This window comes from Polypterus senegalus, chromosome 4 (genome assembly GCF_016835505.1).
Source record: "Polypterus senegalus isolate Bchr_013 chromosome 4, ASM1683550v1, whole genome shotgun sequence".
Lineage (NCBI taxonomy): Eukaryota > Metazoa > Chordata > Cladistia > Polypteriformes > Polypteridae > Polypterus > Polypterus senegalus.
Window position 1 is genome coordinate 144,578,640 of NC_053157.1, and position 128,643 is coordinate 144,707,282.

General features: G+C 39.4%; 2 protein-coding genes across 4 annotated transcripts in view; one reads left to right on the forward strand and one right to left on the reverse strand.

Annotated features, from left to right (window-relative positions):
- The window catches only part of LOC120528613 (fibronectin type III domain-containing protein 9-like), a 7,897-nt gene extending 7,492 nt beyond the window's left edge, over nt 1-405 (forward strand). Inside the window, exon 2 of the mRNA XM_039752784.1 lies at nt 1-405. This exon is cut by the window's left edge and continues 1,824 nt beyond it. The gene's annotated coding sequence lies outside the window, so the exon portion shown is untranslated.
- Nucleotides 406-23,912: 23,507 nt separating this feature from the next.
- On the reverse strand, nt 23,913-96,616 carry txk (TXK tyrosine kinase). 3 transcript variants are annotated; one of them, XM_039751399.1, is made up of 15 exons: nt 96,530-96,616; nt 78,347-78,395; nt 77,765-77,864; nt 69,404-69,597; nt 68,395-68,454; nt 67,105-67,159; nt 62,436-62,515; nt 54,245-54,375; nt 52,681-52,755; nt 52,272-52,443; nt 49,208-49,424; nt 48,180-48,244; nt 43,626-43,744; nt 39,282-39,439; nt 23,913-24,316 (listed from the first exon to the last, which is right to left on the reverse strand). In XM_039751399.1, exons 1-15 carry the CDS (start codon nt 96,543-96,545, stop codon nt 24,245-24,247), a joined length of 1,563 nt encoding a protein of 520 aa, XP_039607333.1. In that variant the 5' UTR covers nt 96,546-96,616; the 3' UTR covers nt 23,913-24,244. The 3 variants fall into 3 exon arrangements, with proteins under 3 accessions (XP_039607333.1, XP_039607334.1, XP_039607335.1); XM_039751400.1 differs by lacking the exon at nt 96,530-96,616 and adding an exon at nt 85,093-85,111; XM_039751401.1 differs by lacking the exon at nt 77,765-77,864 and having other exon boundaries at nt 96,530-96,610.
- Between the last annotated feature and the right edge of the window lie 32,027 nt (nt 96,617-128,643).

Consider the following 128,643-nt stretch of genomic DNA (forward strand, 5'->3'; position numbering starts at 1 on the left):
TCAGTATCTTCCCATTTGAACAGTCAGTCAATCTGTGTTATTAGTGCCTTTTCACAGAGCACACCCTCACATGGCACTCTGCAAAGCACACACATGAAAAACATACTTCTAATAATATGAACTGTGTTCACATACTGCCAAAAAACATTTAAGCATTAAAGCCATTATGGCAGTATGTATAACATCACATTTGTTCTGATGAGCGTTGCTGACCAGTCCATTATATGATATCCATTCTTCTATTTAATGACTCTGTCTTTTACCTTATAGGACTGGAGAGGCAGAGCTGATCAAATACAAGACACAAACCAGCCTGGGATGGGATGCTGGTCAATAACAGAACAACAACAACAACATTTATTTATATAGCACATTTTCATACAAACAGTAGCTCAAAGTGCTTTAAATAATAAAGAATAGAAAAATAAAAGACACAATAAGAAAATAAAATAAGTCAACATTAATTAGCATAGAATAAGAGTAAGGTCCAATGGCCAGGGTGGCCAGAAAAAACAAAAAAAAAACTCCAGATGGCTGGAGAAAAAAATAAAATCTGTAGGGATTCCAGACCATTAGACTGCCCAGTCCCCTCAGAGCATGTACCCACACACACTCGGTCACACACAGCTGGCAAATGCAGAATTGCTATGTCAGTTGATCTGACATGTTCATCTTCTGGATGCTGAAGCAGGCTTGAAGAAAATGGAAGGAAATGCAAACTGCATGCAGGCAGGAATCAGGCTGGGGACTGTCACCATGCCATCTTTCCCTTATTATTATGTTAACTAAAACGTTCCTTATTATAACAAAAAGTGCCAAATTTTTAACAAAAAATCTTTAGAAAACTGTAAACCATAAAAGATAAGTGTTCTTATATGAAACATCCTACAGGCAAAAGAGAGAATTTGACTTTCAATTCAACTTAATTCCAACCAGAAATGTAATTGCAGGCAAGTCAGAAACTGTGATTGGTGTTGTATTTGATTTTATGTCATTATTAGTGACTGGGAGAATGTCTAGAATTTTTAATTTTGTTTAACATATTGAATGTTTCCATATGACCTTGAATAGAATACAATCAGTAGAACTGATGAATGGATATATTTTTAAAAACTCAGTACCATGAGAGTATGTCACATAATGAAGTAATAACATAAAGTTATGATAATTTACAGCCGGCATGGAAGTGCAGTTTATTATTGACCCCCTTCCTCATAAATGTAAATACTTAAAGTAAGAAAAACAGAAGCAGTTATACTCACCATTAATGGCACTGGAGAGTGGTGACATGTTGCAGGTGGATTAGCACATGCAAATAGGAATTTCACTGTACTACAACATATACACATGGAATTAATGACACTATAAACCCTATAAATCTACATTAGTCCTTGTTTAATGCTATATTTTCCCCTTGCAATCTAAACCATCAGTGTGTCTGGTTCTTAATTTGCTCTTCCTTTTAGGCTACAATCCCAGGATATTTCATAAAAGGCATGAAGATATCAGGACAGCACATGTGCCAACACAGTGATGTAGTTCTGCTGTCAGGTGTATGGCCATCAGCCACTGCTCACAAAGCCGAATCAGACTATGAAAAGGCAGACGCAGCATGTCATACTACTCAGGTAAAAAATATAGATTTTAACAGAGTAAAGATAAAAATCTATGACAAGTGCCACAGTAGTGTCAAAAGCCAGCAAGCCAAGCTTAAGGGTATGGGTTCAGATTTCATAATCTGAGTAGATGTAATGGGTGGGAGCCTAGCACAGCTTTATTTATCTTCTTTTGATCAAAACGAAAACCATCATGCTGTGTATATCGGACATGTTCAACATATTTCCCCTCAAGGTGCTAATGACTGTTGGTTTTCAGGTCAATTCAAGTTTCTGATCTGATGATGTGTGAAACCTTTACTAAATATAATGGTATTTGTTATGACCTTGGTTCTTCTGTATTTTTAAAATGATTGCATGTTCAGAGATGGGCAACATTTTAACATGCAGTACTGGATTCTCACATGTCTGTTCAGAGTGGTTCCCTTTTTCCTTTATTTACAAACCAGGCCATACCATTTTAATTTTATGATGCAAATGTTTTAGAAACTAATATATATATATGATACTTTTATTTATCCAATTAAGGGGTATAGAAGGCTGGAGCCTATTCCATTAGCACTAGTTATAAAACCATTGCAGAGCCACTCACTCACACACACACATACATATATACAGGGCCAATATGGAATCATCCTAACTTTTTATTATTTGGGAGGAAATCCACACAGACTCTGACAACATGCAGCGACAAGATTTGAATCCTGGATATTAGATCTATGAAGAAGCTATGCTAACCACTGCACTTCCTAGGTAATACTTAAATCAATTTTACACAAATAAATAAATATATCTCTGATATATTGACAATAGCAATATACTGTATGCATTTTTTATATTTGTAAATGTGCAAATATCTCAAACTGACTTTTGATTAAACAAGAAGACTCAGAATTACTATAACACACAAAATTAGGAATAACTGTCTAACAAAATATATTAAAATAATGTATTTGAGGAAAAAAATGTAAGGTATGAAACATCTTCTCCTTAAAGAAAAAGCTAGAGCAAAGGCCCTCATACGAGACAGCCTTGCCAGAATTGAGTATGATAACCCTGATGTGGGCAAATTTGAGCAAATATGAACCTGTTTTATGTCTGTTCACAATGAGGCTTATTTTCTCTAAATGTAGTCTGAGGTACCTCTGAGGCTTAGTAGCCAAAATAGGGGTTTCCCTCAAAACTACAAGTTGGTTTTAGTACACACACACACACAAAGGAGTAAAGGCTCAATAATATTTAAAATAATCTGAAACAATCCTCACAATAAACACAATTCTGAGAAAAGGAGGGGGTAACTGTGAAGACTTCTGACTCAAAGAGACAAACAAAAACAAAGATTTGTTATAGATTTTATTCTAGAGCAGCAACACAGCAAGAAAGGAAAAAGAAATGTCTACAAATGCAATATGAAAAAATCGAGCCTTCTAATCTTAGTAATCTTAGTCAAAATAGAATCAAGAAGAGTATAAACCCAGAACAACCCTAACAGCATTTACAGAGAAACATTCAAGAGAGTCAATGCCAAAGTGCCCTCCTGCCTGGTTTATAGACTTATAAATGGCTGAGGGACCCACAGTTACAGCACTGGGGGCTCATCCCCCTTTGGTTCCACTTTAAGGCATATCCACAAAAAACAATTAAATAAATAACTGACATAATACAAAAGCAGAGAATGAAACAAAACAACATGTAATACAGTTACACAATATATGAAATAATGTTTCTTCTTCTTTTGGCTGCTACCTTCCATATCTTTCTGTCCTCTGCATCTTGTTCTGTTACACCCATCACCTGCATGTCCTCTCTCACCACATCCATAAACCTTCTCTTAGGCCTTCTTCTTTTTCTCTTCCCTGGCAGCTCTATCCTTAGCATCCTTCTCCCAATATACCCAGCATCTCTCCTCTGCGCATGTCCAAACCAACGCAATCTCGCCTCTCTGACTTTGTCTCCCAACCATCCAACTTGAGCTGACCCTCTAATGTACTAATTTCTAATCCTTTCCATCCTCGTCACACCCATTGCAAATCTTAGCATCTTTAACTCTGCCACCTCCAGCTCTGTCTCCTGCTTTCTGGTCAGTGCCACCGTCTCCAACCCAACATAGCTGGTCTCACTACCGTCCTGTAGACCTTCACTTTCACTCTTGCTGATACCCGTCTGTCACAAATTACTCCTGACACTCTTCTCCACCCATTCCACCCTGCTAGCACTCTCTTTTTCACCTCTCTTCCACAATTACCATTACTCTGTACTGTTGATCCCAAGTATTTAAACTCATCCATCTTTGCCAACTCTACTCCTTGCATCCTCACCATTCCACTGACCTCCCTCTCATTTACACACATGTATTTTGTCTTGTACTACTGACCTTCATTCTTCTCCTCTCTAGAGCATATCTCCACCTCTCCAGGGTTTCCTCAACCTACTCCCTACTATTGCTACAGATCACAATGTCATCAGCAAATATAATAGTCCACAGGGACTCCTGTCTAATCTCGTCTGTCAACCTGTCCATCACCATTGCAAATAACGATCCCTGATGTAATCCCACCTCCAACTTGAATGCATCTGTCACTCCTACCACAGACCTCACCACAGTCACACTTCCCTCGTACATATCCTGTACAACTCTTACATACTTCTCTGCCACTCCTGACTTCCTCATACAATACCACAACTCCTCTCGAGGCACCCTGTCATATGGTTTCTCCAGGTCCACGAACACGCAATGCAACTCCTTCTGGCCTTCTCTAAACTTCTCCATCAACATCCTCAGAGCAAACATTACATCTGTGGTGCTTTTTCTTGGCATGAAACCATACTGCTGCTCACTAATCATTACTTCACTTCTTAATCTAGCTTCCACTACTCTTTCCCATAACTTCATGCTGTGGCTCATCAATTTTATCCCCCTTTTAGTTACTATGAAATATGAAATAATGTTTCAAAGACAACAAAAAGGAAACAACCTGAAAATACACTTTGGACACCATGCTGTTTTGTTGTTTATTAATTCTTAAATTTATTCCACTTTATAAAAATAATAGAAAACTTCCAAAATGATCCTTTTTAATATTAAGTTGTATTAAGCAAAGCTCATAGCTAATATGCCATAGGATGTAACTTTGTATCAAGGGGTGTTTCCAAACAATGCAAATTTTGTATAAGAGTGTATGTGTCTGTTTAAGTTGTACTCCAACAGTAAAGCAGCCAGTGAAAAAAATGTCTTTGCTGTAATAGTTGTTTGCATAACATTAAAACAATGGTAACACTTTTTTAGCATAAAAATAAATTAGTTACTGTGATAGGTCAAAAGTGCTTTGTTGTTCATCATACAATGTCCAAATAAACAGTAATTGTAACAGTCATTGATTGTGTAGAATTCATCCATGAGGAAAAAAAAAATATATTTTTATTACACCTTTAAAAGACCCCATTCATACATCATTTTCTGGCTGCACAAGCTGCACTGACCACTACAGCTAACCCAAGTATGAACACACACACTAAATAACAGGCAGTTTGGGAGTTCTGTATTTTATGACTCAGTTAATCAAAGTATTGGTCATACATTTATAGAGCTCATTTTATCAGAAAAAGTTTTGATTTTAGTCTTCTGTCCAGTATAACATTAAACATACTGTATAATATACAATACAGACAATGGAGATATTATCTGATAAAAAGATTTGTGAAAAGTCATTCTTATGAATTATTTGTGCCAAAATGAAATGCAATCCAATGTATTAGTTATGTAAATGGTGCATTCATTGTGCTGGCGGCATTCAGCTAGCAGCGTGTTCATGCTAAGTGGAAAAATGACTGTGCCTTAAAACTGCTCACTTGCTACAGCTTTATTAGGGATAAATATTGAGAGATTAAAAAATAAAAAAACATGTCGGCTAATTTCCTTTTCTTTTTTATAACATCACCAACTTCCAATCAAATCAGTCAACGTGTGTTTGAGATTTGGGGTATTTAGTTTTTCTGTTGTATTGGGGTTTTACCCCTAAATGTTGATGTGTGTCCTTTCTTACCTACTGACCTAGATGTACAATCCTGCCAAATTTAAGCTTTTTATCTAAATAGAAAAGGTGTTTTTCTGATGAATTAGTGAGTGAATCAAGTTTGCATTATAAATGTATAGATTTTTACTGTTATTGTTGTCATACGTGGACTCCACCATTTTATGTCTCCAACTTTGAAGAGTGTTACTATTTTCTGTGATATGTCGCTATGATGCTTCATGGTTACTAGGTATGTGATGCACCAACCACATGAGATCCATAATATCATGACTTCCATATTGTAAAAGAAGGCCGCACTTATTAAGCAGTGTATGAATTTCATTGTAAAATAAAGGACTTAGTGGAAAAATGTATATTTGACCATTTTTTTTAGTTCACTAAAATACACAGAGGGGATTGGTTGTTGATTTGCTCCTGTGACAATTGGAGGATGCACGCTGTAAGAAAACACGAGTGAGTAAAGACTTTGAAGTTTGGAGAAGCAACTGGTCAGACATCAACAAGGATCTCGACAAAGCAATTCACTGACCTCTAGTGTTTCGACAAGCTACTCCCGCCTTTCCTTTCATATGGACGTCTATGACAGGTTTCTGGAATTCACAATGCTATGGTGTCACTGGAGTCCTGAATGCAAGCACTTCTTTAAAGAGCCAGGCCTATCTCAAGTTATCTGTTCATACTGATGTGTAGAATGGAGCCCCAGATCTGCTACGAAGCCTCCATTGTGACCTACTGGACTTGGCCTCTCTGTCTCCTGTGACCTTACTTTAACCCTGTACTAACATTGTCAGTGCTACCAGACCAAAAGCTCTGATTAAGAGGCATATTGCTTCTACCAACCACACTCTCTCATTTAGCAAGGGTCAGCCAACACCATTTAATAATGATTAGACTACCCTCTAGTATTGTGGAGTCATGTATCTCAACTCACTCCCTTCTCTACACTGATCTGTTCGCTAAGTTGCCTTTGTTCTTCAATATGTAGACTTGTGAAACTCAAAAGTGGGCCTTAAAAGTCACCGCAAGCAAGCCAGATAAGTAACCGCTAAGCCTCACTAAGTAAGCTTGGCCCACAGAACTCAAGAAGCAGGCGTTGTGCCCTGCACAGTCAAAAAGGGGCTCAAACTTAAAATGTTCATAAAGGGAGGAGGAACAGCAAAGCACCTTTCCCAAATTAACAATCATCTTTAATAAATGAAGAATTTCATGTAAATGTAAAACGTAACAAAAGTTACAAAACGCTACCTAAGAGGCAAACTATGATAGGAAAAAGCCAAGCCCATAATAAAAAAATCAAAACCAGAGACAAAAGCAACAGTGTGAAGGTGTGGCGTAACATTCAGGTACATTCATTGACTTAGTTAAGTGACTGGAACGTTACAACATATTCAGTTTGTTTTAGTTGCTTTAAAGAGTTAGTTATCACATTTGTGTTTCTCAAATATTTTTGTAACGATGAGTCATACAGAAAACCAATAGTGATAACAGAATGCAATTACATGTGTTAGTAGACTACAGTACATTAAATACATGCTTTTTAACAGTACTTAATAGTATCATGTCATTAAAACTAATACATTATTGAAATCCTGAATCATTGTGATCTAACCTGAAAATAATACAGCTGTAATAAGACTGTTTTTACGGTCACATGCTGCAAACGCCAAGTACTTATTTGCAACCTCTGTGCTTATAATGTGGCATTAACATAATTCCTTATCTCTGACATTCATTTCTAGTGAAATGAGCTAAATTACTTTTTTTGTTTTTAATTTTTACATGTTAATGTATCTCAAGCAGCAAGAGCAGCGAGCTGGTGGCGTCACCTATCCTGTCACTTGACTAACTTTTACTGAGGATCTGAATTGCTGTCAGGAGCAGCTACTGGACGAGTAAATGATGAAAATATGCAAAATGTACAAGTAATGTAAATTATCTCTGTCAAGATAAATTCAAAAGAGTCATTTGTAATTGAAGTTTCATAGAATGTTTCTTGCTTTTAAGATCGATAGATGACTTTGCAAATTTGGGAATGCTTTTCAATGGGAGATTCTGAACTTTCAAAACTTTGTACAGTGTATGCTATTTGAAATATCCCAATGAAAATGTCAAATATCTTGACAAAGTAAGTGTGCCAGACTTCACCAACATCAGTCAGCCAGTCGGATTGTTTCATGTGGAAAGACAGTTAGACGGAGAGACAGTAGGTGCTTATCGCATTGCATGCGAATATATCAAGAAACAGAATAATTAAAAGCAGAGAGCTTACAAAACCAAGAAATGCAAAAATGAAGCAAACCACAAAAGCAGGAACAGCTTACAGAGGCTGAGGTGAGTTTCTTAGGTGCATTGTCAGGGGTCCGCACATCTTTGGGTTTAAAATAAAGAATACAAGAACAATGACAGTAACCTAAATTAACATGCTTAACAAATGCACAATAATTCTAAAACCAGAAAACACAATATAAAAAGCAGAATATGACATTGTAGAACTTCACAAAAACATAGAAAAATGACAAAACAATAGTAAAAAAAAAGCTAACAAAATAAATAAGCAAAGAGAGTGGAAACCATGGCAGAAAGCTGGCTAATTAATAACTACCTCAGCTTAAAGGCATCACTGCCCTCTGCTGGTGGCAGCTTAGTGTCATTGGAAATGTCACAAGAATTGCATCTGCCAGGACATCTTAAACTCTTGTCCTGCAGTCAGAGAATCTGATTGCAAATCCTGTCCTGACTGGATTTCCACATTCACAATATTTAAATTAGGAAATTTTTATTGTATAGAACCTTTCTAGCAATTCAGTAAAAAAAATCAGCACAAAGATAAATGTTTGCTGGAGCCCTTCTAAATGTCACAGAAATGACAAGCAATCTTTGTAGGTCATTTCAGGTTTGTATTCATTTATCCATTGAGTGGGTGAGAAAGAGACTCCATTAGATCAGACAGAGCCATCCACTTGGTAGGGACAGGCAGTCTGGAAGACAAGCTCTTTCTAGCTCCTTCAGAGGGTGCTATGCTTCAGCTTCCATATCTTTACAAAATGTACTGTGTGAATAAGGTGCTATATAGCGCCCGACCCAGCACAGACCACGCAGAGGCACGTGTTCACACTCAAGGGTTTTTATTTTATTTTCTTCAGCCGTGGGCACACGTCTTCCCCGTGTCCCACAGGCCCAACACAGTCCAAGCACAAAAACCCACACAAACCAAACGCTTCCTTCCTCCACCACTCTTCCCAGGCAACCTCGTCCTCTTCCTCCCGATTCTGGCCCTGATTGCTGGGAGGCGGGCCCTTTTATACCCCACCCGGAAGTGTTTCAGGTGCCTGACCAGCTGGTCTTAATTGCACCTCCGGGTGGGGCTGATAAACCGTCCAATGTGGCGGCTGGTTCTCCGCAGCACCCCCTAGCGGCCACCCCATCTCCCAACCGGGCTGCTGTGGTGGACTCCATGTCCCATGGAGCCACAGGGGAGATTGAGGAGGGATCCACGGCCAGGGAGACTGCCCCCAAGCGCCCCGGGGAAGGTACTGCAATGTCCATGATGGCTCCCCCGGGACGTATGCAGCAGAGGCGCCCCAGCCAGGCATGGGACCCAGGTGTCCGTCACAACTGTTTTAAACATTTTAACCATGAAGCAAGGCTGGAGATGTGGGAATTACATTCAGGTTGGTTTTAAGATGTAGGTTTTCCATTCAGACTTTGCTATTCTTCATTTACCTTTTCTATCATTTAACTCATTTCTATTTTTGCTATTATTTAATTTTAAGAAATATTGCTTTGCTTTAAATTTTTATACTTTGCCTGCATATTTTGGGTGACTGAAGTAAATACAGATTGACACATCTGTCCTTGCAGGGAGGGACATCTCCAAATGTGAGCAGCATAAGAAGGCGTAATGCACTGTTGGTAAGTGGTGTTAGGTAAGGTGTAGTGTCTGGTAGGCTAGTGAGTCAGTACTGAGGAGTGATAGGCTGTGCAGGCATCGCTTATTATCAGTGAGGTGTTACATGAGGTCAAGAACAAGAGCGGCTGATCAAAATGGATTTGAATTCATCCTATACAAAAGCATCTGCTGATGTTGGGAAACTTTGTCCTTCCCAATGTGTCATCTACAGTTGTGCAGAAGACACTCTAACATTCTGAGTCAGCTAACCATCAAGTGTTGATCAGCTGGTAACTTGGTTCTGTACAGATTATATGGCCTCAGATTTGATGCTACGATTAGCTGTTCATTGACTTGTGGTTAAAGGTATTCTGATAGTTCTTCTCCTGGTCTCTGTAAAATCTGGGTTGAAGTCTACCAGCTAAAATAAATAAAAGCTTTGAGTGCCATATTTAGTGTATCTAAGAAATCTGAGTATTCTATAGTTGTTGGACATATTAAAGCTAACAAGACTATATTTTTTTCTACTGTGCACCTTAGAGTTGAAATGAGATGACCCCCTCATCCATTATTACAAGAACTAACACTACAATACTCTACATCTGCCCGCACCCTAACCTGTGGTAAAACCCTTCAGAACAAGGAACAGAGAGATCACTATTGATGGAGAAGTCTTCTTTGAGGTCCACGAGATCTTGCCAATATATATATCAATCTCCCACTTTGGCTTTTTCCCCAACAGAAAGGTTATGTTCCATATCCCAAAAGCTGGTTACTTATTCCAAGGTTAATGTCCTTATGAATCTCTTCCACACAGTGCTCTCACCCAACTGACATCCTGCTGTTGTAATTCTGGCACCACAAATAGAGAAATGAGTGAGGGCTTCAAAAGGCCCCGAAAAAACACGCCAGAATTGCCATTGACTGGGCAAAATATACAGGGTGGTCCAGATCTACTTATGCACATCCAGATCGTCTGGATGACTTTGATTTATGCGGGGACGATTCCAGTTCGGCGTGAAGATGATTCTTCAATCCCGTCAGTTCGATGATCCGGGATTTTTTGGGTGATTTTCTACAGTATGTAATAAACTTAATAAGTTATAGCATAATGAAAATTGCATAATTAGATCTGGACCACCCTATAGGTTTCACCCAGGAATTCGTGACCCTAGACAAATGGGAGGCTTCTGGTCTGATCTGGCTGCAAAATGGAGAATGGGCTTTTAAAGTTCAAAGATACTTTATAGTCTTAAAACACCACAGAATGCCTCATGAAAAGTAGAACCCTGAAAAACTCTTGCATTTATACAGACAAAAATGTGTAGTAAAAAGAGACTTATTCTCAAATAGATAAATACAAGAAAAGGCACTAAAAAGCAAAAATCAGTTCCCTGAAAGTAATCCCAAGGTGAACAAATCTCAATACACTACTCAGAAATCAAAACCGGAAGCAAATATGATCAAAAAACGGCTAAAGAAACAAAATGGCAATGCTCATAATGCACTCAAAAGCAAATTCAAATGAACCACTAGAGACTTAGTTTCCCAGCTTGCCTTTAAAGGCTGTGGGCAGTTGCTTAGCAGTGATGCAAGGGGTGGCCCTGCCTCTTTGAGTTTCATCCTCAAAAACACAAAGAACATAGTGACGTTTTAAGAAACTGTACATCAAAATTATAAAAATAACACCTTAAACATAATGACTAAATGATAAATGAACAGTATGATAGTAACATAATTTTAATAAATGATCAACCCTAAAATACATATTGTCCTACATATTCTGTTACACTGGAGAACATGGTGTAGGGTACCTACATTTTGAATTCCTTGTAAAACATTATTGTCCTCTCAAACAGACAGAGCCGTTAGCACCGTATGACAAAATGGGCATTGCCCATTCTAACACACCAGGGGCCTCATGTATGAACGGTGTATACGCACAGAAATGTTGCGTAAGAACGTTTCCATGTTCAAATCGCAATGTATAAAACCTAAACTTGGCATAAAGCCACGCACATTTCCATGGTACCTCATACCCTGTCGTACGCAAGTTCTCCGCTCAGTTTTGCAGACTGGTGTTACCCACCGTCAAAGCAGTGCTACTGTTCTTGTGTGATTACTCTTTATTTTCCTGATGCGGCTTTATAAACACACTGAAACTAACTGTATATTGTTTATTATTGTAATGCATCTGATTGTAATTAACTTGTAACAATATAGTGGTCCAGACAATAGCCATAGTATTCCAAATACCATAACTGCTTTAGCGTTATTACTCTCACTGCACCATCTTCTTCTTCTTCTTCTTTTTCTTCTTTCAGCTGCTTCCGTTAGGAGTTGCCACAACAGATCATCTTTTTCCATATTGCTCTCACTGCACCACTCGGAGTATTTTTATCACTGTATCTGAGTGGGGAATCACAGCAGCAGCTGATCGGAAAGTTTATCGGTATATAGCATCAAGTATACGCTGCCTCAGCCACGGCAAAATGTTTCAAAGCCTTTCCTGTATGGACCTCGTGGTTCAGAAAGTTTCATCCCAAGAACTATAAATGCACTCAATCAATTGTTCCTTGTAGAACTGTTTGTACTTATAAGTACAATTACCTCACTGTAAACTTGCTGTACAGTTATAATATTACACAACCTGCACCACTTTATAAAGCGCATATTTACATATGATGATGATATCATTTTTAAGATGAAATGCAGCAAAATATGTTGATTATATTATACAGATAAAACTTTAACTTAATTTAAATAATCTGTATTGTTAATAATTAAACATATGAGGACACAGTGCCACAGTGCTAGCAAGTTCACGTATTGTTCCTGCCTTGCGCTGTATATTTGCTGAGGCTGGCGCGACACTGGAAGGATAGATGGATAGAATAATTAAACACGTACTATGAAGATATTTCATTGTTCCTTAAAAGTTTGAAGAAGCATCGTTGTAAGCTTACAGATGGTCTGTTGTGTGGTGATTGGGTACTTGGAGAAAGAAAAGGAAGGACAGGAATTGGAGGTTAGTACGTTTGAAAGAGACAGTACTGCTACAATAAATTATTTCATCGAAGGTCGCTCATGATGCAGCAGCATCTTGTGTGAGACATGAACAATCACTGCGCCACCGTTTTTCCATGTTTAATAACATGCTTTCATTCCAATCATCATGAAAATGATATCACGTATACATCCCAGTATTTTAATTATTCAGAGAGCTGTAATATCACTAATGTAATGGATTCTGTGTCCTGTTGGAGGAAGAGAAGGAACGGAAGCACGTAGTGATTCACACACATACAACACATAGAAGATCAAATAAAAAGAAAAGCATTTAACATGCTACTTTAGTTACGATGGGATTTGAGAGACTAGTAAATTAAACAATTTTAAGATGAAGTTTATGATGTTCTACTTTAATGACAAAATAAACTATGTGATTAAAGAGGAAATTCTGAGATTGAAGTTGACATTTCGTGCTTTTTCCCCACTGTGTCCCTATTTTTTTTTCTGTACCCTAATAAGCTTTCATATGAAACTCAGACGGTGGGCTACGACTCGCCTTTTCATGGCGACCTTGAGATCTGACAACTTTTTTATTTCGGGCACTGTGCGACTTTGTGAATTTGAGCTTTCTCCAACACGCTATGTCAGTCGATCAGCTTCCTTTTGTTGTTTATACCACTGTTTAAACCAACAAATAGTATGTTTTTACTTGCCTCCACTTGGTATTCGCTGAAATTCTTCCATTTTCCCTCTTGCTTTTGTCATTGTCTTTTCACAGAACGCTGAACTTAAGGATTATTTATGTTGATTTGCATATTCAAAGAGGCGAAATTCTGGGAGGAGTTGGGGCGGGGCAGCAGGCACGTGCACGAGCGTTACTTTTCACGCTGACCAGGTTTTATGTAGCGGAAGAATGCGGAAGTTGGCGAACGCACAGATTCCTGCATCTGGATTTTTCTGTGCGCAAGCACATCTCGGCTTTTGTGCTTGCGTCATGTTATAGTGTGAGTATTAAGCACGACGTTATGCATGAGGCCCCAGGCCTGTTAAGGTAGCAGATTTAGCAGACATCCAGCTGTGCCTTCCCTCACTTGCATTCCAGAGTAAATGATTGAACTCATCAAACCAGGGCCAGCCTGTACTTCATCTAATAGCAAAGGTATAAATCAGATACTGTGCAGAGACTTCATGAGCCAGAAGGCACAAAATGAACTCACACAAGAACAAAGAGTTGTAATTCAATTAATGATAACTCTGTTAGAATGCAGAACATGCCTATGAGGAGACACTGATTTTGTAACTGGAACTGACTCACTGGAGAATTCTGCCCCGGGGTCTCTCTCCACAAAATTACCTTCTACACTTCTCTCTGAAACCTTTCCTTCTCTTCAAGAAAGAAACTTCAGCATTTAAACTCTTGTGCCAGAAACAGTAATGGTTTTTCCCAATGACAATGGCAAAGGGCTTAATTGAGGAAAGCAAGTTCAGAAATCAGCATCAGAGAATACCACCAACAAAGGGTCATGAAGCAAAGAGAAAGAGTGAACTTCAATAAAAGAACAACCCTTGATTTGAATTTGGAGCACCAATAACTCCACACAACATCAGAAATCATATTGGAAGACTTAATATTGTAAAAACTGTTTATTGGTGCAATGATAAATTAAAACTCTCACTTTGCTCGTCCACCTCCGTGTTTGGCTTACCGGATATACAATACAGTACAAGTTATTTTTGTATAGCCCAAAATCACACAAGAAGTGCCACAATGGGCTTTAACAGGCCCTGCCTCTTGACAGCCCTTCCAGCCTTGACTCTCTAAGAAGACAAGGAACAACTCCCAAAAAAAAACCCCAGTAGGGAAAAAAATGGAAGAAACCTTAGGAAAGGCAGTTCAAAAAGAGACCCCTTTCCAGGTTTGGTAGGCGTGCAGTGGGTGTCAAAAAGAAGGGGGTCAGTACAATACAATACAATACACAGAACAGAATAAATCCTCAATACAGTATAAAAAATAAAAATTCTAGAAATACAGAGTAGAATTTCACATGAGATGATATCACATAATATGATTTGGATTTGTTTAGAGTCCTGGAGATCTCAGCCATCAAGCTGCCTCCCTCATTTGGCCATTCCACAGCTGAAATAGTGCTAATCCGATAAAAGGACCCCTCTTTCCCACGATTCCTGCGATCCTCCTTCAGGGATGACTTTATCTTAAGCAGGCAATATACAATTTAAAGAGACTGCTATTTTCTTGGGAATTGTTACATATGCCTTATTTTCAATTTTACTTTAAAAATTGTTTGTAAAAACAGTACTTGTCCTTTATTTTTGGCCCCTTGTGTGGTTACATCTCTTCCTCGCCAGACATGTAACGCTGCTCACGTTGTGAAGGGGAGGGGCGGCTGAACGCACACCAAGGATATACCATTGCATCATCTGCTGTCTTCCTGCTGCTGGCGAGCTGCATGTTTTGCTTGTATCTTGTTGTTGTTTTAAGAGCTGGGAGCACATAATGCGTGTCTGCCAAAAGCAATCCAACAACTGCTAGGTTAGATGTCCATAGACTTGTTTTAATTGATGGCTCACTGCCTGGTCTCGCGTGACGTTTTAAAAACAATACTTGTCCCTTTACTTATGGCCCCGGTCATGGTTAAATTCTTTCTTGCAGGACGTATAACACTGCTTGTGCGTGGTGGGCAGTAGGGGGTTTGGGGGAGTGTATGGGGGGGCTGCTGTCGCGCTGCCCTTCGATCTTTTTAAAGCCTTTACAGCTGCTGTCCTTTTTCCTATTTTGTGTCTCTGCTGCTTGTGTTGTGATCGCTTCTCCTTCATCATAAATATACACCTGACCGAATTGTGTTTTGTTTGAAATTAAACTTGTCGTTGCTTTAACTGTTGCGAGTCCACAGATTCTCATTATGTGTATGTTCCATTATTGTGTAAATTTACGATTTGTGCATTGAATGATGTGCACTGAGATCTGTGTGTACTGCTTACCTTTACACTACTGATTTTTTTTTTTTTGCCCGTTCTCATTCGTCTCGCGGTTCTTTTATTTGTCTTTCATGATCTTAACGTGAAGATCACGTATTGTCTACTAGTCATTCATTCCACAGGATTTTTTTTTTATATATAAAATCCTAAGCTTAAAAGTGCAACGATGTTGTGCAATGATTTTATGTGACATTTTTATGTCACTTTTTTGTCACGCTTTAAATCAGGCCTATTTTAAAACCTACATATATATGTTTTGTATCATTCTCTTCAAAATTTATCAAACTTTAATGTGATGCTGTTAGATTTTCAGATTCTTATTCCATTTTTAAATTATAAACAAAGAAATATCAAGAGCTCATGTCCCTTGACATGAGACTTTGTGCCAAGAGATTTGACCACACCTGGGGCTGGAAATAAAAGACAAAGAGTAGGACAGCTGCTGTACAATCAATCAATCAATCAATCAACATTTATTTATATAGCACATATTCATACAAAAAAATGTAGCTCAAAGTGCTTTACAAAATGAATATAAAAATAGAAGACACAATAAAAGATAAACATAAGTCAACATTAATTAACATAGAATAAGAGTAAGGTCCGATGGCCAGGGTGGACAGAAAAACAAAAAACTCCAAAGGCTGGAGAAAAAAATAAAATCTGTAGGGGTTCCAGACCAAGAGACCGCCCAGTCCCCTCTGTACAGGCTTTTAAATGTTCAAAGCACCATGCCAGCAGCTGATCGAGCAAAGAGGAGGTAAGACAAAACTGTATTTGTTTCCCATTGTATCACCATTTAAGAGGGGGTTTAGGAGGAGCAACTGTGTCTCCTTGGGGTGCATATAGCCCTTGTCTTCACAATGTGAACGGCAGAGATGTGAAGTGGCTGGTGTGTGGTGCAGGATGGGTGGGTTGGCGAGCGAAGCGAGCAGGGGGGAACCCTTAGTAGAGATATATATATGTATATAAATATATATAGTATATATAAATTCAGTTATCATATTTCTATAATCTTTCTGTTTATCATTAAATTGTATTATTTCCTAAATCAAGTGTATTTCAAGTTACCTTGATATGTGACTGAACGCCAGAAACCCCCCTCCTACAACAGAAAATGGCAAGGTAAATAAAGTAGGAGCCTTACAAAATTATTTAATTAGTTACTGTTATTGTCAAACTGAAAATAGATAATTAATTAACCAAGTTAAATCTCTCCTCACTTCTTATGACATGCATCATGTCAAAGTTTGTATTCTGCTGATTCTGTGTAAATATATACAGTATGTCATCTTTCACCCCTAAATGGATGTCTTTCTATTCTGTATCAATACTGGTGATGAAATTGTGTCTCAAGGTTGTGGAAAGCATGTTATCAATATGGCTTTGGAGTATTGTGTATTTAGTGTCAGTTTTTGTGTTTTAGCATTTGAAAAAAGCTGTTAGAAGCAAATACAAATTGTTTTCTTAAAAGCAAGCAAAAGGACAAATGCCAGAGGGGTACAAATACCAGGTGTCTGTTCCTAAAAACTGTTAATCAAAAACTGATGGCAAAAGCAAAGTCAAAAAAATCAAAAATCACAAAATAAGTTCAGCAAAGAATACCATTAAGTAAAGATTGTCATTATTTGAGAAATATCTGAAAAACTGGACACACTACCCCAGACAGTTCTATATAGATACCCTCTGCAAGATGACATCACACATCATGTGACATGCAGCATATGGTGAAAACCTGCCTAGTAACCATAAACAAGATTACTATAACCATGAAGGAAAAATAAATTAAAAACACACACACACAATGATGGCAACCAAAATAAGAACAAAACTCCCAAAATGGCAGAGATGTTGAAAATTCAAATAATGAATTACAAATGTAATTTAACAATAAATAATACACTTGAAAAATGAATAATACACAAAATGAGAAAAAAATAAGAATAAATCTAAAAAAGCAGATTCATGACACAAATCTCCTACTCAAAATTAGGAACTATAATATGTCTTAATCGATTTCACCTGGTCACATTTATGAAAGTACCATGAATACTTCAAGCCACTTATGGCACTGGGGTGGCACAATGCTTAGCACTCCTGTCTCACAGCTCCAGAACTCAGCTTTCAATACCAGCCTATGCAAAGTTTGCATTTTGGGTTTCTCTAAATATTTCAGCTTCCTCTCTCGCCCCAAATGACAAGACATTTTCTAAATTGGCCAAATGTAAGAAGTGGCATTGGTTATACCTATGTTATAGACTGGCAGGCCATTCACAGTTGGTTGTCACCTTCCATCTCATGGTGCTTGTGTGGGCTCTGGCTCTCTATGTGATAAAAGATGATAACAATGCCAGCTCTTCAAAACTACTTCTGTTTAATATTTTAAGCCAGTGCATTGACCGGCAAGAGAACATTTCTAACATTGCTGAATTGGAAAGAAACTGAAAAGGCAGCTTTGTTCACACAAGCTATTATTGAAGAAGAAAGATGAGAGTGTTAAACTAAAATAATCTTATTATCTGAAGCCCAATAATGTTTCCATTATGTATAAGAATGACATGTAAGAGTCATGTATCTCAATAAAAAAATTTAAAAAAATGTCATACTCCATGTGTACATTCAACTATGCCATAACACAATCAAAGGACAACACCGGACCGTGCTATTCACTTTTTTCAAGACCTCCAGCCATTTGCCTCCCTTTGGTCAATATAATCCCATGTAGGACGTCCATTCTTTCAGCCTGGCCTAGCTCGACTCGCTGGAAATCTGAAGCTACCACAGGTTTTCCTGCTTCATCCTGCACCTGCCCTAAACACCCAGATACGCCTGAGCCTGCTAACATTAAATTATTCATGTTCTTGCACATTTCATGTTACAAAATTAAACCCTAATGCAACACCCATGCTAAAATTGAGGGCTGCCACGGGGCACTCTTCTCAGTCCCAGTGAGTGTGTCAGGTAGAGTAAATGTCCATGTTTCCTTACTGATGTGTCCAAAGAATGTTCCTTCTTTTGGCATTAAACTCTCATATTGTGTGTTAGCCACAGATAAGAAGTCTTCTGCCATAAGCGTCTGTCCACTGAGCATCCATCACTGCAGTTCAGATTTGTGTAAATGTCAACACAACCATCAAAAAAGGACAACAGCTTTGCGGCTTTGAAGAGGCATTCATTTTAGAACAACAAATGGTTACTATGGAGGACAGAAACATCACCAGAATGACCAAGATCCATTAAGATGCATGTAAAAACACGAAGTGGGCAAGAAAATATAGTAAATAAGCAGAATCAAAGGCTTCAAAAACAGAATAAGATGGCAATTACAACAGATCTGGGCTATAAGGTCAGTGTGAAAGTCAAAAGGGTGGTAATCTGGGCTGCTAAATTACTAAATGGAGTTTAGGCAAGCTAAGCCCATTGCAAGACTTTTCTAAGACTTGCAGAGTATGTTTTACATAGAATTTCTATTCAGATTTGTTATAGAATGTCTTGTTTTTCATGAATAGCAGCCTCCTTTCAGGGGTTTGTAGACTGTGCTCTTCATGTATAGTCACATAATTAAAAAAATAGGCATTGTAGGCCCTTACTTTTTTGAGGAGGAAGGAGCAATGGTCACCGTCACTTCAGAACATTATATTGAAATGCTAGAGAACTTTTTGCATCCACAACTGGAAGAAATGGATGTGGAGGATGGAGATCCATGCAAGTTTTGCGGGAGATGTTTCTGGAGAAGCTGATCTCCCTGAGTGGCAATGTTGTGTGGCCTTCACATTCACCTGATCTCGCTCCATGCCATTTCCTCTTGTGGGGCTATCTGTAGTCAAAGGTATACACACACCGACCTCAAAACCTTGAAGCCCTCAAGGATGCTATTCGCTATGAAATCGCCTTGAAATGGCCGAACAATTCATGTGAACCTCCAGAAATCATTTTGAAATGTGTATCGCTAATGATGGCCACCACCATTTTTTAAAACACAGTGAAAAAAATCTATTTTGTATGCCCTCTCTTGTGTCGTAATGAAATGAATTTGATCTTGTAGTGTTTTTGTAGAATAATCATTTGAAATGTGGTACTTCTTTTTGGCTCACCCTGTACATTTTCTCCAGCACTCACATCACATGAGGTAATGTAAAGCAAGCTGCATTCATGCAAATTGCTGTTTTTCCTGGTGTGTGGTGCTGGTGTTGCTGTGACTGACAGCACACATACATAAAGATCACTGACCCAAGTGTTGATGAGCAAGCATATGTATTATCTGTGATGTTGTTACAAATTGGCAGCAGTTATGTGTAGCTTAGCACAATATCCCACCTTATTATGTTTTTCACCTTCTTCTTCTTGTCCTAATGTTTTGAATATTATCATCATCATCCTTGTAGCGAAAATTTCAGCACATCATTGAGATATCCAAAAAAACTACATATCACCTTCATGAGTGTCATTTTGTGTCGTAAAACCATGACGTCATTCTTTTTCAAATGTAAACTGCTACTCATTGCTGGGAGTGGGATGCTTCATAACTACATGTCATGCCCTACTCTGGGGCAGGACAAATTCTTGCCCAGTCAGACATTTAGTTCAATTCCTAGGAGTAATTCTGTGGTGCCTGGTAAATGAGGGTGCTGATCACTGTGTGAGGCAATGATATTTGTTTCTGTACTTGTTTTCTGGGTGTCCTCATTTCAAAAATCTGCACATTATGTTAAACTACAACTCTACATGGGGCTGTGTAAATGAACGTGCTGCAACATTTTTGGTGTGCCAACCAAATTTAATTATTGCATTGTCCACAATACTCTCAGAGCAGGCTGCAGTTCCCACTGACTCCAAACACTGGAAAAAGTGTGCTGACCAAATAGAAGAATGGGACAGTAGCACAGTGGAGAACAATGCTTGTGGATTTGCTCACTGCATGTTTGGTGTGTGCGTGTTCTCACTGTGTTTTTTACAGTTTTGTCCACGAGACCAGGTAAACTTGTACAACCGAAGGTCACAAAAAAGGTGCATTTTAGGGTAATCATTGGCATTAAACCATAACATGATGGTGTGCCCCAAGCTGGCCTGGCATCCCATTTAGGTTCAATCACCACTTCATGCCTACCACTACCAACAAAGCTTACACCTCATTACAATCGTGTGATTGACAAAAGGGATTCAGAAAATGGATTGACAGATGGATTTCTGAATTTTCTTTTTAGCAACCTCAATGTATGAAAAATGTACACTTCATTAATCTATCTTGAGTTTTAACACTGCTAATGAAAGAGTGGGTGAAAATGGTGAGATGTTAAACTAATGTTAATTTCCCAAACATCTCTTCTAACCACCACTAATGGATAATCCACCGCCTTTTTCATTTTCATTCTTAATCTTCTTCTCTAATGTACTTTAATAACACTCTGCAATTACAGAACGCCGTTTCTAACAAGAGAGGCTACACACTTTCTTTTTTCTCTCTCTCTCTGCTGATTAAAGCAATAGACTTCTGAACTGTTGTTGAAAAGCTTTCCATTTTTTTCATTGCTTTGATTGTTTGAACTGTGTGCAAGTTAAAAAATGGTTCAAAAAGACTGCTGCCTTTAGGTCACCTTGACATATTGTAAAAGGCCTGCATATCTGTAAACAATGGCAACTCTTCAAGCCACCTTTGAAGACAATTATACCCTGTTCATTACTGCTTAAATTCATTTTTTGTACTGCTAAGTATTCATGAAGCTGACTGAATGAATGAAAAGACGCTTCTTTTATGGATGTCTCCCTTCTGCAGAGGGATGGCTGTGATAAAAAGGCACATTAATGAGCCTACATATAATCCAGTTGTCTATAAAAGAATCAAATTGTGCAACACATTATTAGCTCAGTAAATGAATGCCAAACAAAAGTGCTGTCATCTTTAATCGAAACCGCAAAAGGCAGGCTTTTTTATTAATAGATCAGTGGATGTCACTGGTATCAGCAAGCCAATATAGCTTCACGAGAGATAGGGATAGTAGGAATGGGAAGGGGCCACCATGAACAAATGCTCCATGGTGTACCCTGACACACACATCTTCAAAAATGTGACTAAAATATGACCCTACGCAGACCCCTCAAACTCTGATCGGCCAGAATGGTAACTATATATTTTCTGAAACATGTTTCTGTTTGTCTTTCGCCATTCTGAAGTAAATATGGATCAGATCGAGAAAAGACTTTTCAAAGAAGTTAGAAATATAGGCATTTATGACATACAGCATTATAATGCTACAAATACAATCAGAAGGCTGCCACTTTGTGACATGCATTATCAGCTAACATTGGTTTAGAATTCAGCTAATGTTTGGAAAAAGTGAAAATATGTTTGCCTAGTGAAGAAAATTTGCTACAAACACTATCAACTAGTGTCCAGCTGTGTGCCTACAATGTGGTATAAACTTCATTCAATGGCATAGCCTACAATGTAGGCTACATGCATAGCTACAGCGTGGACTTGACGCAGAAGTTAAATCAGCTTTTGCAGCCTGGGTAGAAGCATACGAACATACAAACATAAGAAATGTGACAAATGAGAGGAGATCTTTCAGTATATCAAACTTGTTTGTTCAGCAGAGGGGTAAAGCTGTCCCAATGTCTAATCCATGTACTTCTTAAAGTTTTTCAGGTTTTCTGCATCAACTACATGACTTGGTAGTTTCTTCCCGATTCCCACAACTCTTTGCAAAAAGAAATGCTTTCCGGTTTGTCCTAAATGCACTGCCCATTAATTTCTACCTTTGTCCTCAAGTATGTGATTCACTGTTAAGATCTACTTTATTAATGTAATATGTCAGCAACAAAAAGTTCAGTACAGGAAGTTGAAAGCCAGAATTTACATCAAATAAAACATACAATAAATCCAATATACAATTAATTTAATAAGTATAAGATATACACCAGTTTAATTGGCAGTTGTAATTTGGCACAGCATTAGTCAGTGTAAGTAGTATTTGACTGTGCCAAATGGTGGACTCATCATTGCTTGGCTTCTACCTTCAGTTCAATACTACCGGGATAGACACTGGGGCCCTGCTATCCTGAAATGGATTAAATAGATTTGGATAATGGATGGAGGGATAGATGGAATTTTAATATATGTCCCGCCTAGGCATTACTTTCTCTTATGCATGATGATGACCTGCATGTTGACAAAAAATAATCTGTATGCATGTTTACAAAATTTGTGTAAATGACTGACATTTCACTGCCATCTACCTACTGCTGTAAAATGTAAAATATGTAAACGTATGCATCTTATATTGCAGCAAAAATGTCTCACTGTCTTTTTTTTGTCTATTTGAATGTATGGTATTGTTGTTGACAAATGTTCCACTCATAAGAAGAACAATAAAGTTCTGTTTTATTCGTAATTCATAGAAATATAAGAAACAGTGGCTGTCGAAGGGCTGGACAAATTCACTTTCGGAGGGCCATCTGAAGTACAGATTTTTGACTAGTAATGATGGAAATCAGTAACCATTTTCTACTTTGAGCTTATGATGGAATTGCTTGCCTTAGTTCACACTTTACCTCATCACATAAAGGAGTCGTCTACAATTGAACTGTTCAAAACAAGATTAAAGACGCATTTCTATTCACTTGCATTCCGTGACTGTAATACTGATGGTTTCCTCATTGTGATTATGTAACATTACTTCTGTTTATTATTAATTTTATTTATGTTCATTTATTTTATTTCTATTTATGTTATTTACGTCAATTGTATGTTTTTTCCTTCTTTTATTGTAAAGCACTTTGGCCCCAGCATTCCTATGTTTTAAATGTGCTATATAAATAAATTGACATTGACATTTTGTTTTACCTCTTCCTGAATTTAAAATAAATTTTGGCTTTCTTGTATTACCCATGAGATCACAATACTGTATTGTGCTTACTCTGCTTAGTTTCATTTTGATAACTTATTGGCAAAAGAGCAGGTCAATTTTAATAAGCACCCATGGAAACATCTGCTTACCAGAAACTTGCTGCTAAAGTAGTTTATCTAAAAAATCCTTTGTGGTAATATCTATTAGAACATCAAAAACCAAATCACACTATGTACAAATTTGCCCATCCCAGTCCTGTCCTGATTAAAACTTGTGAAAAACAAGTTAACTTACAGAACAATAACAAAGACATATAAAACAGTTCAACAATTACTTATGCTCTAATTAAAATAAATATTATTATTAACTCTTTTTATTACTTTTTATCACTCTAATTTTTACTAAAAATGCTGTAATATATATGAATTTGAGTACACAATCCTGATGTATGTTTTTAAAAACACACAAACATATTCCCACAGAGAATGGACAAACAATACGTCTATACACCTAAAAATTATGTAATAATTACTGTTTTTATATCACTATTAACTGTCTGTATTGACACAAAGCATTCTACAAATATACATTATACAGTTCTTTACATTATTACAGTAAGTGACTCTTACATAAATATCTTTATTGCATATATTCTGTGATCACAACAGGCTGTGCAAGACAGTATTTATTGCGAGCACATTCATTGTGGGCACAACAGGAAAAAAAAGACATTTTTACATTTTGAACTTCCCTGAGACTACAGTGCTACACTAATTTGTGCTAGATTTTCTAGTGTTGAAAAGCCAAACTATACTCCATTCTATACGAAATGCTGTGATGAATCTTGTCCTAGAATTCACCTTCTGCTATCCTTTTGATGCTGTTCAACAATTCGGCAAATGAAGGTCTGCTTTCTGGTTTCTGAAAAGTGAACAATTGAAATCCATTAGAAGTTTCGGGAGCCATTGATAAACAGTATGTTGTTTGAAACAATTCAAATATTATATGTTATAACAAGGTATGAGCTTAAATGAAAAGCAGTATATATGACATTTATTTAAAGGTATATTTCTACTTGCTAACAGGATTGTAAAGAACCATTCCCTCAAAGCTTCTGAACCAATGGTTCATTTACCAGATTGGTTTAAACATAAACAATGGACTGACACTTCATCTTGAGTTGTTTTCTACACTATGCTATAGCAATACTATAAAGTTTGGCCCATGTCTCATCCCACGTACCTGAAATAGATTAAGTGGCTTTAATAATGAATGGATAAATCAATAGATTTTATGCTCAAACTGCAATATGCAACTGAGACTACAAATGAAATAATGACTGCAGTTCTGGTTTTCACACTTTAAAATACAACAGCACCAGAAGTTATTCACAGAAAAGAAACAAGTACATATTCTTCTTTGACAAACTAGGGAAAAATAAACTCTTTAATAGTGGGGACCTAATCTAGATATTCAAAATTATCAAAGGGATTACTGATAATGTTGATCATTCAATTAAAGAGTGAATCATATATTCAATGACACCTGTGGATTCAAAACAGAAACCAGGAAATATAAAGATCTACTTACAGAAAAGTCTGAAAAATGAACAAATTATCAAGCTGTGAATTTGAAGTGCAGGACTTGACAGTATTGGAATACCTTAGCTAACCAAACAGGCTTTATAGATTTAATAATACTTTGTACAATTTCTTAGGTTATTTTGTCTATTTACATGATTTCCTACATCTTCCTAAAGACAAACATATCAGGTTAACTGTTAATGCCAAACTGGATTTGTACACTTGAGCATTCACAGTGAGTAAGTAAAACCCTATTTAACTTTGATTCTTTCCTTGTGAAATGATTCAAAATACTTCTTATAAACTGAACGTCTACAACAGTTTATTTAATACACTTACTTTTTTACATCACAGAATATGGTGCATTTGAAACATTTGTTCATAATCTGTTCAGATGCTGCTATCTGAGAATTAATAACATGCATAGCTTTTGTATAAATGAAGACTTTTACACCTTGCACTATCACAGCAGGAAAGTGTGGTTAGCTTCCAGCTAATTAGTAGATGTGAGGTTGAGTAAATAAAAAATAAAACCTCAGCACATTATAATATGGAATAATTCACTTTCCTCAGGGGGTTGTGATGATAACCTGCTAATCTAAACAGTGCAGGTCATTCTGTACTGATTAGCCACAACATTAAAACCACTGACATGTAAAGTGAATAATATTGATTATCCTATTATAATGTCACCTGTCCAAGGGTGGGATATATTAGCAGTAAGTGAACAGCTAGTTCTTGAAGATGATGTATTGGAAGCTGGAAAATTAGGCAAGTATAAGGATCTGAGTGAATTTGACAAGAGTCCAATTGTGATGGCTAGACACCTAGGTCATGGCATCTCCAAAATGGCAGGATTTGTGAGATGTTCCTGATATGTAGTGATTAGTACCAACCAAAAGTGATCCAAGGAAGGACAATGGGTGAATGAGCACCCAAGGCACATTGATACATATGGAGAGAAAAGGTTAGCACATTTGGTCCAATCCCACAGAAGAGCTATTGTAACAGAAATAGATGACAAACCTAATGTTGGCAATCAGATAAAGGTGTCATCATAGCATGCTGTGTATGGGGCCACTGCACCATGGCGCAATGGAAACAGGTAGACTGGTGTAATGAATTCTGTTTCTGTTAGATCATGTGGATGGCAGGGTGTGTGTGCACTGTTTACCTGGGTAGGAGATTTCAGGCAGGATGCACTATGGGAAGAATGTAAGCAGGCAGGTAGTTGGATGTTTTGTGCAATATTCTGTTTTTAAACCTTGGGTTCTGGCATTCATGTGGAATTTACTTTACCAGTACCACCCAACTAAGGATTGCTGCCAATCATGTACACCCTTTCATGGCAATGGTATTCCCTTATGGCAGTGGCCTCTTTCGGCAGGATAATGCACTCTGCCACACAACAAAAATTGTCCCTGGAATGGTTTGAGAAACATGACAAACAGTTCAAGGTGATCTTAATTGGATCAAGCATCTGTGTGATGTGCTGGAAAAACAAGTCTGATCCATTGAGGCCCCACCTCGCAACTTTCATGAGATAAAGGATCATCTTCTACTGTTGTGGTGGAAGATACCACAGGACACCTTCAGAGGTCTTGTGGAGTCCATACCTCAACAGGTCAGAGCGGTTTCGGCAGCACGAGGTTGGGCCTACACAATATTAGACAGGTGAGTTTAATGTTGTGGCTGATGGGTGTAAATCCTCAGCAACTTGTTACAAAACTAAGTTTTGTATCTTGTAAACAAAAACTAAATTGATTCATTAAATAAAATTAAAATAAAAATGAAAAAAATCTAATAAAAAAAAAAAATCTACTCCTCCTTGAACCGTCACCTTATCGTGGTGGAGGGGTTTGCATGTCCCAATGATCCTAGGAGCTATGTTGTCCGGGGCTTTATGCCTGGTAGGGCCACCAAGGCAAACTGGTCCTAGGTGAGGGATGAGACAAAGAGCGGTTCAATAAACCTCCAATGAAAAATAAAAACTGTGGACGATGTTTTCCCTTGCCGGACGGGTCACGGGCCCCCTCTGGAGCCAGGCCTGGAGGTGGGGCTCGATGGCGGCGCCTGGTGGCGGGCCTGCACCCATGGGGCTCGGCGGGCACAGCCGAAGAGGTAACGTGGGTTCTCCTCCCCATGGGCTCACCACCTATGGGAGGGGTCAAGGAGGTTGGGTGCAGTGTGAGTTGGGTGGTGACCGAAGGCGGGGACCTTGGCGGTCTGATCCTCGGCTACAGAAACTGGCTCTTGGGACGTGGAATGTCACCTCTCTGAAGGGAAGGAGCCTGAGCTAGTGCTTGCGAGGTCGAGAGGTTCGGCTAGATATAGTCGGACTCACCTCGGCGCACAGCTTGGACTCTGGAACCAATCTCCTTGAGAGGGGCTGGACTCTCTACCACTCTGGAGTTGCCCGGTGAGGCGCCGAGCAGGTGTGGGCATACTTATTGCCCCGACTGGAGCCTGTGCATTGGGGTTTACCCGGTGGGCGAGAGGGTGGCCTCCCTCCGCCGGGTGGGGAAGGGTCCTGACTGTTGTTTGTGCGTATGCCCGAACAGCAGTTTGGAGTATCCACCCTTTTGGAGTCTCTGGAGGGTTGCTAGAGGGCATACCTTCTGGGGATTCCCTCGTTTTGCTGGGAGACTTCAATGCTCACGTGGGCAATGACAGTGAGACCTGGAAGGGTGTGATTGGGAGGAATGGCCCCGATCTGAACCCGGCGGTGTTTTGTTATTGGACTTCTGTGCTCGTCACGGATTGTCCATAACGAACACCATGTTCAAGCATAAGGGTGTTCATATGTGCACTTGGCACCAGGACACCCTAGGCCTCAGGTCGATGATCGACTTTGTGGTGTGTCGTGGACTTGCGGCCATATGTCTTGGACACTCGGGTGAAGAGAGGGGGGAGCTGTCAACTGATCACCACCTGGTGGTGAGTTGGCCGATGGTGGGGAAGATGCGGTCAGACCTGGTAGGCCCAAGCGTGTTGTGAGGGTCTGCTGGGAGCGGCTGGCAGAGTCCCCTGTCAGAAGTAGCTTCAACTCCCACCTCCGGCAGAACTTCAACCCGTCCCGAGGGAGGTGGGGACATTGAGTCGAATGGGCCATGTTCCGTGCCTCTATTGTTGAGGCGGCTGACGGAGCTGTGGCGCAAGGTGGTGGTGCCTGTCGTGGCGGCAATCCCGAACCCGTTGGTGGACACCGCGGTGAGGGATGCCGTCAAGCTGAAGAAGGAGTCCTATAGGACTTTTTGTCCTGTGGGTCTCTGGAGGCAGCTGATAGGTACCGGCAGGCCAAGCGAACGCAGCGGCCGGTTGTTGCTGAGGCAAAACTTCGGGCATGGGAGGAGTTTGGAGGCCATGGAGAGCGACTTTGGACGGCCGAGGAGATTCTGGTCCACCGTCCGGCGTCTCAGGAGGGAAGCAGTGCAGTGTCAACACCGTATATGGTGGGGATGGTGCGCTGCTGACCTCGACTTCGGGGCGTTGTGGGTGGTGGGAGGAGTACTTGAAGACCTCCTCAATCCCACTAACATGCCTTCCAATGAGGAAGCAGAGCCTGGGGACTCTGAGGTGGGCTCTCCCATCTCTGGGACTGAAGTCACCGAGGTGGTCAAAAACTCCTTGGTGGCAGGGCCCGGGGTGGATGAGATCGCCGGAGTTCCTTAAGGCTCTGGATGTTGTAGGACTGTCTTGGTTGACACGTCTCTGCAACATCGCATGGACATCGGGACAGTGCCTCTGGATTGGCAGACCGGGGTGGTGGTCCCCTCTTTAAAAGGGGACGGAGGGTGTGTTCCAACTATAGAGGGATCACACTCCTCAGCCTCCCTGGAAAAGTCTATTCGGGGTTCTGGAGAGGAGGGTCCGTCGGATAGTGAACCTCGGATTCAGGAGGAACAGTGTGGTTTTAGTCCTGGTGGCGAACAGTGGACCAGCTCTTCACCCTTAGCAGAGTCCTGGAGGGTGCATGGGAGTTTGCCCGACCGGTCTACATGTGTTTTGTGGACTTGGAAAAGGCATTCACCGTGTCCCTCGGGGAATCCTGTGGGGGTGCTCGGGAGTATGGGGTACGGACCCCTGATAAGAGCTGTTGGTCTCTGTACAACCGGTGTCAGAGCTTGGTCCGCATTGCGGCAGTAAGTCGAGCCCGTTTCCAGTGAGAGTTGGACTCCGCCAGGGCTGCCCTTTGTCACCGATTCTGTTCATAACTTTTATGGACAGAATTTCTAAGCGCAACCAGGGTGTTGAAGGGGTCGGTTTGGTGGACTCAGGATTGGGTCACTGCTTTTGCAGATGATGTTGTCCTGTTTGCTTCATCAGGCCGTGATCTTCAGCTCTCTCTGGATCGGTTCGCAGCTGAGTGTGAAGCGGCTGGGATGAGAATCAGCACCTCCAAATCCGAGAGCATGGTCCTCAGCCGGAAAAGGGTGGAGTGCCCTCTCAGGGTTGGGGGAGAGATCCTGCCCCAAGTGGAGGAGTTCAAGTATCTCAGGGTCTTGTTCACGAGTGAGGGAAGAATGGAGCGTGAGATCGACAGTCGGATCGGTGCGGCATCCGCAGTGATGCGGGCTCTGCATCGGTCTGTCGTGGTGAAAAAGGAGCTGAGCCGTAAGGCAAAGCTCTCAATTTACCAGTCGATCTACGCTTCTACCCTCACCTATGGTCATGAGCTATGGGTAGTGACGAAAGAGCGAGATCGAATACAAGCGGCTGAAATGAGTTTCCTCCGCAGGGTGTCTGGGCTTTCCCTTAAAGATAGGGTGAGAAGCTCAGTCATCCGGGAGGGGCTCAGAGTAGAGCCGCTGCTCCTCAGCATCGAGAGGAGTCAGATGAGGTGGCTCGGGCATCTGATCAGGATGCCTCCTGGGCGCCTCCCTTGTGAGGTGTTCGGGCACGTCCAACGGGAGGAGGCCCGGGGAAGACCCAGGACACGCTGGAGGGACTATGTCTCCCGGCTGGCCTGGGAGCATGGGATTCTCCGGAAGAGCTGGAAGAAGTGGCGGGGAGGGAAGTCTGGGCCTCTCTGCTTAAGCTGCTGCCCCCGCGACCCGACCTCAGATAAGCGGAAGAGGATGGATGGATGGATGAAAAAATCTATAAACTAGAAAAAATTTTAATAAAAAAACAAACAAGAACAAAACTATACTTTGTAATTTTCACTTTCATTGTACTCATGTCTGTCTCTATAATTTGTTACCAACCATGCAAAGTTAACAGTATATTCAGTTGGTGTTTAGACTGAAAAAAAAGTGCTGTTATCTTTTTATACCAAGGGAAGTAAGATTTTCAGCAATCCACATATACTGTATGAACTGAATTTCTATTACATTAAAAAACATATCACTTTAAGTATTTGTTTTATTCTTTAGTAGCCCTGTTATATTACTCATTTAAAAAGTAAAGTTGTGACTCTGATTCAGATGTTCTGTTATTCTTATTATAGAGCAATATCTAGCTATCAAATCTGAGTAAACTGACAGAATAAAAAATTATTTCTTAATGTTTGGAATAGCTGTCATTTATTTAAGTTAACATTTGGGGAGGGGGCTTTGTAAGCTTATTGCTGCCATTAAAAAAATTACCTTACTTGGCAAGATATTGCCAGCTTGATGTTGGTGTCACTGCAGTGAGTTCATAAGCAGACATGTAGCATGCAATTAATGCTGTCAACAGAGTCGATGCTACATGTATACATTTAGTTTTAATCAAGTTATTTAGTACTTGAGTAAGATGTACACTCAGAGTGTGGATGAATGTAATTTATTTCATAGTACACCTAGGAATAAATATATTTTGTTAATTGATAGTGATCAATGACACATTTTCATTAAATATATAAATATATACATCCATCCATCCATTATCCAACCCGCTATATCCTAACTACAGGGTCACGGGGGTCTGCTGGAGCCAATCCCTGCCAACACAGGGCGCAAGGCAAAAAACAAACCCCGGGCAGGGCGCCAGCCCACTGCAGGGCGCACACACACATACACACACACACACACAGATACCCACACACCAAGCCTTACACACTAGGGACAATTTAGAATCGCCAATGCACCTAACCTGCATGTCTTTGGACTATGGGAGGAAACTAAATATATACAGTAAACAATATTTTTGCAAAATAAGGCAAAATTGTCTTTTTTGAATGGTGGGAATATAAGCATCTAAAGAGGACTGTGCGTTACAGACAGTACTTCAAAGTTCATTTGGTCTAAAATGCAAAAGCGGGTGTTTTAAGTTGCACACAGCAGAGCCTTTTGAAAAAAATTGTTTATGAACAAGTTGATTTATGTAAAATGCATTAATAGTTTATTTTTCTGTTTAATCAACCTTTTAGGCTATTCCAGCTTGACTAGATATGTTACATTTAACATACTGCATACTTATAATATATAATACTGTATATTTATATTGTTTTTAGTACATTAAAAGCCTAACTGAAGTTAAAGTAAACCAAGACCTTGAGTAACATTTGACCTGATACCTGTGCTTTTGTCCTTTTGAATTAAACATCTAAATGGAAAGTGTTACTTTTTCTTAAGTAATATTCATTTCAAAGTAACAATGCTTAATTACCCTACTCCTCTATCCACAATATTATGCACGCATATATGAAGATATTATCTTTGGTGTGCTGTGAAATTGCAAATGGAATCACACAACTTGAAAGTTTTTGTTTTTTTTAACAACCCTTTGCTTAACCTTAATGCAGGTTAAAGTAACAAGAACAGAGAATACTTATTTGATTACCGCATTTTTAAATTATGCTAAAAGCTTTGAACTGTCACATTAGCATGATAAAAATGATGCTGTAACACAATAATATACATTTCATGTATTTATGTATAAAGTTGATCAATATCCCACATGTATGATAAACAATTTGACCACTACAAAGACAACTACTGAAAAGGTAAAACTAAATAAAAACTGAAAAACAGAACACAAAATTTGAATAAAGACTAAAACTAGAAGATGGTGAAAAAGGAAGACTTAATAAATAGTAAAAAAAATAAAATGGAAAATTAAGTAAAAACTAAAAGAAAAAAAAAAACGGTCAAAACCTTTGGGGGAATTCTCAGATACTTTGGTCCCAGCCCAGTTGAGATATATAATCTCTCTAGCGTGTCCTGTGTAACTCCCTCAAATGTCACCAGCAGCCAAACTATATGTCCAAAATCCACCTTAAATGGCTCCTGTCAGTCTGCACAGTTCTGCTCCACTGCACTATAATAATGCTGTGTTTCTGACCCTATCACAGAAAGTGAGGTCTATAACTTTGTCCAGGTATCATTTTGTCTGTTTCTACTTGTAATTTAATTCTTTTGTCACATCATATATAGCTTGTGAGCATACATGAGGATGCCGACATAGAATTGACTGCTTCTTCTGATGACTAACCTCAGTCTTCACTACCATGGTCTGCTTCATTGTCTGTAAAACTGCTAGCACTACATCAAATTGTTGATCAATCTGATGAACACCTTCAGCATCACTCAAAAATAACACCCTAAAGTACCTGAAATTATCCATTACTTGAAGGGATCAAATTATTCTTTTCAAGGAGTGAACCATAGTCTCAGATTGGTGGTGCTAATTATCATACCAAACTCATCTCAATCAGGTATGAACCATTCCAGTCTACATCACAGATAACAGTCTGATGACGCTAAAAGGACAATATTATCTGTAAATGATAAAGATAATCTTTAGGTTCCCCAAACTAATACTTTCCAAGCCTGATATCTTGGCCATAAATACAATGAATAAAAGAGGAGACAAGATGCACCCTTGGCAGAGTCTGTGGCCCTCAAAAACTTAATTTGATTTATATGCAGCTCTCACAATGCAAATCCAGATACTGGATGGCAAGCAGCAGTGGCAAAGGATCTAGAAGTGGGTGGTATGGGCAAAAATCCGTATCATGATACAAATAAATTCTAAAGGTTTTGATAAAAAGCAGTATAATGCATTTGTATATACTTTTCAGATTGAAATGCATTTTGTTTAGCAAATAACAAATGTGTTTTTAATGAACTGTGCACACAGGTATTTCCCTTAATATGCTGAAATGCTTGTTAATGCTCTACTACTCAGATACCAGGTGCAACAATTTAATTCCTGGAATGGCTGTGGAAGGAGATTACTTTAATGGTGACGGTAGCCGCTAATGCTCAGATACACACATTTTTTCTTAGGTTCAGAAATTAAATTGTCACACCTTTAGATTTGATAGAAGGTATTCAGCTCTCTTGCACCAATAAAAATGCAGCTTTTCCCTTTCAATTATTTGCCCATGTTGCTGCCATAGCCACCAAACGAACATAGCACAAGACATGACACTTCTTCATTTATTATATTAAAATTTGCATTAACTTACTGATTAGGCTGAACTGCATACGACTCTTGAGTAATATTCTTAAAGGGTTATACAACTTTATTACACATTCATATACAAGGCCATACATAAAGATATTGTCTTTAAAATACTAATAAACAAGTACAAAACTATATTTCTCATCTACTTTTGTATGCACAAATTTGCATATATTGTGTTTAAACATGCTTGCAACTTTTCCACTATTGTTTAGCATACCAGTATAATTTTTATTTGAAATCCATATAAGAGGAAGATATCCAATATACTGGAACTTTCTCCACTGTCCATACTTCTGGCTGAAATCTCATTATGTGTCAACTGCCATAAACACAACAGCCTATACCAGGGGTGGGCAAACTACGGCCCGCGGGCCACCTCCGGCTCGTTGGTCTTTTTTAATCCGGCCCGCCGAAGACTGGTACAGAATTGCCCAAATCAAATCATATCATAATTATGACTACATTCATTTGACCTTGTCCTGTAATGCCTGGCGTTCCACCAGGTGGCGCATTAGACGCAGTGATACATTGACTTGATTTTGCGAAGCCAGGGGTAGTCTCTGTTATTACTCTGCTACTGCTCTGAACCCATCTGCAACAATGAGTGGGCCAAGGAAAAGAAAAGTCGACAGTGAGTGCAGAGTGTTTAATAAGGAATGGACAACTAAATACTTTGTCACTAAAGACCGGTCAAAGGCTGCATGTCTTATTCGCCAAGAAACCGTTGCGGTTTTAAAGGAATACAACATCAGTTGCCACTTTTCCACCAAGCATGCTAATTATGCTAACAACCAGTCAACGCAAGAACAGATGGCCACCACTCAGAGGTTGGCAGCTAGTTTGCAGGCTCAGCAAAACACCTTTATCCGACAAACTGCCATCCAAGAATCATGTGCTGGCATTCAAAGTAGCATAGACCAGCAAACATTTCTCTGAAGTAGAGTTTCTCAAAGAGTGCATGGTAGAGACAGCAGGTATCTTGTGTCCTGAGAGCAAGAACAAATTTGAAAAAATTAGCTTATCACGCAGGACAGTGACTCGCCATGTTGAGCTAATTGACAAAGACTTAGCTAGCAAGTTAAATAAAATTGCACAGTCATTTATATTATATTCCTTGGCACTGGATGAAAGTAATGACATAAAGGACACCGCTCAGCCTTTAATTTTTATCAGAGGGATTAATGAGAATTTTGAGATAATGGAGGAGTATTTGGCCATGGAATCCCTAAAGGGGAAAACGCGGGGAGAGGACTTGTATGACAGCATGTCGGGGGTCATCAATAGGCACAAACTACCTTGGAGTACGCTCACCAGCGTTACCACAGATGGATCGCCAAATCTGACTGGAAAAAACATTGGGTTGCTCCAGGAGAGGGTGAAGAAGGACAACCCTGAGCAGGAGGTAATTTTCTTACACTGCCTAACCCACCAGGTAGCACTGTGTAAATCCATATTGCAGCTTGACTACGTAGTGAAGCCAGTTGTAAAACTCGTTAACTTTATTTAAATGAGGGGACTTCAGCATTGCCAGTTAAGTTTCTTGAAGAAATTGACGCTGATCAGCAGGACTTGCTTTATCACACCAATGTCCGCTGGTTAATTTTGGGAAAAATATGTCGACGAGTGTGAGAGCTCAAACAGGAGATTATCTCATTTTTGGAGCTACTTGAGAAAGCTGACGATTTTCTTGAGCAGAGTGACACAAATTGGCTTTGTGATTTAGCTTTTGCTGTGGACATACTGACACACATGAATGAGCTGAACGTGAAGCTACAAGGGAAAGACCAGTTTGTGCATGAATTATACACAAATGTCACAGCCTTCAAAACCAAGCTGGCTTTATTCTCAAAGCAAATGTCAAACAATTCATTCGTTCATTTCCCCACACTGGCTACGCTGAAAGAGGCGCCTCGACTTGTGAAAAAATACATAAAATCACTGGATGACCTGCAAGGAGAATTCTACTGTCGGTTCTCTAATTTTGGAAAAATGTACAAGTCACTTCAGCTGGTGTCATGTCCCTTCACACAAGACCCTGAAACGGCACCACAGGAGTTGCAGTTGGAACTGATTGATTTCCAATGTGACACCGTCTTAAAGGAGAAGTTCAACTCTCTTTAACTGGATGAGTTTTATGCTTCATTAAGCGCAGCCAAATTTCCAAACATCCAGAAGATGGCACAGAGGATGCTGGTGTTGTTTGGCTCTACGTATGTGTGTGAACAGACTTTTAGTGTGATGAGCACCAACAAAGCACTCCACAGATCCCAGTTGAGCGATGAACACCTCAGATCTGTTCTGAGAATTGCCACAACAAAACTAATACCAGACTTCGATGCACTGGCAAAAAAGGGTGATCAACAACACTGTTCCCACTAAAAGTGAATGTAAATATTAACACTGTAATGCCTTTTTTATGTTTATATTTGATATGTATGCATCTAGTGCTGGCCCGGCCCATCTGTCAAATTTTAAAAGTTAATGTGGCCCCTGAGCCAAAAGGTTTGCCCACCCCGGCCTATACCCATGATTTTTTGCCAAAATCAGACTTCACAGCACAGTCATTGTAGTGTGCTATGACTTAGTTGTTGAAAATGTTACACTAGACATCTAGAGGTTGCAGGTGTAAATCACGGCTATCCACAACTTGCTAATATTATGTAAAGGCTATGACTAAAAATTGCCGGAAAAGACATGTACTGGGAAGCTAGCCTTCACTGCAATAAAGTTGTGTAAGTTTAAAAAAATATGGAATACAGCGCCTTAACTTTCAAATATATATATTAAAATTTAACAAATCTATTATTGGTAAACAACAAAATAATGTTCTCCTCAAAATGGAACACACATGTATATAGTTCAGAATATTTTCAATTCCCATATTTGAATAAATTCAAATAAATATTTGAAATTATAGTCTCAATTATTGGTCAAAATGAAAGCCCAAACATAAGGATTCAACTTCATCCATCCATCCATCCATTTTCTAACCCGCTGAATCCGAATACAGGGTCACGGGGGTCTGCTGGAGCCAATCCCAGCCAACACAGGGCACAAGGCAGGAACTTCAGTCAAATAAAATAGAGGAATCATAAACTAAAATACATTGCAGAATTAAACTGCAAAATTAAGTAAATTCTACATAACAAAACATTCTCAAACTTGTTTAATGCAATTTCAAATTGTAGGCAACTGGAGTACATGCTAACATCACATGAACATTGAATGGACATTGGATTTGAGCCCAGAATGCTAGGTCAATTTAATTCCATCCATCCATTATCCAACCAGCTATATCCTGACTACAGGGTCACGGGGATCTGCTGGAGCCAATCCCAGCCAACACAGGGTGCAAGGTGGGAAGCCAGCCCACCACAGCAATTTAATTACACTTCCACTAAAATATACTCTATTTTACCATTTCTTGTATTTTCTAACAGCATTGAAAAATGCTGCCAACTAGTGATACATAGTACAACTTCATGTAGTATCTAACATTGTAATTATTCTAATATTCAAGTATACTAATTTTACTTTTCCTCTCTTTCAAAATTTTCTAATTGAAATATTATATTTATACATCCAAATTTATGCAAATTTTGATATTTTATAAAGTTACTTTGGATTAGGTAATGTTTTCTTTTTTGTTAGTATTAAATATCTGACTTACTGTATGTCATACAGGTAATTTAATATACATGCTACCGGTTTATATGCTGGCAATAGTCACATTACTAATTTTTATACACATTTTAATAGGAAAGAGATAACAAACATACACTAGATACAAAAGAAATATATCTTGATATGTATAGATCCTAACATATTTACACATAGGTTCAAGGTTTAAACAGATTCTAACAACATTTTATTACTTCAATGTATGTTCTGGTACCAAAAGAAAAATCAGATCAATGTCTAAATACTTAAAGCAGTCCTCTGAGGCATTCATCTAACTCAGTGTCTCATGCATCTTAAAACTTTACTATGCTTAAACACTTATATCCTTCTTGTGTACATTTCCCATGTTAATGTGGGGTTCGCTTCTCCCTCCAGTAAGTGAGTGTATAATAAGTTTGTGTCCTGCAAAGGACTAATACAAGTGGTTGCTATCACTGGAAGTGTCACAGTACTGATGTGAAGGTAAAATCAGTTTTCAGCCCAGTGCTCTCTAAAACAGAGAAGAAAATCTGAAACAGACAGGGATGTCATGGATTTATAACAAACTGAAATTAAATAAGATATTGCAACAAAAAGCTAGTATCTAAGCAATAAGAGTGAATGTGAATGTAGGGAATGAATTGTTATTTGTGAAAACCATTGTGACATGGAAAAAGGCACATGACAAGGAAAAATATAAAAAAAAAAACAATTAAAGACATTTATATCTTTAAAACACACTAATATTGTCTGATGTAACTCACTTAAGTGTAATAATATGATACTCACTGTGGACAGAGTGCCATCTGTGATCTTAAATTGACATCCATAAAGATAACAGGCAGATAAAGCAGTATAAGTATCACCTTGTTTTTTGTATTTCAACATTATGGACTTAGACTTAACAGGTCCATGGTGTTGCAGAGCAATCTTCTATTAAGGACAATAATTCACAATGAACCAGGCAAAACTGCAAGGTCAGAGCATACCTCAAATTAAGAACTATGATAGTCAGACAGATTAAACAATTTTTTTAAGAATGTGAGGAGCAAATCGAAGCAGCCTAAAGACTGATAGAGGACTTCCAAATTATTTTTTCTAAATTCATTATGTCTTTCGACAAATCACATTTGTCCATTATGGAACCCACTTAATCCAGTTCAGGGACTATCCTGAAAGCCTATCCTGAAGCATCATGCTCAAAGTTAAACCTTGGATGGGGTGCTGATAACGCAAAGTACTTTAAACTATTATTATCTTTCTTTAATTGGCAGATGCCCTTAGACTAGGCAATTTACAAAAAAAAATCACAGATTATATTAATCTGCTAATAGAATAAAGCAAAAACCTGGCAATTTTATCATATCAGTTTTGAACCACTAAACACAGGAAACCTAATAGTTTTGCACAGTCTGGTGTGTTTAACTTAAAAAAGCATGGTTACGCACACCAGGAAGTAATGCCCATCAATTCACTTATTCATTCTTTTTCTGAACTCCCCTATCCCATTAAAGTATGGAGAAAATCTAGAGACCACCCTGCCCGTATCTCAACTAGCACTGCATGGGACTGAAATAAACATACATATTAAAAATGAATATTAAGGATTATGATTTTTTATTGCCATAGAAGAAACTGAGGCATTACTGTTTTTCCTTATTCTTCAGATTATAACTACAGTGAACTGCAGTACAATACAAACATAAAAAAGGAATTCCAAAATACCTGGGCGAGAGTAAAAACACACACAGTAGTTGTTATGGTTTATTTTATTTTTGTTATTGTATGGTTCATTTTATACCCATTTTATGTATTTTTTGTTCATTTTTAATTATTTTGTCTATGTTAATATTGCTACTTTTGGTATTTATTTGAATTATTCTGTATTTTTTATATGTTTTGTGTATAATTTAACTTCTCCATGTCTATGTTGGTTATATTATGTTCCATGTGTTTTCTGGGTGGTTCCCCAGTGGGTGGGGTCATCATTCCATCTCAGTCAAGAGGCTCTCCTCAATTCCATAACCATTAGGCTGAGGAAACTTTCAGTGCTTTTTATTGAATGCTCCTGAGCTGGTGACTTTCACTTTTGAATAATACTGTGTTTTTTGAATAAAAAGACTTTAAACAAGGATTTGAACACTATCCAGGGGAAGGACACTACTAGTCTAGTAGTCTTCATATTTATTTACCTGAGAATACTGTTATTTAATACTATTAACGAAGTTAGCTAAAAGTAAGTAACAAACCTCATGCCAACAGCTGTACATAACTTGGTATACATCACGAGATGCTAAATATGGCTTATAAAGGCGATGACCTTGTGTGATTTCATCCACTACTTCAGGATTTGATTTATTCTCAAAAGGTGTTCTGCCCTCAGTGAAGATTTCCCACATCAACACTCCTACAAAGATGAAAAACAAATAAAAAACATAGACTCACAGGATTTTGTTATTTGCATATATTACTTGAAATTCTAAAATAAATTCTGTCAACAATTGACTTCAAATTACTTTTGGACACTGCATATTTTTGCATAGCAAAAAATGCTATATTATATGCTCAGAACAACTAACTTTCTTAGAAAATATACAATTATAAGCCATGTTTACACAATAACTGAAGTATGAAATCAATCTGGAAACATTTTAACTAAGTACTTGTCCCCCAGGTCTGTGTTTTGTTACTCACTTAATGTTAACTAAACTGTTTAACACTATAGACCTCTTCATGTGACCACAATAATTTTTTTTATTATTTGCTACTGCTGCTATTTTGATGTTTAAGTTGATAATATCTCCTATTTTATTCTCAACATACTTGAGGAAAATTAATTTCAACTGAGTAAGAAAAATGGGATCTTAGATAGATAGATAGATAGATAGATAGATAGATAGATACTTTATTAATCCCAAGGGGAAATTCACATAATCCAGCAGCAGTATACTGATACAAAGAAACAATATTAAATTAAATAGTAATAAAATGAAAAAATGAAAAAATTAAAATAAAATTAATGTTAGCATTTACTCCCGGGTGGAATTGAAGAGTCGTATAGTATGGGGGAGGAACGATCTCCTCAGTCTGTCAGTGGAGCAGGACAGTGACAAAAGTCTGTCACTGAAGCTACTCCTCTGCCTGGAGATGACACTGTTCAGTGGATGCAGTGGATTCTTCATGATTGACAGGAGTTTGCTTAGTGCCCGTCGCTCTGCCACAGATGTTAAACTGTCCAACTTTAATCCTACAATAGAGCCTGCCTTCTTAACAAGTTTGTCCAGGCGTGAGGCGTCTTTCATCTTTATGCTGCCACCCCAGCACACCACCGCGTAGAAGAGGGCACTCGCCACAACCGTCTGGTAGAACATCTGCAGCATCTTACTGCAGATGTTGAAGGATGCCAACCTTCTCAGAAAGTATAGTCTGCTCTGACCTTTCTTACATAGAGCATCAGTATTGGCAGTCCAGTCCAATTTGTCATCCAGCTGCACTCCCAGATATTTAAAGGTCTGCACCCTCTGCACACAGTCACCTCTGATGATCACAGGGTCCATGAGGGGCCTGGGCCTCCTAAAATCCACCACCAGCTCCTTGGTCTTGCTGGTGTTAAGGTGTAAGTGGTTTGAGTCGCACCATTTAACAAAGTCTTTGATTAACTTTCTGTACTCCTCCTCCTGCCCACTCCTGATGCAGCCCACAATAGCAGTGTCATCAGCGAACTTTTGCACGTGGCAGGACTCGAGTCATATTGGAAGTCTGATGTATATAGATTGAACAGGACCGGAGAAAGTTCAGTCCCCTGCCGTGCCCCTGTATTGCTGAACCCAATGTCAGCCCTGCAGTTCCCAAGGCCATATTGAGGTCTGTCTGTAAGATAGTCCACAATCCATGCCACAGGTGTGAATCTACTCCCATCTCAGTCAGCTTGTCTCTAAGGAGCAGAGGTTGGATGGTGTTGAAGGCGCTAGAGAAGTCCAAAACATAATTCTTACAGCACCACTGCCTCTGTCCAGGTGGGAGAGGGATCGTGTAGCATATAGATGATGGCATCCTCCGCTCCCACCTTCTCCTGGTATGCGAACTGCAGAGGGTCGAGGGCGTGACGGACCTGTGGCCTCAGGTGGTGAAGCAGCAGCCGCTCCATGGTCTTCATCAGATGTGACGTCAGAGCAACAGGCGGAAGTCATTCAGCTCACTAGGACGTGATACCTTTGGGACAGGGTGATACAAGATGTTTTCCAAAGCCTTGGGACTCTCCCTTGTTCCAGGCTCAGGTTGAAGATGCGCTGTAGAGGACTCCCCAGTTCCAACGCACATGCCTTCAGCAGTCGTGGCGATACACCATCTGGACCCACTGCTTTGCTGGCACAAAGTCTTTTCAGCTCTCTGCTCACATGGGCTGCTGTAATTGTGGGTGGGGATGTCTCACCTATGCTGGTATCAGCAGAAGGATGGTTGGAGGATGCAGTACTCGAGGTGAGAGTGGGTTAGTGATCAAACCTATTAAAGAAGTTGTTCATTTGGTTTGCTCTCTCCACGTCTGTCTCGATGGCGGCACCCGCTTCAGCTGCAGCCAGTGATAATCTTCATCCCATCCCACACTTCCTTCATGCTGTTGTTCTGCAACTTCTGCTCCCGCTTTCTCCTGTACTGCTCTTTTACCGCCCTGAGCTGGACTCGGAGTTCCTTCTGCACGCACTTGAGCTCATGCTGATCACCACCTTTAAAAGCCCTTTTCTTCTGGTTCAAAAGGCCCTTGATGTCACTTGTAACCCATGGCTTGTTGTTAGCATAGCAGCATACTGTTCTTACTGGAACTACAATGTCCATACAGAAGTTGATGTAATCAGTTGTGCATTCAACAGCCTCTTCAATGTTCTCACTATGTGACCCAAGCAATATATCCCAGTCTGTAGTTCCAAAGCAGTCTCTCAGAGCCTGCTCTGCCTCAGGGGACCACTTCCTGAATGAGCGTGTAGTTGTAGGTAGCGCCCTCACTCTTGGTTTGTATTGAGGCTGAAGCAGAACCAGGTTATGATCTGCTTTCCCAAGCGCAGGCAGCGGGGTGGCGCTGTATGCGTCTTTAACGCTTGCATACAGTAGGTCGATAGTCCTGTTTCCCGAGTGTTACAATCCACATACTGGGAGAAGGCAGGTAATGTTTTGTCCAGCGTTACATGGTTAAAGTCTCCAGCGATTAGCACAAGTGCCTCAGGGTGCTGCGTTTGTAACTTAGCAACTGCGGAATGGATGATGTCACTCGCCATCTCGCGTTAAGCTTGAGGGGATGTAAACAATAACAACAATCACGTGTCCAAACTCTCTGGGCAAGTAATAGGGGCGCAGACTTACGGCCAACAGTTCGATGTCCCTGCAGCAAGTGGAGATTTTAACGTTTACATGTCCTGAGTTGCACCACTTTGTATTGACATAGAGAGCGAGTCCTCCTCCTTTCTTCTTTCCGCAGGTACTTGCGTCTCTGTCCGCTCTAACTGTGCTAAACCCGGTAGCTCCACGTTAGCATCTGGGATGGTAGTTGTTAGCCACGTTTCACTAAAACACAGCAAGCTGCATTCTCTGTAGGTTCTGACATTTTTCACCAGCACAGCCAGTTCGTCGATCTTATTTGGTAGTGAGTTCACATTTCCCAGGATCACAGAAGGCACCAACGGTTTATAACGCCATTTTCTCTCAAGTTGTCTCGATTTAATCTTATCTTTTATCTTTGCGCCGGCTCGGCTGCCCCGATATCGTCTTCTTACCTCGTCAGGTAAATAAGGAACCACACCGGCATAAGCATTTCTTCTCAGTGCTTTAAGCTGACTACTTGAATAGGCGATTCTCGGAGTGTAAAAATCCATGTCAAGTAGTAAAATAGTAAAAATGTGTAAAAAGTGTCCAGGGAGCAATTCCACATAAAAGAAAGTGGTAGAAGTGATCAGTGAAATAGAGAAAAATAGAGATAAAAAGGTAAAATGATAAAGTCATATACGGAGCTGCTTGAAAGGCTGTCACTCGGATGCGGCGCTGGAAATATATAGGATATGATCTTGTAATAGTATGTAAGTTTATAAAAAAGAAAAAAAAAGTTTCCTATAAATATTGGCTATAAGCACACATGTAAAGGACAAATGTAAGCAGAACCAAATATTTAGAATTTGCAAACTTTGGCTCTCTGTTTGTTTTTCTGTATCTTTTTCATTTAGTTGTTTTTCTATTTATATACAAATCAACTAATTTTATTTTGAAAATTTTTATTGTTCTATTATTGTTTATTTTGCTAACTTCTTTTGTTAGTTTAACTGTTTTTTCAATTCTGTTAAGTATGTAATTACTGACACAGACTCTAAATCATATAGTTGGCCTCACAGCAATACCTAGGGATTTTTAAAGAGAAGTGTTACCAGTGCTTAGGTACAGTGGGGTTAAGTTTGTTTGGTGTTCTTTTCCGAACCTTTTTGACATTCATTTGGCCTTAAAAGATACAATTTTGATGAAGGGTTTGTTTCTTGACATATATGTTGAATACTTATACATTATATGAATATATCATTGCTTTTTTTACTGAGAATTACTAGGAGGTAACTTACCATATGACCATACATCTGACTTGCTGCTATATTTACTATAATGAAAAACTTCAGGGGGTGACCATTTTACTGGGAATTTTGAGCCCGTGGAACTAATGTACTCATTGTCAAGAACAAATCTAAAAATATGAAAGCAAAGAATGAAAGTGAAAAAAGTTAAATCTTTTTAAATGTCTTAATCAAATGCCCTCTAGTTAAAAGCAATATTTCTACATTTGACACAACACAAAAATATTTAAAAATATGTTTCAGTTATACAGGAGCATTGTATAATTTTCAAGCCTGTTATGTTTCTAAAACACTCGAGTCATCATAGACAATGTAGTGCTGTGCAGTGCTTGCCACCACAGACCTAGTGGACTCAAGCTCATTTTGTTCCCACTGTTCTTCTCGTTTCCTGCTTTCCCCCACTGTCACTTTAGTCGGAACAGTTACAATAATATATAAAATGTGCAACAAATAAAGTATTACACGATTTAATTCCCCACATTCATGGCATTGTGCAGTCCAGAGAAAGTCACCTCTAGCATCAAGCTATTATTTTTTTTGATTTTAGCAAAACTCTTTAGAGTTTTCCTGCACTCAATTATGAAACTCATAATAAAAAAACAACAAAATGATTTTTTGAGTCTAAATACAGTTGTAGCCTGCTTTATAATCATTTAATTAATTCATTCATTCATTTTTTGCCTCCAGAAATATATACCGCTCTAAATTAGGAATACATAATGTGGCTTAAAACATTATCAAAACATATTTTTCTATATCATTAAATATAGATAATTATGTATAATTATTGTATTTGTTTCCCAAATCTCAATTTTAAATATGAAATTTGACCCCAGAAGAAATTCTTCTGATCAGAACTGAACAGATGAGTATAAATAAAAAGTTTTTAAAATAAAATTCCATAATGTCCATAATGTAAATATTTGGGGGTTTTTTTTGCACCATTGTCAGAGATGCCAGGGGCGACGACCCAGCCGGGACACCTTGGAGGACCGGAAGAGGGAGTGCGCCCACCTCGGACCATGTGGGGGCCGCCACTCTGGTTGCTTTGGGGGCCACGGATAGAGGGCTTGGAAGCCCAACCCTGTAGGAGCCTGTGGTCACCGCCAGGGGGCGCCCCGATGCCTTGGGAACCCTGGACCTCAGCTCTTCCGCCACACCAGGAAGTGCTGGGGGAAGAGAAGCAGGGACACCCGAAGTGCTTCCGGGAGTACATCCGGCACTTCCGCTACACTGGGGTGTGTCAGCGGGAGATTGCCGAGAAGCACCTGGAGCACATCCGGGTGTAGATAAAAGGGGCCGCCTCCCTTCATTTGAGGCTGGAGTTGGGTGAGGAGAGGACGAAGCAGAAGAAGCGAGAGTGGAGGCGGCCTGAAGAAGGAGAAAAGGCATAGTGTGTGAGAGGCATGGACTTTGGGGGACTTGTGGGGTTTGTGGTGCATTTTAATAAATTGGGTGCCTTGCGCCCTATGTTGGCTGGTATTGGCTCCAGCAGACCCCTGTGACCCTGTGTTAGGATATAGTGGGTTGGATAATGGATGGATGAATGGATGGATGGATGTTTCACCATTGATTTTACCAGCTGGCTCATCATGTCAATATGCAAGAATGTGAATTGGCTTGCCTACTAACTACTACATACGATACAGCACTTAACCTTCACTTATGCTTTATTGCTATCTACAGTCATTACTTAGCATCACCATGTACATCAGATTAACTTCACTTGTTTAACTACATCTCAGTTTATCCAATGCTAAAATGATTACAATATCTGTCAGCCAATTCTAGCTGTATGCTCATGTGAATTAAAGTAGACACAAGCCTTCTTATAGAACTGAACTTAATTCTTTGGAATTCAGGGCATGGCAATTGAGGACTAATGTGCAGAATTAAAATAATTTGTGTCCTTAAATTTTTCCACTTCATGCATAAATCTTTAAAATTGCTTTTAAAATAGAAATTGCTGTTTTTTGCAGGCTTTGCCAACATTGCAGTGAAGATAAAGTCAGCAGGACATGCTGAAAACTTTAAATGTATAAAACGTTTCAAGGAAATAAAGTCTATCAAAAATCATTGATTTAATTTCATAAAATAAAAAAATGTAAAATTTGGCATATGGCAGTAATTTTCAGTGGATGTTGATAAGTGAAGAAACTGGTTACAATTTAGTTGCTGTGATATCTGCTTAAGTTTTAGCATACAATAAACCATGCGTAAGCTACCTCATTCACGCAATGCTATAAAGAAGCAAACTAAGATTTACTATGAACAAAAGAATGATATGCGACTTAAACATGTAAACAAAATAAATGTTTGGATTTTATTTGTCAGGATATCTGACCATGTGATAGCTGCTTTTAAAAGCTTTGTACTGATATTACCTAGCACCTGATAGACATTTGGAGGCATGCATTCTGCTTGTATTGCATTACACAATCTAAATACAATACTTTACTGAGTGAGACTTGTAATTTTGGTGCTACAGGTGGCATAAACCTTTTACAACTCAAGCAGAAGTTAGCTACACAAAACATGTTGTATACTGCCCTTTACATTGAAAAGACATTTAAAAAATGATCAACCACCAGTTATCATTATTTATAAGTTTGGAATAGCTAGTAATTAATTGCACTATACTATTACCTACTGTACTCCTAAAGTGTCTGGCACCCAAATCATTGTTGGTTATGCTTTACTAGAATCTTCAAACCACATTAAGTAGCTACTCTTGATCCAAAGAAATAGTAATCCTACTCACAATGTCTTCCTAGATTGCAGAGCTATTCAGGCAATATGATACAGCGGAATGGTATGAGCACACCTCATTTCCTACAAGTGTAAGTGTAATTCCCATTCACAATTTGAAATCACATATGAGATTAGGATCAATAAAAAAAGAAGTAAATCAGGGAGTTAATTTGAAAATTTAGATCCTGCCTTCCCATCCTGTTGTCAGTTTCTCAATTTTCACTGATCATCATTATGATCAGAGACTCAAAGTACTTTGCTGCTCTAATACTTTGGTGGCATGCTAGAACAGTGGTAAGTGTTCTTGTTGTCCTGGATCCAGCACTTGGTTGTTGTTTTTGTGGAATTTATGTTTTCTGCCTCAGTCTAACTGGGTTTTCCTCCAGGTACCATAGTTTTACTCCAACATCCTCAAAGACATACAGGTTAGGGTAAATGGTGAAACTAAAGTGGTTGTTTTTGGATATATGCACGAGTGTACCTTGTGATGGGATAATAATACATTTATATAGCAACTTTCCTATGCTCAAGGCACTGGATGGTGCCTTGTTCAGGTCAGTTTCCTGGCTTGTACCCCTCTGGCCTTGAACTGGATTAAGCAGGTCAGCAGAAAATTACTTAATAGTGTGTGTCTGTGTATTTTTGGTATTTGGTGCACTGCATAAATAATATTGTAGCAACCCGGCAGTCCGCGCTGGCGGAGTGACGCCTTGTGGGTAAATTATGTAAATAGTTGTGGGGTATTTATGGGAAATTTATGTGAAAGTTATTGTTGTGTAAAGATTAACTAAGTTCGTAATTGTCTTTCCTGTTGTAAATGTTATATGTGTGTGTGCGCAGCCCGGTGGGGTGGGTTGGGATATCGCCGTCCGGGGTTGTAAAAATGTAAATAGATACCGCCGTTAAGAAATGTCGTTTTGTTGTTGACCTTGACAGTGGTTAAGCGGATGAATTTGAGCTTTGCTTCTGGCTATCTGTGAATAAAGAGATACAACAGGACAGAGCTGTGATTCATTGCTAAGAATTCATCTAAGCAATTAATGCCGAGACACTCTGAGTCGTGCGGTGTATGGGACACGAGTGCTCGCTACTCAAGAAGCTGGGTACAGCTGCGTGCTACCGAGACGCTCGTAGTCGTGCGGTGTATGGGACACGAGCGCTCGTACTTAAAGAGCTGGGTACTGCTGCGTGCCTAATGCTGGCAATCTGCTAGCCGACAGCTTGGAAGAGGTGCACGGTGAAATCGGCTTGAAAATCTTCAAGACTCGACCACGGGTCGCTACAATATGATGAAGGAAATATCATTTAAGGCAAAAAAGGCTATATATTTTATTGTTGTAACAGTGACGCCAGGTTGATAAATAGAAAATGGACACTCTACAAACTATGAGGACACTATTCTGTCAGTCCAAATTAGAAATATAGAGCATACAAGATGTAGTCTAAATAGAGTTCATTCATCACATTGAACAGTCTGTATTTAATACCAGGGAAATATAGTTTGGTCTTGGAGGACTACAATGGCTGGAGGTTTTTGTTCTAAAGCCTTCCAGTACAGTGGACTTAAAACACTGAAGGAGATGGTATGCTACTACATCCAAACACAGCCTGGAGAATTGTATTATCTTTGGCTGGGACTCAACCCTACCACTATAGAAGTCTTTAAATCCACAGTGCCATTGGCAAGATATCCATTGATATTAACACACTTTATAATATTTTTAAAGAATAAGAGGCACTGATGCTGTTAAAAAAATCACAGATACATTGTAAAAACTAAAGTTTCCAACCCACCTTGTCATTCCAAAATCACAGACCTTCACCACATGCTTTTCACTTACTAAACAGTTTCGTGCTGCCTGCAGTTAAAATAAACAAAAGAGGAATAGCAACTATTATTTTGTAATGGCATACACAAAACCCTGCACAAGCACTCCTTGGTGCATTTAAATGCAGTTTCTCTTTAGTTACTCAACTCTGATACTACGTATATACTGTATATTATTTCACAAATGGCAAAGATGCTGCATGCAATTAATTATATGTAGCCCAAAAGGGTAGTGTCTGATGTTATGTGCTTTTGCCACAAATATTTTGAAAGCTATCATTTTATTTGATTGTTTCATTATTTAGAGGATCAGTTTATGTGTAGTAATTACAATTAAGATTTTATTTATTTTTTATTTATGTTTTCAATGTTATTATGTTTTCTTTTTGAGATGCTTTGTTTGATGGTTGCTAAGCAGTTACTAACAGCAATGTCAAAGGTCACAATGTAAGTGATTTTAGACGTCACAGTGTATAAAGTTCAGTCTTTGGGTCCACTTCTTCATCCAATTTTCTGGAATCCTCAAAATAATTACAAGTTTGTTTGTGGTTCTTGTTTGTTTAAGAGTAAGGATATTTTGATCCATTTCTGATTTTTTCAACTACAAGTTTCACTTCATGTTTTGGTTTTGTTGCTAGGTTTCCTGTACAATCTCCCAATTTACTGACATAAGCTTTGGTAGTTATCATTAAAGGATTCTGTCATTTCTATTTGCCTAATTATTTTATGAATTTATTTTAAACCAGTATAAAACCCTTAATAAATGCCTCAGATTCTACATGTATCTGAAACTGTATGCAGAGTTGATAGAAATATGTGGTGTTGGGGAAGGAGCTTAAAGTTTGTTTGTACTTTTTCCAAAAATCTTGAACGTTTATCTTGAACTTTATGAAAAAAAAACAGTTGTGTTTATTATAGATTAAATTATTAATGTTTTTTTTCTTGTATAATATAAATTATTTTGGGGAGTTTATAACACTGAATGCATCTGTACCAGGTCTCTGTGGATAAATCCATTGTTTTCAAGATACTCCATTCCTTCACAAGTATCCTGGCACATGGCTAGCAAGCATTCCTTTGTCAAATGGCCCATCTTCTGCCTTAGAAAATCGAGGAGGCAGCCATTTTCCAAAAACTCTGTGATTATGCATATTGGCCTCTGTTTCATGCATACTCCATATAGCTGAACTAATTTAGGATGAGACAGCTTTCTGTAAAATAAAATAAAAGAATCAACATCTTTTACGTTGGAAGTCACAAAATCAGACACTAGGCAGGGACAGGTCACCAGTCAGGTACAAGGCACATACAAATAGACATTACAGTATGGTAGTTGAGAGCAGCCATTCCACGTGACAGCAGTTTTTGGAATTTTAAAAGGAGATAAGAGTAGAAATCCATATAGCACCCCAGGTCAGAAATACAATTGGAATACTAGGGTATTCTGTTAGCAATAATACTTATCCTCAACATTAATATTTTGCCAAAGAACATTGTTATTAAATACCTATTTATTTAACATGTTTTTTTAATTTCAAATTAATGGAGTGCTAAAGCTTATCTTAGCAGTATCAGATGCAAGGCAAAGCCCAGGACATGAGTCACACATCCGTCCACATTCACTGAGACAAAAATAATAGACACCAAACACTCTAACCTGTGGTAGATTGTGTTTGATATCTGTGAGCAAATTCATCAATAGCATCTTTATTTTTTTCATTTTGCCTGTTCTCTAATTTCTTGATATTAGCTTATACTGCATCCCACTAACTTTCTAATGCTACCTTTATTATCGTCTCTCATTCTCTTTCTTATGTTCATGTATCGTCAAACCTATTAAATCCAAACTAGGGATACAGGGTAGTATTAGGCACAAGGCAGTAACTAGGTGAGGATACAGTCAATGGCATGGCACTTCAGTGCACACATATACAAATGCTCATAGGGAACATGTTTAAAGTTACAGATTGAACTAAAACACTTGTCTTTCAGATGTAGGAGGAAAACTGGAGTATTCAAAGAAAACGTCAATTAGAATTTTCAAAGCTAAGAATCTTTATGCACCTAGGCTCAGCTTTAATTTTGTCTTATTGAAAAAAATTAAAAATACAGTATTGCATTCCAAAAAATTTGAAAATGCCAATAAAATATCTTCATATTTGCCTTAATCTACTAAAAAAATGGAAAACACAAAAATTGACTGATAAACCTAAAAAGATTAAAGGTTTGTCTCTAAAGTATGATCATTAAAAACATATAATATATACAGTATATAATTAAAGTTGGACAGGGCAGTGGAGGGAACAGTAGCTTGTGCTGCTGCTTCATATCTCCAGAATAATGGGCTAATGTCCCCACCCTGTAACTATCTGTGAAAACATGTAAGATGCCCTTCTAGTGTATGCATGGGTTTCTAATAGCTACTCTATTTTTCCCTTTATCTCAACAATGTGTGTATAAGGTTCACTGATAGCTCTAAAATGGCCCAGAGTGAGTAAAAGTGGGATATTATAGAGTACAGCCAGAATTGGAAAACAACTTGTGGCTGATGCAACACTGATCAGTGAACCTGGCTGTTTTTTATATACAGTACTTATGTTTAGCTTCCATACATACAGCTTAGCTTAATATTGTTCTCCAATATATATGCTATCTCCAATATGTACAAACTAACTCAAGCCACAAGAAGAAGAACCTTTATAGGCAGTTTTAACAATCTGGGCATTGTAAAAGATGGAGTTTAAGAAGGTTAATCAGCACAACATGCATAAATATATATATATACACATATATATATCTGTATATATATATGTGTGTGTGTATGTATATATGTATACACATATATATATACACATATATATATATATATATATATATATATATATACATACACACTGTGGACTATGGTCGGCTTGTCATCCCGGCAAATACTCCTAGGCCGGCAGGTGGAGCTCTCCCTACAGCATGGAGGGGCACCGAATACCAGCAGGGAATCCTGAACAATGGAGTTTTCCTCTACAGCCCTGCTGGATACCACAGGGGCCAACAGAGGACGCTGCAGGGAGACCCAGAGAGTCATATATGTCCTATAACTCGGAAGTATGTCCTAGGCAAAGCGACAGGGGAAGTGACGTACTTCCAGGATGAAAAAGAGGTCTTTTGATCTGCTAAGGGTGGCCCAACCAGTTATTAGGTTCAGGGGGCAATTACTTTTTCACACAAGGCCATGTAGGTTTGGATTTTTTTTTCTCCCTAAATAATAAAAACCATCATTTAAAAACTGCATTTTGTGTTTACTTGTGTTATATTTGACTAATGGTTAAATGTGTTTGATGATCAGAAACATTTTGTGTGACAAACATGCAAAAGAATAAGAAATCAGGAAGGGGGCAAATAGTTTTTCACACCACTGTATATATTATTAAATATTATATATATATTATATATATAGTGTATATATATATATATATATATATATATATATATATATATATATATATATATATATAAAGATATACATATATACACATATATATGCGCACACACACACACATATACAGTATATATATATATATATATAGATACACATATACATACAAATACATATACATTTAAGCCCACCGACAAGATAAAAACCAGACAACCAAGGAACCTGCCTTCATACTTTAACCAGCCTAAGAGGTGAAAACAGCTCCAAATGCAGAGCTTTTCTATATAAAGTACTCACACACACAGAGAAAAGTCAAAAGTCATGTTTTAAAGTAAGTTAAATATATACATTCTTGTGTTTCATATTTCTCTTATCAATCTTCACAGTGGTTACAGTTCTAGTTCTAGTATGGCTACAATTCTAAAAGAACACATTCACAGGGAGCATGCATCCCCTGCTGAATGCATGTAGGTTGCCTCCCCTCTCATCAAGGGTTGGTCCCTGCCTTGTGTTTATGGTGCTAAAATAGACCCCAGCACCCTAATTTGGATCAGGCATTTTAAAAATTGATACAACAATTCTTATATGAACTTCTGTTTTATTTGAAAAAACCCAGTGTAGGTCTTACGTCATGACTTTAGCTTCTTCAATGAAATCTTCTTCAGACATGGATCCTTCATTAATTGTTTTAACTGCAACTTTGCAAAGTGCTCTCCATTTTCCTAAGTACACCACTCCAAACTGTCCACTCCCTATCTCTTTCATAGAGGTCAGTTCTGAAGGACTTACTTCCCATTTTTCTAAAAAATAAATAGATATCACATTCTTCAAACATTAACTTTACTCAAAGCTAACATCATCTGTGCAAGTTACTCCTTATTTTGAACAGCAGACAAAACATACCTTCATTTACTTATGATAGACATATTTATTTCCTATAAGTGCTCTAAGTGTCAAGACTGGTTTTAACATAATACAAAAAAAACAGCAAATATTGCTAATATAGAACCTCACAACAGAAAACTTTTCATTCATACCATAACTGAATCCTGCTGTTGCTGGAACACACTTTCCCATTGGACCAACAGGATACCGGAGTCTTGTGACAAGACCTTAAGAATGATATCAGTAAAAGATATTGAAAGTAGTTTTTTTTAAGACAAACGAAAATAAAAAAGTGTCCTGCAAATGAAACAGCTTTTGAAAAAAAATAAACAGCATGCATTCAAATTAACAAATTAACAATTTTAAAAGTTAATTTGCAAGTTTTTAAGTGATCTCTCAACTGATAAACTAAATTATGTGTCACAGTGTTACACATTGTCAGCAGAAGTGAATCAGTGGTGGGTGCACGTATACAGAGGGTTGGTTCATTTTTAAATTAATAAAGTAAACAAGTCAACCAAAATTATTATAAAAGCAGCTGCTTTTTCATCTGTCCTAATGCATTCACTGAATCTGTAAAAAGTATTAATTTAGCTATCAGATTATTTCTTTTTAATTTTTTTTAATTGTGTGACATAAAACAGTTCCAGTTTAAACATAAACCTGAATTATAGCAAGTCATATAGAATTAATTCAGGCACTGCATCTATTTAATCTCTGGACCAAGTTTTCAGGGACTGAATAACTATGAAAACCATTTACTATTGCAGCTGAAGGCTAAGAAAAGAAAGAATGAAAATAATTACCAGGAACAGGTTAGTAACAAATAAATGTTAATTCTGCTGCCATAGTCAAAACTATAACCACAATATGAAATCAAAGGGGAAAGCTAAAAATTTCAGCAACCAGAATTCAAAAAGAACAAGCACAAAACTCTTTGTTTTATCATTTAATCACTGACAACAAATTCCCTGTCATGCTGGTATTTAAAGCATCGCGTCAATTATATCAGACATTGTGACAGTCAAAACCATGACCCCCGGCTACTGGGAATACCCCTGATGATGAAACACTTAACACAGTGGTGACCATAAACAAAATGGCATTAAAGAAGTGGACTAAAATATACTTTTTCCCAGAAGCTAGGAAGTCTAACAGTAATAGCCAGAAATGTTCCTCAGTATCAAAACATGTATATCTGGAAAATGTATCACATTGTTTAATTGTAATGGATTACTATTCATTTTTAATATGTATAATACTCATAACATGTACATTAGAAATCAAGCTGAGGTTTATGTACTAGAGTATGCAGAATTATTATTAAATAAAACCTGCAATCAAAAAGTTTTAAAACATTTGTAGATTTTGGGAAAAAATTAATTAATTATAAAATAATTAAAATATTGAAAACTCTGAACTTCATCGAACCCCGTTGTGTATTTTATTAAAAAATAAATTAGCATGTATTGTATTTTTTAAACTTTTCCAAAAATGAAAACCATCAGTACTGAAAGCTTATGTAAAGATGAAGCATGTATATACATGATACACATTATTGCGATAATCAAGCTATTTATATACAGTATATTTATTACCCTGCCATGCCCTTTTCTTAAATCTGGTCATTAGAATGATGTTAAATATCAATAAACATTAAAAGTTGATTTTAACAACTAAAGAATCTCTAATCAGGAAAAGGAAGCTTTGACTTACCTGCTGCATTGTGCTGATGGTAGTAAATAACCTCAGGAACTGATCTGAAAATATGTTTTTCAGCTAGAAAATATTGGCCTGTGCCTTTCTGTTTTATTTGATAATGTCTGATATCACCTTTATTTGTTGTGCTAAAACAAAAAAAAGACATAAAATGGATAAGGCTGAACATTTATAAAAGTTTGAATAAATATTGGGACAAAACATGATTCAATACAGACTGATAATTAGTAACAGCAGTTCTGTTGTGGTTTTCACTTAACTGTGAATTGAGAACCACCCAAACCCAAGCCAAAAATCAACAACAAAACATTGATAATAGAGGATGAGAGATATTATATTATCAATGAAGCATAATGACAAAGTCAGAGAATGAACAGCTAATCTCAACTAGGGTGCTTCAGGAGCCATGCCTTAATGTGTCTATTATTGTATCTTGTCAAAAATGTGCAATGGCATCTAAAAACAATGCTAATTTCTACTCCTGTCAGTGAAATCAAAAAGGAGCAGTTGGAGTGGGTTAAAGGACTAAAATAATGGACAGTGGAGTAATGAAGAACATATCATACTATAATGCACACAGGCTTGTGTTTTCTTATAATATTAAATCCTCATGTTTCTGTCAGTCAATTACTGCTTAAATAAAGTTCTACAGTGAAAATACAAAACCATAGAGTGATTCTCTGCATTATGTGTTACATTTTGTGGAACTTTAACAACATGTGCTTGAGACGCCCCTTGCACTGGCACATCCACACACACTCGGGTTCTGGGCATTGTGGAGGACGGTCAGGACCCTTGTCCGGCTGGAACACCCCTTCAACACTGGATCCAGGGGAGCAGCCATGGGATCCATGCTACATTCCCTGGAACACTTGGTGGCAGCCCTCCTGGGTTGCATCGGGGCCACAAGCATGGGACTTCAGAGCTCATCCCTGTTGAGTTCCGTGGCCACTGCCAGGGGAAGCTGCAAGGACTTAACAAGCCCGTCTGGGCTGTGATGCAGCCTAATTACCACCTGAAGCACTCTCGGATGGGCTATAAGAAGAGACTGCAGCCACTACTCAGGATGCCAGAGTTGGGAGGAGGAGGAGGACGATGACGACGACAACAACAACAACGCTATCTGTGTGGAGTGGAGGAAGAATTAGTGTGGTTTTTGTGTTTTTGGGACTGTGCTGTGGCTGGGGGACACAGGGAAGACGTGCCCTGTAGCTGAAGAAAAATTAATTTCTGTTTTATTTTTAAGTGTGCCTCCCTGTCCATCTGAGGCAGGTCGGGCGCTTATATAGCACCTTTCACAGCATTTGTAACATAACCAAACAGATCAGTGGTGTATTTGGAGGCACAGAGACAAAAATATTTAAAAGAAAACAAATCTTTATTAAAGTGCCAGTAAGCAAACTAAAAGAAATCCAGTGTTGTGCACTTTAATTAGATGCAGTCTTCTACAATGACACTGAATATATATACAACAATAAATAAAAATAAGTGAAGGTGGATCTGCACAGAATTTACATGGCTCAAAAACAAAGGTGATGAAAAAAGGTAAAACAACAAAAACATACAGTTCTTCTTCCTCCTTCTCCCTGGCTAAAAATAAAAAAAAAAACAGTCATCAAAATCAAAAGTGAAAAAAACAGAACAAGCACAAAACACAGAAAAGTCAGTGAAGAAAATCAAATATATAGAGGAATGTTAGAAAAGGATAAATCTACCACAGTCGCTCAGCTACCTTCTCTCTCCTATGCCAGCTAGTCAACAGACAACCCCTCTTGGGCACTTCTCAGTTTTATCTGCCAAGCCAAATGACCTGGTCAATCATTAACTCCAGCCCGACACCAACCTGTCAGGGATGCTGCTTGTGACCTTCTACCTTCCTATAGCCTCATTCTAGGCAGAAGTCTCCTTATATTTCTCGTGTCTCATTTGTGCACATGTGCATGGCTGCCGGCACAAACACACTCTCATGTGTACGCACCTCCAACTTCAGGCAGCTTCCTGAAGTTGCTTTCATTTTATTTTCTCTTCCTTCGGAAAAACAATTTTACGGTTACTCTGCATGCCCAGCTTACGTGCCTCAGTTTTCAGCAAAATATATAGAAAATGTGACATGTTTTAAAAATGCACTGCATTACTTTGTGGTGATGTAAACAGGGGCCATTGAATTTAATTGATTTTACTGGTATGCTTCAGACACCAGGGGCCTCATGTATAAACGGTGCGTATGCACAGAAATGTTGCGTAAGAACTTTTCCACTTTCAAATCGCGATGTATAAAACCTACACTTGGCGTAAAGCCACACACTTTTCCACGGTACCTCATACCTTGTCGTACGCAAGTTCTCCGCTCGGTTTTGCAGACTGGCGGCATCCAGTGTCAAAGCAGTGCTACTGTTCCTGTGTGGTTACTCCTTATTTTCCTGACACTGCTTTATAAATACACTGAAACTAACCGCATATTGTTTATTATTGTAACGCATCTGATTGTAATTAACCTGTAACAATATAATGGTCCAGGGAAAAGCCATAGTATTCCAAATACCATAACTGCTTTGGTGTTGTTACTCTCACTGCACTTTCTTTTTTTTTCTTTCAGCTGCTCCCGTTAGGGTGCCACAGCAGATCATCTTTTTCCATATTACTCTCACTGCACAACTCGGAGTATTTATATAACTGTGTCTGAGTGTGAATCACAGCAGCAGCTGATCGGAAAGAGAATTATCGGGATACAGTATCAAGTACACGCTGTCTCAGCCACGGCAAAACGTTTCAAAGCCTTTCCTGTACGGACATCGCGGTTCAGAAACAGTTTCATCCCAAGAACTATAAACGCACTCAATCACTGCTCCTTGTAGAACTGTTTGTACTTATAAGTACAATTACTTCACTGTATACTTGCACTTCAGTTATAAAATTACACAACCTGAGCCACTTTATAAAGCGCGTATTTAAATATGATGACTATATCATTTTTAAGATGAAATGCAGCAAAATATGTTTATTACATTATACAGGTAAAACTTTAACTTCATTTAAATAATCCATATTCTTCACTGGGACTGGCGTGAAGGATAGAATAATTAAACATGTACTGCGAAGATAGTTCAATGTTCCTTAAACGTTTTGAAGAATCGGCGCTCTAAGTTTACAGATGGCTTAACATCTATTACAGAACTGATTGTGTGGCGATCGCTTACTTGGAGAAAGAAAAGCATGGACTGCAGGGGTCAGCCACGCCAATATATAGTGAATATAAATCAGAAAGAGAAAATAACGACACAGCTAAAAACGCAGCAGCAAATTTCGACAAAAGTTAAACGCTTGTGTCATAAGCACGAGGCGGCTATGCAGTGTCCGCAATGGACGTGGCCATCCACCGTGCATAAGATACCATACTGAAGAGGCCACCGATTCTTTCTCTGTCTAGAGTGCATATGAGTACTGCTGCAATAAATAATTTCCTCGAAGGTCACACACAATCACTGCGCCGTGAAACCTATGTTTAATAACGTGCTTTAACTCCTATCATAATGAAAATGATATCACGTATACATCTCAGTATTTTAGTTATTCAGAGAGCTGTAATATCACGAAAGTAATGGATTCTGTGTCCAGTCGGAGGAAGAGAGCCGGTTTAAGAAGCACGTAGTGATTCACACACATAGAGCACATAGAAGATCACATACAAAACAAAGCATTTAACGTGCTACTTTAATTACGATGTGATTTGAGAAACGATTTTAAGATGACATTTATAATGTTCTACTTTAATGACAAAATAAACTACTTCATTAAAGTGGAAATTTCTAGATTGAACTTGATATTTCGTGTTTTTTTCCCCACTGTGTGCCTTTCTCTGTATTCTAATAAGCTTTCATATGACACTCAGACGGTGGGCTACGACTCTCCTTTTCACGGCGACTGATATCTGAGCTTTCAAGTTTCTCCAACACGCTATGTCACTCGATTAACTTCCTTTTGTTGATTACACCATGGTTTAATTAAACAAATAGTATGTTTTTCCTTGCCACCACTTGGTATTCGCTGAAATTCTTATATTTTCCCCCGTGCTTTTCCCATTGTCTTTTCACAGAAGGCTGAGCTTAAGGGCGATTTATATTGATTTACATATTCAAAGAGGCGTAATTTTGGGAGAAGTTGGGGTAGGACATAAGGCGCGTGCATGAGCGTTACTTTTCACATTGACCGGGATTTATGTAGCGGAAGAACGTGGAAGTTGGAGTACGCACAGATTCCTGCACATTTCGGCTTTTGTGCTTACGCCATATTATAGTGCGAATTCTACGCACAGCATTATACATGAGGCCCCAGGACACGCAGAAGTGTGAACGTAGCTGTATACAAAGTACAATAATGATTATGGGCTTGCTACTTTACCTTTTCTTTATGATGTTACTAATAATGGTTAAAACCAATACCCTGAGGCTAGGAAAAAGGAGTTATTTGGCTAAATGAATCATGAACACAATTAGTATGTTTCAGTCTTGTTATTTTTTCAGCTAAGCAACAAAATTTTTAGTAAGAAGTGATATATAATCAACTCCCATATGTAGTGCTAAATAATAAATAACTGGTACATCACTGTGATTTATCCTTTAAATGGGTCATGCAGACAAGTTTTTTAGATTTATTGATTAACTTGGCTTACTTTGCTCTAAAGTACATAAGTATGTAACTTGTATGTGGAAAACTACTGTATATTACTTAATGCAGGCATTATGTGAGATTCACTTTTGAAATGGGAACACAAGAGCAATTTTAAATGTAAACATTCAGAAACAAACTACAAAACAAGACAAAGGTGAAAGTCAAGCCCAAGATTTTTCATACAACCTAAAGCTTACAGAGAGAAAAACTGCGAGGAAGATGTGTTTAGGCAAATGTATCATTTAATGAACTATTGATTGTTAACAATATTTAAACAAGATTACAATATAAGCACCCAAAACATTCTGCTGTTCACTGTTTCTTTACGATAATGGGCTAACATTTCAGTTTGGTTTTGTTGGAGCTTATCATGATATGCAGTATTTTGCTGGACCAAATTACCTACACGTAGCTGAAAAGTAAAGACTGAGGCTAGGGATCTGCACTGGCAATCAGAAGGTTGCTGTTTGGGATCCCATAAATGCCAAAAGGGACTCTGCTCTGTTGGGCCCTTGAGCAAGGCCCTTAACCTGCAATTGCTGAGTGGTTTGAGTAGTGAGAAAAGCGCTATATAAATGCAAAGAATGAGAAATGCAAGATATATCGGAAACTGTATTGTTATTGGCTGATGTTCATTAAAAATGAGGACATCGAAATCAGTCAGATGTGTACATTTAAACCAATACTGCCAACCAATATAATTCGGGCTTATCAACATTGTCAGTTCACTAAATAATTAAATGTTGGTTTCATTGTTCGGTTTCCTAGTTTTACTGACAGGAGCACTACACATGATGTTTACTCATTGGGCAGATATCATTAGTAAAGCAACATGTCAGCCGTGTGGTCATATTTTTCTGTGAAAAATAAAGACAACATAGTTGCTATCTGCTCTGCCTACAAAAATGAGATAATGCGAGGAGTCTTTAGAATTACACCTTTCAATATCACAAATTTAATTACCCATCTGAAGAACCGCCGTAATGAATTATACACGGAATTTAGCAACTAATGGAAACAAAGCGAAAGTTAAATCAGACGCTTGCGGTAATCTCAACAGCAAACCCTTCAGCACGTGAAGACGTGCTCAAGACAGCACCAGAGCTAAAGGCATAACTACTAACCAACCTACTGACCAACCTTTTTCCCTAGATGAGGACGAGGGATTTCACCAGCTACTACATCATTCAGAACCTTGGTACATTCTTTCAAGCTGGGGATACGTCTCACTGCCTGCATTATATGATGTAATTGCTACACATACTGTATCCACGAGCTTTTAAGAAACAATGTCACCAGCATTAGCTTCACTTCAGATATGTGGAGCTCAGACATTAGCCACATGAGTATGTTGAGTCTAATGGCATACTGGATTGATGAAAATGTGGAGGCAAAAAGAGTTCTCATTATGCAGCTTTCATTGTACAAGCTTTCGATTCCATGTTAACGAAGTGGAACATTTCAAAAAGTAATGTGCACGTTCTGCTTCGTGACAACGCTCGCAATATGGCAAATGCTATGGAAGAAAGTGGCATTAAAAGTTTAAACTGCAAGGCTCATACTTTGTAGCTTACTGTAAATGAAGGCTTATTGAGTTTGAGAAGCATCTTTGACTGTATAGCCATTGGGATGCAAATAGTTACTCATTTTAAGCACACGGCTGAGATAAACACAAACAGACCTTGGTACCCCAGCAAGAATGCTTCAGCAGGACGTGCCGACATAAGCGCGCATTCATTTATAATTGCAGATGTGATTCCGTCTGTTGAAGCGCTTACAAATCTGCTTAGCAAGTGTGACAAGACAGATTCTGAAGTTCAGACGACTTTTGGAGACTGTCACAAAACGTTTCAGTGGTGCATTCTCTGAGCCACTATACTATCAATCTACTGTCTTTGATAAACGGCACAAAGATCAATTTTGTGACTGAGATACTCAAAAACAAGCGCAAGAAGCACTTGAGAAACAACTGGTCGAGAAGTCAGCTGGCGAAGGAAATGCAAACAGCAACAGCGAACCACAAGCGAAAAAGATTTACACTCGAACAGATGTTGCTGCTTCATTGGTGGAGATATATGAAAAAATTCTTGAAGAAAATTCATATGCAGCTGCAAAACCATATTCAACTGTTAAACTGTTAAAATAACAGAATCATACAAATATTAACCATTTTTGCCATTGTTAATTGGTTTTATAGTACATACTTCGGTAGACATTCATTATTGAAAAACTAACCTCTTTGCAAAACACAAAAGAAATAAACTTTAATAGTGAATAGTGGTTCACCTATAAACAAACCAATGCAGAGATTGGGAAAACATGCAAACTTCATATTGACTAATTGGAGTTCCAAAAACTGTGAGCTATTAGATAACACAGATTACATAGTGTACCACTGTACTACCACAATAATGTAAAACATAAAAACAAAACACTTAACTGTTATGGACATATGGAGTAAATTTACACAGAAAATTCAAGCAGTTCATTAAAAATTTTCAAAAAGTCAGCAAGATAAAAATTTGCTTCAAAATGTGTAAATTCTTTTTTAGGTAAGCACAGAAGTATGTATTCACCTTGGGTTTCAAACTGAACATTTTTCCTGAAATAGGTACACTGCGTTATGGAACTGAATTTAAAAAGATGCATTTAAATATTTGTCAGTATCTCATTGAATGCAGTGTAAGGTGGAAGTACATAAAAGTGAACACATTCAAAACATAACTAAAGCTTTATCAATATGTTATGTTTTGAATTTCCAATGACCTAAAAAGAAGGGTTTTAAACAAAGAACAAATACCTTGTGTGGTTTAAATAAATATGTAACTTCAAATTAAAATAAATAAATAGAACACATTTACTTTGGAGTGGCACAGTGGTAGCACTGCTGCCTCACAGTAAGGAGATCAGGGTTTGTGTCCCAGGTGGAGTTTGCATGTTTTCCCCATGTGTTTGTGGGTTTCCTCTGGGTAGTCCAGTTTCCTCCCACTGTCCAAAGACATACAGGTGAATTAGTGATCCTACATAGGCCCTTGTGTGGGTGTGTATGCTCTGCAAAGGACTAGTGCCCTGTTCATGGTTTGTTCCCAGCCTTTTGCCTTATGCTAGCTGGGGTAGACTCTAGAAGACCCTTCAACTGTTTTCAGGACAAATCGGGTTAGAAAATGACTGATTGATATTTACTTTGGCCATGGACCATACCATACCATTTTCTAACCCTGCTGTAACTTGCTTGCTTTAGCCTATTTCAGCAAGCACAGGACGCAAGACTGGAACAATCCCCTTGACAGAGCACCAATCTATTACAGGGCGAACAAACTCACACACACCACACCCCCACAAGAGCCAATGTAGCAGCGCCAAGCACCAAGTTTGGACTGTGGCAGAAAATGAAACCCCACACAGCGAGGATCCAGGGGATACAAAAGTTGATCTCCTTACTGCGAGGCAGCAGAGTTACCATTGTCCTTAGACCAGTTTAGTTTTATCATTTTAACTTCTTGAGATCACATCAGCTTACCTTAAAGCTTTGGTGTATACAGACACTGTGTAACAACCTTGTTGACTCGAGTCTCTTACAATGAACGAACCTTCCTTTCCCTAAAATACATGAATATTGTTATAAGTTTTTCATTACCCCCATTTAAGACAGAACTGCACTATAGGTCTCTCCCTGCCACCACTACAGACTACTGCTGGACTAATATCAATTTTTTAGACTAATAAAGATATTGATATGTGGACAGCAAGGATAGCCAATTGTTGATACATATACTGATAATGCTAGTGTGTTTAGGTATTAGTTTTCCACAAAAAAAGTATTAATGAAAAGAAAAATATTATGTGTATGAATTTTTCACATGAAATGTTAATTAGTATTTTTAAAAGACTAAATAACAGTTACTAATGACACGCATTGCAAAAAATGTTCTTTGGAAAACAGTTTCACAGTACTGAAAATTAATATGAACTTTAACTTGAACCTTACAAATATATTTTATTAACCAAATTCATTCCCTTTTTCTCCATCTTCCTCTTTCAGAAAGGAGGAGACACCATTTGCTTAGGTTTAAGGCGATTCAACTCTCAATATTTCTAATCAACCATTGGCATAATGCATAGGAGGAAGCAGAGGATTAGAAAGATTGGCCAATATCTATCAGAAAAAAAAAAGTTGTAAAATTTTTAAAAACTACCTGAATATTTAACAGCTTGAATAATTAATTAATAATTTTACAAAGTATTTTGTAAAAAAAAAAAACTGCAGGTTTTAGAAAAAAAGTAGAAAGACAATGCTTGTTCATAAATAAAATGACCAATTGTAGTTGAACAAATGAAATTCATTTTCACTCTAATTGCTGAGCAATGAAAAGCTGGTGGTGTGGCATAGTGGTTAAGACTTTAACCTTCAAATCCTGAGGCTGTGTGTACAACTCTTACTACTGGCATTGTGCTTCTATTTTGTTTAGCACATATACAGGGTGACCCAAAAAGAAGTACAACATTTCAAATGTTTATTCTACAAAAACGCTACAAGATAAAATAAATTTCATTACGAAACAAGAAAGGGTATACAAAATAGGTTTTTTCACTGTGTTTTAAAAATGATATCTACAAGGTTTTGGCCATCATTAGTGATACACTTTTCAAGATGATTTCTAAACGCTCGCATGACTCTTGACTTGTGGCAAATAGTGTCCTTGAGGGCTTCAAGGTTTCGAGGTCAGTGTGTGTATATCTTCAATTTGAGATAGGACCACAAGAAGAAATTGCATGGAGTGAGATCAGGCGAACATGAAGGCCACCTAACATTGCTGCGCAGGGAGATCAGCTTCCATCTCCCACAAAACTTGCATGGATCTCCACGCCATATGAGTTGTTGCTCCATCCTGTTGAAACCAGGCATCTACCACATCCATTTCTTCCAGCTGGGGCCGCAAAAAGTTCTCTAGCATTTCAGTGTAATGCTCTGGAGTGACGGTGACTGTTGCTCCCCCTCCTCAAAAAAGTAAGGGACTACAATGCCAAATTCTGCAATGGAACTGTAACACGCACACTGTGCAGGGGTCTCTGATGAAGTTTACGAGGGTTGGTCTCAGCCCAATAGTAAAAATTTAGCTTATTCACGTTACCATTCAAATGGAAATATGTCTTGTCGCTGCACATAAAGATGGCATCTCAATGAACGGTTTGCTAAATCTTTGCACAAAACTCTCTATGGCTCTGCCAGTCTCTCTCAGTGAGTTCTTGCACTGCCGTCATTTTGTATGGATGGAAATTATGTTGTTTAATGTTTTACCCGTCTGTCTAAATTTAGCCTCCCAATGAAGAATTGTTTTTACGATTTGGGGCATCACTGTTAGGAAGAATGCTGAAGCACATTTAGAAAGCAAGTTGCGCAGTGATAATGGATTTATTGTTTTTGAAGAAAAGCACAGTGCACACCAGCATGCTGCCAACTGAAAACTGCCTATCAAAGGAACCCCAACACACTCGGCTGCCTCTACCTAGTACAATGACCTTGAAAAATGTGGTACTTCATTTTTGTCCTTTAGTACACTATTAACGCTCAGTTCATTACCGCCATCATACATAACAGTCAAGGAGGTCTGGGTTTTCAAACTGAGAGCAATTTTAGCCTAATATTATCGGTGGGGCTCTCCTGCTAATGTAAATAAATATTAACCTAAGATCCTATTTCTTGGGGAACCTACCTGTACAAAACAATTTACATATAACCATTGGAATGAAAACCATACATTTGAATGCCTCTGCTTAAGTCTGAATGCTCACTCAGTACAGCATGAAAACTGGGCAGGATTAGATCATACCATTCTACACAACAAAACTCTGTTGCATGGTTAGGTGTTTCCCTGGGCCTGTCTCTAATATTGTGCAGTACTAACTATAGTCCGTGCCACTTGCTATATAATTCTGCCACTGTTCATATTACAGATAGAATCAATAGAGAATTTGAAAGGGTCAATAAATAGTATATTAATTTACATCTTTATTCAACTGATTCTTATTTAATACATGGTAATGTTTTAAGGGCAACAGCATGTGACAGCCCAGGTACCAAAAGCTGGCATCACCTCCTTGAACCTATGACTGTTGATAGCCATATCCGAGGAACAACTGGGCAATGAGGACAAAAACAAGTAAGGTTAGGTATATAACAGTGCTTATTGTTTTTATTTACAGTGTTCCAATAATTAAATAAAATGAAGGTTAAATTCTTTAATCCAAATAAAACCCCATCAAAGCCAGTGGTCTTCTAGTGAAAGATAAAATCCACAATAAATAAATTCCACAAATAGGTTAAAAGTCAAAAAGTAAAATCTGGACTTCTCTTTCTGCAAAGCCCTGGTACCTCCCTTCCATTCTCAGCTCCAGCTCTCTATTTGGATATCTTCGGTCATACTGATCCAATCAACTTGCTGTATTTTCATGCATTGCCAGCTTTTTATATTGAATTAGAACTAATAGCATTTCAAAGCTGTTTTAAAAATATTTTATAAAAACTGTAAGTATATCTTTATTCACTGTTCATTTCTAAGTTCTCCCTCAAAAATAAAATTTATTTTCCGTATACTGACTCTTTGTAAGTTGCCTTTCTAAAAGGTGTTTGCTAAATAAAACAAATAAAACATGTAATTATCACTAATTTAACAAATGAGAAGAAAACACAGGAAATTCAAAGTACCTGTGCCTTGAAATCTAATCACATAATGTAGCAAATCTCTGCCTATCATTAGGAATCTAAAAAGTATCTACTTGTAATTCATTATTAAGTATAAAAGAATTTTACCATGTACTGCTCAAATAGTCCATTTTTGAGCGCTTTAATAGTATTTTGTGCATTTTCCATTACCTCTTGTTTTTTTTTATTTTATTGAATTTATTAAAATCAAATAACATTCCATTAAAATAACTCAACTTTTACAAAAAGAAAAAAAAAGGTTTGAAACAAATCAACCCCCACCCCTGAGAAAGAGAGCTAGGCCAGCAGTGTAAAGACAAATGAATAGATAAAATAATAAATGAATAAAGATAAATGGAGTAAAAGAGGGGAGAGAACTTGCTTCTTTAATTTTAATGCTTATTCTAAAATGTTATTGATTAGATCCTGCCAGGTTTTGAAAAGGTTTTGTACACATCCTCTAAGTGCGAACTTGATTTTTTCCAGTTTCAAATAATATATAACATCAGTTACCCACTGACGTAGAATAGATGAGTTAGGATTCTTCCAATTGAGCAAGATAAGTCTACTTGCCAATAGTGTAGTAAAGGCAGTTACAGTTTGTTTGTCCTTCTCCACTAGAAGCCCATCTGGAAATACACCACAGCTGTTAATGGATTAGGAGGGATTATGGCATCCAAGATGTCTGAATGGCATTTAAAAAAAATATTGGTCCAAAATGATTTAATTTGGTGCAGGCCCAAAACATGTGATCCTGTGAGGCCGGAGCCTGATTGCAGCATTCACAGGTTGGATCTTGCCCTGGAAACATTTTGGACAATTTTAAACAAAATAATTATATATAATTTTCAGTTGAATAATTCATTGCTTTGCGCATATGGAGCTCAAGTAAATTCTGTACATTGCTACTTTCCACTCCTTTTCTGAAGTATTGAATAAGAGATCCTTTTCCCACTGTTCTCTTGGATCTTTGAAAGGGAGGGACTGTAAAATAGTTTTATATATTGCAGAAATGCAGTCTGTGTCGTCAAGACTGAGCAATATTTTTATCCTGCATAGAGGTAGGTGAGAGGTGAGGAAAACTGGCCAGGTTCTGTTTAACAAAGTTTCAAATTTGAAGGTAGTGAAAGAAATGTGTTGCTGGTAAGTTAAATTTGGAGTGTAATTGTTTGTATGATGCAAAAACGTTGTCTATGTACAGATCTCTAAGTGATTTAATCCCGAATGTTTTCCAGACATTAAAAACTGTGTACGTTAGAGAGGGTGGGAAAAGGTGGTTCTCGTGCAGAGGTGCCACAGATGAAAAGCTTCACTAACTTAAAATACTTCCTACATTGGTTCCATATTCTGAGTGAGTGAAGCACAATTGGGTTGTTAGTATATTGGTGATAGCTTGTATTTATTGGGGTACAAAGCAAAGAATATAAAGAAGTACTGCAGGATTTTATTTCTATTGCATACCCGTACCCGTAATAAAATCCATTACCTCTTGTAGAAGCAGTTGTTCTGCTTTAGCTCGCGTTAAGTTTTTGCAGTACCACCTATAAAAAAAAAATTACATTAAGTAAAATGAAGAAAAACAACAGCAGTTCACCTGCAAATGATAAGCTCTACTGATAGATATTATACATCTAGCAGTAAATAATGCTGGTTTCCCTGTCATTCCCCTGTAAAACCAGGCTTTTACTGAGGCGTACAAAAATATCATAATACATATATTTTTCTTTCTTGTAATTTTGTCTTTTTCTCATTTTTAAAAACAATGTAAATGCTGCAAATGTAGTACGAAATAGTCAGAGAATGTTCTGTCATACAGAGGTTTGACTTGAAAAGAAAAATACTGGTCCAAATAAAGACACATGGAGACCTACCCATTTATAGAATAAGCCATAGAACTAGATTAGAAATTATCTCATTGCAAATTATTTATTTCCAATACCCTGGATTGACAATATACATACCATATATTTGAAAACTGAAGTGGTCTCTCCAATTTGCATTAAGTGAATGCTTCTTAGGTGTAGGTTACAATAAAATCCCAAAAGGGGTGAACCAAATTGGTTTCTGAAATGACTGCGTAACTGTTTTGTGTATATGGATGTTTGTTTTTCGTTTGGTAATTTATATATGTTGCACGGTTAAGACAAGTTAGGCTGGGGTCTGCTTTGTGTTTTTCATTTTTGTCACTATTTACATCTACATCGAGAACAGAAGATTAGGGGTATGTATGTAGTATTTCATCTTTTTCTAATGTATTCATTTTATACCTACTGAACCTTTATCTTTGACTAATTTATCTTTTTTTGTCAGTTGACTGGGGAGCTTGAGTGAAAGGCAGATAAGAAACCGTAGGGTAAGTACGGTTTGGGGTGGCCAGAGTGTGTAATTTGCTGCTATCTGAGCGTGAGTGCGGTTGTTGCACATTTACAGTATCCTTTCAGAGATCATCAAATCCGGACACTGGACACAAAATATTTATTTCTGTCAGCTTTACTACAGCTTATACTAAGCATTTACCCTTGCAGTAACAAGCTTCAGGAATATATTCTCTGTTTGCAATAAAATTGTTGGGAACTCAAGAGAGATCCTAGCTAATAAGATCAACAAAGGTAGATTTAACACAACAAATAAATAGAACTGATAGAAGATAAAATAAATTCCTTCTTTTAAATAGGAGCTGTTATTAAAAAAAACACCCATAGTGTCTGAATAATAGTGCATTGGATTTTACTTTTCTAGCTGTAAAAAGTAAACAAAAATAAAACCATGAACTTACTCATTAGCTTCCATATTATGTTTCTCTGTAACATAATTGCTGGGAATATATCCTTCCTTCCTACACAAATATTTGAAAATAAATTAATTAGGGAAAGATACTAGAAATACAAAACAATTACATACACTGGATACATTCTCCACATACAGTGTGCTCAGTAAACTGGCATATGGCAAAAAATAAGGTAGATTTAGACAACAAAGCAAATGTATCTCCATCAAAATGTAGCCAACATTTGGTTTTCTAAATTACTCTCCTACATAACTTCTGCTTTTCCAAATGACGGCTGTAGTGACAACATACTGACCAGATTAAACTGCCTTTCCTGTCCTCCGCAATAGTCTACAGCATTTTCAGGGAACTCCCAGGAGGTACAAGGGAATTTGAGACAAACAATTCCTCAACTCTATCATGAGTACTCCTTGTGGCCCACAGTATGTGACGAAAACATACTTTGAGAGTTGAACATTAAACATCTTCATTGTATCTTGATATTGTAAATGATCTTGAACAGAGGCATCAATTTAATATTTAAAAAATAAAAAAAAATCAATTATAACAAAGCTTTGACTTGCATGGAGACAGTGTGGCCAGGGCATACAGAGAGAGAGTGTGAGATTGGGAAGTGAAAATGGGAGCATTTAAAATAATGAGCTTTAGACATACTGCATATACATTTGTCTTAAGGTAGGTAATGGGTTAAGGAAACCCATTATGAGACCGAGGGGCACCACTGAATATTTAATACCAAAGTTTAACTTGATCTTACATTCCAATGTTTCTGGTTTAATAAACCTAGTATTTTATATATTAGAGTACCTGATACTCTTGGTTCTAAGTTACTGTGCAAAACAGCAGAGAAGCTGTCATAGTAAACACAAAAAATACTATAATGTTGATTTCTCAGGAGACCGAGGTAAACTGTGGCTAAAATTTATTTGTAATAAACACAATCTATTCTCTTTCAAGAAACTAAGTTGAAGAAATACTCTAGTGCTGCACAACTCACCCATTTTTGTCTCTTGCTTTCCACCAGTGCTGGTCCTGTTTATGAAGTATTGTGTATTCTTCTCCCTGGCATAAAGTTAAATCAGTTTCCTCTTTGGCCAAAAAGTCATACATCGCAACAACACACATTTCATTTTCTTCTTCTTCTTCATTAGGTGGTGGTGGTGGTGGTGGCTTCCTTCGTGACCTGCTTGACTGTGTATAATGAAAGGTTGGTGCATCAAATTGACAGAAATTAAACAAGGCTTCGTTAAAGTGAAAAAAGTCAGTTCTGTCTGTTTCATGTGTGACTGAAATTATGCCCCAGAAGCTACACTAAAAATAAAGAACATAATGAACTACATATAAGTGTAGTTTTGCCTCAATACCCTTTTTCATCCTGCCAGAAATGGAAGAAGTATTTATCAACTCTAAGGGCCGGTTTATACTTCACGCTCAGAATGCGTACACACCTGCATCATGGCTGCCCGCGTTCCCAGCATTCATTTCACGCGTCCTCTGAGCAGCTCCTCAGAAATTAATGCGATGCATGCGCGAGTTGCAGTACCAGAAAACAGTCGGGGGGCACAGTGTGCTAAAAGTCGGAACCTGACGTCAGAGTCTCTGTTTACTATCTACATGTGACAGAAAGCCTCTGTGCAGATCCTATGGGGATCGATCTGCGTGTTTCGGTGTTTGATGAATGCTTCGATGTGGTGAAACAAAATACAGACATACAGATGCATTAGTGGTGCTTTTATATTCAAGCATCACATATTCCCGATCGTAATGACATGATACATGTTAAAAGTCTCACATACCATCTTTTATGCTTTTTTTTTTTTTGCAACTTCACAACAGCAACATAATGTATAGCACTGTATTTGAACCCCTGAGAAAAAAATAGAGGACACGGTGAAAACGTGTATTTTGTGATTAAAGTGGAAATTTCAGCTTTAATCTCGAAATGTCCACTTTAACCACGTAGTTTATTTTATCATTAAAGCAGACCGTCGTAAACGTCATCCCAGTTTTTAATCGCTATGAGCTTCTTGGACCTGACAGCATTGGCAAACAGCAATAGATCAGAACAGAACAAATTAAATGTATGATATTTCAACTCTCTGCACATTTGGAATCTTTAGATTCATACTTGATATCACTTTCATGATGAAATGCATTAAAGTGTGTATGTTACATTTTACATATAATTTCGTTTAAATAATGAATACTGTTAATAATTACTCACATGGGGGGAATAATTACACACATGGGGGTGACACGGTGGCGGAGCGGTAGCACTTCTGTCTCGCAGGGAGTTATGTTGCTGGTATTTCCTGCTTGTATTCCACACTGTGCTCTTGTTTCCTTCCAAAGATATGCAGATTTGGGGATTTGGTGCCGCTAAAATGATGCTAGTGTACTGTACATACATACTGTCACACATATGTGACTAGGAGCGAGCTGAATGGAACAAGTGGAGGTGATAATCTTTTGCAGCCAGGAACAATATACGGGTGGCTGCCCCAAACCTTCTCAGTGTGTTGAGACTCGTTCTTTCACAGTGGCATAGTCGGCAGGATGGCCTCCTGGTGGAATCGGAAGCCAAACCAACATTATGTCTCAACACACTATCGTGCTGAACCACTAAAGACCTATCAGGTAGTAGAGAACCATTCTTGTGTTGCCGAGCTGGGGTTCGACGGTGTGTGTTGGGGGATCTGGAGTATGTTCCGACCCAGTTCTCCTTAAACAGAACCTGGGAGTGTAGGCAGAAGACCTACAGATGAGGGCCAGGTTCTGAAAGGAACACAATGGAGACCAATTATGGGCTCCCAAGGATGGGGACCGACCCAAAGAACCCCACAAAGAAAAAAGGTGGGGGTGTCCTGGGTCGGCAGGTGAGGGAAATAATGAATTGGGAATACAATCCAGAGGAATCATGCCATGACACTATGGCAGAAAGTCGGGTGTTGGCTACAGCCATATAATAAAAATGCCTGAAGGATTGTGCAAAAGGTGCCCTGTGCAATAATAATAAATGGCCTACCCGCTAAACTTGCCCAGCTAACCTGAGGACATTCATATAATAACATGGTTACCCTCGAGGGGATCATTAACACCTTGCGGGAGGAAACCTACTTGGGAGAACCAGAACAGAATCCGTGTGAACCCAGAGGGAGTTGTGCCACTAATTTAGAGTCTTACTCCTACATTGCAGAACATACGTTGGAAAACTCTGATGCGTGGTGGAGGGCTTCGCGAGGTGACACGAGGGTCTGCGGAGAAACGCCAAGCAGGGGGAAGAGTGCTCCAACTCATCCTCTGGCCTATTCTCATACAGGAGAAGCGCTGGTCAATGGCTTTAAAGTACCATCTTTATTTGACTCTGGCAGTAACATTACCATTGTTGCTTGCCATTTAGTGTTGTCATGACAAAAGTTAAAAATAAAGACCCGTCTAACCTGTACTCATAAGTACGTTCGGTCGTACAAGTCCGCCCGCTGTTACATCTGCCAAAATGTTGTTATGAAGAAAATAACGGTGGCAGTGCACGACAATCTTCCATTTCCCTTGATACTGGGTAGAAATTGGTCAGATAAAAACTGCGGCATAACACTCGCTATCCCTACAAAAACACTAGGTCTTGTTATTGACGCAGATTCTGTGTCCTCCACTACCTCCATGTCATGTACACAGCCTTAGAGAATGACGTGGAAACAGCTGGACCGTCGCAGAGTGATACATCATCCCCAAGCGCTGCACCAGCTCGGCCTGAAACCACACCTCTTGAGGTTGAGTCTAGTCCCCTCAGTCGTCTGCAGTTTCAGTTTAGGAAGACACCGGCTTCATTTAAAAGGGAGCAATGAAATGACGAGTCCCTTAAATTTGCAAAAAATGCAGTGGTCTTAGTAGATGGCCAGCACACAACACATCCCATGCCACAAGGTCCCCACTTTGTATTAAATAATGACCTTTTATATCGGGTGGCAGATCATGAAGGAAGGATGAGGTCATTGCTCTTAGTTCCACGGACCTACTGGCGACAAATCTATGAACTAGCTCATACCCACCTCCTGGGAGCCAATCTGGGTCCTGAGAAAATTTTAGAGCAAATCAAGATCCGATTTTTTTGGCCTGGGATTAATGAGGAGGTCCATCGCTTTTACATTTCCTGTCCAGAATGTCAATTACGGCAGATTCCTAGAAGGGAAAGTGCTGCTCTAATCCTGTTACCCCTAACTGATGTCCCTTTTGAACGCATCAGGGTTGACCTGGTGGGACCCCTACACCCTTCAGCCAGAGGACATAAATATATAATGGTCCTGGTGGATTATGCCACCCGATATCCTGAAGCTGTTCCATTACGCTCAGCCACTTCCAAAAATATCGCACGGGAGTTGGTAGGAGTATTTACGCGAGTTGGAATCCCTAAAGAAATCCTGACGGATCAAGGGACTCCATTTACCTCGGAAATGTTCAGGGAGACAGCTAAGTTACTGAAAATAAAGCATTTAAAGACCTCTGTATATCATCCTCAAACAGATGGTCTAGTCGAGAGGTTTAACCAAACTCTCAAACAGATGCTACGCAAGGTAGTCAATGAGAACGGAAGGAACTGGGATCAGCTCCCCCCCTCGTCCTTTTTGCATACCGGGAAGTCCCACAAGCCTCCATGGGGTTCTCACCCTTTGAATTATTGTATGGACGACAACCCCGGGGTTTATTGGATATATTAAAAGAAGGCTGGGAAGAGGAGGTCCTTCCCTCTGTAAATATACTTGAATATATCGCACAATTACACGATAGATTTGCAAAAATTAGACCTATCCTACATTCTCACATGGAGAAGGCTCAAGCACCCAGGCTCGTTGTTATAACCGTGGCACATCTTTTTGGGAGTTCTGCCCGGGGGATTGAGTCATGGTATTGGTTCCTACCTCACATTCCAAATTACTGGCTCATTGGCAAGGCCCATATGAAGTTAAGGAGAGGAAGGGTCTGGTCGATTATTTAATTATCCAACCTAATCATCGACCTAAAGAGCGGATTAATCATGTCAATTTGCTGAAACTGTGGAAGGAAAGGGATCCTGATCCCTCCTCCGGACAGCCCTGCTCACTCTTTGCTCATAAATTACACCATAACTTCGTTGATGATTTGACTCGCCAACAGCGACATCAGCTCGAAGCAGTTATCCTGTCTGTAACAGAGGTAGTGAGCGAAAATCCTTGTCGAACCTCCCTGGTTGCGCATAACATAAAGACAAAACCATGGGTTATAGTCAGAGAATGCCCATATCGGATTCCCGAAGCAAAAAAGGCAGAAGTGGAGTTGGAGATCAAACGAATGCTGGATCTAGGTGTGATAGAGGAAAGTTTTAGTCCCTGGTCCAGTCCCATCGTGTTGGTCACAAAGCCGGTGGCTTACCCAAGTCTCCCAGCAAAGGCCATTTATTTAAATAAATAATAACCGCGCTCATGGCAGCTTAGTGAGGGGGCATGGTGGCCGTAGCAAGCCATGGGGCGATCTGCGGTGTGGGCGTTTCTCACCTAGTGCACAGGTGAGGGACTGCCCACATCCGTGATCCCTGTAGCTAATGTGTGCAGCTGCTATGGCCCCTCTCAATAAAAAAGAAGCACGAGTCAGTTAGGAGGAGATCAGAAAAAAACGAAAAGAGAAGGAACCGCAGGAAGCAGTGAGGAGAGAGAGCAAGTCGGTGTAAAAGAGAGAGAGAGACATGAAGCGTGTGGGCGAGCGAGCGAACGAGCGCTCGCAGGCAGCTGAAGGGAAGCCTGGGTGTTAGGCCGACACCCAGGAGTTGAAGTAGAAGTCGTACCCACTGAGCGAGCATGTAGCGGGAGTGACCAGTGAAGGGCGGAGTCTGGAGGCTTGGAGCTGCAGTCCTTGGTGTGGGCGTCCTGGAAACCAAGGAGTCCAAGTCTCAGGCCTAGGATGAGTGCCAGACTGAAGCCAGGATCAGGAGGTCTCCAGACCTGTGTGAGTGTGAGTGGAAAAGGGTAGCTGCAGAGAGCATCTCGCCTGTTGCAAAGCCCAATCGGGAGAAGAAGGTGAGACGCTAGCGTAGAAGAGCACCGGGCTTGTTACTGATTTTAAAGACTGCTTCCTGGTGAACGTTTTAACCTGGTTTTAAAAGGATTGTTCTATGTATTGCATTTTACCTCCACATTTTCTTTTATTGGATTATTTATTTGAACAGTTTTGAAGCACTGCACTTTGTGGACACTTTGTTTTTGATTTGTTGGATTTTAAATAAAAGCACTTTTTGAACCATCCCCTTGCTATGTTGTTGCCTCCACTGTCTAGCTCATCTCTGTGACATTATCGACGGTGTTGGGTTCAAGGGCTCCCGAACAGCGATGGGAGCATGGAGCTGAACTGTTGGACCAGGTATGCGGTAGTGGAGCGGGAGGCTTTGGTGATTAAATGGGTGATTATGCAGCTGAGGTACTACCTCCTGGTTCAGGAATTCACTCTGGTGACTGACTATGCACCGTTGCAGTGGATAGCATTACACAGGGATTCAAATCCATGAGTCACAAGGTGGTTTTTGGACTTACAGCCTTATAGGTTTTCGGTCGTTTGTCGTCAAGGTCTGCTGCAGGCCAATGCTGATGCCCTTTCCCAGTGCCACAACCTCACGAACAGGTACGCCCGACCTGATGGGTCTGGGCTGAGGGGGGGCCGTGTCATACACGTGTGACTAGGAGCAAGCTGAAGCCAGGGGCTGGCGTGGTGCTCTAAACCTATTTCTGTTATTTCTGCAGATCAAATACGGGAAAACCTGCCTGATCTGACATCACGTCCGGTTCTGGCACCCAGACTGATGTCACTTCCGGTTCTGGCACCCAGACTGATGCCACTTCCGGTTCCGGCACCCAGACTGATGTCACTTCTGGGTTACAGACTATAAAATCCTCCATCTTGCCAAACTAAGGCAGTTCATTCTGGGAACTCAAACGAGCAACATCATTGTGTTCAATTTAAATCTTTTAGAGCCAGGATCAATATACAGGTGGCTGTCCCAAACCGTTTTCAGTGTGATGAGACTCGTTTCTTCACAATACATACATACATACATATATATATATATATATATATATATATATATATATACAGTATATACACACACATGTGGCAGACGACCAGGGATCTTGCCCCACCGGGATGCCTGGAAGAGGGTCGGACCACGGAAAGGGCATTATTTTTCCATGGGCGTAGAAGGGCAGCCCCATTGGATTCTGTCAGGGCCACGGAGAAGGAGCTGGGGAGCTCAACCTTGCTGGGACCCGTGGCCACCACCATGGCCCTAGAGCCCTGAAGGACGGCACTTCCGCCACACCAGGAAGTGCTGCCGAACTGGAAACTGGCGCACATTAGGGACGTGATAAAAGGAGCCGCTTTACTCCCTTCAACAAGCCAGAATCAGGAGAAGGAAGACGGAGCTTTCGAGAGAGGTGTGGTGGTGGCCGAAGAGAGGAAATGAATGAGTTTAGTGAGGGGTTTTGTACACTGTCGTTGTGTATATATATATATATATATATATATTGTGAACACTGGCCCCAGCACAGACAGACGGACGACATATTTTGCTCCACACACTGTTTATTTACAATATATATACAAGTTCTCAAGTTACGTGCACTCACGATACCCCAGTGCCTTCAGCACCGAATCCCCCAAAAGTCCAGGGCCCACGGTCACTGTGCCTTTTCTCTGGCCGCCTCCTGTCCTCTCTCCAGCTCCGTCTTCTGCCTCCCGACTTCCACCAAATGACTGGAGGGAGGCGGCCCCTTAAATAATGCCCCGGATGAGCCCCAGGTGTTTCCGGCCTCTTCTCCTTAGCCACGCCCCAGCGTGGCGGAAGTGTCGGCTGCTTTCCTGGCGGCTCTCCGGGCGCCACACAAAGTCTTCCCCCCGGCACTTCCTGGTGTGGCGGAAGTGCCGGGCTCCCAGGATAATTAGGCACCGGGGCGCCGCCTGGCGGTGGCCACGGGTCCCTACAGGGCTGGGCTTCCAAGCCCTGTACCCGAGGACCCCTGCCTAACCAGGACGGACGCCCCACTCAGTCTGGAGGAGACACACGCCCTCCTCCGGTCTTCCAAGGCGTCCCGACCGGGCTCCACCCCCGGCCAAAGACCACACAGGGTAAACCGCATCGGGCGCCGCCGGCGGTGTCCACGGGTCCCTACAGGGCTGGGCTTCCAAGCCCTGTACCCGTGGTCCCCTACACAACCAAGACGGACGCCCCCTCGCGGTCTGGAGGAGGCACAAGCCCTCCTCTCCTCCTCCTATATATATATCTCACTTTAAGGTGATGTTATGTTACATAGGCAGGGATCCTGTCAGTCAAAGGACACAAAACTAGTGAATTACCTGTATTAGTATCCTAATAAAAGACACAAAAAAAAAAACATATGTAAATCTTCTAAAATCTAGAATAATACATCTCACTATTACATGTCTATTATGATGCTATTTTGTCAGTCTCAACTGCTCTCTTTTTGGAGTCTAATTGGCATCCATACAGAAACACCAGTTGTAACAGGTAAAAAACAAGGCATTGGATATCATGAGGAATAAATCTGGGCTTATTCATTTCACTTTGCAACAGTATCCCTATTGGTCCCAGAATTGTAGTTTAAGAAGAGCTGTAATATTGCCTCCCATTAGATAAAGCAGGCACAAGTGGAACAAGAGATAAAGAATATCTCAGGGTCCATGAATAAAGTACAAGGGATGAACTCCATGCCAAAACACTTCCATAATGACTAGGTCTCACTTTGGAATCCCAACCTCTTATGTCTCTTTGTTGTTACTTCTTTCATATATTTTAATAAGTCTGCTTGTTGTTACCCACTTTGGTAGACTTTTTGCAAAGGTAAAAAATTAAGAACATCCCAAACTTGGAAAAAAGTCTACATATAAAATAAATATTATTGCATATCATAACAAAGACCTTGTCTGGAAAACTGCATGTCATCCTAAAAAATAATTTAATTTTCAAAGCACACGAAATACTGTACTTTCCAATAACACAGAGGATGGCTTCAACCATTTTAATACTTCTATACAATGAAAATGTGTTGTATGGTATTTTCTTTAAATAGTTATTATTGAAAAAAACATGTGAGAATTGCACATACCAGTGAGTATGCATAAAGGTTTAACATTATATGTTTTTGATTTTCAAATAATTTTCAATTATTCTTGAAGCACCTGTTCCTGGGGATAGAATGGATTGGCTTCTTCAACACTGTACTTGCCACACCAGTCATTACAAGGTGATGCAGACGGAAAGTGAAGAAGAGTCCATTATCTTACTCATTTACTCCATCAACTCAAAATAGAGAATGCTTACCTGGTACCTGTTTGATGGATAGACAGAATGTCTGTCGTATTGTGAGCCATTACCCATTAGGCCTGCACCATCTTCGAGACTCATCTCAGTTCTCGTCTGTCTATGATGTATAATGTCATTGTCAAAAGTGAATAAGGATTATAGAAAAGTTGAAGTTTACATTAATTTAACTGATGTAAGTCACTATAACTCTATTATAGAGTGTGGCCCTGAAGTGCTAAATGACAAGTAAAACTGATAATCCATTCATCCATTTACTATACCTCATTAATCCAGTTCTAGAAACACCCCAACTACATTGAAGGCAGTAAACAACCTTGGATGGAATGGCAGTCCTTCACAGGGTACACTCATTAATATGTTTATTAAATCATATGTTTAATATATTGTTTGTTTTTAGGGTTTACCAGTAAACATTAAACCATATATTACATTGCATAGTAATGAATGTAACTTTTGATACATGAGAAAGTTTATTACAAATCCAGAAGTATTTAATTGACAAAAAAAGAAATACTTAAATACTAGTGCAAACTTTAAAAGATGATACAAATATCTGAAAAATAAAAGGTAGATGCTTACCTTTTCTGCATTGAACAGCAGCAGCAAAATACAGACTGAATAGTATTGTCTGCAAACAAAAGCAATGCAATACATTAAAGAAGAATAAAATATATGTACAGTATTGTTTCAAAATCCTATTTTATATGACTAATTGCCACTCTATATTATAAGCGAGGCAATATTATTTTTATTTTTAAGTGTCCTGTGATGGACATCCAGGAATGTTTCCTACCTTGCGCCAGGTGATGCCTGCAATGACCTCCACCCCACTTTGATCCTTAAATGAATTAAGTAGGGTTGTGAATATAGGTACACTATGCACAGTATATATACCATATAAGCTCACCTATAAGTCAGGGCTAGAAACCCAAAAAATCGATCATAAAATCAGATCTCGATTTATATGCCCTGTGACACACGTGCGATTAGGAGTCAGCTAAAGGGCTTAAGTAAGAGTAATACTACGCCAGATCAGGGGGTGGCGAAGTGTGCTGACTGTCTATCTTAGTCTCTTGCAGACCATTTCTGGGAAATTCCATCCATTTTTGGCACCACTGATGATGTCACTTCCAGTCCCGGCATGGATGACCTCAATTTCTATTCCAGCCCTTAAAACCACCATCTTAATCAGTTCTGTTTTGTAAACAACTCAACTCTTTCAAAACTTTTTGCAGCTAGGATCATATTATACGGGTGGCTGCCCCAAACCTTTGTGAATGTCTGGAGTCTTTTTGTTACAGCCCAATCAAAAATTCTACCCTTAATTTTTTTGTTTTTTTACATCTTTTTGCTTCCTCCAATAGCAGCGCATTTACCAATTTCTTTCACCACTACAATGACTTTTAGTTTAAAACCAGCTTCATATTTTCTTCTGATCAAACGCTCCATCATAGATAAGGGATGATCTTACGATAAAGGTGTATGAGGGTGTGACATACAAAAAACAAAACAGGGCAAACGTCACTTCAGAAAAGTGTGGGTATTACTGTGTGGTCACGTAGGCACAATACATAGTAAAAAAGGCAGTGTGCACCGTGGTTACTCTCTCAGGAGGGCGTTAACATAATAATAATCTCTTGGAGCAATAGCGTGAGTTTTCCACATTCGACTTATACAACCAACATTAGAACTTATATGGTAAAATCAAGCCCAGACTTATCTGCGGAAGACCTTAAAAGTGAGTATATACAGTACACATTTTCCATTGAAAGCTAATTTTCAGTCATAGCCTTTTTTCAATGTCCCTTTCTCAGCCGTTATTTTATTATTAAGTCTACAAAAAAAAAGTTAATCTACCCAGAATGTTTACATATATATATATATATATATATATATACACACATACATATATACATATATGCATATATATATATATATATATATATATATATATATATATATATATATATATATATATATATATACACATATATATGTGTACAATTGTATTTATTTATACTATATATTAGATACTGGTCTATTTTGTACATTTCATTTTCTTCATTAACATTTTTTGGTTTTTGCTTTGAAGTCCACTGTTGCAAGGATATACTGCAGCTAGGATGAATAAAAGCAGCCAACAATGATCAACAAACAATTTCCAGAAGATTGTTGGTGGGTGCCTAAGCACCTGCCTGTTTTGCTGCAAATACTGTTTTTGAGCCATTTGTTGCCCTTGAAAACATATGGGACTTCTTTAAGACATTATTAATATTATGTTGGCTGGTCACGATAGCAGTAGACACCTAAACACTCCTTGTGAATAACAGGAGCATTATAAATGTAATGCGAAGGGACCATAGGCAATTTGAAAAGTCACCAGTATCAGCAGCAGAGCACATGCACCAGAAATTGCAATTTGTCATTTTGTCATTCAGTTTCAAAATTCATTAGGCACTAGTGATTAACCAATTCTTAAAAACATCACTTAAAATTATAACAAGTAAGTTATTAGAAATGATCAAACTAGCATTTAAAACCACATCAAACAAGTATATATTCAGTGTTGCTGATGAATATCATTTTTCTAGAGTAAAGTGAGACACAGTATTTCATGTGTTCATTATAAGGTAATATTTTGTCACAAAAATACAAGAAATACATGACAGATTAACATGAGGCAGTTTTTTCAGTTTGCTCAGGGGCTTTCTGCATTTCTTGTTGTTTTGTAGTGGTAGGGTTCCAGGATGACCCTATTCTCCTATTCAGTCTCCTCAGTATGTAAACTGAATAGAAATGTCTATATCTCATCTATAGCCCTCATATGTTTATACTACCTTTTATATTTCTAAACCCAGGTAACTAGATATCATACCAAAACAGGCAAGAGAGAAGTTTTGTACTTATATTTATACATACATACATAAACAAAGTATTTCCAACTGTGTCCAAAATGTAAGCAATTAAATAAGTGTTGACAAAAACATACAGCCTGATTAATAAGCAGTTTATCCTCTTTACTTTGTCTGTCTTACTACTGTATACTGATTGATCACTGGTTCAATGTGGTCCAGCATGGCCCTTGGATGACACAGATGTCTCTGCAGTCAAAAAGTTTTCAATTCTCTTTTGATTTTTACTTGTTTTGATTTCTTTTTTTTTAATATTTTTAAATATTAATAAACTCTGTCTTGTCTCCCTTTCTATCTACAATATTGTGATGTTTTTTTCATTCTGGTCCATTTTGGTCTATACAGGCCAAGGAGCCTACTTCTTGAGTTAGTTTCTAACTGCATCAGGAATCTTGCGGTCTAATTAAAAACACTTTTTTTTGGCTGAAAACTGCAGTGAACAAAGCAGAGTCGTGAAGCTAGCAGTAGTGGGACTATTCAAGAAGAGCAGACCAGAGACAAAGAAAAGATATTGCTGCATAGAGGAAGAAAAGACAGACTCAATTTAACTCAATACTATTTTGGAGAAATTAGAAGCATAGGGTTCATGAGCTTTGTTGGACTTTTTTTTTCAAAATTTTCTAACGTTGTAACAAACTGAAAATTGGAAGCTCTCTTGAAAAGAAAACCTGAACAACAAGAACCGCCTGCCTGAAACTGTGAGAGTTAATTTTTACTGATAAATATCATTTTCACAAATTGATTATACACTGATTATATTGAACTAGGCTGACCCGCCTTTTAAGGTGACCGACTTTTAAGTTGACCACTTGTTAAGGCAATTCAATATATAGATCAATTTAATATTTTATACAAACACATTCATTTGGTTATATTGCATTTGAGCGGTATTACTTTAATATTCGTAGTTTCTGTTATTTTTGTGATGAAATTTAAACTTTTTTTTTATATTGAGGTCGCCCTTTTGAACCCCCCTGATATTTACTATGCGGTGAGGCATTTGTACTCCATCAACATAAATTATTTCCAGAGACATCATTTTGTCTATTTTTCCAGCGCATCGCGTACAAAAGCAAGGGAACGATGGGAGCACCAGAACTCTGCTCACATCATGTCGCTTCGTACCGCAAGCTGCAAGTAGTAAGTCTGTGATAAGCGGACTACTGCTACGCTTTCCACTCACGGGATGGAAGGACAATCCTGACCGCTTTTATATAATAAGAAAGAGGAAGAAGATATAGCACAGTCTGGAGTAGAAAATCATCTTTTACCTGAAAAAACGAAACTACAAATCCCATTGTGCATTGCAAAATGCTCAGGGCGTGTGTGAAACTCCGCGCCTGCGTAGCACTCACGGGACGGAAGGACACCCGACCGTTTTTATATAGAAGGATGATTTCTGTCCTTGCTAACTGTTAGCCTTTGACTTTAGCACTCTTAGAAGGCATTTTAATTAAAGCCTCTTTGTCTGTGACCCAGTCCTGCTGCTACTACTCTACAAATACAAGTATTAATTAGAAAGCCAGTACAATCTAGTGTAGCAGAATCGTGACTCCAAGGGTACTATTTATCAATAACTATAAAAGAAATGAGATATGAAACTAATCATGCATTTCTGCAATTGACAAAGTGTATTTAAGAAGTGTAACCAGCATCTAAGTCAGCTATAATTTTCCATGAACTGAGTGGCTCCATGTATGTGTCAATAAAGGTATTCTTATCCTGGACTGGTTTTCGTGATTTAACTTTGATACAACCAATACCCCACCAAGAGTTAGAAATGTTGGGAAACCTGTCATATTATTTTCAACTATCCCAGCCTCAACAAACCAATGTAATCTAGATGAAATCAAAGCAGACGGTACTTTGTTTTTGCTGTTTGTTCATTTACAGTATGTCCCCAGTCAGAGTTAAACCAGTTTCTTCGAATTCTGTCGGGACCAGACCGCTAGCCTTTGTAATTGCAAGCAGGCATGATGACGTCAGACTTATGGAATATTTCTGTGGAGAGGAACTGCAGGCATTTCAGCTCATCAGGTTGCCTCCGTGTTTTTGCAGACTTTAAATCTACCACTTCTATTTAAAAGAGAACAACAGAATGATGATTCTTGAAAACATGCAAGAAAATGTGTACAGTAGTTTCCCTAAACGGAAACGAAAGATACAGTAGGTAAGAAAGACACAATAGTGTCCACGTTTTGTATTATACAACAAAGTTATATCAAATAGTACAGCATCAGGGCAAAGTAAACCAACAGCTATTAATCTCCCACTCACTTCATTGCATTTAACATAATTGTAACTGTTATTGTTTTTTATTGTCTGCCATTGTTTATTTATTTGAGATAGATAGATAGATAGATAGATAGATAGATGCACTATAATAGATAGATAGATAGATAGATAGATAGATAGATAGATAGATAGATAGATAGACAGACAGACATACAGACAGATGGACAGACAGACAGACAGACAGACAAATAGCATGCACACATTATGGGACACGTTTAACATCTAACAAGATCCTTAAAAAAATAGAACTGCAATTTTATTGGATAGAAGTAGACATAGAGGTTTTCTGCACATCTTGCCCTAAATATGAATTAAATCAAATCATAAAATGAATGATGCTGCCTCTATTAAAAAACATTAGTACTAAAAATCTGTTATTACTTTTTAGAGAACACATAAAAAATGCTTAGGGGTATAAACCTAACAGGAGATTAAAGGAACAGGCATATTACAGTAATCGGCTAAACCCTTGGTGGGAATAGGGAGAGATGTCAAGAAGTGATGAACATTGTGCTATTCCCCCAAACATTACAGCTAAATTACAGACACCATTTGACTCCTTATCAACAAAAACAATTGTGGGTGGTAATGTAATAGCAGATATAACCAAACATCAATGAATGTGTGCCTAATACACAACATATTTGAACAATATACTTACAATATAAAATAATTGTATATCTTGAAACATAAACAAGAAATACTGTTCCCACTATGGTTTTACTGAACTCTAGAGCAGAAGCATCATTGAATGACCTCAAGACAATTCTGAGAAATACTGTATACCTATCCTTTGATGAGGATTGCCGGCTTCGTGCTCCGGCCCTCACCCCCAGGCCGCCAGGAGGAGCTCTCCCGACAGCAGGATCGTGCCCCGAGTTCCAGCAGGGCCTTATGGACTATGTAGTGTTTTTACACAGCCCTGCTGGATGACTTGGGGACCAAAGAGGGATTCACTGTAGGGGGGCTTATGGGCTCTTGTGTGCCCTATAACCAGGGAGTACATCACGGTCATGTGACAGGAAGGAACGACGTGCTCCCGGGTTGAAGAAAAGGACTGTTTGCCCTGAGCCGGAATTAATAAGGAACTGTGGACTGTTGGGACAGGAACACCTCCGGGTCAGGGGCTATAAAAGGGCGGTGCCTCAGTCCAGACAACAAGCTGTGCTGGGTGGGAGAGGAGCAAAGTGTCTGGGCGAGGAGGAGTGGTTATTGTGTTGGTTAGTGATTTATGAGTAGTGTGGAAGGTGCTTGGTGCACTGTGGATAAAAATAAACAGTCTTGGACTTTTACCCGGTGTCTGGAGTTGTACCTGAGGGTTCAAGGGAGCACTAGCGCCCCCTACTGCCACACCTTATAACACTTAATTTCTCTCCTTATATCTCCCATACTGATGCACTGGACAGTATGAGTCAGATCATCGGCAAAGAACACCACCCTGTGATGTACTGTATTTGGGTCAGAAACATCTGGGCAGGGATAAGATGAATGCCGCACTAAAAAAATGAGACGCCCTAGCTATTGATTGGTAAACTTTTGGAAGGTATTGACTGCCTGCACAGCATTTTCAGTTGAATAGGAGACATGATGGTAACTAGGTGTAGAACCACAGAATAGACCACAAAAGAAGGGAGGTCTACTATATCTCTTTTATGGACAGATTTATCGTCCTTCTTTGAGCCTTCACTACACTTAAATCAGGAGCATTCAAAGAATGAAATACATTTATGGATAAAGTCTGACATCTCCTTGATATCAATTAGTCCTTGCTGCCTGTTAAACAATAACGGCAGAGGATCTTCACAAATCTTCCTGTGCCAAAATTATTCTGTGAGTTTGTTTCTAAGATGATTCCACTGTTTCGCTGAAAAAGATTTTCAGAAAGCCAGAAAACACATTTAACCACTTTTTTCTACACCTTAATCAAACCATATAACTCTTGCATTTATCCAATGACCTTTGTCTTCTTATATTATAGTACCTCAACGTCAGGTCCCTTAACCTTTTGCCATTTGGAGAGCCTCTAGACTCTATCAATGTTGTATAAGGTACTTAATAGCCATACTTGAGTTAAAGTAGAAAAACATTTCTTAAAAGACAAGCTACAGAGTTACTCACTGATTCCTTGACCTCCAAAGTTACCAGTTCAATGCGGTCCATCACAGGGGTCTCACTACCTCTTGGGCAGAGCTGCTGGTTCTTCTTGTGATGAGGAGGGGCGTGTAAGATACATAAGCATAGGAAGCGTTTTACAGGGTTGTGCTGGACAAATACTGTACATGGAGAAGAGTATGCATAACTTTTATTCTGTCTGTTTCCTTTGTTTGGAGCAAGAGAAAAACCCTGAGGACCACTGAAGTCATTTCCCTATTGGCTGGAACCCTGCCCCTTCCTGTTCAGAAATTCTATACTTGCAAGTTCCCCCAGAAGTTGGGGGCCACTCAAGGATCAATTAAGGAGGAACACAGAGCTCCGCGCTTCTTTTCTTCTTAAAAATCACAGTGGCATGCTGATCTTTTTTTCTCATTATGGAGATTGAAATTAAATGTAGCTTCACTATGGGACCCTAACTCTTATTTCCCTGTGTTTGTTTGCATTCACAATGCACATTAACAACATCAGCAGTCTCAGCACTGACTCCTGACTGACACCACATTTAACATCACCTAATTCTGAAAAAGTTCTCCTTATCATAACCATTTACTTTGTGTATTTGACTCAGTTTTGTACCCTCCTACACAACACACCTAAAATTCCCACTTGTTTTAATTTGATCACTAACGTTTCATGTGGTATTTTATCAAATGCTTTCAGAAAATCAAGATAAGTAATATCATAAGCACTTCTCACTTATCATATGCTTTTGTTACCTCCTCATAAAATTTCAGCATATTAATGAAACATGACTTTTCCTTTCTGAACCCATGCTGAGTACTTATCAATATTCCTGTTCTTCACATGTCATACTTGATTTTTTCCATGATATTTTTTCCATTAATTTATAATGCATGTTAAGTTCACTAGCCTGGGATCAGCCTAATCACCATTCTTAAACAATGGGACAATATTTGCTTGATTCCAGTCTTCTAGTGTGTAGAAATCTTCACAAAATATGCACCAAGGGTTTATATATTGTGAAAGATCCAGCTGCAAATTTCACTTTTTAGTGCTGAATAAATTACAGAGAAAACACTTTCTGTCAGGAAGCAGCTTAACAGTGCAGGATTAGCCACTGGAACCTTCCAGAAGGCACATATAAGGTCACATATTTGACAGTAATGGCTCTGTAACTTACTGTATAATCTCTTCACCACTCAGATGAGTTTTCTATCTTGCAAATCATTCACAAAGCAAGTCAGGCCTGATGGAGATGACAATTCTTGTAATTTTCAGGAGGAGACAAATGGACTCAAATTTCTGAGCACATTTATTGCGTTTGTGGTCTGTCTTTAAAAGACTCCAATATTGTTCTTTCATGTTCAAGAATAAAGTGCATTTGAATGACTTTTTTGAGTATTTTTTGTGCGACTCTGGATCTCAAACGGGAACATATGTACTTACTAATTTCTTTAAACATTTGAGGATAAATGTTATCTGGTCTTAATTTGTTAGATTTCAAGCTATTTAATTTAAGCAGTTCTTCTCCCTTTACAATTTCCACATCACTAAGTACAGGTACCTCTTTAGCAGTCCCTGTTACTACATCTACTTCTTTGTACGTGCAAACTTCCAAAAAATGCACTTTTAAAGCATTTTCTATTTCTCTGTATATTTTAGCTCTCCTTTACCATTCCTAATACTTCTCACCACTTTCATAACTATATTTTTACTACTTACTACTAAAGTATCAGAAGAATCTCTTTGGATCGTATTTTGCCTTTTCTGCAGCATTTCTCTCAAATGGCCTTTTACCTTTCCTAACTCTTTTTAACTGTTGCATTCCTGCTCCCTCTAAGCCCTACAGTTAGCTATGGAGGTATTACTCATGTATCTTTTTAGTAGTACTTTTATCTCCTTATTTATCTACCATAGAGTTCTCTTGAATTTCTTACTGCTTGTAATGTTTGTGATAAACTTGTCCTACATTACACGTGAAACACTTCTAAATGTGTTCCACAATCCCTCAGCTATCTTTACACTTAAAAGCCTATATTAATTATCTTACTTAGGCTTTGCCACATCTGCTGAAAAAATTCATCCTACTACAAGTACACTTTACTGTTTTATTTTTTGAATATGCATTCTACCAAAATACTTTTGAAATGTGTTATATTATGGTACTAGATCGTAATGGTTCTATCACATCTATCTCCTGACTCTTATTCTCAGTGTTCTTTGTAGGATTTTTGCCAGGTTTGCTTCCCAGCGGATTTCACAAGCCCCACGGCTGATGCAGTTAAGCTGGATTTTAATTTGGCTAAGCATTCTCTCTGCCAAATGGACAGCTCTAGTATATTTTTGTCTCTACCTTAGCAAGCACCATAAAAGGCATGTTCCCTATTATATACAGTATGCCATTTGACAGCATGTTTACATTACAAAGGTAGCATACCTTGTCAGAGGCGGGGAGAAGAATACACCTGAGCTGTCCATCGTGTTTTCTTAGCCGAGGCTATGGTAGGGAGAAAAATACACAATGAAACAATTGGTTGTCTCTAACTGGGTGTGGAAGTACAGTACTTAATGTGCTGTTTAGTGTGCATTTAGTGAGGCAAGTCACACCAGATATCCACAGCTGAAGTGGAGGGATGAAGCTGGCTGACTTCCAAAATAGTTTCTGAAAAACAAAAAAGTTGGAAAGAGAAGCCTATCCAGGAGCTTTAAGACTAATGTACTTGTTAGCAAAAAACTTGTTACCTTATGCAACACTATTTTAAAAATTACTTGAGCACTGCAAGGCAATGAGTTGTTTTTAAAAAAGATGCACGTTATATGTCAGAAAGAATAATTCAAGAATTACTTGATATTTTATCATAACAGATTAATAATACAGAAAAATGCATATTTTGAAGATTGTTTCAGTGTTGTGTGTGACAAAACTACAGTCATTTTAAAACGATTATTGTGTACATTAAATATATTACTCAATGAAACAAAGAGGTTACAGTTAGTTTTAAAGCAACCTGCAATATGACTGGAGTCAAAGCGGAGGCTATTACCAACACACTAATTAAAATCCCAGACAGTCTAGGTTTAAAATCTTTCAATCTGGTTTGCCTGTGATAAGACTGAACAGCTGTTATGATTGGGAAACACAAGGGAGTTTCAAAACTTCAAACTTATGGTCAATTTTCACTGTGTAAACCATCGAATGGCTCATTTTAGTGTCCAAATAGCTGCTGTAGGGCCTTATTTAGGACTTTAATAATATCTTAATGCATCTGTGTTTCTTTATCCAAAATTCTTCCATCAGGAATGCTAGTTTTGCTCTGATCCAAACCATACTGAACATTCCTCAGATTAAACTTAAATTGGCTAGTGACACTAGATGACTATCTCTTTACTCTGCTGTACAATCTTTTGAAAGAATTAGTGTTATAGTTATACTTGAATGAGAAGTAGAACATACAGCTGAAGGTAGACATATAAAAATATACAATTTTGTTGAAATACTAATGATGCTTTCAGAAATGGTACATTTATTGCCTACTTGTCTAGGGAATGGAAAGAGCAAGATGTTAACTTAGTAGAAATAGACACACAAAACTATTTATCATGGAACTGAAAGACACTCCTGGCAGACATTTTCAAAATCTTCCACATCTTTCAGATAAATGGTCAGACATTCATTATGACTGTGCACGTGTGATGTGTTGATGTGTCATTCAAATCTACAATTCATGATAAGTACACAAGGATGGTTCTTAACCACCTAGATGTTTCAAGAATTCTCAATGTTGAAAGTCATAATCAGAGGGAGAATGCTGAGATTCTTTTTAACTAGTAATTTAAAAATGGCAGTCCTGCAGGCTTAAACTATGCTTTTAATAAAAAGATTACACCAGTGCATAAAAAATGATTAAAGGGCAGTCACACAATAATCTAAATCCAAAACATACACTACTAAAATTAGCAACAACATTCTTCTGATATTTCCAGAAACAGTTTCATCGGCAAGCATCTAAAAGAGCCATTGTAATTTCTTCTGATAAACCTTCAATTTTTTCTCTGAAATGTGATAACTTCAACAGAATCCATTTCGTTGACAATAGTAAGCATTTTTCTAATTAATTCTTGTGCTATCTCATTTACTACCATCTCCCACACAGACGTATTGAATTAGGTATGAGCAATCTACTGTAAAAAAGTTTGACTTTTTTATTTTTTCCACTTTTTTTTAATTTAATACTTTGCTGGCAGTTTTTGTTAGTCTTCATTCTATCTACATCTACATATTTTGAAATAATACAGTACCATATACTCCTGACAGCTTATTTTGATGCTTACAGTTGCTGTTTGCATTAAGGCTGCAGGGCCAGGTGTTAGACAAACAAACAAAATAAATCAAAAAATTAAACAGGCAGAATCTGACACCAAGAAATAATACTACTCCTTTTTAAGCACTTTTTATATCTATTATTAACATTGGCGATTAATAAAATATTGCTGAAACAAATTAATACAAAGGTTTTAGTGCATTTTTAGCAGTAAAAGAAAATATGTAATATTACTTTGTTAAGATCACATGTTGTGTGCATAACATAAAATAAATATATAAAAAAACATTTATTTGTTTATGCCTGTCAGATATGTTAAGTGCAAACTGTAAAACTCCACCTGCACTTTAAAAAAGCTATGAAAAGTAAATGTTTGATAGCACAAGCTGATACGATGTGTTGTGATTTCCTGTGAGAAAAACAGCTTCCTCCCAGCCCCCCGCTCCCCCTCTGAAGTCCACTACAGATTAATACACACTAAATAATATACTGGTGATGTTGCTACAAATGTAAGCACAGCAATTTTAACCCATTTTTTAAAACCTTTTTTCTCCTATCCATTGTGTTATGAGTGAGGAATAGTTATTGATTAATAAAACACTGTTAAATTAATTAACTGAATACTATTGCTTTTGTTTATTGTATTAGGGTTATATTTTTTGTACTAATAATTATTATTTTTACACTTGGTAGCAAGGTGGTGCACTATGCATTTTCCTGTGTCAGGATACTGGATTAGTTACCTGGTTTGGAGGTATTTTGTGTGGAGTTTACTTGTTCTCCAATGTTTAACTGGCTTAAGGCTGCTAGTTTGACAGCACTGTAACAAACTGCCAAACCAATCAATGTAAATGTACTGGTTTCAAATATTATTTTTACAACATTTCAGTATAAAATACATTTTCAACATAATATTGTCAATTTAGGTTACTTACAAACATTTATTGGCTACTTGAATTGTATGGTAAGTACTATAAATTAAGAAGATTCCAAAAGACTGCTGAAAACTGGATTACAACTTCAAAATAATGAAAAGAAAAAAAAAACTAATAAGCAACCATATTTTATTTACAAGAGGACACTGTACATTTAAATCCAGCAATATACTGTGATTGTATTTTACAGTAATTAACAACAATTTCACATTATCCTTCTGGCAAAGTTTCCAGTCATTAATTGCAAATTCTACAGTCAATTTATTTTAAAGAGGTGAATCCAAAAAGGCCTAATGTGTGAATCCTCATACAAGAGACCTCAAATTGCAAGGTGTCTCACCCAGAGTGGGTTCCTTCCTTGCACCTCTACAAGTAGTTGCAAGAATAAGCACCAACGTGTTATGGTACATTTATACTGGAGAGCAGCTCTAGAAAATGCAAGTATGGACAGGATACTACATATCCATTACTCTGTTTTAGTATTAATATGTTGCTTACACAAAGCAACACATTTATCCCAGAACAATCTTAGATAAAACCATCAGCTAAATAAACAAATATCAACATACACCCGATAATAAAATATTCTTAACTGAAAAAGTTTCCAATTTTTATCACTATCATTCATAATTTCTGGATACCTAAAATTACAGTAAGGCACCATGTCTATAGTTTTAGAGCTCATAACCTATGCTAAGAATGTCAAGGATGCCCAGCTCTCTGAATATTTGAATTTGAGGACATATTGTTTAACATCGCCTAGCCATGTCAGAGCCACTAGCTTGGCATGATGCAATAGATTCTATTTACAGTATAACACTTACTGTATTGCTACGGTTTCCTCCCACAATCCAAAGACATGCAGGTTAGGTGGATTGGTGATTCTAAATTGGCCCTAGTGTGTGCTTGGTGTGTGGGTGTGTTTGTGTGCATCCTGCGGTGGGTTGGCACCCTGCCCGGGATTAGTTCCTGCCTTGTGCCCTGTGTTGGCTGGGATTGGCTCCAGCAGATACCCCGTGAGCCTGTATTCGGATTCAGCGGGTTAGAAAATGGATGGATGGATGTATTGCTATAGCAAGTCACTGTGAAACATCTATGCTTTTCAGTATTAAATGACTAGTAAAAAAATAAAATAAAAAGTCACAGACTGGCAAAAACTGTAAATTAAAATGTCACTGATTTATCACACCACACAATACATAGTTCACTGCAACTTCACTACCATGTCACTGCTAGTCTGAACATTTCTGTTGGTGTATTGTTAAAATTCCCAGAGAGGGACTGGACTGCCAGCTGTAGGGTCTAGGTGTACTAGATTTTTACTATTGCTCTGTTGCTGCCGTACAGAATATAAACTCATTTCACCTGTAAAGAGTGATATATAAAATAAAATACTGTTTTTGGCAGTCATCCATCCCAGTCAGTATTTGCATAAGTTAAGTATGGCAGGGACAGGTAACTTGAACTGCATGAAAGAAATGTCCCCAAAGTTTTAATGGCTTGTCACTTGGCTAGGTAGATGCTTCCTCATTTAATTATATATCCACACATTTACTAAACTCACTTTCTGTACGACAGGATTACAAGAAAAAAATGAAAGAAAAATCATGAAAAATTACAAAAAAAAAAATGAAAAACGATATATTCTTATCCAAATTGTTAATCACTACCAACGTTTAATAATCCAAAACAGTGCTTAATTGAAAAGACATGCTCAGTATGTGATTTTTTGGCAACAGAACATTCATCCCTTGAAAGCCCACACAGCCACTGAGGGAACGTCCAACCTCCATGCCAGAGGGGCCTGTGCTGAGAACCAAACACAGCACTCTGGAGCTCTGAGGACACAGTACGTCCTGCAATATAATATGTATTTGTAGTACATTAATGAGGAGAACTGCCATATTGTAAGCAACTGTTCATAGTTTAGGGCGCTGTGGTAGCGCTGCTGCCTCGCAGTTAGGAGACCCGGGTTCGCTTCCCGGGTCCTCCTTGTGTGGATTTTGCATGTTCTCCCCGTGTCTGCGTGGGTTTCCTCCGGATGCTCCGGTTTCCTCCCACAGTCCAAAGACATGCAAGTTAGGTGGATTGGCGATTCTAAATTGTCCCTAGTGTGTGTGTCCTGTGGTGGGTTGGTGCCCTACCCTGGATTGGTTCCTGCCTTGTGCCCTGTGTTGGCTGGGATTGGCTCCAGCAGAGCCCCGTGACCACAGAGACCCTGTGTTCAGATTCAACGGGATGGATGTTCATAGTTTAATTTTGGCATGAGATCCTATGTGCAGAGTTTGCCTATTTTCACCTGTGTATGTGTGCAACTATTTCCAAAGTCCAAAGCCAGCTTGTTACTTCATTTGTCCCATTGTGAAAGTCTCTGTACATCCAAGAAGCCCCAGGTATGGACTGCAATCTGGCCTTGGCTTGGTTTCTGTCTTTGGGCCTTGGCAGCTGAAATGGGCTGAAATGTGGTTTCCTGTGACCCTGATTATGTAGTATTATACAGGTATATAAAAGAATGAATGGAAACATTTTGAATTAGTGTCCAGTCACTTTCATGTCCATCTTGTTCCTAAATAAACTAACAGTTCTTTTACTGTGCACTAATTCTTATTCTCCTGCTAAAATGGAATAGATCTTTTTACACGACACAATGCCTGCTCATTTCCAAGCCACGCTTTTCAAGGATAACACTTTAATAACTTTGATCGTGTGAGGTCAAACTGTTACATTCATCACATCTCAAGCTAGTTGATAAAAGAATATGATACAGAAACAAGGGTACCTAACAGTGTTGAGGATAACAAAAGGATGAGCCGACACAACTCAGTCCAGTCTATGTCTGATACATTAAAAAGCTTCACAAACTTTCAATCTTCTCCATGATATAAACTGATACTCAAAAAATTGCCCCCCTTGATTTCTGAATTTAGCACCAGGGTGACAGTAACCTGTGAAGAAAGTTATCGATAGACAGCCATTTGCAATCAGCTTAATTAAGAGTAATTTGCTCTTTTTTTACATAAAGCCTGATCAGACCAAAATTGGAAGAAACTGATAAAATATATTAACTTGTTAACTCATTAGAAGTAGTACGGTGTTGTACCTTGTTAGCCATTATGGATGCAATGAGAAGTCAAGCAAAATGACGCTTTTTACTGGCTACATGAACCGATTTCGAGGCAATGGAGGCCCCTTCTTCAGGCAGGTTGTAATGAACTGATTAGAAGTAAATGATAAAACACTCTGAGGAAAAAAAACAAGTTAGTGTTGATTCTAGTGAAGCGCAAGTAAAAGGAGCAGAGATTCTAAACCCAACAAATGTGACACTGGCCTGCAAGAAGTAATCTCTGGTATAATTCAAGTGGCAGAATGGCACAGTAATTAGTTCCAGCGTCCTGGGTTTTCCACCCACCCCAATTCTCAAAGACCTACTTGGTATGTAAATTGGGAACTCTGAATTGGTCCTGTACAAGTATATGTGAAGGGTATGCATGCATGGGCACTGCAAAGGACTGGCACCCTATTGAGCACCGATTTCTACATTGGGTCTAATGCTGTCAGGATAAGGACTGGTTTAAAAAGGTTTACACAACATCCTTAATCTGCTGCAGACACTGAGATAAAATTAAAAAACATGGTTGCAAGTGTACTGAATACAAATTATGCACTGTAACACACCCCCTTGCATCGAATTGTCTAGGACGAAGCTATGAATTTGTGCTATAGAAATAAATGTTGCTGTTATAATGATATCATACTTAGACTTCATAATGTGCCATAAGACATCTGAGGCAATATCAGAACCTGTGCAGAGATGAGAAACCATGTGCATTATACACATATTTAGGTTATGTCCTTCCCTTAAAGCTAGGGATACTAAACCTCTTTATTCTCAAATCGGAAGTGAACCTAACTGAAGTCCTGAAATTTCTCAGTTAAAGAAATAGAATTACTTCAGATAAGTGCAAAATTGTATTCAAGGCAGAGACCTGCATTAACGTCATTGTATAAACATTTTTCAAAATTCAAAACCAAACTGCTAAGCTTTGTGGAAAAACTAACCTACTGATTTTGTTTTTTCAACCAAACTGCATCCTGTCACTTTACAAAAATTCTTATCTTCTTACTTAATATGAAATTACATCTTTCAGTAATAGAAATCTCCCCTGCAATGTATTACACTAGTCAATATTTCTTTTAAATCAAACCTACAGGCATATCAGAGGGAATAAGAAACTAACCATGCATAGTGACTTTGTCTATAGCTGCGAAAATATAATATCTATACTTTGTATAACTATCCTTCAGCAATGCAGTGGTTGGCATTGCCACTTTACACCATGCAGACTCTGGTGTGCATCTTGGTTACGGTGTCTTCTTTGTGAATTCGGCTCTGTCCATTTTCAGGTGGTTTTCCCACACATTTCAAGGCTATGTTGTCATGTTAATTGGCTGCCTGTGGACAATTACAGTATCAGTACAGTCGCTTCTTTGTTAGTTCCCATCACATGCCCAAGGAACAGTGTGGCATGGGGATTCACGGTGGCACAGTGGTAGTGCTGCTGTCTCACAGTAGGAAGACCAGGGTTCACGTCCCGGCTCCTCCCTACGTGGAGGTTGCATGTTCTCCCCTTGTGTACACAGGTTTCACCTACGTGCTCCAGTTTCCTCCCACAGTGCTAACACATGCAGGTTAGGCGACCCTAAATTGGCCCTAGTATGTGTTTGCACTGTGATGAGCTGGCACCCTGTCCAGAGTTTGTTTCCCTGCCTTGCAGCCTATGCTAGCTAGCTGGGATAGACTCCAGCAGACGCTCCACGACCGTGTTCCGGACAAAGCGGGTTAGAAAATGACTGACTAACACTGTGTGGGGTTAAGAAGATGGACCGATACACAGTATAGATTATTCAGTTCACATTCACGTATCGGATAATTAGATTGCAATCTTTGCGCCCCCTGACTACTACACAAGATCTCGTCAACTCTAGTACATGTAATGGAATATTTTCTTAGACAGGAAAAGCTTTAATCTTAGCCACTTTGCTAGCATTCTGAAGTACTGCCGGAAACCCACGCTTCCTGGCTGGCAGAAGGTAAAAACGTTTAAACGTTTTACATGTTAAAGGTCTTGGTTAAAAGTACAAAGCAATTGCTGATTTTCCATTGGCAATATGATGTTTCCGTTCAAACCATACGACCTTTACTTCACTTATACAGACTAACGGTGTGGATTGTTTTTTCCGACACACATGATGCTTTGATACTGAACAACTATCCGTTTTCTGAGCTCAGCTAAACCTGCTTTAGAGATACTGTCCGTCGCCGCGGTGTCCAGCACTTCACAAAGAAGGGTTTAACGGGCTTGCTAGCGTGCATCTATCTACCTGTATAAGTCAATGCAACTCAAAGCCTTTGATAAACTACTGACAGGTAGCAGTCAGCTCCCCAAAATATACAACAGGTAGTAGAAACGCTGTCCTTTGTTTTGAAGACACAACAATGCCTCTGTTGTGCTGATTTAACCCAACAGACTAAAAGATGCAATTAGCTCTTATTCTAAAGTGATACTCCTTGGACGGGACACCAGTTTACATTCGTCAAGGATGCAAAACTATCTTGGGACTAAAAAAGTTTAATAAACCAATCATGCCTAAAACATTCGTTAACATGTTTGACCATTACAAACGTCTAGCCAAGAGACCATTGTCATTTTAAAGCAAACGTCTGGTTTATCGTACAATGAAAGGCTCGGAGACAACACTTAAGTATGCCGTATTCCTCCGTTTGTGGAAAAAGAATTACGATAAAGGAAGGCTCTACTGTGTTTCAAATTTCCTCATTTGGTTTGACCAACATCAACACATACATTACACTGCACGTTCAACTGTTGAAACCTCTGTGGTTCTCCCTGGCAGGTGCCCTGACAATTCCAATCATGCCGAGTATTCAGATAACAAAAAATGCTAACAAACTCAGAGTCAGGCAAGAGGAATAAGCAAATTACACAAAGTTTTTCCACATTACAGGTCATTCATTCCCTGCTCTCCTAACGCCTGCATATCACGTCAAGAGTTGGGTCAGAAAATGGATGGATAGATTTTGAAAAAAACCGAGGCAGCAATTAAAAAGTCAAAACAACCAGCAAATAATTGAACACTGTGTAGAAGGCACGCTTCGGTACTCACAAGTCGAAAGAATCATTGCCGATGCTTAGTAAATTCGTGCTTGACTCTCGGGCGTTTAGAACTTCTCCGTCGCGCAGCAGCAACACAGCATGTGAGTGCGCGTGACGTTCAGCGCGGGGGCACACGTGAGGTGCGACATCACCGTCTGCAGGTGGCGCCCGTCGCAGCGCTTTGCACGGACATCAAGGAGGTCTGACAACGTAAAAGCGTTGCGGATAACTTTTTTTATCCGTTTCCTTAGAATACTAAATTGTGGCAATATTGATTGTTTGTATTTAATGTAATTTCTTACTAGGGTTGATATTTGGAGATTTTCAAGGTAACATTAGATTGTACTGTAAAGGTCCCTGCCCGTTTCAACCAATATCCAAAGGTAAGACTCCAGCTCTAGAAACGGGACAACTATTTTGGGCAAAACGTGCTGATTTAGATATGCAGCGCCTTGTAAAATGTATCAGACCCCAGAACAATTCTCTTATTTTACTGAAAAGCAAATAGAGCACTATTGGTGGCGCTGCTACCTCGCAGTTAGGAGACCCAGGTTCACTTCCCGGGTTCCCCCCGTGTCTGCGTGGGTTTCCTCTCACAGTCCAAAGACATGCTGGTTAGGTGGATTGGCGATTCTAAATTGGCCCTATTGTGTGCTTGGTGTGTGTGCCCTGCGGTGGGTTGGCGCCCTGCCTGGGATTGGTTCGTGCCCCGTGTTGGCTGGGAGTGGCTCCAGCAGACCCCCGTGACCCTGTGTTCGGATTCAGCAGACACACTAGGGACAATTCAGAATCGCCAATCCACCTAACCTGCATGTCTTTGGGCGGAAACCAGAGGAATCCCACGGGGAGAACATGCAAACTCCACGCACGAAGGACCTGGGAAGTGAACCCGGGTCTCCTAACTGCGAGGCAGTCTGTAAAGTGCTTTTTTTATTTTAAGGCACTAAAACTCAAAATGAGCTATATTGTTTTATGTGACATTTATGTTAGAAGAAAATCCTAAGTATTATAATATTGGGAGTGGTCTCCCCTAGACTTTCTCATATACTCACATATGGATATTTGAGGAGTAAACCGCAAGACAATGATTATATTTTAATATTATGTACATTAAAGAACCATCAACAACAAATCCAATCAAATTAATAATACTTTGAACAATTATTATAAAAGTAAAGTTGAATAAATCGGATTCTGCAGCTGCATGAATAAAAGGTAAAGTACCACTTACGGTTATCGGAAATTGCCCAAAAGTTGATAGAAATCTACGTTTGGTACCTAATAACTTGTATGCAAAATTTGGTTGACGTAAGTGAAAGCGTACTCAGGTTACCGCGTTTAAAAACATACACACATACACAGACATAATTCTAAAAATGGTATTTTCGGACTCAAGGGAGGTCTAAAACGTCGAGATTCATCAAAATCTCGACATTGAATTTTTGGACTATTACAATACTTTTCCTCTACTTATAAAATAAAAAAGGATATACTCTGTCTGCATAAGTATTCAAACCCTTAGCCGTGGAATTCGTCCTTTACACAGGCAAAAAAAAAGCACAATTAGTAATGGTTGTCCTCCGCTAGTGTATCATTATAACAGGAAAAAAAAATTCAAACAAAATTAAGTAAATGAATATGCAATTAAATACATTTAATGTGAAATTGACAACGCAATAAATGTGGGCATATATAATTAAATCTGTCACAAAATATATTTTTTTGTTGCTTATTTTGTAATGTCCCCTCCTCGAACTGCCACCTTATCGTGGTGGAGGGGTTTGCGTGTCCAAATGATCCTAGTAGCTCTGTTGTCCAGGGCTTTATGCCCCTGGTAGGGCCACCCAAGGCAAACTGGTCCTAGGTGAGGGATGAGACAAAGAGTGGTTCAACAAAACCTCCTATGAAGAATAAAAAATGTGGATGGCGTTTTCTCTTGCCTGGACGCGGGTCACCGGGGTCCCCCTCCCCTCTGGAGCCAGGCCTGGAAGTGGGGCTCAATGGCGAGTGCCTGGTGGCTGGTCCTGCACCCATGGGGCTCGGCCGAGCACATCCCAAAGAGACAAGGTGGGTCCCCCTTCCCATGGGCTCACCACCTATGGGATGGGCCAAGGAGGTCGGGTGCAGTGTCAGTTGGGTGGTGGCCGAAGGCGGGGACCTTGGCGGTTCGACCCTCGGCTACAAAAGCTGGCACTTGGGACGTGGAATGTCACCTCTCTGAAGGGGAAGGAGCCTGAGCTAGTGCGCGAGGTCGAGAGGTTCCGGCTAGATATATTCGGGCTCACCTCGACACACAGCTTGGCGCCGAGCGGGTGTGGGTATACTTATTGCCCCCCGACTTGGAGCCCGTTCATTGGGGTTTACCCTGGTGGACGAGAGGGTAGCCTCCCACCGCCTTCGGGTGGGGGGATAGGCTCTAACTGTTGTTTGTGCGTATGCGCCGAACAGCAGTCTGGAGTACCCACCTTTTTTGGAGTCCCTGGAGGGGGTGCTAGAGCGCATACCTTCTGGGGACTCCCTCATACTGCTGGGAGACTTGAATGCTCACGTGGGCAATGACAGTGAGACCTGGAAGGGCATGATTGGGAGGAATGGCCCCCCCGATCTGAACCCGAGCGGTGTTTTGTTATTGGACTTCTGTGCTCATCACGGATTGTCCATAACGAACACCATGTTCAAGCATAGGGGTGTTAATATGTGAACTTGGCACCAGGACACCCTAGTTCTCAGTTCGATGATCGACTTTGTGGTCATGTCATCGGACTGGTGGGCACATGACTTGGACACTCGGGTAAAGAGAGGGGCGGAGCTGTCAACTGATCACCACCTGGTGGTGAGTAGGCTTTGATGGTGGGGGAGGATGCCGGTCAGGCCTGGTAGGCCCAAACATAATGCGAGGGTCTGCTGGGAACGTCTGGTAGAGTCCCCTGTCAGAAGTAGCTTTAACTCCCACCTCCAGTGGAACTTCGACCACGTCCCATGGGAGGTGGGGGACATTGAGTGCCTCTATTGTTGAGGCGGCTGACCGGAGCTGTGGCTGTAAGGTGGTTGGTGCCTGTCATGGCGGCAATCCGCGAACCCGTTGGTGGACACCGGCAGTGAGGGATGCCGTCAAGCTGAAGATGGAGTCCTACGGGACTCTGGCGGCAGCTGATAGGTACCGACAGGCCAAGCGGAATGCGGCTTCGGTGGTTGCTGAGGCAAAAACTTGGGCGTAAGAGGAGTTTGGGGAGGCCATGGAGAACGACTTTCAGATGGCTTTGAGGAGATTTTGGTCCACTATCCAGCGTCTCAGGAGGGGGAAGCAATTCAGTGTCATCACTGTATATGGTGGGGATGGTGCACTGCTGACCTTGACTTGGGACGTTGCGGGTCGGTGGGGGAGTACTTTGAAGACCTCCTCAATCCGACTAACATGCCTTCCAATGAGGAAGCAGAGCCTTGGGACTCAGAGAGGTGGGCTCCCCCATCTCTGGGGTTGAGGTCACCGAGGTGGTCAAAAAACTCCTTGGTGGCAAGGCCCCGAGTGTGGATGAGATACGCCCAGAGTTCCTCAAGGCTCTGGATGTTGTAGAACTGTCTTGGTTGACACGCCTCTGCAACATCACATGGACATCGGGGACAGTGCCTCTGGATTGGCAGACCGGGATGGTGGTCCCCTTCTTTAAGAAGGGGGACCGGAGGGTGTGTTCCAGCTACAGAGGGATCACACTCCTCAGCCTCCCTGGAAAAGTCTATTCGGGAGTATGGGGTACCAGACCCCCTGATAAGGGCTGTTCGGTCCCTGTACAGCTGGTGTCAGAGCTTGGTCCGCATTGCCGGCAGTAAGTCGAGCCCGTTTCCAGTGAGAGTTGGACTCCGCCAGGGCTGCCCTTTGTCAACGATTCTGTTCATAACTTTTATGGACAGAATTTCTAGGCGCAGCCAGGATGTTGAGGGGTTCTGGTTTGGTGGACTCAGGATTAGGTCACTGCTTTTTGCAGATGATGTTGTCCTGTTTGCTTCATCAGGCCGGGATCTTCATCTCTCTCTGGATCGGTTCGCAGCTGAGTGTGAAGCGGCTGGGATGGGAATCAGCACCTCCAAATCCGAGATCATGGTCCTCAGCTGGAAAAGGGTGGAGTGCCCTCTCAGGGTTGGGAGCGAGATCCTGCCCCAAGTGGAGGAGTTCAAGTATCTCGGGGTCTTGTTCACGAGTGAGGGAAGAATGGAGGGTGAGATTGATAGGCGGATCGATGCGGCTTCTGCAGTGATGCGGGCTCTGCATCGGTCTGTCGTGGTGAAAAAGAAGCTGAGCCGTAAGGCAAAGCTCTCAATTTACCAGTCGATCTATGTTCCTACCCTCACCTATGGTCATGAGCTATGGGTAGTGACCGAAAGAACGAGATCGTGAATCCAAGTGGCTGAAATGAGTTTCCTCCGCTGGGTGTCTGGGCTTTCCCTTAAAGATAGCGCGAGAAACTCAGTCATCTGGGAGGGGCTCAGAGTAGAGCCGCTGCTCCTCCGCATCAAGAGGAGTCAGATGAGTTGGCTCGGACATCTGATCAGGATGCCTCCTGGATGCCTCCCTGGCAAGGTATTCCGGGCACATCCAACCGGGAGGAGGCCCCGGGGCCCTCTGCTCAAGCTGCTGCCCCCGCGACCCGACCTCGGATAAGTGGAAGAGGATGGATGGATGGATTTTGTGATGTGCTTAATTTAGTATTTGTTTATTTATTTATTTCAGTGACATGAAATAAGCCCTAAAATAGACTAGAGCCCCGTCCAGGGGTTTGCTCCTGCCTTGCACACTTGCTTGCTGAGTTAAACTGTGGCCCCCGAAACCCAGCTCTGGACAAGCAAGCTTAGAAAATGGTTTAGTATAATATGATAAATTTCAGTTTTCACTTGTCAAAGTTGAGAGGGCTAGTTTTAACAAGTACAATTTTTGGTTGGTGAATCGTCCGTAGTTTTGATAAAACATTCTTACACTATGGTTATCATTAGGGTTGTGGGAGTGTTATCTGACTCATGAATAATGGCAACTATTGAGCAGGCATGTATTGCAGTGTCATGTGGTACGACTGTCTCATAAGAATATCTGTCTGCATTTTCTGGAATGTTTGGAGCTGAACAAGAAACGTGACCTCAACTGTCCATTGGAAGGCATTGAGATCCACAAAAGACAGAAAACACATGACCTCCGTGGCTCAAAACTGTGATGTTCCACAATGCACCTGATAAGACTTTGGTTAAGATTAGGGGGAGCGCTATGAAATCTGCATTAGAGACACAGAATGCAGTTCATGCCCAGATGCATACATGGGACACACATCTAAAACACTTGCAACATGCATACAAGAACATCGCAGTGACGTCAGATGGAAAGACCCATGATTGCTGATATGTGCACATACAAGTTCAACCTGACACACATCTAACTGGGATACAGTGCAAGTAAAATTCAGGGCTAATACTAAAAGTGCCAAAGAGCTGGCTGAATCGTGGCTCTCAAATGAAAACACCATTAACAGACATTTGGACATGAATCCAGCATATGCAGGCTTAAAAAGAAGAACACATAAGTAATAAAAGAGACTTTATGACTAATACCCTCTGAACCCCACCTTATACCTCCCCTGGAACACAAGAGGGCAACCCTCTGGATTGCATCGGGGCCACAGGCTGGGAGCTTGGAAGCTCAATCCTGCTGGGGCCCGTGGCTACCACCAGGGGGTGCCTGGACAGTTCTGGAACCCTGGACTGCAGCACTTCCAACACAGCCAGAAGTGCTGCCAGAAGAGGATCCGGGTGCACCTGCAGCATTTCTGGGTGACCATGCAGCACTTCCGCCACATCCAGGAGTGCTGCTGGAAGAGGATCACAGAGAACCTGGAGCACTTCCGGATACACTAGTCAGCAAACATCTATCATGCCCTCTTAATTGTGAGAAGCAGATCATCATAAATATATTGTGACACATATAATTATTTATACTCACATTTTATTATGTATTCATTGATTTAATTTTGTCTGAAATATTCTTCTATATAGAACAACCTTGGCCAATAAAAAAAAAACTCAACCATCCGGCAAGTTGTGTTTCAAGTTCAGATTTACTGCTATATGTATACAATACAATTAAATTGTTACTTGCTTTTGTCCCACTGACGAGATACAGTAATGCAATACCAACAACTGATAAAAAATACAACTCTAAGCAGTAAATGCAACATCAAACAGCATATAAGAAACACTCATTCAGTGGTCAGTACAAGCAGCTGATGAGTAGCTTAATCACCCATGATGTCCCAAAAGATAGTCGTAAGGGACCTAGTGGTCTCATAGCTTTGTCAGAACACAGGAGGTAGACAATTGACTGTGCAGGATGGCTGAAGTCTTTAATAATAAAGCAGTGTATGTTATACAGTGTATGAGTACGACAGCCTGTGATCTAACATTATTTAAGCTGTCTTGACAACCCTCTGCAGTGCTTTGTGGTCATCAGCTAAGCAGGTACAATATTAGGAAAAATTTAGCCAGTCAAGGTGAACTTCACTCTGCACCAGCATAAGTTTCTTAGTATTAATGGAGACATGTATTCTTTCTCGAAGTCTACCTTGTTATACCTTCTTGACAATAGCTAAAGTTTGTTGTTCCCAGTATTAAGTTACGATTGATGGTGACTCCTCAAATTCCCCTCTGAAGTAAATGAAAATTTGGTCTGAAGTCTATGACTAGCTCCTTGGTTTTAAGGGGCACTATGGCCTAGCACAAATCTGTTAGAAGGATTTTTTTTAACTGTAAGACATCTCATCTGTGATGGTGATCAGGCTTATGAAGATATTGTCGTCAAAATAATTTAATGATGGAGTTGAAGCTATATCTGGCCTCATAGCCAGAGTTAGCAAAGAGTACAACAGAAGGACTCACCTACATCACTTCAGCCGTTCCAAAGGGGAAAAAATGGCCTAATGATAACCGAGTTTCTCAGTTTTTTCAGTTTTTATCATGACATCTGTGTTTTATCATGAAAAGGAGACTGATTAGCTTACACTTAATGATATGATGAAGTGAGACCTCCTTGGTGTGTTGAGGATCACTATGGAGGAAGTCTATCCATCCATCCATCCTCTTCCGCTTATCCGGGGTCAGGTTGCGGGGGCAGCAGCTTAAGCAGAGAGGCCCAGACTTCCCTGGCCACTTCTTCCAGCTCTTCCAGGAGAATCCCAAGGCGTTCCCAGGCCAGCCGGGAGACATAGTCCCTCCAGCGTGTCCTGGGTCTTTCCCGGGGCCTCCTGCCGGTTGGATGTCCCCGAAACATTTCACCAGAGAGGAAGTGATCCTGCTAATCCACACACAGTAGGGTCTGGTAATAGAAAGTGCAAAATCTGGCTGCAGAGTATGGGACCAAGCACCAAGAGTAGGAATGTGAAGATCACATTCATGGAATAGTATGTTAAATGCTGGTCTGAAGTCTATAAACAGAACACTAGCATAGCAGTTTTCATTTTTTGGATGTGCCAGGATTGTATGAAGTGCAAGGGATATGGTCTAGTTGTTACGCTAAGCAACTAGCTGGAACATTTATTATAAATGTGTCACAGCAAGAGTCTCTTAAAGCAGCGTTTTTCAACCTTCATGGTTCCATGAACCAGTTTTGCTGTTTTAAATTCACTGACAACCCACTAGCAGCAACTGTAAACTGTTTCCTTGGTGAAAGCAGCTCTCTTTCAAAATGGGGAAACATATCATGCAATGCCGCACCACAACCCACTTCTCTTGACTCACCACAACCAACTCATCAACCAGTGACAGCAACCAGTGACCCATTGGAGACCATGTGGTACCCAAAGTTCTTTCTCAACCCAGTGCTTGAAAAACACTGATTTAAAGTGTTATATCACAATGAAAGTGCCACAAAATGGTAATCAAAAAGACGCCGCAGATGACTTTAGTTATTCTTGGCACAGGGTGTTGTCATTTGAAGTGGCTGGTGAACACAGATTCTATCAGTGAAACACTAAATATTTCCATAAAAACAACACCTAATTGGTCAGTACAGTTTTTAAAACTTTGGTTACTCATTTAGATCTGATTAGAAATATTGGAAAATGTCTCAGTCTAAAGATTAAAAACACCCCTGCAACTCTGCAATTTTTGTTTTCCCTACTTAATCCGGCATTGTGAATTTAACTGAATTGAACATTAACTCAAGGCAGCTACAGATTAAAGAATTTGTCTTGTTTTGCCAATGATTAATATAAAAACGTTAAAATACAATTGACAGTACTACATATAACTGGGAACATCAATTAGTGACCAGTGGGAAAGTTTTCTGTGGCTCTAAACCAGGCGTCAAAAGAGGGCATCACAATCTCAACCAAACTATGCCACCCACTCAGTGTGGACAAAAAAACTTTTAAACTTTCATTTACTTAACTTGCTCTTTTTGTGAATTCACCACTGCGTAAGTGCTGTTCCGTGAAACTCACACAGACTCTGTTCTGCATTTCAGTTGTGCAGGGAGTAATAAAAACAGACGTTTTGTACTTTTGAAACAGTTGTTGACTTAATTTCTCAGACTTTTTATATCATTGATCTTATTTTCGATTTGAGTCTAAATTGTCTGTGTAGTTAGTGAATTTAACAATAGTTGTGGCTATTCCATATATAGCACAGTTACTGTACATTAACATTTATAGTACTAGGGTGTTGTATCGTGTTAGCCTTTATAAATAAGTTTGTGACTATGACCTGTGATGAAACATGCAGGTGAGAATCTGTAGGTGGGTGGTGCAGGACTGGCTTTAAAGGAGCTGCACTGATCAGAGTGGTAGGTAGGACAAGAAAAGAATGAGAAGACAGTTGATATAATGAGTCCTCACAAAGATGGCAGTTTCACTGAGAAAGTTTAAATAATTAACTGGGCATCTTCCCAGGCCAACATTGAAAATCCAAGAGAAAGAGCTAATAAAAGATCCTTCCAAAGGCCATTAGCTGTTACCTGTGTCTTTGTCTTTGAACTTCCTCCCCCACACCTCAGTATTTTAAAATGTTGAATCTGTTAAGGAGAAGAATGTCCAGGATACAATCTTGTTGCTTTTTGTTTGCACAGAAGTTATTAAAAACACAATGAAATATTAATTAATAAAAAAAATAATTTTGATTTTGTAATACATCATTTTTTAAACAGAGTACACAATGTTACTGCTTTGTTTGTTGAGACTGAAACTGAAAGTAAATATCACTTGGGTAGCTGCTACACCTCCAGTTCAACCAAAATATCTCAATGTTATAACCTGGCTGATCAGTGATTGTTACATTATTGAGTACAACCACTGTGGATTTGCATGGAATAAAAACGTTTGGGCTTTAGAATGTTTAGAATGTTAATAACACCAGAATAAATTCAGTGCAACATATGCTTGATAATCCCTGATCTTACATAGATATAAATATGAAAGGTTTGAACTGAATTAATATACATGTGTAATCTAAATAAGTGGGTGAATGGATTGAAATGCAGGACTGAGTGTGCCTATTAAGATGTGTGAGGTTTTTGTGGAGAGGCTGGGTTCTTGGCCATGCCTGACACAAGGAGTATTTGGTCTGTGAGAATTTTGATGACCCCTTATATGCTGTATAATAAAACGTTTCCGCACTTATTTTTAACTCTATTTATTAAGAATTTCAAAAACAAATTATATCACTTTTCTACATAGTCACCTTCCTTTGCATTGCGATTTTCACAGCATTGTACCAACTCTTTAATGCCATCTGCAAAAATGTTTTTGGTTGAACGCATAACCACTTATGCACCGCCGCTTTCACATCAGGGTTCTCTCTTCATTCCTCGTGATCATGGCTGTAGTTGGACGTCCGGAACACTCTGTATCCTTCACACTAGTAGGGCCATTTTCAAACATTTCAATCCACTCACAGACGACTCTATGAGAGAGAACTTTATCCCCATACTGAGCACACATGTGGAGATGAATTTGTGCTCCCGGCACACCTTCTGCCCATATAAAAGCGTAAGACACATCACTGTTCCTCTTTGGTGCAATTTATAAGTTTCACAGCCATCTTCACCACAGGGTGACAACTCTTATACTAAACTGCAAGGGCAGCCGGTTTGTCAGACAGAACTAGTCACATGACTCTCTCAGACACGACCAATTACTACTCCTTCTGCCTTCACCGTTTCCAATGAAAATACAAAAGTGCCAAAACTTTTTCAACACCCCTTGTATATGATCTCTTCACCACATTTTACAAGAAAAGTTATGAATAAAATAGTGGGCAAAACCATAATATGACAATGTACAGGACTGCACTCATGGCCTGTCTTTGAAACAGACATAGTTTACGACGGATGAAAAGGTGTTTGGAGATCGAGGATGAAGTTGAGTTGAATCAAATGTTTTAATTAACCTTGCTCTGAGTGACCAGTAGTGTTTTGGTAATGACACAAATTTGAAGATATGGCTACTTGACTGAATATGCTCTTTGATTATATTGTACAGGTTTCCTTTTATTTGCAAAGCTAATCCGTTAATAAAAATCCTTTTGTAAAGTAAATTTTCATAATGCAAACATATTAATATAATTAATTTATATTAAAAAATAATACTCTGGCCTCAAATAATGACATTTTGTTAACCCCTGCACGTTTTTGCCACTGGATCTTTTAATGTTGTGGTAGTAATATTATAAAGGAACACAAGACCACCATTTGCCAAATCATTCACAGAGCTGCTGTGGCCATATTGTACCCACATACAACCAACATCACTACACCAAATGAAGAGGAGCAATGAGATTCTGTATCTGCATATATGTTTCCTCTGAAGCTAGAATCACGGGGCTGTTAACGCTATTGGTTGTACACAGACCCTAACTCTGTTTCACAAGAAAAGAACAGATCCTGTTTAATGGCTACAGACCTAGGCATACTTTTATCAATTGTCAAATGGTGTCTGGCTATATCATGAGATTTTTCAGTGTGGTAAATAGATGGTCTGGCAGTACACATGATGCTCAAAATTTTGACAGTAGTTATTTGAAATCAGATATTGAGAATGGAGTTCTCATCTGTGATATTGTCTGTCTTTTAGGATGTCCTGGCACCTGTGTATATTAGTAATTTGGTAATACTACCAAAGGACATAAAAAAACAAGCCACGTTACAAAAGATTTTGGAATTTTATAAGAACACTTTGGTTTGTGTACCAGTCCACCAACAGACAGAACCACCACCGACCTTAGAATTAACTTGGCATGACCCTTTAGTAACACACTCTGCTGGTTCTCTCTTTTTCAGTACACTGCCATGTGAGAGAGGAAAAATGGTGCTCTGAAATATGATTTTATATGAGTTTAGAGCCAGGATCAAGGAACAGATATGCTAATAAACATGTATTAGCAAACATCAACATTAATAAATGAAGTCAGACTAATATGCAATTGGAGCTAAGTATTACTATCATTTTCTAACTGTTGGATATATACTGTACAGGTGCCGGTCATAAAATTAGAATATCATGACAAAGTTGATTTATTTCAGTAATTCCATTCAAAAAGTGAAACTTGTATATTAGATTCATTCATTACACACAGACTGATGTATTTCAAATGTTTATTTCTTTTAATTTTGATGATTATAACTGACAACTAATGAAAGTCCCAAATTCAGTATCTCAGAAAATTAGAATATTGTGAAAAGGTTCAATATTGAAGACACCTGGTGCCACACTCTAATCAGCTAATTAACTCAAAACACCTGCAAAAGCCTTTAAATGGTCTCTCAGTCTAGTTCTGTAGGCTACACAATCATGGGGAAGACTGCTGACTTGACAGTTGTCCAAAAGACGACCATTGACACCTTGCACAAGGACGACAAGACACAAAAGGTCATTGCTAAAGAGGCTGGCTGTTCACAGAGCTCTGTGTCCAAGCACATTAATAGAGAGGCGAAGGGAAGGACAAGATGTGGTAGAAAAAGTGTACAAGCAATAGGGATAACCGCACCCTGGAGAGGATTGTGAAACAAAACCCATTCAAAACTGTGGGGGAGATTCACAAAGAGTGGACTGCAGCTGGAGTCAGTGCTTCAAGAACCACCACGCACAGACGTATGCAAGACATGGGTTTCAGCTGTCGCATTCCTTGTGTCAAGCCACTCTTGAACAAGAGACAGCGTCAGAAGCGTCTCGCCTGGGCTAAAGACAAAAGGACTGGCTGCTGCTGAGTGGTCCAAAGTTATGTTCTCTGATGAAAGTAAATTTTGCATTTCCTTTGGAAATCAAGGTCCCAGAGTCTGGAGGAAGAGAGGAGAGGCACAGAATCCACGTTGCTTGAGGTCCAGTGTAAAGTTTCCACAGTCAGTGATGGTTTGGGGTGCCATGTCATCTGCTGGTGTTGGTCCATTGTGTTTTCTGAGGTCCAAGGTCAACGCAGCCGTCTACCAGGAAGTTTTAGAGCACTTCATGCTTCCTGCTGCTGACGAACTTTATGGAGATGCAGATTTCATTTTCCAACAGGACCTGGCACCTGCACACAGTGCCAAACTACCAGTACCTGGTTTAAGGACCATGGTATCCCTGTTCTTGATTGGCCAGCAAACTCGCCTGACCTTAACCCCATAGAAAATCTATGGGGTATTGTGAAGAGGAAGATGCAATATGCCAGACCCAACAATTCAGAAGAGCTGAAGGCCACTATCAGAGCAACATGGGCTCTCATAACACCTGAGCAGTGCCACAGACTGATCGACTCCATGCCACGCCGCATTGCTGCAGTAATCCAGGCCAAAGGAGCCCCAACTAAATATTGAGTGCTGTACATGCTCATACTTTTTATATTCATACCTTTTAGTTGGTCAACATTTCTAAAAATCCTTTCTTTGCATTGGTCTTAATTGATATTCTAATTTTCCGAGATACTGAATTTGGGACTTTCATTAGTTGTCAGTTATAATCATCAAAATTAAAAGAAATAAACATTTGAAATACATCAGTCTGTGTGTAATGAATCAATCTAATATACAAGTTTCACTTTTTGAATGGAATTACTGAAATAAATCAACTTTGTCATGATATTCTAATTTTTTGACCGGCACCTGTATATATTATTTCCAGTATGTTTGGAGCCTTCTAAAGTGATCTGGTGCAGTAATAAGTTGATTATACCAACTGAAGAGTAAGTTTAAGTTAGTCCATTATTTTAATCACCTTTAGAGGTCAGCAGCTTTTGCTTAGAGTTAATTGCAATCGAGAACAGGTTTAGTATCATGCCATGGCCTAAGATCAGTGGAATACAGTTGAGCTTAAGCAAACATTTAGTCCACTGATGTATACTAAACCATGGTTTGAGCTCCTGCTAGGATGCTACTTACAGTTCGTTGCAATTGACCCTTTAAGGTGGTTGAGAAAAAAAAAATCTGATCTCTGAGCTTTTGATAAGAAAAGTTATGTTTTCATCCTAGCTCTGACCATGAGTAGTTGTGATTTCAATAAATGTAAATGGTGACATGGTTATGACATGTTGTATAACTATGGTTGCAAAAAGAGTGTGTGTCTACTTAAGTCCACAACCATTTTCCCTATTTTCAGAGTATTCAGGTCCAAATTGTTGAAGGCAGCTAGTCAGATGGACCACCTCCATGCAATATTTCACCTCATCCTCCAGTGATCAGTGGTGTTATCAATGAATTTCATTATTTTTGTACATGGGACATAGGAGGTGAGGTCACTGAATACTCTGTGATGCAGAAGTGCAAGGAAGAAGGTATGTCAAGCAGTGCATGGTGATAAGTAGAGTTCTATGTAGTGAAGTGTTGCCACTAAAGTGAGGATAGGTGATTAGGTAAAGAGTTACTAGTCAGAAGCAGGGAGAATTGTATTGATAATAATAATGATTTACAGACTGTAGATGTTAACTTCTTTTGTTACCAGCATTTGTAAAGAGGAACCCGCTGTACTGAATGGTGATCAGAGTGTTCAAGGTAAGGTTAAGGTAGCTCGTTAAAAACACGCTATCCATGCCATCCATGATGGTCCTTTGTGGCTGACAATTTTAACTTGAGAATTCAATATAGATTTTAGTTCCCTGTTGGGTTTGTTTTTACAAAAAAATGGTTATGTTTAGGTAATGGGAACTACAGTTGTAAAATTAATAGATCCTTAACAAACAACTAAAGCATAAAAAGAGTGCAATTTTTACATCACTGTCTGTGAAAACTACTTCATTACAAGATTTTTTGGGCTTGGATTTTATCTTGTGGCTGTCGACTTGGGGTTGTGCCTGGTTGGTATGGGAACCACGGGAACCGAACATGGAAGTTCAACCCCATTGGGGCCTGTGGCCACCACAAGAGGGCAACCGCTGGATTGAGGAGCCCTGGATGGCAGCACTTCTGCCACACCCGGAAGTGCTGCCAGAAGGAATACCAGGGACACCTGGAGTGCTTCCGGGTGCTCAGGTGGCACTTCTGCCACACCAGGAAGTGCCACAGGAAGATCATCAGAGGGCACCTGGAGCACAACCGGGTGGATATAAAAGAGGCCCGCCTTCCTTCAGTCAATAGCTGGAGTCGGGCAGGAGGAAGAGGAAAAAGCTCCAGAAAGAGGAACAGAAGAGGTGAAGAAAGGAAGGTCCATTGCAAGGCCTGGACTTTAAGGGTGTTTGGTGCAGGGGTACTGTGTGCTGTGCAGGATTTTATTAAGGACTTTTATGTAAATAAATACGTGTTTGTCGGAACTATTGGTGTCTGCCTGTTGGTGACCGGGCTGAATGTCCATAAGCTATATGATATAAATTACTACTAAAAAGCAAGAATTTAATATAATTTACTAAAACACTGTCATGCAATTGCACATAAGGGACAGCTTAAGGTCTCTGGTCCAGGGGATGTCATTGTGATCTTAAGACTTCCTCCCTTTGCAGATAGGATGATTGAGAGCTGTGACTTCTTTCACATCACTTATGGTATCCGCCCACTCGGACCTGCCTGGAGGACATATGACTGGAAGTTCGGCCATTTTGAAAATCACGTCTGGAAAGGCATTTTTGCAATTATTACTAATTTTCTTGTTTTGCTGCATTCCAATTATACAGGGTTACCAAGGTGGTGCGCCGACTATTTATCGTGTTTTGTCTGATCTCTTATGCAACTACATTTTTTTTTTATCACAGTTATCTTTGAATATGACTCCATCCATCCATCCATCCTCTTCCGCTTATCCGATGTAGGGTCGCAGGGGTAGTAGCTTGAGCAGAGAGGCCCAGACTTCCCTCTCCCCGGCCACTTCTTCTAGCTCTTCCGGGAGAATCCCAAGGCATTCCCAGGCCAGCCGGGAGGCATAGTCCCTCCAGCGTGTCCTGGGTCTTCCCCAGAGCCTCCTCCCGGTTAGACATGCCTGGAACACCTCACCAGGAAGGCGTCCAGGAGGCATCCTGATCAGATGCCCGAGCCACCTCATCTGACTCCTCTTGATGCAGAGGAGCAGCGGCTCTACTCTGAGCCCCTCCCGGGTGACTGAGCTTCTCACCCTATCTTGGAAAGCCCAGCCGCTTGTATTCACGATCTCGTTCTTTTGGTCACTACCTATAGCTCATGACCATAGGTGAGGGTAGGAACATAGATGGACTGGTAAATTGAGAGCTATGCCTTACGGCTCAGCTCCTTTTTCACCACGACAGACCAATACAGAGCCCGCATCACTGCGGACACTGCACCGATCCGCCTGTTGATCTCATGCTCCATTCTTCCCTCACTCGTGAACAAGACCCCGAGATACTTGAACTCCTCCACTTGGGGCAGGATCTCTCCCCAACCCTGAGAGGGCACTCCACCCTGAGGACCCTGGTCTCGGATTTGGAGGTGCTGATTCCCATACCAGCTGCTTTGAATATGACTCATTATTAAAAAATATTTAATGAATAGAAATATATATGTCTCTGATGAAGTAAATAATCTTTCAAAGCAGTTCACTAAGTCTAAGAAAAAAACACATTGCATACATTATCTGTCTTCTTATATTGTTTCTGAACATGATACAATTAACCATCGTTATACAAGGCTATGTATTTTTCATTTTATAAAAAATGGATACATTTTCTTCTGTTATTATTTTTGTACAAATTGCCCATAATTTACATTGAATAACAAAGTGCAGACAATTAAATTTTACTAAGCGCATAGAAGCAAGAAAAACCTCTTCCTCCCTAACTCTCTGTGGACGGAGCTAAGTACCTATGACCTGGAATTAAGCTGTGCTGTTTTCTCAGCTGTTCTATATGGTCATCCTGCATGAACTGCAATTTTGGGGTGTTCCATCTTACAACAGTATTAGTAATAAACTCTCAAGAATTATTCTAACAGGAGGAATATTTGTCAAGCCATCAGGGGGTTTATGTAGTTGTAACATTAGCTTTGTGTCAGGACTTCTTGTGGTCTGCTAGCATTTCTTTACAGGAAACCCATTAAGGACAGTTATGATAAAAGGTCTATGCTTCAAATCAGTTTGACAGCATGTAGTTTTTACACAAAGATTCGCAAGTCTAAGCAAAATGGCAGGCACATAATTATTTTTGTCTCTTGTGCTTGTTTAACAGATTATCTGGTAAACTGCAAATGATGCAGAAGAATGCACTATTACAATTATGAATCTGTCTGGACTTTGTTAATAAGACTTGTACTTTATTCTGCAGGTAAACTATTCATTATGAAGTGGCTTTGTTTACTTACGTTTTGGCCATCTTTCAATGCTATCCTAGTTATAAGGTAGTTGGTGCTACCACCTTCTGTTATTTCATGAGATTTAGTAATAGACTGGTAATCACATACTTTGTTTTCTCTGGGTATTGCATATTTCCTCCTGAAAAATAAAAGTTTGTAGAATAGTAAGAAGAAAGCTGGAACAGAATTCTTCATTATATTAGAGTTAAAAATACACACATTTTGTACCTTTGCACTGCAGGACAAGAAACTTGTAGGAAATCAGGCCAGTAAAATTAAAATATTTTTGCAAGGCTGCTTTTTAACTTTTATACTAAAAAAGGGAAAATGCAGGCCGATGAACTGTCTGTATGTGGGAGGCAGGCTCTGTGCACCACGTGTATTTGAATGCGTGAAACAATGCTCTAGAGAAGATACTCTACCCTACTGAATCAGGACGCTAAGCATGCACAGTGAGCCACCAGCATGCTCTTGCACTGAGCTTCAGGGGCTTGTTTCCGTCTGCCGGTGTCTTACTTACTCATAGCAACTATAGTGATGGGACTGCCTCTCTGCAAGAGTTTTCCTAGTTGGCTTGGGTATCATGTGCCATGTGTCCCACAGTGAATGAATTGTATTGAAAAAGAATTCAGTGAAATAAATCATAAAATACAATTTGAACAAATCTGTTTCTAAATTTGAAGTGTAAAATGAAAGTAAATGTTCTTTGTTTATGATACAGCAGAAAAGTATGATGTGAATTATTTTGTTATAATCTATTGGCTGCCTCGCAGTTAGAAGACCCAGGTTCGCTTCCCAGGTCCTCCCTGTGTGGAGTTTGCATGTTCTCCCCGTGTCTGTGTGGGTTTCCTCCAGGCGCTCCGGTTTCCTCCCACAGTCCAAAGATATGCAGGTTCGGTGCATTGGTGATTCTAAATTGTCCATAGTGTATGCTTGGTGTGTGTGTGTGTGTGCACCCTGAGGTGGGCTGGCACCCTTTCCAGGGTTTAATTCCTGCCTTGTGCCCTGTGTTGGCTGGGATTGGCTCCAGCAGACTCATGTGACCCTGTGGTTAGGATATAGCGTGTTGGATAATGGAGGGATGGATAATCTATTGGCACAGGTTAGGGTCCAGCAAAGCACATGTGTATACCAGTACCTGAAGATGGGTACCACCCGAGTCAAGATGCCTCATACATGTAGCCCTTAAAAGAGTAGTCGGTAGGAATATTAGTGAAGGAGAAGGATGATGGGAAGGTTATTTCCAGTCTGGACCCTAAAAAGCTGATGATCCTTGCAACATGACAAGGACCCTGTTTTACTAAGAGGTGATCTGGCCATGTCCTGGTTGATAAGTGACTATACATGGCCACATAATAAGCAGATGAAGCCATGCTGCAGTTTTAAAAGCGAGGACTGGCAGGATGGCAATTTGCTTCCATCCAGTCTGTTTATTGCCAGCACACAGTCCCAGAACTGAAGGAATGGAAAGATGTTACTCTTTTAAGCAAAGTGATATGGCGATTACATAAAAGGCCTTGATCTTTGAGGACTATAGATACATCCCGAGTGCAGTGGTCTTGTCAGGTGCACAGCAACACTCCTGATGGAAAAGCCGAGCTGTGCTTTCTCATAACAACTACAGTAATGGGACTGCCTCTCTGTAAGCGCTTTCTTAGTCGTCGTAGGGTATAATGTGCCATGTGTTCTAAACTAAAATGTACCCATAGGGATCAGCATATTACTGTGTAAAGGGTGACCAACTGCACAAACCCAAATAAACCAATTTAGACATAGGTATGACAACGTGATTAATTTAAGCCATTTCTAATGATACGTTCTAATACCAAAACAAACAGCAGAAGAAACTGTCATAAATTGACAGACATAGTGAAAAACTATACATTTAAATGGGTAAAGAGGCAAAACAAATCCAAAATGCAGGCAGATGTTCAGGCGGGCAAAAGAACAATAGACAGAAGTCAAAAATCAAAATCAAAACTAAAAAGAAACAGTGGAGCAAAAATCACTCAAAGGATGGCTGTGGCACCAATACAAAAAGGCACATTACTAAAGCCAAGGTGTCTCCTGAACTTTCCAGCTTTATGTCCCCTGGCTCCCATTATGTGACTGTTGCAAACTGGGAGTTGTCTAACAATAGGCACAAATAGCAAAGGGTTGGGAGGTGACATCTAAACAAAGGTAGCAGGGCCCCATTTTTGACCTGAATTAAAAATGAAATGAAGTTTTCAGATTGGAGCCCCTACCAAACAGCACAGTGTCTTAGTGGCCCTGACACTCGATGGATTCTACCTAATGACAAAAGAGGACCTGGTTCTGGTTATAAGTAACCCCAGAAAGGGGATTTAAAGCTGCCTCAGATAAGGCGTACTGTGTAAGAGAAAAGTCTTATGGGGTGGCAGGATATATGAAGTAAACACATTTAAACAAGGCAAGCGAAATGAAGACACTGCTGTTAAACTATTGCTTAAATATTAACTTGTCATGTATGCCAGTTTTTACAGTTTCTAAGTAATTCCACTAAACCTTCCCACTACATTAGTATGTTTTATGGTCTACTTTAACTGTCTTTCAGTTTTAGTTTTGACTCTCATATAGCAACAAATGAAGGGAAATACACTTTACTGATAAAAAGCAATAGTAGGGGTCTTGGCTTCAATGTTGTAAAAAAAAAAAGAACATGTCCAATCTTTCTTTCCAGATCCACCAATGAAACCATTACTCTGGTCAACAACCATTTTTATACTGAGAGTCTTTCACCTTTACTTTAACAGGTTTCATTTGCTGACTCCAAATCTGAAAATCGTTTTCATCCAGCACGTCCTGTTTTTTAGTTATGATGTTTCAGGTCTTGGACAACTAGGCTGACTGGACAGTAAAGGCGAATGACCATTTTGATAAATACTGGTAATTCCACTAGGGATGCCATTGAGATAAAAGAATTTGCCACACGTTACGAACAGCTGTGAGTTATTTACCTTGTCATTATTAATTTTATTTAAAAAATATTCATTTTTAATTAGCAGAAAAAATATTTGTTACTGATTACCAGGTCTTATATGACTCTAAAGCATAATGACACAACTCAGACATGACGGTGAAGTAGATAGAGGTTTTACCGTTAAATATAACATTGCATTTCAGAACATTTTGTTCGTTAGATTCACCATTACTTTGAAAATTTTGTCAAGGCGATGGACAGAAACGGCAATGCTTTTCAGCATTTAAGAAATAAGTTTGGTCTTGGGAAAAGTGAAGCCAAAATGAAGGAAGGTGTTTGTTGTTCCTGAAATCTGTGAACTGATGCTTGACGATGAGTTCAAAAGGAAACTGAAGCCAACTGAATCGGCAGCATGGGAAGCATTCGTGCAGGTTGTCCAGAATTTTCTTGGCAGTCACAGAGCAGACAATAATGCTGAGCTTGTGGAGAACCTGCTGAAAAGTTTATCATCTTATGGAAGGCAGAATGTCACTGATGATGCATTTTTTACATTCTCAACTTTTTTCCATCAAATCGGGGCGATGTCAGTGATGAGTGTAGGGAAAGATTTCATCAAGATATAAAGGTGATGGAAAAAACTGATATTGGGGAAAATTCACTCCAAGCATGATGGGTGACTAGTGTTGGTTCTTGCAAAGAGAGACGGATGTGCAGTACAAGTGCAAAAGTGAGTTCCTTCAACATTTTTGGGCACACTGACCTCACTTTTATATGGAAGTAAATTGACATAAATATGCTTTAACGTGTCTCTGGTATCGTCTTCTGGTTTATTTTCAGAATAAACACATCAGAGCAATTTTGGTGGGACATGGTCCAAACTCTACATATTGTGATATATTACAGTGCATCCAGAAAGTATTCACAGCGCATCACTTATTCCACATTTTATTATGTTACAGCCTTATTCCAAAATGGATTAAATTCATTTTTTTCCTCAGAATTCTACACACAACACCCTATAATGACAACGTGAAAAAAGTTTACTTGAGGTTTTTACAAATTTATTAAAATTAAAAAAACTGAGAAATCACATGTAGATAAGTATTCACAGCCTTTGCTCAATACTTTGTCGATGCACCTTTGGCAGCAATTACAGCCTCAAGTCTTTTTGAATATGATGCCACAAGCTTGGCACACCTATCCTTGGCCAGTTTCGCCCATTCCTCTTTGCAGCACCTCTCAAGCTCCATCAGGTTGGATGGGACGTGTCGGTGCACAGCCATTTTAAGATCTCTCCAGAAATGTTCAATCGAATTCAAGTCTGGGCTCTGGCTGGGCCACTCAAGGATATTCACAGAGTTGTCCTGAAGCCACTCCTTTGATATCTTGGCAGTGTGATTAGGGTCTTTGTCCTGCTGAAAGATGAACCGTGCCCCAGTCTGAGGTCAAGAGTGCTCTGGAGCAGGTTTTCATCCAGGATGTCTCTGTAAATTGCTGCAGTCATCTTTCCCTTTATCCTGACTAGTCTCCCAGTTCCTGCCGCTTAAAAACATCCCCACAGCATGATGCTGCCACCACCATGTTCCACTGTAGGGATGGTATTGGCCTGGTGAGGAGTGGTGCCTGGTTTCCTCCAAACGTGACGCCTGGCATTCACACCAAAGAGTTCAATCTTTGTCTCATCAGACCAGAGAATTTTGTTTCTCATGGTGTGAGAGGCCTTCAGGTGCCTTTTGGCAAACTCCAGGCGGGCTGCCATGTGCCTTTTACTAATGAGTGGCTTCCGTCTGGCCACTCTACCATACGGGCCTGATTGGTGGATTGCTGCAGAGATGGTTGTTCTTCTGGAAGGTCCTCCTCTCTCCACAGAGGACCTCTAGAGCTCTGACAGAGTGACCATCAGGTTCTTGGTCACATCCCAGACTAAGGCCCTTCTCTCCCGATCGCTCAGTTTAGATGGCCGGCCAGCTCTAGGAAGAGTCCTGGTGGTTTTGAACTTCTTCCACTTATGGATGATGGAGGACACTGTGCTCATTGGGACCTTTAAAGCAACAGAAATTTTCCTGTAACCTTCCCCAGATTTGTGCCTCGAGACAATCCTGTCTCGGAGGTCTACAGACAATTCCTTTGACTTCATGCTTGGTTTGTGCTCTGACATGAACTGTCAACTGTGGGACCTTATATAGAAAGGGTGTGTGCCTTTCCAAATCATGTCCAATCAACTTAATTTACTACAGGTGGACTCCAATTAAGCTGCAGAAACACCTCAAGAATGATCAGGGAAACAGGATGCACCTGAGCTCAATTTTGAGCTTCATGGCAAAGGCTGTGAATACTTATGTACATGTGCTTTCTCAATTGTATTATTTTTAATAAATTTGCAAAAATCTCAAGTAAACTTTTTTCACGTTGTCATTATGGGGTGTTGTGTGTAGAATTCTGAGGAAAAAAATGAATTTAATCAATTTTGGAATAAGGCTGTAACATAACAAAATGTGGAAAAAGTAAAGCGCTGTGAATACTTTCCGGATGCACTGTATAGCGATATTCAAAAGTGTCAAAACATTAATGATGTGTATTTCAAAAACCTGATGTGCTAGCTTAATTCTGTGTAAAAAACCTAATAAAGAGCTGTTCTGAAGTTCCCAGTAGCAAAAAAAAACATTGTTTTGTAGACCAGTGATAAAAAAGGTGCAAGGTACTCTAGCAAACATCTGGTCCTTCCTCTCCATTGCATGGCTGGAACAAACAGCATCCACCACCTTCATTCTGGATATACCCTTGAACCATTTATACAATTCCAGAAACACCTGCTATCACTACTAACTAATTCAAGCCTTTTACAGGTATAAATTTCCTGTAAGTCAATTATATAAAAATAAAATAAACCTTGTATGCATAGACATATACTACTTATATTTTAATGAAACTGTAAATATTAATTATTATTGACTAGCCACACTTCCTAAAGGCACAGTGAAGCTACTCCTATTGCCCAATTCCTTATATGTGACGACTCTTCATTTTGTGTCAGTATATGTAAACCTTAATTTATATCGACTAACACTTGCTTTCCCCTTGATGCCAACCCTCCCCTATTTTACTTACCTCAACTTATGTCCTTCTGCCACCATCATATTGCCCAAGTTAAAGAATGTTCCTTTGCTTTCATTGCTCACTGGAACCATTATATTATATATACATTTTCTTAATCAGAACCAGTGTTTAAAATGTTGTAATTTAATGACACACAAGTCCTTATGCCTGATAACTTTTTAAGGAACTTGGAGACCCTGTAATGGGAAAATTGGATTCAGAAAATAGATGCCTGAATAATTTGTAGTCTTAATCTGCAACTCTTACAAGACAAGCTATCTGGAAAATGAAGGAATTATAATAATTAAACATGATTATAGCAGGTCCTGCCAAAGCACCCTGAACAGGATGCCCCTAGGGCCATAGTTTTCAAGTCCAAAAAGCTCATTTAGACCGGTTGGGTATACCCCCATGAACCCTCCAGAATCCTTGGGAGGGCAAAAAGCTGGTCCAGTGCTCCACGACTGGGATGAAATCTGCATTGTTCTTCTTGAATCCAAGGATCGACAAACAATGGATTTTCCTTTCCACAAATCTGGCATAGACCCAGGGAGGCTTAGGAGTGTGATTCCCCTAAAATTGTAACAAACCCTCCAGTCCCCTTTCTTAAAGATGGAGAATGCCACCCCAATTTGGGAGTTCACAGGCACTGTACCCGACAAGAACAGGCATGTTAAGCTATGACAATCCAACAACATTCAGCATCTTTAAGAACTCAGGGCAAATTTCATCCTTCAGATTTTTTAACTACCTCAATGACCCCAGCTCCAGTTATGGGTGTCTCCTGACTCTGCTTCCTCAAAAGAAGACATGTTGGTGGAATTTAGGAGGTTCAGTAAGCGTTCCTTCCACCACCTGACATGTACACAGGTGAGGTCAGCAGCACTCCATCCCTACTATAAACCACATGAGTGAAGAAATTGCTTTTCCCCACTGGTGTGCCTGACAGTTTGCTAGAACCTTTTTGAAGTTGAATGTAAATCACACTGTTGCACACTTTTTGGTCTTTGTACAACCAGATCAAAAGTTTGGTTTGCATTACCGAACTCATTCCTGGTGTGTTTGGGGCTCCGCCAGGACTGCTCTTTATCACCAATTCCATTTATAATTTTTATGGACAGAATTAGTAGGTGCAGCCAAGGGGTTGAAGGTGTCCAGTTTGGTGGACTCAGGGTCGCATCTCTACTTTTTACGGATGATGTGATCCTGTTGGCTTCAGTGGGCTATGACCTTAGAAACACACTGGTGATGTTTGCAGCTGGGTGTGAAGTGGCCGGAATGAAGATCAGCCGAAAAAGGGTGGAGTGACCTCTCAGGGTTGGGGACGAGATACTGCCTCATGCGGAGGAGTTTAACCATCTCAGGATCTTGTTCATAGGTGAGGGAAGAAGGGAGTGGGAGATTGACAGGCAGATTGGAGCATCGTTCACAGATATGCAGACATTGTACCTGTCAGTCGTGGTGAAAAGACAGCTTAGCCAAAAGGCAAAGATCTTGATTTACTGGTCAATCCATGTTCCTTCCCTTAAAGAACGGTCACAAGCTGACTGAAAGAACTAGACTGAAAGAACTACACTGCGGACATAAGCAGTAGAAATGAGTTTCCTTTGCAGGGTGGCTGGGCTTAAAGATAAGGGAGTTTATACAGACATTTGAGAGGAGTTCAAAGAAGAGCCACTACTCCTCTACATCGAATGGTTTGGGTATCTGATTTAGATACTTCCTGCACACATTCCTGAGGAGGCCTTTTGAGCATGTCCAACTGGGAGGAAACCTCTAGGCAGACAAAGGACACGCTGGAGAGATTACATTTCTTGGCTGGCCTGGAATTGACTCAGTATCTCCCCAGAGGAATAGGAGGAGGTGGAAGGAAAAGGTATGCCTGGGCATCATTGCTTGTTAATCTGCATAAAGACAGGATTAAGAAATAGTTTTTAAGTTTCTTTTGCTAGAGGGTTATTGTCTTTATTTTAACATGGCTAATTCATTTTGCTAACAAGTACTTAACTTATAATTCTCATTTTTATTTAAAGTATGTACATAGATGTAGAGACTAGGAGCATATCAGTATTACAGCTTCAAGGATAAGAGTCATGGTACTACAGGAACATGAGTAAGTTTCTTGTCTATAGTTTTTTGACTTTTCAGCTGCATCTGGATGAGAACAGGTATGAAAGCTGGATGGCATGCAAACACTTCCAACAACATATCATTGACACACACTTCTGCTACACCAAATAACAGAAAAAGAAAAAGAGATTCTGTGATAACCAACCCTACATATTAATTTCAAGTATTACAACTAAAGACGAGCACCATCTATGCCAGGTTAGTTTATTATTGTTGGTTAAATTGGAAGGAACTTTTATTTGAGCCATTAAACAATCTCCTTATCTTATAATGTGTGCAAATACTATATACCAAAATCAAACCTCCATGGAAAATTAAGAATGCATTAGTGATACATCTGTTTTAAATATTGTCATCATTAGAAAACCCACATTCAATAAATTAATTAAAAGGCTTGATAAATACCATAGTTACAGGACGTACTACATGAACCTACCAGTTAGCCGTACAAGATTTTAAATGCTAAATCACGCCTCTTTTTTCTTAACAGGAATTTCACATGTCCAGATAGAACACCATGATTACACCTGGAAGCACTTTCTTAGCAGGCCCTCACCAGCACAGACAGTAACATAGTATTTATCTGGTGACTTGTTTTGGATAATTAATTTGTCTTTTTGACCCCCAAATTGGAGGGGATGGGTTTCTGGGGAATTCCATGGTGAAATCCCTTCTAAGAGTTTGATGTGGAAATGGAAATGTGATCAGCCTGTAGTTGCCAGCATGTGGTCCACTTTTCTGCACAACAGAATTACTTTTATCTAATAAAAAATGATCAATTGAAGTGGGTTCAGGCCATAAAGGACTAATTCTGTGGAACCTAAACAGAACTGTGTGATGGACAGTTTGGCGCTACATATTGTGGTCTGTGGCCGGCTTGTCATCCCAGCCAACACCCCCAGGCCTCCAGGTGGAGCTCTCCCTGCAGCATGGAGGTCCCCCAAATACCAGCAGGGACACTGGGAAATCTCAGACGAGTGAGCTGAGCTGGGTGGAAGGGTGGCAACACGTCTGGGAGTGGTGCATTGTGTATTATTGAGAATTGTGATTTATTTAATGAGTATTGTGGAGAGAAGGGTGCTTTGTGCACTTTGTGTTAATAAAAAGTCAACTATTTGGACATTTACCTGGTTTTTGGCGTCTTGGACAAGGGTTCAAGGGAGCGATAGCGCCCCCTATCTGTCACAATATACTGCTAAAAACATACTACATATATGCTTGATTGCTTTAATTATACACTAACATGCTCTTACCTAATGTGAGTTGTAAGCTTGCTTGATACCTTGCATTACGTTATTTCTCTCTAATTTAGCTTAATGAGCAGCCCTTATTTGTCTCATGATATAACCTGTTGTATGGGCATTGAAATAAGGTATATGAAGAAAATATGTTCAAACTAACAGTGCTGAACTATGAATTATATATATATATATACATACATACATACAAAGTGGCCGCTGCAGCAGGGGGATGTGGCTGCTCTTCAGAAACTTCCTCTTAAACAGTATTTCAATGGAAAACAAACGCACTCTTACACCTCCTCTTTGTGGGATCAGCTGCTGGCTTGCCATGCGACATCCCCCTCATGCGGGTCTTCAAACATTTAAAAGACTGTGCCGCGGCCATCCTAAAGTCTCACTCTCCTGTCCTCTCTTCTCCCAGACTCCATCTGCTATGGTCATTGCTTCTGAGCCACTGCACCCCCTTGAAAAGGAAGACTTTGTGTTCTTTTGATGAGGAGTCTGAACCGAGGCATCACATTTGACGGTGTTCCCTGTATGGCTGTACTGCTTCCAAAAGGCTTGTGATTGTATCTGCCAGAATTACCACAAAGCTTCTGCTCCTTGGAAACCCTTCTGTGCACTGCTGTGCAACTTTGTGACCCAAGCTTGACATTATATATATATATACTTTGTATATATATATAAAGTGACAGTAGGGGGCGCTGTCACTCCTCCAAACCCACAAACAACACGTCCAGACACCAGTTAAAAGTACAAGAAATAATTTTAATTTCTCCAATAATGTGCACAAAGCACCACCACTTCCATGATACATAATAATAATCCACAATAATCAATAATACAATAAATTCTCCTCTCCACACAGCAGCTCTGTTGCACTTCCTCCCAACTCCAGCTCCGCTTGCTGGGTTTCCCATAGTCCTTTAAATAGTCCTCGACCCGGAAGTGCTTCTGTCAAAGGGATTCCATAGCACTTCCAGGTCAGATGAAAACTCTTATTTTTCTTCAGCCCAGAAGTACTTCAGTTCTTCCATCCCTGTGACTTGTGAGTACTTCTGGGCTATAATAGAAACAATCTTCATGTCTCCCTGCAGCGTCCCCTGGCGGCCCCCACGGTATCCAGCAGGACTGTGAAGCCGAACTCCATTGTCCATGATGTCATGTGGGAATTCGGGGCACCTCCATGTTGCAGGGAGTATGCCATCTAGCAGTGTGGATGTATTGGCCAGGATAAGCTGCCAGCCATCTCTCACAATATATATATTTCCACAATAAAACACCCACTATCACCTTGATAGTGACTTGAGCATGGGAAAGATGCTATATAAATGTATTATTATTAAAGTTTTCCACAGGTCTGCATCAAAGATCAGTGTTGGATTCTTTTCTCTACTTACATTTGTTTCTTTTGTTTTAGAACATTAAAGCAATCTGAATGAGAACAGGTCTTTCAGCCCAGACCTCCCACTGTGTATTTTTTACTTCCTATGTGAGATACAGTACATCATATTACTTATACTACATGTTATCTGCCACAAATTTCCCAAGCCTGTATACTTTTCAAGTCCCTATGTAAATATTCAATGGATTCAAGATTATCTGCCAATCCAACTAAAATGGTATCAACTGCAAATTTAGCCAGCTTGTTAATTATATTCCTATCAAAATCATTTATATATATTAAAAATAGCAGCGGCCCAAGCATTGACCCCTGAGACCCAACTGTTAATGTCAGCTAATTCTGATAAAGTTTATCGCAACGTTAACCTCTGTCTCCTGTGTTTTAGACAATTCTGCACCCATCTAAACATAATACACTGAACTTGTACTTCTTTAAGTTTGTTTCCCAATTTCTCTTGTGGCACCTTATCTAATGCTTTCTGGAAGTCAAGATATATAATATTATATGCATCATTCTGATCATATCCTTTTTTTTCTTCTTCATAGAATTCCAGCATGTTAGCACAACATGACCTCCCTTCTCTGAACACACGCTGACTGTTCAGTAAAATTTCTGCTCTTGTTTAATCTTTTCTTTAATAATTCCTTCCATTCATCTTCCTGTGATGCACGTTAATATTACTGGCCTATAGTTGTTTGGGTCTGCCTAATCGCCCTTAGGATAACATTTGCCATTTTCCAGTTCAGTGTGCAGTGACTTCCTAAAATATGCATCAAGGGTTTATATATGTATTCGCTAACCTCCTTAAGAACTCAAGGATTATTATCTGGTCCTGGTGTTTTGTTTGATTTCATCACCTGGATTATATATATTATCATATTATAATATAATATATTATTATATAAATCTGAGCTGACTTCTCTCGCTACAATTTCCCATCACTCACTACTTCCTTAGTAGTCCCTGTTACCAGTGGGAGGTTGTCCACTTTATTACATGTGAAGACCTCAGAAAAATGCAAGTTCAGAACATTTGCTAATTCATTGTATATCTTTATGCCCTTTTACTACACTTACACATCTTGTTGTGTTTTTTTTTTTTTTGCTGATGTGCTGATAATATTCAAAAGTTTCTTTTAACTCGTTTCATCCAACGAGTTTCAACCAAAAGTCTCTTACTCACTTTTGCCCATCTCATCATGGATACAATATGGACATTATCTTAAACCTAACCGTTTCAAGTCTGATTTTGACTACAGGACTTACCTTTGATTCTTCCTCTCGCAGATATTTCTTCTCTGTACATTGTTCTTACCAATAGCACCTTTAGGCCAGCAAACACAGTGAAAGAGCTTGGTGCACCCCGAGTTGAGATGCTACAATAACTTATACTTCTCTACCAAGTCAATAGCAAAATTCGGAAAAGTGTATGATATTAGTTTTTTTCCATGAATCGGATGACGTCAGCTCCTCGTGGGACGTGTCGCTGATCCGGATGGGAGATAGTGAAGAGGGGTGCAATGTGACAGGGGCTTGGCATCCTTAACCAGCCAGGACACCCCGCACACTATATTCAGGGGGAGCAGACATGGACACTGCAATACCTCCCCCTGAACGCTAGTTGGCCGCCTTACTGGGGTGGAACAGTGCCTCGGGTTCCTGCAGGGCATCCTGGGAATTGGAGTGGGGTGCAGCCCTGTTGGGTCCCGCAGGTACCGCCAGGGGGTGCTGTATTTGAGACTCCTGAGGCCGTGTGGGCAACCAATTTGTCACACCCGGAAATCACGGATCAAGCACCTGGAGCACTTCGGGGTGAAGGGAGCCAGCGACCACCACTCAGTGGACAGAGTCGAGTGGAAGAGGACACGGTTGCTGGGAAGGAGAGGTGGTGCCAAAAAGGACTAAATAATTGTGTTTATTGTGTGCTTGGAACTGTGTTGTGTCTGTGGGTACAGGGAAGGTGTAGCCCACAGACAAAGAAAAAGTTTATTTAATTTTACATGTGCCTCCCGTGTCTAATCTGTGTCAGGTTTGGGCGATATATAGCGCTTATCTTACACTATATAATATTAGGGAAACTACTTGAAGGCAATATCACCATTTTAAAGTTGTTGTAACTGTGTTACAGAATAAAATAAAAGCACAGTATCTTTCACTTGAATAATAGTGGTTATGTCAAGTAATTTTGTAACTTCACATAATCCATACCAGGGTGTCAGGGAAGTTGGAGCCTATACCAGCGAGCATAAAGCACAAGACAGGAACAAACCTTGGACAGGTCGTCAGTCCATTGCAGGACATACACACACACACACACACCAATAACAACCTAGCTCCAATTTAGCAACACCAGTTCTACTAACCTGTAATGTTTTTGGAGAGTGGAAGGAAACCAAAGCACACGGAGAAAACCCAAGCAGATTCATGGAGAACATGAAAACTCCATTCAGGAAGGGTCTGAGATGTGAAACTTGATCTGAATAATGGAGGTGCTTTTAATAAAAAGCAACTATTTATTAACTTAATGGCTACATGCCATTGTTTGAACCTGTTCAGTTGCGCATAAGGAACTCGCAGTCCAGTCACACCCCAAGATATGCAGTATCCTGCTGGGGTGAAAGGAGGCACACTGTCGCTAACAGTGTTGTCATTTTTCTCCCTACAGCACTGAGAAGATGACCCTTGAGGGCACTTATCTCACCTCTTCCAGTCGGAGAATTCTAAAAACCTGACCACCCCAAATGTCAGGGTCTCACTTGGACAAATACTTGTTCAAGAATGGAACTCTGTAATCCAGAACTGTTCTTAACAGCCTCTTACTTTAAGAAGGCAGGAAGAATATTAAGTCTCTTTCACACCTTTGTGCGCCTATTTTATTTGACAGCTTTCATTCTATTTAAAAGGGGCGACCCAGCTGGGACCCGAACACCATATCACATAAAGCCTTTCTTTTAAATGAATGACAGTAGGTTGAATGGGATTTCTGTTTTTGCTGTGGTATCCAGCATTGTGAAATTTCACTGGTATTTTATAAATTACAAAAATTCTGGTATTGTGACAACCTTAGTCCCTCTCTTTCACTGAATATTTTTTCACTGACCCATTCCTGTTGCTTCTTTATTTACAACCCCTGTTTAAGAACATACTTTCTGTCTGTCTGTCCTGGTTGGAGTACTGCAACTCTTTGCTGACACAGCTTCCAGATCCTGCTATACCATGAGGCATTCTGGTTCCAGACCCAACTGAAATGAATGCCATTACCTGACTGGAGAATTATGTTTCCAGCAGCAGCTTGTGAGGAGGAGAGCTTAATGTGAGAGACAGTCCTCCACAAGTTCAGGTTTTGAGTTAAACAACAAATACTCTCATTGATCTCAAGACTCTAACTGCTTATCCTTTGTGATGTCTCTGTGCTTCTTTTGTTTTATTTACTTAAAATCATGTATCTCTTGACAATGCTCAAAAAAGCACAGTCCTGACTGGATTGTCTCTTTTGGAAACTGATCGGTTATTGGATTTCGTTTAGCTTGGTCACAGAGGGAAATGCAGTTTTCTCCATTGTGTTTTATTATCGAAAACCAATGATTCATTAGATTTTGTTTAATTTTAACACAAAAAACTCTGCCAAAATTAATTGCATGACACAAATATGCATTGCACTGCATTTTCCAAGTTAGATTACATTTAAGTTTGGCAGCACAGATTCTCTTCCATAATACAATTACATGGCTTACTACTTCCTCTATCTTCTCATCTTCATAGTCACAATATGGTATTTATGTACCACTAAGGTATCATCTTTTCTCTGTTGCCATCACAATCACCATTATTTCCAACTGGCTATAACATTGCATGTAGTGTTGGTGTCCCCACCTGCTACAATGCATCTGACTCTGCTTCTCTGTTAAAATTTTCTACCTGAGAGAAAGTCTTGTCATTTAGTGGCCCGACAATTAACATTCCTTTTCTTGATGGCCTTGCAAAGCACTGAAATGTCCTCCCAGAACTGAACTACTCAGGTGCATAAAAGTGAATGATAAGACCCCCTAAGGTCAGATTGACCCTGTTATTCTCTGCTGCTTGAAGGAGTCTGAACTTCTTTAGGTTTCTGCAAACCCAAGCCAAATACTGGGTCTTGTAAGTTTTAACTAATCATGTTAGTTATCCTTTAGTATTGAAGAGGCAGATGTATATATGTCTGGAGCGAACCATGAATGAACTGGCTTAAGAGTGGATTGGTATGATTACATGATTCACTGACATGACATTTCCAAATTGATCCAAAGTCTTATTAAAACAGGTCTCAAAGAAGGGGCTGTGATTTATAGAACAAATATCAACAGTATTCTCATTAACATGGCTTGCTCGACAGCAAAACTGCAGTAACAATGAATGAACCTTCTGTGCCTTAAAAACGTAAAACTCCAGGTAAGCGTATACATGGGTGTCATAAAGTGTTTAAAATTATGAAGGGAGTTAGTACAATGGATTAAGAGTGTTACTTGAAAATTCATCAAGAACATGGGAATATATATTTAAAGGTAAATTTGGCACAAGCATTTGGAAGTTTTTTCTTTACACAGAGAACC

What these genes read in the sequence shown, in the direction of transcription:
- txk (XM_039751399.1), bottom strand. An exon ending in AAAGCAAGAGACAAAAATGG is followed by an intron (nt 68,455 to 69,403) that starts GTGAGTTGTGCA and finishes ATATTTGTGTAG; the next exon opens with GAAGGAAGGATATATTCCCA. An exon ending in TGTGATTTTGGAATGACAAG is followed by an intron (nt 43,745 to 48,179) that starts GTGGGTTGGAAA and finishes TCATATTTTTAG; the next exon opens with ATTTGTTCTTGACAATGAGT.